Genomic DNA, 144,179 nt, shown 5'->3' with positions numbered 1-144,179 from the left:
ACACCCTTCTCTTTGCTAACAAAAAAGCTATGGCACACAACTTACGTTTTACCGAGTGCAGTTGATTCATCCAGGTCCAATAGACAGTTCTGTACTGTACATTCTATTCGTATTTCTAATATCTGACTTAGTGTCATAGTTATTTCCTCCCAATAGCCCTTATTTTACACACTTCCCTGCTAAGTGTATAAAGTCAGTATCCTCAACCCCACAGCGTCAACAGTTGGAATCAGCCCGAAGGCCGCATTTCTGCAATTTAAGTGGAGTATGGTATGTTTGGTGTATATATTTATAATGAATTATGCGCAAGTTGCCTTTGAGGGTAAGCATTGCTGTTAATGCACAGCAGCTTTGCAAATCTTCCTTACCTAATGGCACCTCCAATTGAGCACTTCCTCGCTCTCGAGCCCTACTAGTATCGCGTGCTATATCATCTTGTAGGAGCTTGTAGAGTTTGGTGATCATGTGGGCATTACTGGTATTAGTGATGATCATTTGTAACGCTGCCAATGTCGGTGGTTCAGTTGGAAATGTGGGATATAGATTTCTTATTGCCCCCCTCAGTCTGTGATATGCAAATTAGAATAATAGCGTTTGATTACTTATGTAACTGAGGTCACTTTTTTCAATAAATGTACCTTCAATAAATAGGTCACCCATATTAACTATGCTGATTTAGGCCTCCCCGGTTTGCGTCACAGATATTGCCAGATGTTGCCTCAGAGGTGGCGCTGATGCATAAAGTGGTAGTCTGCGCGCCAACTTTCCCACGCATTGCCATGCCAGATTTGGGGTTCTTATGGTGTTAATTTCGTTCTTGGCTACGTGTGTGGGCTGGTGTGGTAATATGTATTGTAGTGGTATTGGGTGTGCGTCTCCATCTTCCACAGCTACATGTGGCATATAGCGTATCGGATGGTACCAGTAGTGTGCGTATTGTGCTTAAGCATTATGTATGGTAACATTAACCATTGCAGTTCAATGCGTGCTTGTTTCCCCGCCCATATAAGTCTGGTTACGTTTGTAGTTAATCTTTTGAATATTGACGCTGGTGGAGGCATAGGAATGTTATTAAATAAATATAGAAATTTAGGGAGTATCACCATTTTAACAATGGCCATTCTATCTGCTAGGGATAGTGGTAGGGGGATCCAAAGGTCGATTTGTTCTTCTATCTTAGACATCGCTATTCCATAGTTCTCCCTAATCACCATCTCGGCGTCTTTATGATACCATACTCCGAGGTATTTCACCGGCTCTGTTTGCCATTCTAGTGGGAAGTCTACTGGTTGCGGTTTCGTAATATCCATTAGTGGTAGTATCACGTTTATTTGGATGCCACATTGTCTGCCAAATTTGATATATTCTCGTAATAGAGGGGCCAAGTTGACACTGAGCTCGCGAACGTACAGCACCTTATAATCCGCATATAATGATATACCTGTTGGTCTTTGGAGAAATTTCAGCGCCGTGTCTGCATGTTGTTGTCTAAGCTTGCACGCCAATGGCTCTAATGCTATGGCAAACAATAGTGGTGATGATGGACACCCCTGTCTTGTTCCACGCTGTATGGGTATTGGGTCCTGGACATATTTATTTACTTTGATACGCCCCACAGGATTGGTATGTAGGACTTTGATCCATGTCAATAGGTTAGGAGGGAGACCCATTTTTTTGATTAACTATGAAAAGATAAATCCACTCCATCGAGTCCAACGCCTTGGCAGCGTCCAACAGCGCTGCCGCCGCCGCCTTTAACTCTGGATTTAGTTGATGGGAGAGTGCAAAGAGGGTGCAGATGTTGTGTACAATAGATCTGTTTGGTATGAATCCGGAATGATCCGGCAGTATTATATTTTGCATTAATGGTTGAAGTCTTGTGGCGATAATTGTCGCTAATATTTTAGCATCTGCATTTATTAAAGAAAGGGGGCGGTATGAGTCGCAATTTTTGGGGTCCTTGTCCGATTTCAATAGGGCTACGATTAAGGCTTGCGGTAAGGTGGGCGGGAGTTGTTGTTTGTCATGAGCATCTCCATACAGTTCCACCAAGTATGGACTGAGTAATTCTACATATTCTTTATAAAACTCCCCAGTAAACCCGTCAGGTCCAGGCACTTTTCCATTAGGTGTGTTTTGATGGCTTCCGTAACCTCTTCAACTGTAATTGGTTGAAATAGATATTCTCTCTGACCATCAGATAGCCACGCTATGGCTATATCTTCTAGGTATTCTAAAACTTCCTGAGCTGTGGCTGTGTTGGGTGCAGCATACAAATCCCCGTAGGTGGCCATGAAGGCCGCAAGTATATCTGGGGTAGCATAGTGCTGTATTCCTTGTGTGTCTTTGATGTTGGTTGCAATGTGTGTTTTATGTGGATTGCATATTTTTTGGGCTAAGATATGACCTGATTTTCCCCCCTCCCCATATGTTCGAGCTTGTTGATGTTGTGATATGTATTTGATCTAGTTATCAGTATGCTCCTGATATTCAAAAAGCACATCTTTTATGTCACTCAATGTTGCCGTATTACGTGTGCGTTCAAATTCTTTTTCTAACTGCTTGAGTTTATGTTCACATTTAGTTAGTTGATTATGTATATCTCGCAGAATTCCGGCATTAGTAATTATGCAGATGTCACGTATGGTGGTTTTAAAAGCCTCCTATAGTAATCCAGCGTCTTCTACTGAGCTTTTGTTCAATAGAAAATATTCTTCTGTTGCAGCTCGAATTGTGGATGTATAGAGCGGGTCTAAAAGTGCCCTTAATACTGGTGTCATCCCGCGACACACCCACCATTTGCAGGTGACACAGTACTGTGTCGGGACACACAGTTTGGAAAGCTCGGGTGTAGGGGTTAAAATTACTATTCCAACTCCAGAGGGTGCAACAGTAGGGAAAGTGTTGGATAGCGCAGGGATTAAAATTACTATTCCAACTCCAGAGGGTGCAACAGTAGGGAAAGTGTTGGATAGCTTAGGGGTAAAAATAACTTACTAAGAATCAAAATAGTTTTTTTGTAAAAAAATAATCATTTAATTATTAAATTACAACAAATTAATTAACAATACCAATAAATAATTATTTAAAAATAATTACCGATTAATGATTAACAATTAAAATAAATACAATTAAATAATAATTATTAAAAATGTATTACCAAATAATAATACAATTAATATAATTAATTTTCAATACCCAAAAACAATAATTATTAAAAACATTTAGCAAGTAATAATTAATTAACAATAAATTATTGATAAATACCAATAAATTATAAATAATCAAATGTAATTACCAATTAATAATTAATGAGCAATAAATTAATTAAAACATATATATAAATTATTAAAAATGTATTACCAATGAATAATTTATTAACAATAATTTAATTATCAACGCTCAACACTAAAATAAATTATTACTTAATTACAAATGAATTACTTCCCACCCTATTAGCCTATAACCTCACAAAACACATTATTCCCAAATAAACCCACATCCCGCTACAGAACTAAAACGCAAAGGGCTCGATTCTGATTGGGATAGAAAACCGTCTGACTATTCGTAGCCATTTCCGTACGAATCGTACAAATCCGTACAAATCGCGTAGTACGATCCGTTTCTTAAAAATACGTCCGAATCCATGCGCACCGTACGAAAATCATGCGATAATTCGTACGACGCGGACTCGGGAAATAAACCGTACAATTCGTAAACATGTTGTACGACCCGACAAGTACGATCCATACCGGGGACCGAGAACGGGATTCGTACGGGAAAACGTTGTCGCCTATCAACTGCGATTTGTGCGGAAAATGTCACGTATGAGCGAGCCACACAATCAAATACGATCCGAACCCCCCTGAACGAAGCACATGCGAACCCCGGAAAAACATCGCGTATGAGTAAACCACACAATCAAATACGAATCGAACCCCCCCTGAACGAAGCGCACGCGAACCCCGGAAAAACGTCGCCTATGAGCGAGCCACACAATCAAATGCGAAACGAAACCCCCCTGAACAAAGCGCACGCGAACCCATTAAAACAGCACAAGGAGGGTGCAAAATGACTCGCACAACACCACAAAACATTGGAAATGAATGCCCTGGCCAGATCTACACAGGCAAACAGAGGGCCTAACTCAGACCCACCCCTTATAACACACCCACCAAAAATTCAAACTAAGCCCCACCCACAAATGGACCAATAAAAAGGGCCCACACACACAAACCAAGATCCTTTGCAACACACACATTTAGCCACAGAGAGCCAGACAACAGACAAACAACTGCACACATCCACCTTCACACATACCCCCCAATCACATTCAGACCCACAACCCCCATTCACATTCATACCCACACATCCACATCCATACACACCCTCACCCCCAATCACATTCACCCCACACTATGTCCGCACACAAGAATCCAAAGTTCACAAAGGAGGAGATGGAGATCCTTGCAGATGAAGTCATCAGAGTCGAGACACAGCTGTTTGGTGCATTGGTCAGATGGACCAGCATAGCTGAGAAAACACAACTGTGGGAGAGGATCGACAATAAGGTGAATGCTGTTGCACCCATCAGACGCACTAGGACAGAATGCCAGGCCAGGTGGTACGATCTGAGGAGGATGGTGAAGAAGAAGATGGACATCGACTACCAACAGAGCCAATACACTGGAGGTGGTGGTCCCCGCAGACCAGTACATACCATCCCTGGGAGGAGAAGGTCATGGCCCTGCTACCACCGGTGGGAGTACATGGGATTGAAGGATTCGTAGAGCCTGGTGAGTATACAAACAACTCATGTAACATGGGGGTAATGGCAGCTACACTCCAAGTACAAAAATGCCCGTAACAAGCGCCAAGCGCCAGCTGCCCATAACTACAGGCAAAAACAACGCAAATGCCACTAGCATGTGTATGTCCCATTAACAAACCAAGGCAATACCATGTCCCATGCTACAGAAAGCACAGACCCAAGATTAGACGTCCTGTATTCTGGGAGGGTGGGTGTCACTAAATGCTTTGTGGGAGCCCAAATCAGACCCAATTCCCTGTGCGTCCGCAGGGGGGGGGAAGAGGGGATCTTGGACCCCCCAGGATTGCCAGTGTTACTGGTGTTGGCCCAATCAGGACCAGCCCAAGTCCATCGTGCCTTACAAATGGTCCCATTGTCCCAGGTAGTAGCACCCGACATTGGGTGGGAAGGGTGCATGGGGTAGGGTGAGAAGGGTGCAAGGCGAAGGGGGAGAAGGGTGCAAGGGGGAGTGGAGGAGGGTGCAAGGGGGAGTGGAGGAGGGTGCGAGTGGAGGAGGGTGCAAAGGGGAGGGTGAGAAGGGTGCAAGGGGGAGGGTGAGAAGGGTGTAAGGGGGAGTGGAGGAGGGTGCAAGGGGGAGGGTGAGAAGGGTGCAAGGTGGAGTGGAGGAGGGTGCAAGGGGGAGTGGAGGAGGATGCAAGGGGGAGGGTGAGAAGGGTGCAAGGGGGAGTGGAGGAGGGTGCAAGGGGGAGTGGAGGAGGGTGCAAGGGGGAGTGGAGGAGAGTGCAAGAGGGAGGGTGAGAAGGGTGCAAGGGGGAGTGGAGGAGGGTGCAAGGGGGAGTGGAGGAGGGTGCAAGGGTTAGGGTGAGAAGGGTGCAAGGCGAAGGGGAGGAGGGTGCAAGGGGTAGGGTGAGCAAGGTGCAAGGCGGAGGGTGAGAAGGGTGCATGGGGGAGTGGAGGAGGGTGCAAGGGGAAGGGTGAGAAGGGTGCAAGGCGGAGGGGAGGAGGGGGCTAGGGGTAGGGTGCGAAGGGTGCAAGGGGGAGGGTGAGAAGGGTTCAAGGGGGAGTGGAGGAGGGTGCAAGAAGGAGGGTGAGAAGCGTGCAAGGGGGAGTGGAGGAGGGTGCAAGGGGGAGTGGAGGAGGGTGCAAGGGGAGGATGGGAAGGTTGCAAGGTGGAGGGGAGGAGGGTGCAAGGGGTAGGGTGAGAAGGGTGCAAGGCGGAGGGTGAGATGGGTTCAAGGGGGAGTGCAGGAGGGTGCAAGGGGGAGGGGAGAAGGGTGCAAGGGGGAGTGGGGAAGGGTGCAAAGGGGAGTGGAGGAGGGTGCAAGGGGTAGGGTGAGAAGGGTGCAAGGGGGAGTGGAGGAGGGTGCAAGGGGGAGGGTGGGAAGGTTGCAAGGGGGAGTGGAGGAGGGTGCAAGGGGAGTGGAGGAGGGTGCAAGGGGTAGGGTGGGAAGGATGCGAGGTGGAGTGTGAGAAGGGTACAAGGGGGATGGTGATGAAGTTAAAAATCTGCACACCCCTATAAACATCTCTGTGGATGCCCATGTACTCATCCCATATGGCACAGGTAAACAAACAGTTTAGGTAAAGGTCTGTAGCTAAGTCAATCAGAACATTTGACAAAAAACACACACGTAATTCTAGGTGCAGAAATTGCAAATAGAGATAATTAAGTCCCACATCAATAGAACTAATCACACATAAATGATAGAAAATATATTCATTTTATTAATTGATATCTTTATTAAAAAAAAAAAAAATTCTGATTATTATAGGTAATATGTTTCTATTTTGACCTCATACTATACACATATGTACAAATTTGATCTCAAAAGCTGATATTGTTATAGACAGTCATATATACATCTCAGGAATGTTAAAAACAACAAAAATAACCATAGACACGTTTAGATGGAGGCAATGCGGTAGATAGGAACTAGGCGCGTTTCGGCATGTGGGCCTTCATCAGGTTACCGTCTATTGCACTGAAACTGAATAAAAACATGTGACAGCTAGTTATTATACACTTGTGGGAACATATAATTATATTATATTTATGCTCACCTAGAATTACTCAACACTCTATAGCATAATAATTGTTGTTACCAAACATAATAATGATATCCTATATACATTATAATTAATACCATGACCACAGAATATACATGTTATCCTATAAACAGGACAATGACATCTCCAGTATTACAAAACTACGAGTAGATTCCAAATATATGTGAATCAACTTCATATTGTTAATTTAAGCGTGAAAAATTACATGAGAGAAAATTTAATCAATCACTTATATATACAATTAATTTGAAAAAGATCAAAGGGAAAAAGAAAGAGAAAGAACATATACCATCTCAAATGTACCATCTGATGTATCCAAATCACTGTCATATTCGCACCCGTGGACACACTCATATATAGTATATTCCACTAGGGCGAATCATGTTGTCAGGGGGTAGACACGTAATAACCCAGTCAGTGATATTTTGATGGATTTAAAAAGACACAACATGTGAATATATACATAATTGATCATTGTTGGTTGCGAGCATAAGAAAACTTGGCCTGCCTACTAATATAATAGCCCTGCGGTTAATGGATGAAGAAAAACAAAAGTACACAATTTAAAAAATATACCATAGGATCCTATAGGGGCAAAAAATAATAATACGCAAAATCACAAGAGAGTATGAAATACTGTGTTACCTGAAATGAGTTAAAGAAAACTCATGGAATGTACTCTAGGTGATATTGAAGTCTAATCAAAAGAATGGAAATGGACCAACCGGATATGTGAACAGGGCCACATAAATGGATAGCTAGCTAGAAAGACATAAACATAGACATAGTGAAAACAGCGCAAAGGGAACACAGTCGGTCCAAAGGCATATTAATTAACAGCGATATATCATGAGTATGTAATATATAGGAGCCTTACTTTTGTTATAACAAAATAGTGGCCTCATAAGGGGTAGAGAGGAATCCCTCAGATGCTTAAAACACAAATTGATGTATGAAGAATAATCCTAAGGGGAAAATACATTACAAAATCAAAATGTGAGCCAAAAAGATGATTTGGTAATACCCAAACTACTAAGGAATGGGGGACCCCGAGTTGCAATGGACCATGGTTGGCCAGTGGATTACTAAGATTGAAAAACATAAAATCAATAAACTTGTAAAATTCGTCTTCAATTCTTTTGTGAAGAAAAAGAGCAAATGATTACAACCGTCAATAAATCAGGTCTGGCTCTAAAGTCTACATTTACACCCACCATAGAACAGGTTGCCCCTGAAATTAAAATATTCGAAAAAGTTGTGTATAATAAACTCATACATGCAACCAAATATATCCCCAAGACACTGTATAACATCTCTAGTGAAGAACATAAGGCACTTACTACGCTTAGGGACTACGGAAATCACAATCAAAAGCTATGATAAAGGTGGAGGCATTGCCATTATGGCTACTTTCTCATACATAGATGAAATTGAGGATATGTTAGGGGACACCAGATTCTATACAAAAATCGTTAAGAATCCGACCCAAAAAATCAAATCTAAAATACTACGATTGACTACTCAAGCCCTCCACAATTACATCATGTGTGAGAAAGAGTTTGACTTTCTCAATATAGACAATCCCAAACTGGCACGTCTATATGGTACACCTAAGGTACATAAAGATGTGAACAATTTAGGCCGATGGTTACTACTATCGGTTCTGTGACTGAACCGATCTCTAAATATTTAGACGCAATTCTACGTCCCTGCATACATAATGTTCCTGAATACATAAAGGATACATGCCAGGTCATTAATATGTTAGAAGGCATACCATTCAATCATAACAGACAACTAGCGCTACAAATGCTGGGTGCTGCCAGACAACTTATTGCCCTGTACTGGAAGAAGACGGAGGCGCCCCCTTTGCTGCGTGGTTTGTGAGACTCTGGCATGTCATTACCATGGAGTTACTTTCAGCTAGATTGCAGTCTCGCAATCCGCGCTTTAAGGCGGTGTGGCAACCTCTGGTGAAATATTTGTGCAAAATAGAACATGCGCGAAACATGCCCCCTAAGCTTAGGGCGCTGCGTTTAGTAGACGATGCTGTGCTTCCCCCTACAACAAACAGGCCTGTGTTATAACAGTCCTCGTGTCCGAAATATAGAACATGGCGAGCGCTCCTGATCTTTTCGAGGCCTGTAGAGACACTCTCCCCCCGGTCACCTCCATTGTTCTCTAGGCCCTTTCTCTCCCCTTTCCTAATTCTTTCTTTTTATTCTCTTCTGCTGCCCTTTCTGTTCTGATGCCTCTCTTTTAGACACCTGGTTGCAGTTCAGACCGCTTTGGTCCGGTAGTTCCATTAGGTCTAGTTTCTGGTCTTCATTTGGCCCTAGGGGCCAGGCTATTGTTGGCAGTGACTTTCCGGCATACCGAGGGTTTTTTCCTTTCAGACGCGGCCGGCCCTATTGGGTTGTAGGCGGAACGCTGTGTATAATGCTAAGTATTAAGTACAATATCCATGTTATCTTATTGCATTTCCTCTGACGCGGCCGGCCCTTATGGGGTTGTAGGCTTATCGCTGTGTATATGTCACTTTTCTGCGTACTCCCTGCCTCGGGGTGAAATAAAAACAGAATTGAAATAAAAATTATAAAAAACATACATATAAAATCCATAATATAATACATACCACTAATATTAATATCGATATTAGTAACATCAATATTTTTGCTATCGATATTACTAACTTCGATATTAACATAAACGATATTTCTTACCTTCAGGTCAATATTCTTGTAGGTAAAAAAAAAAGTCGATATTTAGACTGTTTACCTATAATAACACCCCTGGAATAGGAAGAATAGGAAGATGCTAATACTGTTTCAGCCCATTTTCCGCCCAAAGTATACTTGTCAGTCTTCGGCAGATGGGTTTGTTGCAGCAAGGCAATTTCATTTTGGTGCCTATCCATGTACATAAATATTTGTCTTATTTTCCTGGGATTGGTTAGACCCCAGACATTCCAGGTTAACATACAAATCAATAACTTTCCCTTAGTAGTTTCCATTCTGGAGTGTAAGGAAGTATATAATGGATTGTATTAGTTCCTTGTTCATGCATACTCCATGTGGTATGTGAATATGTCTAGTGCTCCAATAACCATTAGCTGTTACTATTTCACAGCGCATTTTATCAAATCAAATCAAATCAAAATAAGTCTTTATTTCGACTACAAGTCATAAAAGACAACATATTTAAAAAACAACGTGAGATAAAAGTAAAATCACAACATCAGATCCATAATGCAACAATGGATGGTTATTTCATCCGTTATCTTACAAGCTCTAAGGGATGTTCTTATTTACACTTCTACATTGATCCAGTCCACTGATTGTTCCATACACATTAATTAAGAGAATAAATATTATAAAACTAGGATTAAAAACATTAAAAATTATGAATTAAGTTTTCAATACATTTCTAATTTCTGTACAGTCAAAGTTTAATACAGGATTAAATTAATGGAGTGTTCAGTAATTTTAATTTGTTCCTACGAATTACCCACATCCATTTCAAAAATTTGGCCACGGCGATTACCAAGCTATTAGAACCATCTGTTCTTAAAATCCTTAGCGCTTCAGTGCCTCTTTTAATGCCTTTCTAAATACATAATGGCCTCAGCCATTTGGAGCGTGGAGATTTGTACTCAGGGCATACAAAAAGGACATGGGCTAGGCTTTCTGGTTGGGTAGTACAGAAGGGGCACGAAGCATCATTATTGTTAGTAGACCATGTACTGGTGAATGTGTTAATTGGGAGAGTTCCCACCCTGTACTGGTGGAACAATTTTCTATCGTCAGGGATGGTGATAACATTTCAGTATGGTTAATAGGCCGGTGTGTGTTTTTGCTCCAAGAAATCCCTGGTTATTGAGGGTGCGGTGCATTTTTGGAAGTCTCTTTGAGTTACCATGGCCCAGTAAAGCTCTTTTAGGGTCTTACGTGACGGAAAAGAATTTTGTGATGGGTTATCCCATAAATCCCCCAGTCCCATGGCTTTGTAGATCAGCCTGACTTCTCTGAACCAGGGTATTCTGCTCCCTTTGTCCATGTCTCTGGTTTCTAATAGAGCCTGAGCATAGTGAGAAAGTTCAAGGGTGACCCAGATCCTCCGCCAGTATGCGATCGATCTGAATCGTGCGACATCCTGAATTCTCTGACAGCCCAGGTCTAGGTAGAGGGGTATCAACGGTGTGGATGGAGGTAGCCTCGCCAGGCCCCTCATGAACTTATTTTGAGCTATTGTCAGGGTCGAAATGTTAGATACCCCCCATAATTCTGCCCCATATAACACAGAGGCCTGTATTTTGGTGTCATATATTTTTAGGGCCGGAGCTATTGGTTGTGTGGGCGAGCATCGTAATTCTCTTAGGAGCACTCCTGCCAACTGTGCATGTTTAGTAGATAGGTAATTCATATGAGGATTCCATTCCAGTCTAGACCCCTATATTGTATGGTAGTTTCAAAGAGGCAAGCTGCCTTGATCTCACGCCTCTTCCATTTATTCATTCTGGCTGCGAAAAATCAAATTTAAAGTCCTCAGGAAAAGTATCTCTTGATTATTGTTTCATCTTTGTTACGCTGATTACTGGAGTTAAAGTTCATGAAGGAATGTCCCTTTTAGAAACAACCCAACACCCAGATTACCATCAAAACTGATTTTCAGAATGTTCATCCTTTAACATTTTGGCCCCTTGACATGAGTGCCATGGCATTTTGTTTCTTCTGTTGCTATAAAGCATGTATCTAATGTAAAGGTTGGATCCTGCTCCTCCCACTCTGGACTAAAATCATCAACTGTTCCTTGCAACAAGGACTCATCCCAGACTCCCTCAAGATAGGGCAAGTCACGCCTATACTCAAGAAACCCACAGCTGACCCGGCCGACCTAAACAATTACCGACCTATCACCAATATCCCCACTCTGGCCAAACTGCTAGAAAAATGCGTACAACTCCAACTGACAAAACACATTGAGCAGTTTGACCTCCTCAACCCTCACCAATCAGGTTTCAGAGCAAAACATAGCACGGAAACGGCTATGACTCACATAATTGATGACGCCCTCCAAATCCTTGATCACAATGAGTCCTGCATCCTCATCCTCCTTGACCTCTCCTCAGCATTTGATACGTCAAACACGAGAATCTACTGGAGCTGTTAAACACCAGAATGGGCATATCCGGGACTGTTCTCAAATGGTTCACTTCCTTTCTGCACAACAGGTCTCAGAAGTTCAAGATCAACAACGCATTGTCCTCGCCTGTACCCGTAACACTAGGAGTCCCGCAAGGCTCCTCCCTATCCCCACATTGTTCAACCTCGTCATGGAACCACTCACTGATGGAGCGAGATAGAAAACAGAAATCTGTTTAAACTTGTGAAGTCACACTTCCATAACTAAATTAATAATGCTAACAATTTGTGCGGTGTGTGTGCTAATTCAATCTAGTTTAAAGTTACATTACATTACAGAACACGCGGGAAACTAACATGTGTGCTTATAAATGTGCATTATGTTGCATTCTCATATATGTGGAAAATAATAAATTAATTTGTCTATTGTTATGTCATAACTAATAGCAGCTGTTTTTAAATAATGGCATGTGCTTATTTTGCTTCCCTTGTCTATGTGGTGTCACTATATTTTCTATAGGTGCATAAAGAACCCTGCTGGATTCAATGAAGAATGGTAGATATAAAATGCTGCTTTATTTGTGCTTTACTGCTAGGTAATTTAGACTAATGGGTTAATTATTAGCAATGATGGGAGGCAACAGAACAAACTGTATTTCTTGCATTAATTATTCTTTGTGTTTGTTTATATAATAGTTTTACAAATGAAGCTTAGAGATGGCTGCAGGAAAATAGTACACTTTTAAAAGTGGAGCAGGAGAGGTGGCGCAGAAAATTGACGCTCTTTGAAAAGAGGCCTATTGATGAAAATGGCTCAAGTGAAAATAATTCTGAAAGGATGGAAAAAGCTTCTGAGCTTTTATTTTGAAAGGTTTTGGAATGAACTGCTAAAAAGATGACTCTTTGGAGAAATTTGCTAACGTTTGCGAACGTGCCACGGGAGTTCAGAGCGGACAGGCTCAAGGTTGAAAGGAAGAATCGTGATAGATTTGCATTGCTTGAACAATCTTTCGCTACAAAATGTAGCAGCCTAAGGAAGAGCTGCCAAGACTTCTACATGAACAATGAACTAGTGAATTTGCCCGGGCATGTAAGAAGGAGGTGTCACAGTTTACTGTGGTACGAGGTGGCTCAGCCAATGGAGAACTAGAATTCGTCTGCTGGAATGTGAAAAATAGTTCGCTCAGCTTAATTTAGGGTATAAGAATGGGTTCAGAGAACAGATAGTTGGCTTACGCTCGAGAATTCTGGAGGACGTGTTATGCTGATGGACTTTACACGTGAGGAAAGGAGTTTTTTATTAATTACTTTATTTCTAGGTGATGAGGGTAGAGACAGAGAGATAGTTAGGATTTTGGAAATGCTTAATTTTACTTATTCCTGCTAATGAATAATAATTCTTGATTTATGCTCTTTTTATTAATACTGAATAAATCTTTCTTTATGACATTTTCTAATGCTTGCTTAATAAAATACCAAAACCTGAGTTTTTCTAGATGTGTTTAAAATAAACTTTCTAAAATGACAAGCTGGTCTTGATTATTGTGGATAGTTTAAACAACATATTTAGATCTTATCGCCTCATGATTCAGTCGCTCTATTGTTGATATGGGCCTAGTGTTGTATTGTAAGTTTGGTGGTAGTAGATAGTGTCATTTGTGCAATATTTTGGTGAGAGCGCTGGATCAATTCATGGTAGCCATCGGACGGTTTTTATATGTTGTTTTTGACATACATGTTACATGTTTGACATATATGTTGGTATATTCATAGGATTAAATTTTAACACATGTTAAGTTTTTTTTGTTTTGTGCTATATGTGAGTTGTACCGGTACAGATTGTGAGATGAGAAGGCAGTCACACAGGACATTTGTTCTGCTTCAGAAGTGATATCGCCGTGTATCACAAGTGATATCGCCGTGTATCACGTGTTGTGGTCGTGCAACACAGTGTTGTGGCCGTGCAACACAGTTTTAGGGCTAGGTGTGAATCTTGTATAGTGAGGATTATCTAAGAAATTTGAGCAGCATGAGAATAGGGACAAAGTGCCTGTTGTAAAACTCACTGTGATAAGAGTATTAGTTATATTCGAGCTTGAGTGAAGGGTAGGGTAATGTCGGTGCATGATTATCTATAAACAGGTGAGAGTCCTGTAGGGGTACATGTTTTATATCTATAAACAGGTGAGAGTCCTGTACGGATAACGTCGTTATTTTGCTAACGGTGCATGATATCTATAAACAGGTGAGAGTCCTGTACGCGTTTCATGTGTGTTTGAATTTAGGGATTTTTCCGTGTGAAAGTGTGTGATTGTTTTGTAAGGTATGTTCAAGTTGAACTTTGAAATGTCACTTGGTTGTGCATTCTGAGGGAGATGAGTTCATATTTTACTTGTTAGAAGGGTAGAGTAAAAAGATTACTGTACTGGCAAATGAAAAATATTCTATGGGAATAGCGCCTTATATTCCGAGAATGAGAATACTTGAATGCATGTAAAACTATCCTAATTAGAAGAAGCAGGCAGATGAGTTAGTTTTATGTATTCACTAAATTGTACCAAAAGTAAGGTACTTAGGAAAGTTCAGGATAAAGTCTGTACCATTCTAAGACTTTTTATGATGTTGTGCAGTGTTTAAATACACTAAAAAGCATTGCACGCTATTTAAAACAATTGAAAAGTGCCCCGATCGAAAATTGTAAGGGAGGGGCTATTTTAGAGAGTGAGATCGTGTAGGGAGAGACTGAAGCTGCAGCAGCTGCCTGCGTCAGAATTGCCGCGCTCGGATTGGCTAGAGCGTCTGGTTTGATATAGAAAAGCTGCCCCCTGATTGGCTGAGGCGTCGCTATGTTATAACTAGCTAAGCCTCCACTTTTGTTCCCTTCGTTTAAATAATACTGTTGAATTAAACATTGATGGGTGTAAAAAGCGCGCTGTAATAAAGAATAAAAACAGCTGTCAAGTAACAAAACTCAAAGTTACACTCCGATTAATTAAAGTGTTTGGAGTGTCTTCTGCCGAAAATTTTTGTTTGAATAAGCGTCCTTGAAATAAATGCCTGCTTTATTTTAAAATTACTTCTTCCCAAACGTTATTATTTAAAAGGAAATGCATAGTGCGCTCTATTAAAAGTTCTAATTTGGTGAGGGAGGGGCCGTTTGCGAGTGAAAAGCGAAGGGGAGAGCTGCCAGCTGCAGCGGCTGTCTACGTCAGCCGCCGCGCTCCCATTGGTCAGGGTGCCCGCAGCGTCATAGCAGGGTCGCGCCCTGATTGGTTGGAGTGTCATAGCGTCAGAACAAAGCTGCGCTGTGATTAGTTATTAGGGTTTCAATGTTTGGAATGGTTGCTTGTCGAGAATTTTCCCAAATTTTACATTAATAAACTTTAAAACAAAGTTAAGTGCCCGTTTGATTCCCTTCCTTATAGTACTATTGCATATCTCATTTTGTAGAAAGGGAAGGCAAGGCGCGAGGTGCTAAGAGTAGCAGCGAGGAGCTGAGAACCGCAATGGTTGTGTGGGCGGCCGCACTCTAGTTGATAATATCTGGCGCGTCATTGTAGAGCCGCGCTGAAATTGACTAAAGAGTTTAGAGCATTGGGGCAAGGTAAGGCTCTGATTGGCTGAAGAGGCCTGGCGAATCACAGCAAGGCCGTGCTGTGATTGGTTGGAGCATCGCTACCAACTCTGTGATTGGCTGAAGCGCGTTGTTGCTTCAAAGTTATTGTTGAGTAAATTGTAAAAAGTAAATATTGCCGCTTTGGATTTCCTTCCTTGCCGCGCTATTGTTTTTGGGTCACAGCTGATGTGTGACAAGCGCGTGAGAAAGAGAGAGATTGTCAGCTTGCCGCGCTATTGTTTTAAAAGGAAGTTCGTCAGAGCTGATATTTGTACGAAGGGAAAGAAGATTACAGTGGTGCGTGTCATAATTAAAGCCGTGCTCTAATTGATTAAAGTATCAGAATGACAGAAAATTTATGCTGTGATTAGCTAAATCTGAGAAGTTGTTTTCAAATTGCAAATATCCCCGTTTTGGTTTTCTTCCGAAATGCGCTATTATTTTAAAGGAAGGGTGTAATAAATTAAAGTGCATAACGATCTTTGCGCACTGAATTAATAGAACAAGAGAGACTGCTGCTTGGAGCGCGAGGACAGAGAAAGAAAGTAACAGCGTGTAAAATACAGTAATAGCCGCGCTGTGATTGGTTGAGCGTCACGAAAGCAGCGCTCTGATTGGCTGGAGCATTTTACAGCCGCAATGCTCTGATTGGCCGAGAGATTCGTGACGCTGTGATTGGTTGAGGCGTTGTTTACTTTTTGCCGATAATATTGAGGCTTTAATTTCCCTAATACTAGTGCCCTGAACTTCGTTTTAAAATACATGTCCCTCGTTTACAGTGATAGCATTGAACATTGAAGGCTGCGATTGTTTCAATTTCTGACGTTGTACTCGTGTTTATCATACTGGCGCAGACTAAAACAGAGTTTTGTTTTTTTTTAATCATGTGGAAAGCACCTGATAGAATTTGAGCATAGGGTTGTATTTATATGCTGTTATTTAATGGAATAACGTTGTTAGAACATAGTATTTGATAATATTAAAGTCCTGAGGCAACTTACTGTCCTTTCCTGGAGTTCTTTATCAGTGTGAGAACAGGACAATGTTTGGTTCAATGAGATAATTAATAAAGCAGCAAAACATTTTATTTAAATTAAAGGCAAACAGATTAGGTTTTCTTTTTTCCACAGGTGTTGATGCAGAAAGGTGTGTAAGTGTAAATAAATTCATTTTAAAAATGCTAAATTATATTTAGGTGTTTTGTTGTTGCAAATTAAATATTTTACATTGTGTTTTTGCAAATTCATGTTTTTCTTTCCAGGTTTATAAAAATTTTAGTGATACAGGTAAATTAGGAGAAATATTAAATTGACTGAGTTATAAGGTTTTCTATACCTGATAGTGTTAAATTAATTAATTAATTGATCAGCAAGCGCTGCAAGGCAAATTTAAAGAGTATATTTACCAAGTTATCTAAAGAAAATGTCTTCCTTGTATAAGAAAATGAAAAAGGTTGTTGCTAAATGTGAGAGTAAATTAAAGATTCCCAAATTAGCGAATGTAAATAATAAAAGGGTCAGAGTAGAAAATATTGATCAGTGTAAAAATGATGTTGTAAATTCAAGAAGACCCCCAGAACAGATTAATGTAACGCCAAAAGTCCCAGATCAGATTGATAGAGTGCCAGTTCAGACTTCTTCTGAAAAAGATGCAACAGAAAAGCATGATGAAATGCCTAGTACTTCTGGAATTAATATTCCTGATCATGTGAATTCATCAAATGATTTGAAACAGTCCATGAAATATATGGAAGCAGTGACAGTCCCTGTGCTGGGAAAGGATGAAATTAGTTCCACAGTTTTAAAAGTCCCAATTAATTCTGAAATTCAAAACTTTACTGAAAAGGTTTATAATATTTCTTGAAATTGAATTAGTAGGGATTGCAACTCAGCAAGAAACAGAGATGACTTCAGTTCTAGTAAGTGAGAAGTCTGACATTGACCTGATTGATTTGACACAGTCTGATGAGTCAAAATTATGGTCAAAGGAAAAAGAGATTGAAATAAATGAGCTGAATGAACAGCTACAAATACAGCGACAGGTGATGATTTATTTATTTATTTATTTATTTAAAATTTATAATGCGCAACAGCTACCCGCAGTGGGTTTCCCGGCGCAAGGGATAGACTGAAGAAAACTGACATCAGACACAGCTGAATTTAGCAACAAGAGCTACAGGGAATTAGTTTAAAAGAGTAGGGTCTTCAGTTTTTTTCGAAAACAGAGCATGTTGGTCTCGGTCTTCAGGGCAACGGGCAGGGCATTCCAATACTTGGGGCCAAGATGGGAGAAGGATCTTCCACCCATCTTCACTAGCTTAAATCTGGGGATAACATAATCACAATTGGCCGATGATCTCAAAGAACGCTGGGGCCTATAGGGTTGGACTAAACTTTGTAGATACAATGGGGCAGAACCCTGTTTGATTTTAAAAAGATAGCATAAGGCTTTGAATTTAATTCGACTCGAGATCTTGAGCCAATGGAGATCGCGAAGAGCCTGCACAGCCGAAGACCTCCTCGGAATATTACAAAGGAGACGAGCTGATGAATTTTGTACGACCTGTAATTTTTTGACAGTCGCGGCATCTGCGCCAAGATAGAGAACATTACCGTAGTCCAGGCGAGATGTTACTAACGCCTGGACTACGGTTCTCCTAGCGGCATGAGGCAACATCCAGAGATTTTTTTGGAGCCATCGTAAGGTAGTAAAACAGATGCCCGCCACCTTGGTGGCTTGTTGCCTCATAGACAGTCTATCATCTATGAGAAAACCCAGGTTACGTACCACCTGGACTGGTAGAGGGGTAGGACCCATAGTGCTGGGCCAGTGTTGAGGGCCCCAGAGATCTTTCTGTTTCCCCAAAATAATGATCTCGGTTTTATCACCGTTAAGCTTGAGGAGATGCCTCTGCATCCACTCAGCCACAAGTGACAAACCAATTTTCAAACCAGACACGCTGTTATCTTCAGTGCTGGAGAGGGAAAAAACGATTTGCGTGTCATCGGCGTATGAAAAAATAGTCAGCCCGGCTTCCTCTGCGATGGTAGCGAGAGGTTTGATGTAGATATTAAATAGCAGCGGGCTGAGAATAGACCCCTGAGGGACACCATACCCCGATGAACATATCGTGGATGCAGCTTTCTGAGAGAAAACTTGGAATGTGCGCTCACTTAAAAAGGAGGCAAACCAAGCAAGTGCGGGGCCATCTATTCCAAGGGAACGGAGAGAATTTAATAAGATGGAATGGGACACGGTATCGAACGCTGCGCTCAGATCCAGAAGGATGAGAGCAGAAGTTTCACCGCGATCGATACTGTGCCGAAGTTTCTCCGTTACCCCTAGTAATGCAGTCTCAGTAGAATAGTGAGCTCGAAAACCGGACTGGGATGGATGTAAAAAGCCCTGATTTTCAATAAAAAGAGAAAGCTGCGTGTTAACATGCCTCTCCAGTATCTTTGAGAAGATAGGCAGCAAAGAAATAGGTCTGAAGTTGGCAAGGTTTGATGTGTCCGCACCAGCCTTTTTCAGAAGTGGGACCACCATCGCATGCTTCCAGTCCTGTGGCACACGAGACTCACTCAGGGAGGTATTAAGAAGTCTCATAAGAGGGCGCCGACACTCAAAATCGAGCAACTTAAGGATTTTAGCAGGCACCGGATCACGCGGTGAACCAGATCTTACACTGTTCAGGCAGGCGAGGAACGAGTCATCATCAAACAGAAGCCAGTTAGTTATCTTTGCCCCTAGAGACAGAGGTACAGTCATAGTCGCACACCCCAGTTGAGACTGAGTTGCTGTGTTAGAGGCACTCATGGAGTTGTTAATACGCTCAACTTTGGCGATAAAAAATTCCGCAATGGAATTACATTGGGCTTCTTCCAAGACTGGGGGGGTCGGTAAAGTATCAGCACCAGTCAATTTTTTAACCACTGCAAATAGAGTGCGAGGGCAATTCTGAGCTTGCGACACTATATTTGTCGTGTATGTAGCTCTTGCCTCTTTACACCTAGAATGGTATCCCTTCAATGCTTCTTTGTAAGCGATCTTTCGAGAAGCAGAGTAAGTGCGCCTCCATTTCCTTTCCAAGGCCTTACAATTAGTTCTCTGAACCTTTAAATCGGGCGAGAACCATGGGGCCGGACATCGATGGAGTTTGGAAAGTCTCGGAGTAGGGGGAAGCACGATGTTTACAGCATTCGTGAGCCAAGATGTAACTGCCAAATTCAGGTCTTTAAGAGGGGCTTCGTCATTTAAAGGACGAGTATCAAAGAGATGTTGGTTAAACTTCGAAATATCTAGTTTACCCCATCTATGGACTAGTTCGCCCTTGCCCTGTCTATTCAAAATAGGCAGTTTGATGTCAGATAGGGCGAAGTGGACTGCGAAATGATCAGTCCAGTCCAAAGGACGAGCACTCTGTGAGCAGTCAAAGGAAAGATTGGAAAGAATTGGATCCAATTGATGCCCCGCCGAGTGAGTGGGACCCGAATTGCACAACATCAGGCTCAATACCTCTAAATCACTTAAAAAACTCTTACTTAAGGCGCAAGAAGTGTCATCAAGATGTAAATTTAAATCGCCAAGAATAGTAAAATTTGCGGCTTTAAGAAGTAGAGGAGCTATAGAGTTGGTGAGCACGGATATCCAGGTATGGGCATTGCCGGGAGGGCGATATATCAAAAGGCCAGATTCAGCAGATTGAGATGGCTTCACTGCCATTGCAAATTTTTGTTAATGAGCAAACAGACAATACGGATACAGGATTAAATAAAGAACAAGAAAACAGTCCAAAAAGAATAGATGCACTTCCAGAATCTTGGAATAAAATTGATGATCTTTTGGGTGAAGACATCCAAGTAACAGATACAATTGATCAACAGATTAAAACTTTGACTTCTGCAGGTTCACTTATCAGAAATGCAAATTTGATTAAAAGGTTGATTGATGACATTCAATTGGCAGAAAGGTTTGCTGTCGTGATATGTACAGCATACAAAATGAATGATGAACATGCTTTGAGTTCACTAATATTAACATCTGTAGTTGAAACATGGCAGGTAGTCAAAAACTTACAAGATGATGCAACTCATGAGGAGAAAAACACATGGTTGAGAAACACATGGTTGAGAACAGATTTTAGACAGCGAGATGAGGATGAGATTTGGATACACAAAGATGACAGAGTAGTTTTGCTAAATAGCATGGTTACTGACATGGACAGAATGTACCATAAAATTGCAGAATTTCTTTACCAGAGGTGTCTGGCTTGCCAGCAAGTGAACTCAATTAAGAGAACAGTTGTGAGATTGGGAACAGAAGGACAGGAGAGTGATTTATTCACTGGATTACAAATGGATTTCTGTGAGATGGCACTGCATGACAAACTGTGCTACATTTTTGTGATTTACTGTTTGTTTTCAAAATGGGTTGAAACATTTCAGATGCGACATGATGATGAAATTACTGTTGCAAATTTACCAGATGACAGAGGACATATTGAAAACAGACTGCTCCATTGTACAGATAGAATAGAAATTTCAGGTGTTGAGGAGCATGAGAATGTTACTATAAAAGACAGAGATGCAAAAATGTGCCTAGCTGCAGGTACAAAGTGGACAGATGTTCTTCCACTTGTTTTGATGTTTCTGAGAAACACTACTGATAAAAAGACAGAATTAAGTCCACGTGATATTATGATGGACAAGGTCATGAGACAGACATTGATACCAGAGAAAAGAATGATGACTATCAATGATAGCATCAATTTGGAGAACTGCAGGAATTTATCAGATGAAATGATCTCTGTGTTTGATGAAGATGAAAATGAAGTGCAAACAAGAGAAAAAGAGCAAGTACTTGATCTGTTACCAGGTAAAAGGATCAGGAAAAAGGTTCGTCTAAAAAGAAATTGTCTAGTGCCAAGGTGGCAGAAAAGGAGGCCAGTCAGTCTTGTCACAACAAATGCAGAGAAGTGCAAAAGACTGAAGAGGTGGATTGACACTGGCCATACTTTTCGTGTAACTACACCTGAAAATCCTGATGAGGATAATGTCACAACTGCTGATTCAGACTCTGAAGAAGAGCCTGAAGAGAATCCAGATCTTGAAGATCGACAAGTTGGTCGATATCTGGAGAACACGAAAAGAAAACAAGCCTTGATTGAAGAAGACTTGAAAGTTGTGACTGAAGACTCAGAAAATGATGGAAATCTGCCAGAAAAAAAAGCAGAAGAAGAATGTGATCAGATTGTGATTCAAGACCAGGAGAGTATTGAAAAGCAGAAAATAAACTCTGAAAGCAGGAACAGGAATTCTGAAACTGGGAAGTTGAAGGTAATTGAAGAAGAAGAAGATGAATTGCCAAGTACCAGCTACAAAGATGATGTTCCTAACGGAGTGAAGCTGCCGAGTAAAGAAGTACCTGAGTCCAGAATGAAAATTTCTGACACTGAAACTGATGAGAGTGATGAAGATTCTCAAATAAGAAAATTCAGAAAAGGAGCTTGGAGAACAGAATGTAATGTGACCAAGCAAAAGAAGAAATTACCAAGAAAAAGTGATAACTGGCCAGAAGAAAATGAAGGCCTAAAATTCAAATTAAGATACAACTCAAAGGAACAGATTGATGAGATATCAAGTCAAAGATTCTGAAAAGAAAAGTGAGGCAGGAAAGAAAATAAAAGTGATACCTGTAATGGAGGAAAATAATCACAGTCAGGAAGAGATTGAAAACAAAAGTGACAATGATTGAAGTACATACCTGTTACATTTTTAGGTTTTCTGTTTTTGGCATAAGGCTGAAGAAAATGTGTTAGATGACACAAGGTTGAAGAAATTCTGTTAGCTGAAAAATTAATTTGTGACATTAGGTCAAAGAAAAACTGTTAGAAGGTTTAAAGAGTATTAAAAAAAAAAAAATTTGAAAAAGGGGGGTGTTTGAAATTTTTAGAAAATTCTGTTAGAAATTTTTAGAAAATTTAGACAATTTTTTTAATTTTTGTTTTATTTTTCTTTGCAAGCTTAATGAAAATACATTCAACAAGCTCAAGATGCTTAATTTTAAATAAATGTTGTAAGATGTCTCTGATATATATGCTCATAATAATTCTGCTTTAGTTAATTTAGGTTATTGTTCTTTTAGAAATTAACAAGGAGAAGTTTAAGGTTAATATGACAAGCAAGATACTGACACTTTATTAGTTATAGTTTTTGCAACACTTTTATTGAAGCTTAGTTGTATGTTACACAAGAGAAAGAAATAGAACTAGAGGGGTTTCTTAAAACTCAATATGAGAATTGTAGATAAACTGATGAGATAAGTCTTTAGAAATACTAACACAGGTGAAATTGAATCATGTTCATCTTAGATAAAATTTTTGCTAAAATTTTGGGTGGTGGTGTGGTGATTTGTTAATCACCAGATAAGGGAGTTGATGGAGCGAGATAGAAAACAGAAATCTGTTTAAACTTGTGAAGTCACACTTCCATAAATAAATTAATAATGCTAACAATTTGTGCTGTGTGTGTGCTAATTCAATCTAGTTTAAAGTTACATTACATTACAGAACACGCGGGAAACTAACATGTGTGCTTATAAATGTGCATTATGTTGCATTCTCATGTATGTGGAAAATAATAAATGAATTTGTCTATTGTTATGTCATAACTAATAGCAGCTGTTTTTAAATAATGGCATGTGCTTATTTTGCTTCCCTTGTCTATGTGGTGTCACTATATTTTCTATAGGTGCATAAAGAACCCTGCTGGATTCAATGAAGAATGGTAGATATAAAATGCTGCTTTATTTGTGCTTTACTGCTAGGTAATTTAGACTAATGGGTTAATTATTAGCAATGATGGGAGGCAACAGAACAAACTGTATTTCTTGCATTAATTATTCTTTGTGTTTGTTTATATAATAGTTTTACAAATGAAGCTTAGAGATGGCTGCAGGAAAATAGTACACTTTTAAAAGTGGCGCAGGAGAGGTGGCGCAGAAAATTGACGCTGTTTGAAAAGAGGCCTATTGATGAAAATGGCTCAAGTGAAAATAATTCTGAAAGGATGGAAAAAGCTTCTGAGCTTTTATTTTGAAAGGTTTTGGAATGAACTGCTAAAAAGATGACTCGTTGGAGAAATTTGCTAATGTTTGCTAACGTGCCACGGGAGTTCAGAGCGGACAGGCTCAAGGTTGAAAGGAAGAATCGTGATAGATTTGCATTGCTTGAACAATCTTTCGCTACAAAATGTAGCAGCCTAAGGAAGAGCTGCCAAGACTTCTACATGAACAATGAACTAGTGAATTTGCCCGGGCATGTAAGAAGGAGGTGTCACAGTTTACTGTGGTACGAGGTGGCTCAGCCAATGGAGAACTAGAATTCGTCTGCTGGAATGTGAAAAATAGTTAGCTCAGCTTAATTTAGGGTATAAGAATGGGTTCAGAGAACAGATAGTTGGCTTACGCTCGAGAATTCTGGAGGACGTGTTATGCTGATGGACTTTACACGTGAGGAAAGGAGTTTTTTATTAATTACTTTATTTCTAGGTGATGAGGGTAGAGACAGAGAGATAGTTAGGATTTTGGAAATGCTTAATTTTACTTATTCCTGCTAATGAATAATAATTCTTGATTTATGCTCTTTTTATTAATACTGAATAAATCTTTCTTTATGACATTTTCTAATGCTTGCTTAATAAAATACCAAAACCTGAGTTTTTCTAGATGTGTTTAAAATAAACTTTCTAAAATGACAAGCTGGTCTTGATTATTGTGGATAGTTTAAACAACATATTTAGATCTTATCGCCTCATGATTCAGTCGCTCTATTGTTGATATGGGCCTAGTGTTGTATTGTAAGTTTGGTGGTAGTAGATAGTGTCATTTGTGCAATATTTTGGTGAGAGCGCTGGATCATCACCACCTTGCTTCAAGCATCAAATGTACACTTCCATATGTACGCTGATGACACTCAGCTCTACCTCAAGCTTCAATCCCCTGAAGACATCAAACTTTTGAATGCCACACTAAGAAACACCCAGGCATGGCTGGCCGACAATCACCTTAAACTAAATGCTCTGAAAACTGAGTTCCTTCTGATCTCACCTCCTGCGAAAAAGGCCATCACCCAAACCTGGCTCAATCATCTAACCGCTCTAAATGTCCAGCCCACCATCGTGGACTCGGCGAAATCCCTTGGCATCACACTTGACTCCAATCTCGACATGCAGCAGCATATTAGCAAAGCAACTAAGGGAGCCAACTTCCAAATCAACACGCTGAGAAAACTCAAACCCTTCCTACCACCCAAGGACTTCCGAACTGTTGTACAAGCCCTAGTAATTCCTCGCATAGACTACGGAATTGTGGCTCTTAGCGGGCTCCCCCTAACAACAACGGCGCCCCTACGAGCCTCCTTGAACGCGGCCGCGAGACTCATCACTGGTTCAAGAAAACACTCGCATATATCCCCTGACTTAAAAGCCCTGAACTGGCTGCCTTTTGAAGCCAGAGTTCAGCTGAAAATTGCCTGTATGACACTTTCGGCCGTACACCACAAGTCACCCAACTACCTCACTCACAAGCTGACTATATCAGGAGGCTCAAGATCCAACAGAAGCACAAAGAATCTCCTCCTGAAACCTCGTAGATTCCGGAAGGAAAAAACATACAAACGCTCCTTCTCAGGGATGGCACCTAGGATCTGGAATGCACTCCCGCCAGAAACTAGGCTTATCCCCTCCTCTGTACTCTTCAAGAAAGAGGTAAAAGCCATCCTTATGGCTAAGTTCACCTGAACCCTATTGCTACTGGAACAATGACAGTACATGGCTCCTATATTATCGGCTACCTGAATGCTTATCTATGTTAGACTCTTTTATGGCTGCTACTGGACCAAAATCACTGCACGGATGCTATATTATTGGTTTCCTGATTGTTTATTAAGGCTGTACACTATGACTTGAGTGCTTTACTAACTTGCAATCCACTCACTACTGCCTACTATTCTGTTTTCAACAGTGTGTTTACTCACCCTCTGGGGTGCTATAATCTTATTCGATTCGACATTGCACGGCTTCTATATTATTGCTTATTGATTGTTATTAGTGTGCATACTCTTGTGCGATTGCTACCCTACTTTGCAACTCACTCCCTACCGAATTTTATACTGCTTTCAACAGTTTGTCTATCCTACCTACTGTTTCTGTAAAGCGCTCTGATATCTGCAAAGATCTTGTTCGCGCTATATAAAACTTTAAAAATAAAATAAAAAAATAGCTAAAACTTTGGGTCTGTTCTAGGGGCTCCCCATTAGGTCTGTTCTAGGGGCTCCCCTTATTGCATTTCCTCTGACGCGGCCGGCCCTTATGAGGTTGTAGGCTTATCGCTGTGCATATGTCACTTTTCTGCGTACTCCCTGCCTCGGGGGTGAAATAAAAAAAAGAATTGAAATAAAATTTATAAAAACATACATATAAAATCCATAATATAATACATAACACTAATATTAATATCGATATTAATAACATCAATATTTTTGCTATCGATATTACTAAATTCGATATTAACATAAACAATATTTCTTACCTTCAGGTGGAAGAGGTGTGGCGCCGCGGCCAGGGCGACTGACTCCGGAATCTGGGGACCACGGTTCGATCCCCGGCTCCGGCGGCAGGTCAGCCCAGCACCATGAGACTCTGGGCAATAGCTCGCTTAATCTTCCCGACGGCCCCCAGCGCCTAGAGACCCTTACGGGTGATTGTGCGCTTTACAAATGTGGATTATTATTATTATTATTATTAATATTCTTGTAGGTAAAAAAACAAGCATTGGCATTGCCAATAGGTCTCGCTTGTGGGACCTTATAAGTATTTAGTTTTGCAGCACAATATCCTTGTTGCATAATCGGATATTGTGCACCAAAACTAAATACTTATAAGGTCCCACAAGCGAGACCTATTGGCAATGCCAATGCTTGTTTGAAGAGTAGTGTGTGCCCCTTGTATTCACGCAGCTCAAGCTGAAGGAGGAGGGGGTGCGAGGGATGAGGGAACACGGCCTGGGGGAAGCTGGCTGGGGAGGGGGAGGAGAAATGCAAGGAAGGCTGTGTGCGGCGTAATTAGGGGAGGAGAAGCCGAGAAGCCGCAGAGCGCACGCTGGGCGAAGCCCTTTGATGTGCTGTGCGGCAAATGGAGGGAGGCTGATGCGCGTTCATGTTTGAACACGTGGTTCACATGAACTGCATGAAAACGCCAGCAAAAAGCTGGTGGTTTCACGAGAATTTTCGCCACTTGAATTCTCGCTCCGCTCGATGCGCATGCGCGCTTCGATAGGTCGCGAGACCTAAAAAGTCGATATTTAGACTGTTTACCTATAATAACACCCCTGGAATAGGAAGAATAGGAAGATGCTAATACTGTTTCAGCCCATTTTCCGCCCAAAGTATACTTGTCAGTCTTCGGCAGATGGGTTTCTTGCAGCAAGGCAATTTCATTTTGGTGCCTATCTATGTACATAAATATTTGTCTTATTTTCCTGGGATTGTTTAGACCCCAGACATTCCAGGTTAACATACGAATCAATAACTTTCCCTTAGTAGTTTCCATTCTGGAGTGTAAGGAAGTATATAATAGATTGTATTAGTTCCTTGTTCATGCATACTCCATGTGGTATGTGAATATGTCTAGTGCTCCAATAACCATTAGCTGTTACTATTTCACATCGCATTTTATCTCTATTTCCTGTACCTGAGAAAACAAACAACCCTATTTACCCCCCACCTTCTTTAGCATCCCAATCATGCCAAAAACATACCATCTAAATAACATTAACAACATCATAACTTTGTCGGGGAATACCCACTAGGGGGCTGCTAAGTGCATGCACTAACATCCGCGAGACGGATGCAGACGAAATGTATATAGAGTAGTCGACTAACACATTACACATAGATGTATAACATTTGGACGCTACTTGCAGTATAATGTATGTTCGCCACCTATCTTAGTGCGGCGTAGCATCAGCAGATCCTATTGCTAATATGTTTATGATTACGGCATAAACATTTCAAACTTGTTTTACAATGTTCTACCACCCAGCAGTTGCTACACTGCGATGTTAGTCTTACAAGTATTTTACAGCAGGATAATGAGACTATAGGACATTTTACAATCTTTGCATACTCATACTCAAATTATCTCAGTGTCCACATACAGTTCTCAGTGCAATCTATAGATGCTCGCCGATTATGCAATTTGTCTTGAAGAGGCTCTACCTCTAATAGAGGACTTATGTGTTAAACAGCGCTCAAAGACACTTGAGCATAATTATGCTATACTTTTAACAATCTTCCTATGTAATATTTACTTCTTTTTAGCTACATGGTGGCTAGCACTACCCATAATTTACACCATAGAGAGGAAAATGCATCGTCAACCATATATAAACCATTGGTAGTTCTGTACTCTTCTATATTCATAAACACTCTATTGTTATTACTATTGAAAGACATAGTATTGGATGATTCGTACAGGAGACTGCAATCAATGTCTCAATGTCCATGTACTATGGACTGTATAGTCCGTTTGTTTTTAGAGGGTAGACAGCTTGCCATAAAACATGTTTCTCATAGCAGTTCCTGCAATTTACCAGTCTTTTAACCTCAACAATCCAGTCTTACCACTGGATGCGACATGTGCACCAGGCTACCTGCTGCCTGTGAAGAGGAGAGTATGTGCTCCAAAGTTTTCCTTTTTGTAGAGATATGCTTAATGAAAGCCTGTACGGTCTTCGGCGAAGAGAATATGTTTTGTTTGCCCCTTGTGGGTGACCCTTAGTCTTGCAGGGTAAAGCCTTACATACAACATTCCCATATCTCTTAGCTTTTTCTTTACCGTTGCAAATTCCTTGCGTACTGTCTGTACTGCCACCATGAAGTCAGGGTAGAAAAAGACATCGTAGTTGTGCTATACTATTCGTTGTTGCGCGCATGCCCGACGTAACACCGTGTCCCTATCACTGTAGTTTAGTATACGGAATATGATAGGCCACGGTGGGGCTCCTGGTGGTGGCTTTGGTGCCAATGATCTGAGGGCGCGTTCAATTTTGAGAAGAGGGGAGAAATTGTCTGCCCGAAGCCTTCGCACAACATGTCCTCAACAAAGGTTTCTAGGCGCCGCATGTGTGCGCCCTCGGGTATACCCATAATTCTTATGGTATTCCGGCGAGTTTTCGCTTCTAAGTATTACATTTTAGTTTTGATTACCTCCAGCTGTTTTTCCATGTCACAAAATGTTTCTGTGGCGGTTCCTGACACATCTTCAACTGCAGATATTCACACTTCCACCGCATCTAGTCTCTCCCCTTGTTTATTAAGCTTTGCAGCCATGTTGTCAACACACAGAGTTAGGGAGTCGATTTTGCCATCTATAGCTTCTAGGATTTGCTGGATGGCGAGTAGTGCGGAACCATATTTGAGCCCCTTGCGTGGTCTGTGTCTGGAATTTGTAACATCCCGCTTTTTAATGATTGGAATCTCTGATACAGACACCCGTGCTCTCCTGCCAGGTATGACGCAATTGATCCCTGCGAGCTATTAGAAACAATGTTCGACCAAAACCGGTCCTGAAGGTTTCCCTCCTTCTTCCCTCCCTCGCCCCCCTTGTAGCGCGCAGAGAGGCAGGGCTAGATCGGCATCAACACAACACGGACCTACAAACTAAGTAAGTGTTGAGCACGTGTGATTTGTGTAAGTGGTTGTGCAGATGAAGTGTGGCAGGGATGTCATCATATGATTTTTTCTTTAGATAACTTGTACACGTCGGGAGCTTTGTGCAGGTCTTCCACACTCTGAAAAGTAAGAGGTAAGATACGGAAGTAGTAGAATTTTGGAGTAGGCAGCACCCTCCAGTAATAATACTTTACCTAAAGAAAGTTTTGTTTCTTTCTTCACAGACAACGGTCCTGATGATAACTCCAAAATAACACGAGTTTGAAACACGTAGACCTTTCAATAAGCCAAAAAATACAAAAAGGGTTCCAAGAATTGTATAATTAGATCTCTCTTAGAGAATATTAATTGTAGATGGCTTAACTGTGAATAATTTTATTCCAGTATTCATTTAAATGCATATTGTTATTGTTGTTTGTGGTGGTACGTCTGATGAATGAATGGTGGCTTGAATGATTCACACTTTTGAATTGTATATTGAAACTGCTTTTTTGTTGTTTTCTGTTTATGTAAATATGAATGTATTTGTTTGTGTACATAAGGTCTTAAAAATGTGAATTTGGCAAACTAAGATACCAAAATAAAGGAAATATATAAATAAAATATAAAACAAATAAAAGAAGTGACAATACACACGAAACATGGTGTTTTAGTTCATATGTTTTGAAAAAATAGTTTAGGCTAAGTCAATAGCGGCACGTGCATCTCTTTTGTTCATTAAATTGCAGCACTGAAAGAGCCCTGCTGCAAGTGATTGATGATGCGCTGAATGTACTCGATTCTGGGGAATCGTCCCTTCTGATTCTTCTTGACCTTTCTGCAGCCTTTGACACTGTTAATCACAACACCCTCCTTAACACTCTTCAACAGAGAATGAGCATGGAAGGCACAGCGCTTAAATGGTTTGACTATTTCCTCTCAGATAGATCCCAAATGATCAAGATAGCAAACAGTCTTTCATCTCCATTGGCGGTAGCTCAAGGCATCCCTCAAGGTTCTATCATTGCACTCACTTTGTTTACTCTCTATCTGGAACCATTAGGTAACCTCCTTAGTAATTCTGGGATCCACTACCATCTCTGTGCGGATGACACTCAATTCTACCTCAAGGTGTCTTCCGCACACAATCTCTCACTACTCAACTCTATTCACAACTGGATGTTAGTTCACCAACTCATTCTCAATCCCGCCAAAACTGAATTCCTCCTCCCATCTACCTCTCTCTCCCCTCCTCCTGTTAAATCCTGGATGGATCAGCTGAATTTACTCAACAATAAACCCATCATTGTCGACAGCGTTAAATCCCTAGGTGTCATACTTGACAAAAGACTGAACCTAATCTCCCACATCACCTCCAATGCTAAGAACGCACGTTACCAGCTGCGCCTTCTGTGGGGGATTCGTCAGTTCTTCCCGGAGAAAGACCTAAGAACCTTGGTCCAATCTCTAGTTCTCTCTAGACTGGATTACTGCAATTCTCTTGTGACTGGCCTATCCAAATCTTACCTCTCCCCCCTCAAATCCGTCCTCCATTCAGCAGCTTGCTTTATTTCAGGGTCCAAACGGAGTGACCACATCACTCCTATCTAGGGTGACCAACTGGCGTGGGTGCAAATTCAGGACGGTGAGTGTAAAAATTCAGGACAAAGGGTCAAAATTCAGGACAAAAATTCAGGGCAGAAGGTCAAAATTCAGGACAAAAGTTACGTTTTACAGACACATCAGAAGAGGTCGCGCAATAGTATGCAAGTAAGTAAATAGACAACCACTTAAGTACAAGTCAAAAGAAGTTTATATTAGGTTGAGATAATTGTGCACTTCGTGGTTTTTCAGTATGCGCGCAGCTTTGAATAAATGGGCAAGTCTTTTTGCGTTAACAAAACCGCCCCTACCACCACCTTTCCAGCCTCCCAGGGAAACGCCCGATGCCCGGTCCGGACAGTCCGGCCTTGCTACCATCCTCCAATGGTGACCCGCCTCTTCACATAGACCCTCTCTCATGTGTATTTAATTTATTTTATAGTGCTACTCATCCCAAGTAAGAAGGACAGGGTGTCTGCGTGAGTTACATCACACACATATTATATACAGACAATGACTCATATAAATGTGAAAGTCAATCTATAGGAAATGTACTTAAGATGATGGGGGTTACAAAGTGTAATCATTCTTTCATCCATCATTCAGTCTTTCACCATTCACTCTGTCCTTCCATATGGGTGCCCATCCATATCAATATTCAACCATTTGCAAACCTATCCATCATCTATCCTTCCATCCATCCCTCCATCCATCATTCCACTCCTCTATCCCTCCATCCATCCGTTCACCTTATCCATCTGTGCACTCATCCATCTACTCTTTCACTCATCCATTCAGCCATCTACCCTTTCAACCATCCAGCCATCCTTTCACTTACTCATTCATCCACCCAGTCACTCATCCTTCCACACATACACCCTTTCACTCATCCATCCCTCCATTCATCCTTTCACCTTATCCATCTCTGCACTCATCCATCCACCCTTCCACCCATCCATCCATTCACTCTTCCACCCATCCATCCATTCACTCATCCATCCAGCCATCTACCTTTTCACCCATCCAGCCATCCTTTCACTTACTCATTCATCCACCCAGTCACTCATCCATCCACCCATTCACCCTTTCAGTCATCCATCCTCCCTTTCTCTCTCCATCCCTCTTTAATTTAGCCATCCATCCGTCCATCAGCATGGGGCCCTTGAAAGATCACAGGCCTGGGGTATACTACCTCCTCTGCCCTCCCATTGTGATAGCCCTTCACATTATAACATGGAAAGGGCTTTAATCGTCCACAAGAGAGATCCCACGCACAGCTTCTCTTTCTTATCCATTGACAGGGAAACAGCTCTTCAGAAGCTCCCACCCTCCCTACACCTATCCTCTGTTCCCATATGTAGTGGCTTCTGTGAGAGGCAGGGGTCTTTGCATACCCAGGTTCATCTATGGGAAGGCACGAGTCAGGGAGTGCGGGGATTAAAAGCCTGGAGGCTGTATAGCAAGCCGTCTCGGTCTACTCTGTTTGTCCCCCTCCCATGTCTGCTCATAGTGGCAATTATTCATACGCCAAACCCCTTAAGTTAAGGAATGTCAAAGGTGCAGTCAGAAAAGACTAAAATATTAAATATGATGGACAAACATATGCATCTTTGGTCAAGTTGAAACTCCTGATAAGGACTCTGGGGTGGGTTTCGGGCTGGACTGAAATGAAGGGTGGCTTACTGGTAGCCTTTCTATTTTAGCTCTGCTCCCGGGTAGGTCACATCATGGGGTCATTTGCTGCAGGGCTTGTCATCAAGCTCGATTACGGTTAGGTCTACCTGGGATCAGGAATCAGTATGTCTATTCCCGCACATATTAGTTGTACAAGGATGTTGCAAAGTAAAGAATTTGATCACACTGTATGTGACGTTACCCGTCGCTCTGAACCGTAGTGCAGTTGCCTCCGAGGGTAACACAGCTGCCAAGAAAGCCCATGCAAGTGCGACTCGTTTATCTTTTTTGTTTCCAGCCAATAAAACACTCCATGCTGGGATTTTGATGCCTATATTCTTTGGCTAAAAGGCCAGAACTGGTTTAGTGTTTCATACATGACATGGGACCTTTTGACACCTTTGGCTGGGTCACGTCATAGGTTCTACTTTGTAAAAGCCATGCCCTCCATACACTGTCACTTTGCAGCCATACACTCACCACTGGCCTCAGAGCCCTACACTTTGCAACTCGGTGGTACAAGAACCACATTCCATGGGCCTGTCCCCCCAACACACAGAGGCATGCCCCCCAGAGTCCGGTGCTGTCCTTGCCCTTTACACCCCAACGCTGTCATCCGTATGCTTCGGATCAAGGTCCCTGGGAGCACTGTTCTTCAAGGTCATGGGCCTGCTCTTCCCAGCACTGCCACTCGCAGGCCTATTCGTGTCAGTAATGTTCAGAGACTCGTCTCCTCACACCACCCGCAGATGACACATCCAAATACAGCATCAACAGCTAAACAGCCAAGCCTTACCTGTCACTCACAATCAGAGGAGCAACGATAGCCAAATTTATCGGCGGGGTGGGTGGTGAGGGCTACTACAAATTTCGGAGGCGTGGTGGGGGGCTAATTCTTCCAGCAAGAGGCAGGAAGTGTGGAGATGAAGGGGCGGAAAAACCAACAAAGCCTCGTTAACGTGTAATTGGTCTTTTAAAGACCTGTGAAGTACTCGGGTGGGGCTATGTGTGTGCTCAGAACAGTGCGAGGCGCCCCATCTGAGCTAAGGGTTCTGGCAGTGGAACAGTGATGTTCCCAAAGCAAATGCCCAAAATTACGGACAAAGGGCGTCCGTAAAAGGGATTCTCACGGACAACGGACGTGAGCTCCAAATTACGGACGGTACGTGACATTTACGGACGGTTGGTCACCCTACTCCTATCCTGTCTTCTCTTTGATGGCTTCCCAGATGTAGTGACCTGACAAATAGGGACCGAGGACACTAGGACCCTGTGGGTCATGAGGGAGGTGACCAGGTCACTGGACACCACATCCGGTCAGGGGACAGGAAGCGGACAGTTTGGACTAGGACGAGGACAGGGATGGACGCGTGTAACCAGCTGCATGGAGAAGAATAATAGAGGATTGCGATTGCACCCACCTGTGTCCTGCGTGTGATTTGGGGCTGCAGAGTGCATTCCGTGTAGACACGACAACTGGCGACGAAGGGTGAGAGACGAGCCGACGTGCATTTCGAAGAAGAAAGGCGACGCTATTAGGAAGAACAAGGTGCCCACCCTGGATGTGCAGGAAGAAGAAAGAAAGCGACATCGGAGCCCACCCGACCACCTCTGAGGAGCAACAGGCAAAGTGCGGTAAGCACGAAGGTCTCGAAATTGAGGCGCGAGCTCTCGCGAGAGTCTCGGAGGCCCTTTTGGGATCAGGCGGCTGGGCCAATAAGAGGCGAGATCGGGGAAGCGGCAATTTTGGAGTCAGGCGAGCGAGATTTCGATCGCGAAATCTCGCGAGAAGAGAGCGGCCATCTTAAAAAAAAAGGACAATAGAGAGAAAGGCCATAGAAATTAACAGAGCGGCCATTACAAAGCCAGGCAAAGACATAAAGAAGAAGAAAAAGACGAGAAAAGGACAAGGAAAGCCTAGAAAAGGCTAAAAGAAAAGGAGAATAACAGAGGAAGAAGAAAAAAAAAGGAAACAAAAGGGACACAAGAGAAAAGGACAAGGAAAGCCTAGAAAAGGCTAAAACAAAGGAGAATAACAGAGGAAGAAGAAGAAAAAAAAAAAGGAAACAAAAGGGACACAAGAGAAAAGAAAGTAGAAAAGGTCAAAATAAAGTAAAAGTAAACAAGAAGAAAAAGACGAGAAAAGGACAAGGAAAGCCTAGAAAAGGCTCAAACAAAGGAGAATAACAGAGGAAGAAGAAGAAAAAAAAAAGGAAACAAAAGGGACACAAGAGAAAAGGACAAGGAAAGCCTAGAAAAGGCTAAAACAAAGGAGAATAACAGAGGAAGAAGAAGAAAAAAAGAAGAAAGAGCAGAGAAAGGGAAGAAGGCAAGAATGGCAGATCCAAAGCCCAGCGCACAATACAGGAGCCCACTACCGTTCAACTTATCGGAGCCACAGACAGGAATAAGGTGGGAGAAGTGGATAAGACGGTTTGAAAGATACGTAGAAGATACAGATGTAGCAGACGGAAAGAAACGAGGGCTACTGCTGAACTTAGCAGGGGATGACGTCGAAGAACTTCTGGTGACACTGCCTACCGAAGAAACAAAAACATATGAACAACTAAAGAAATGCCTAACAGCTAAATTCGACCCACAACCAAACATTGACTTCGAACGATATACATTTACTGTTGCGTGTCAACGAGCCGGCGATACACTAGATGACTTCGCGACAAGGTTGAGAAAATTGGTGACACATTGTGAGTTCGACAAATTCGATAACGAGCAAGCAATAAGGCTGAGGCTCATAGAAGGCTGTCGCGACACAGGATTCAGGGTGAGAATACTCAAGGAACCGACGTCATTGAAGAACATCCTGTCACTAGCGAGAGCAGAGGCGAGAGCAACGGAACATGCCAAGGAAATGGAAAGAGGGAAGAGCGTTGAAATAGAAAATGCACACTTCACGACAAACAGAGATCGCCCAGGCCGATGGAAGAATGACTGGAGGGAACAAAAGGAAAGGAGACAACGTGAAGGAACATGCTTCCAGTGCGGAATGGGATTTCCTCACAGAGGTGCATGCCCAGCGTTTGGCCAGACGTGCAGAAGATGTGGTGGAAGAAATCACTAAGCCAGTATGTGCCATGGTGCACAAGTCAGAGGCGACAAGGAAAGAACAGGAAGACAACAGGAGTCGACAACAAGACACGTCAGGTATGTCGACAATGAAAGGAGAAGTCTGTCACGAGGGTCAAGCGAAGAAGAGGAAGAAGAGAAAGTGGAAAGATTATACCACATGTCGGAGGTGCACACAGAGCCAGCAGACAAAAGCACCCGAGGAAAGACAGACAATGCAAAGATAAGAGTAGGAGCGCATGAAGCAGACTTTGTACTAGACAGTGGTGCAACATGCAACGTCATGTGTGTATCAGAGTACGAGAAAATGGAAGTAAAGCCGACACTGAGAGCGTCCAAGGTAAAAGTGTTCACCTGGGGGGCAAGGAACGAGGTAACGAATTTGGGAAAATTCACAGAGGAACTGAGGTACGAGGACAAAGTAAAGAAGGAGGACATCCATGTTCTAAAAGGCGATGCCCCTGGACCATGCCTGATGAGCAACAGCACCGCTAAAACGATGGGCCTTATAACGATGACATATGAAAAAGACAAAAGACATGCCGATAGCAAGCGAAGAGAAGACGTAGGGACCAGAGAAAGAGGAAGAGAACAAAAAAGAATAAGTGAGGGAAGAAACACAACAAAGGGCGGCCGTAGAAAGAGAGGAGCAAGAAGCAAAGCGGAGGACGGAGAGCAACGATCAACACGAAGAGAGGCTGACAGAAAGAGAGCAGACGGAGGACAACGGAAAGGCAGAAGAAAGGATGATGGCAGGAAACGACGACCAAGGAAGGGGTACAAGGGGACAAAGAGACTACGTAGAAAAAAGTAGGAAACAGAGACTGGGGAGAAGGGTCGACGAGACTGACAGTCTCTCTCTCTCTCTCTCTCTCTCTTCTTTTCTCACCACGACAATGAGCAGGAGAATAGCACCATGAACATTTGTTTGCAACAAGGGGGGAGATGTAGTGACCTGACAAATAGGGACCGAGGACACTAGGACCCTGTGGGTCATGAGGGAGGTGACCAGGTCACCGGACACCACATCCGATCAGGGGACAGGAAGCGGACAGTTTGGACTAGGACGAGGACAGGGATGGACGCGTGTAACCAGCTGCATGGAGAATAATAATAAAGGATTGCAATTGCACCCACCTGTGTCCTGCGTGTGATTTGGGGCTGCAGAGTGCATGCCGTGTAGACACGACACCATTGAAGCAAGATCTATTTACAAAACTGCCTGCATCACCCACAAAGCCTTGCACACTTCCACCCCTCATTACAAGGTGAATAAACTGAAAATGTTTGGAGGCTCAAGACCTTCTTGGAATGCAGAAAAGTTTCTGCTTGAGCTCCCCTCCATCAAAAGGGAAAGTTCGATGGCTCAATCGTTCTCAGGTAATGCGATGAGAATCTGGAACTCGCTTTCTCCATTGCTCCGTGCCACCAACTCTATCCGGATCTTCAAAGCTGACCTCAAATCTTTTCTCTTCCAAATACACTTTCAGAACTAATACCTTCATTCTCAGACCCTTCTACGAAGTTCTTTCATCATTGTAAGTTTGTAATATTTTCTTCTACATTCCTCACCCTTGCTTGCTGTGTTTGATATTGTGTTCTTGCCTTCTATGTTTTTTCCCTACCTCTTCTATTCTCCTGTTTATTTTTATAAGGTTCTATTTTGTAACATTTCTCTAATGTAAGGTAACTGGTTCTGTTGTACAGCGCTCTGACACCTTCGGGTCAAATGCATTACATAAATAACTAAATAAACAGTACTCTACAGGAAGAGAACTAGCAAGGTTCTCGTTATAATGACGTTCACGATGAATGGCGTTTCTCGACAGGTAGCTTTAAAAATAGAAATGGGGCTGGAAATTTAAAGAACGACCATAGCAAGCAGCAACGGCCATCTTCAAATAATAGTGTTTTCCTTTAACTGAAGGTAAATTTAATGAATCGCATGCTTCCTTTTTTGTTGTTTTAATTAAAAACGCAATTGTTATGCATGTTACAGCACTATTTGTGTAAAAGTTGATTAATATATACATATATATATATTTGCACTTATCTAAACTCTATTAATATACTTATAACGTTTGGAGTCTAATTATATCTATTCAGTGACAGTAAAAGCCGTTCAATAAAATCATTGCTTTATATGTAAATTAATATATATAAAAATACTTTTTGAACGAACCGTCCTTTCCACTATATTAAAATGCCTTTATTTCTCCGTTTCGAAATGGCCGCTTTGTTCGCTTGTATAAGCAGGGCTAAGGGGCGGGCCGTGGATGATTTTGATGCAGTCTTTTGCCCTGTCAAGTCCTTTTTCTGTGTCTACCCCTCCTTCTGCTGAGCTAGAGGAGGCCCGGTCTGAGAGTTCCTGGGGAATTGTACTGCGCCCTAAGTACCCCTTGTACCCCAGTTTATTGAACGTGTCGGAGACGTGTGTGTGGGCTGTTCCTTGTCTTTTAAGCGAAAAGGTGCCAGAAGCTGAGAGGCTCCGTTACTAGACCCGGTTGTAAGCAGGTGTGTGTAAACGGATGCACAGCTCTTCACCCTAGGTACCCGAAAGCCACATCTGTGCCCTGCAAGCTCTTGCGCCATAGGGAGTTTCCGCTGACAATGTAGGGATTTGCGGTCAAAGGCTAGTGCACGCTACATTGTCGCAATCGCTTGGTTATTTCTATATGTGACTTATTGTAAAAGTATATTTTGTTTTCTCTGTGTTTTAACCCGAAGGGTTCTGAACGTCATGGCGGATCCAGCGCAGGATGCTCCCCCTCCGCAGCAGCAGCAGGCGCCTGCTCCCGTGACCGGGGCTGTGGTAAGAGCTGATGTGCATATGTTAAATTAAAGCGTATTTGGAACATAATGTATTTCTGATAATAACATATAAATGCAATCAAATTGAGAGGAACACATTTTAATTTATGTACTCAGGACTGACCATGGGTAGCATATTTATTGTGTGTGTGTGTGTGTGTGTGTGTGTGTGTGTGTGTGAGTGATATATATATTACGGCCCAAGGATTGAACCTATCACCCCAGTGCATAGACTTAATCTGATACCCAAATTGTTAAGGTCGGGTGTGTAGAGGGGGAAGACCTTTTCAAAATGTAATTTTAGATTGTATCCATGTTTGCCAAATATGCACGTCCTTCGACTGTTCACAGTCCGTTTGTTGTCGTCTTGCTGGGATACTTGCTTAGATGTCAAGTGACGTGCATTTATATGAAAGAAAAAGTAATCGTTTCCACCTGTATTCTCGAAGATAGCAATAAAGTTCACTTCACTGTATTTCAGTCAAAAGTTCAAGTTGGGCCAGCCTTTCAATATGATTTGAACTTTGATGAACGGAGAACCTCTAATTTTGGATTAGTATAATGGTGGTGGGGTAATTTTCCCTTAAAATGTTAGGATAAGAGTGCGCGTATATCAGTTTTATTTGCTACCTGCTAATGTATGTGTATGTCTTAATGGCCATCGGTACATGCAAACAAAACAGCAGGGCTTGTTCTGAATACCATCATTTTACAAGAAATCACAAAGCTTGTGGTCGTCCGTGTACAATCCGGAACATCACCCAGGATATTCACATACTACAAGTTACTAAGGACCTGACACTTTCAACAATGATTGCTTTAACATAATCATTGCTTTTCTCTCATCCCTCTCTAGAGCTGATTTTCTTATCCGTCTCAACTACTCCTACACATCCCCTTGCATGTTTTCCACTTAAATTAGCATCTATGTTCCTAATCTATTAAGTCAATTAATTGCCTAATGAAGGAACAGTTAGCATACTGAGCTCATAACTGTACCACTAGTTATGTATGAAAATCAAATATATATTGACTCGCCTGTGTTTTTTGTTCTACAAAGCACCTGTATGTAATGTTTGTTTCTAGTCGGGGTCAAGTTTTAATGGCACCCTCTACTTCCCTTCTCACAGGCTCGGTACTGTGTTTCACACTCTAAAGTATGTATGTTCATTGTTTAGGGCCAGACTATCATTTATTTGATAAAATTAATACAGCCATATATAGCGCATCACATATGTTTTTAATTCAAAGAGGGAGCGCATCGATTATATTAAGAAACGTCAAGATGAAGAGGTTGGTTCTTATGTGAAGTTTCATAATGAGCTGGATCTCTAGTTTGGCCTCGTGGCGGCAGGTTTCCATGCACGCCTAGGCTTTTCTTCCTTCTCTCTCTTTTTTTTTTTGTTTGAGACACACATTCACTCTCCCACTGAATTTCGAGAAATCTTTTTGGAGCTTGGAATGCTTTTTCCCAGGTGCCAGTTGCACACCGTAATTTATTGGCACACTACAGGTGTTACTATTCCCAGTAGGTCTCATTAAAGTGCCCTGAAACCTGCAGCATTTACTGAAACAGATGCCCGAACACGCCTAGGCTGGGATAGGGAGGGAGTGGTCTGTTTGAACCTTATGTCCTTACCATCTTATGCTCTTGTCAGCTGCACACACTTTGTGCATGTAAGGTATTGCAGCCTCTTTATGAGACAGGACACTGATTTTTATTGCTCGCATGACCTGACTGGCACTCATCTGACAGGTGGATTCATTTAATGGTCTCACTGTGCATAGTTGTGGACATATTACCCGTGGTACAGATCTTCCTCAGCAGGCTTCGAAAAATTGAAACATTTTTACCAGACCTGCGGGTCATAGAAGTTAGTATTTCACAAATAGATTGTTCAGATACAAAAAGTTGGTATATTTTGATGACGGGTGTCCTGAAGAATGGAAAGTAGTCAGAAAATTGAAAATACATTCTAAGTACAAGAAAATAAATGCTGAAATGGGGTTTTGATCTGAAGTATTACAATTTTACCTCAGTTTGGGTTGGGGTAGTGGATATTCAGCCAATGTTATGAAGGTCATCTAGGTATAAAAATATGTACATGGTAACAAATTGTATGGACTGGGATGGATGTAGTTAGGCACAGGAATGCTATTCGTGCTTGAGAAGTAGCAGATCTGTGAAGGCGTGTATTATTGACCATGTCTGAACTGGGGTGGCAGAGTGGGCTAAAGAACGGTGATGGATTAAACCCAGATCAGTTGACTGGGGGTGAGTGCTTGTATTGTCAACGCTCCGTCCACCATTTCCTTTGGTTTTTCTTTATTATTGAAAGTATCCATTTGAATTTCCTGGGGGACCTTAGTGGCAGTTGGGTATTGATCTAATTGGGCCACTTTTTGTTGTAGAAAGACAAGCAGTTGGCGTAGTCATTACCGATCAGGATAGTAGAGAAATTGACACTTAAGTGATAATTTAATTGTTTCTAGGTGGTGTGTTCTATAGGGAAGAGCTCCCAGAGAAAATTATACTGGATGATGACCCTCTATTTGTTAGTGCCAAAATGGAACTGTATCTTTATGAATGTGGCATATACCTTGAGAATTTCAGTTTCACTGCTACATTGTGAGTTGAAAGTTTAATAGGGTTGTCAAGGGCCGGTCAAATTGTCTACTAGAGCAGGTATTTAGTAGAAAAAAGCTCTTTACCCCTTCGCCGCGGGGGTAATTTCCCCACGGCGCGAGGGGGGGTAGGGGGGTGCGTCGCTGCGGTGCTCGTGACGAGCCCAGCTCGTCATGAGGCACAGTTTAGGTGTGCTCATGACGAGCTGGGCTCGTCGTGACTCCGCCCACTGATTGATTCTCTCGCACAGGCGGGGAATCAATTGTGCGTTGGAGTGCCGCGGCCGTTATGACGAGCCAAGCTCGCCATGAGCACAGCTGCACTGTGCCTCATGACGAGCTGGGCTCGTCATAAGCATGGATGGGCTTTAAGTTTCAATTCCAAATTACAGAAATACGCCCAGTGATGTCTGGTGTATCTATTTTGAATTTTTGAAGAGGCAAAAACTTGGTTTTAGATTTTTTTCCTTTGTGTTTGCAAAAATGTGGAAAGAGTCAGTGGTTGATTATGGGAAAATACAGCAGGAAGTGGATGTGTACAAAGGAAAGATATAAAGATATGTGGATTTAACTGGAAAGGCAAATGTGGGGGGGCACAGTGGAATAAGACTGAGTTAAATTGCGATGTGTTCTTCGGTTCGTTGGAGTCTGAGGTGAAAACCATTGAGAGGATAAGCTCTTCAATTGAAGTAGAATGAGTTGAGCCTCTGTATGACAATGCTCTTTGTTCCCGTACCAAAGAATGAACAAATCTTACACACCACACTGGCATACTTGGAGTGAAAGGGTAAAGCATGTTGTGTCATTGTGTAGTACAGGGGAGCTTTTTTTTAATGTTCATATTGTACTGAAAATGTATACCCTTGTTAAGATAACTTATTACAGTTTTTGTCTTTCTGCATGTCCATTATATGATAAAAAATTTTAATAAGCTCAATTATATCGCATTTGAGACATTTGTTAAGGGGAACGTGTGTGGCACTGCTCTTTTGTTGAACAGTGGAATGGAATGTGAGCAATAGACCTTGAGGTGAAATATAGCGCATACGTAGTTACTTGTATTGTGGAAAGTTGGTATTTGAGCGAGTGGCAGCTGGGATAAAAAGGTGGAGTTTGAGGAAACATGTTTGGGGTTGCCTATGCTATCAGACCCTCTAAATAGAACTACACGTTACCTTGTTCTGGATAAGTTATTCTTTACAAATCTTAATGAACAGGGACAGTCATGTACAGTCACTGCCTGTACTCTGAGGACTCACTGCACAGTAATTTGTCCAGAGAAGCCCAAAGTTCATTTAGTGCTGTTGAAGGTCAGTATTGCCTCCGTTGTGAAAAAACAGAATTTCCATAACGTTTGTCAGGTCCTGCCGCAACAAAAAGAAACTGTGTAGATGACAAATTTAGTACATGTGTAGCCTCTCCGAATCAGTTGTCACAAAGTAGCAGGGGTGGGATATTTATTTCACCCGAAGCACGAGCAATGTGGATTTCAGTCACTGACATGAAGTCTTAAAGTCTTGATTGTCTATGGGCAACTAGAAATGGAATTACTGTAAGAAAGCACAGAGCTATGGAACCCCGATGATCCCAGCCAGTCAGTGCAGCAGAAACAATTGGCAACCATGCGGGAATTACTTGAAGGCCTGTGATTGTCCTGAGTTCGATGACTGTTCTCAAGTCAGGGATTGGCTGGAGGAACTATGCGCCCTCACCCAGATAAAACCTATCCTATTGTTTAACAGCCTTTGGGTGGGCTCACAGGGATCACTGAGCATTCTATCCTCCTTTTATTCAAATGCAGTCGTGCACACATACTGGAGTTCGAGATCCTCGTAAAAACTGCGAGTTAGGGGAAGACGATGCAGCTCTTTGCATTATGCTCCAGCATTGTCATTTATGAGGCTGAGGAGGGAATGTGGTCCATCATCCCTGCCCTTTGGGTTCCTGCGGTAAGCTGTTTGAAGGCCTCGGCTCCCTTTCCTTCTCATCTGTCATATTCCTTGCTCGATCCAATCCAAGTCAAATTTGTACTTTTAATGATGTCCCTGGGATCTCTTTTTATAAGGCCTTTTGATTGTATCTGGACACACTTCCATGCCTTTTGCTTGTCCTGGAGCTCAGAAGCCTCTGTCTGCCAATGGTGTCCTCAGCCAAGCTGTGCAACTCTACAGCAGCTCAGATGTGGAATTCCTATAGCCGTACGCCCAGGACATAGTTTGGGATCAAGAGCAACAACTTTTCTTGTGTATTTTGGCCTTGGGACAAGTAGGCCCAACCCTCTACAGCACAAATCCTTTGGTTGCCAGTTTGCAGTACCACATTATGGATCAGGGAAGGGCACTGTCTGCAGTTAGGATAATATTTTTGCCCATATGGTAATGCTGTTCAAATTTGTATTCATGGTTCATTCATTGAAAGCCTTTATTATTAGGGTAAGCGCTCTAAGTAAATGTTGTGAGACCTGACTGCACTACTGACAGTGGTTCCAGTATAAAAATGTGCACACATGTTTTCAAAGTTTAGCAATATGAGGGTATGTATAATGCCCCCAGAATGGTCTCTGATTTGGTGCAAATATGTGCAGAAGCTGGAAAGCAAGATTGATGATTCTCTGCTTTCAAAATAAAATGTTCATAAAAAATTGAAAGCAGGAAAAAAACATTTTGCTAAACTACTGTAAATGTAATGTATCATTTATTTGCAGCATCATTTAGTAACATGTATTGATACATGCTAGTATTTACCAAAAATATTCATAATGGAAAAATTAGTGTAACCAATTTCACTAAGATTATGGAACACGCAAATAAACAAGCATTGGCAAGTCAGAAGGTCTGAAATTAACCCCTTCAGTGCTCATGACGGAACGGTTCCGTCATGAGCGTCGGTTGGCCTGTGCTCATGACGGAACCGTTCCGTCATGAGTCCATTGGTTCTTTAGAACCTTCAGCACCGCAGCGGAATTCGCGCAGCACTGAAGGGGTTAATGGTCAGCTTTTTAGTTTTGTCAATGTGTGGCTTGTTTTTGGCATGGTTTTTGTAAAATCAAACATCACAGACCCGGCACTTTTGGGCACTCATCAACTTCTTTATATAGGATTGGTATGGGGCGATATTTTTATCTTTTCACAAACTCAGATGCTCTTTTATGAACTCTGACCTAATCCCTTGTGCCTAAATGATTAATAATTTAAAGCAACCAAGAAGGGAGAAACCAGTAATCAGTCAGAGCACTAAACAAACAGCACTCAAAACTAGAGTGTATGTGTACCACAAAGGAAAAAGTGTGGAGAAATGAGGAAGTATCTCACGTGTGCACCACCGGAGGAGCTACTGGCAGGTTCTCACCAGCTTGCCTACATACTTGTCATCATCGATATTTTCTCATATGAAAAGAGGCGTGTGTCCAGTGTGGGAAGGGTGTGAAGACTAAACATAAAGAACAGACCCAGCGAGTAATAAGACACAAGAAGGGCATTCTAACCCTGGAACTATTGCCTACCACTACCTTCAGCCCCAGTATGTAGATCTGCTGAAACGTGGCAACATAAGGGGATTGAGCGTATTCAAACCCTACTATGGTATGAGCCCTGGCATAATTAGAGAGGCGTTATCCTAGCTCTTATATAATGAGATGCTTCCATAATTTGTCACTGCACTACATGGCACCAAAGGGGCAAGTGGAATTTGTTACAGGACAAGTAGATTTATGAAGGAACCAGCCCCACAGACATGTAGTTATTTTAGTAAATTCCACACCCGAGCAGGTTTCACCTGCTTACTCTGCAGTATTGGCATGTTCAGCTCTGTGTCCAGGGATGGTTCCTCCTTCACCTGTTTGGATAAGGTGCTGGGGTTCAGCTGCAGAAGGACGTATGGTTCTGAATGGAGTGCTTTAGGGCGGATTTATAGATTGAGAGTACCTGGCTTTGTCCCCTGTCTCCCTTCACCACTTGTCCTGAAACTGCCCAGGCCTCTTTACCGAGTTCCTCAAGGGAACCCTTACTCATCCACAGGTCTCTCTAGACCTGTTGTATAGCAATCTTATCCCATTAATGCAATCCCTCCTCTCACCATCTGATCATCCATGCTGATCCCTGACCTCATTTAAGTATTAGCTCGTTCTCTGCTCCATGATGGCTCTCCATAACTTCCCACCATTCCTTGTGAATTCAGGGCTATAGGGCTCACACCCGCTTGCAGAGATCTCCCCTGAGTTTTTCTACACGTTCCCTGGTAGTTGCCTCCACACTACCTCCTTTGTCAGCAGCATGTTCCCCTGCAGTTTCAACATCAAGTCTACTCTGCACCTATGCTCTTTAGCTCTCCACCTATGCTCCTTTCCTCTCCCTTTGCATCTCATTGTATAGGCGTCTCCTAGTATAGGCAGAAGCTTCATGTGTGCCCATGCAAACCAAGGGTAAGCTTGTCTTTGAAGGGCTCTGTGTGAGTGTGTCTGTCTGTAAAAGGTGTGTCTACAGTGCGTGTGCGTGCCCCTATTGCTTTGCCGGGTGCCTGTCTTAGCAGATGTTCACGGGGCAGTCAGATGCTCTTCTCGGCCTCTCCTTTCTAGAGAGATCTTTATAGTCAGTAGCAGCTGCTCTTGAAGTCCTTCTGCTCCACATGTCACTTCAAGAGGAAGGAGAGAACAAGATGAGAGGGCGGACCAAGCTATAGGAGACCAATGAAGAGAAATAAACAGAGAAAAATAAAGTGAATAGTAAATAGCAGCAAAAATATGATGGAAATGAGTCTATAAGTGAGGGAACCAGAGCTCATAAAGATGAGAAGGAAAGGGAAAAGAATGTTCTAAATTTTTCAATGTTGACTTGTATGTTGACTTGTATGTTGTGTGTTAAAAATGGGATGTAGGTGCTTTGTGAATGTGACTGTGTAATTTGCTGTTGAGTGGTACCAGTACTTCAGACATATAGTTTGAGTTTTAATCCCAGTCACAAAACTGTGCAAATGCACCTATTAGAAGGATTTGCGTATTTTCGTGAAGGTCACAGATTCAAACTCTAGTGAAATACTTTAAGGGGGTTAATGCACTAAATGCAAAGATTTGTAGTTTGTTGGTCACAAGTTCAATCATCCTCCTGTATAAAAGTGGGTTAATGTAAGTCATGCATGGATCTTTTTTTACCTTTATATAACAAGTACCAATTCTAAATATAAAATGGTGCACTGCCAGTAGGAGCTCTGTAGCAGGGTAAAAATATGAGAACTTGAAAAATAAATTGAAACATACTAAATTCCGCCATTTCACACGGTCACCTCAAACTGTCCCTACTCTAGACCTGTTTAAGTTATTTTAAAAAGCTGTGAACTTGTATGTTTTGGTCCATGTCCTCTTTAGGTAGAAGTCGGGACAAGAGGATTTCTGTAATTAGCAATTGGATTCTGAATCATTTTGCTCTTTGAACTGATTATTAAAAGAATATAAAATGTCCTAGATGTCATGAAGAAAAGTTTCAATTGTAATAATGACCTGGAAGTGAGAATTATGATTATCTCTCTGTTTATTTACTCGGCAACCTTAACAAATAGCAGTTTTTCAAAGCCTACAAATCCCATGGGGGCTTTGCAGTAACTCTGTTCCAAGCTTTTCTTTCAGAATTCTTGCTTCTGGTTTGAAGTACAATAACCATCACTCCAACCACACATCATTGTTATCGACACAGTGTCAGAAAAGCAAGATATTCATTAAACTTGTCAATACTTTGCAAGAAAACAACATTGTAACAAATCATTAACCCATGGCGTCACAGTATCATTTGTAAATCTACTTATCAAGATTGCCGCTGGCTTCATAGGAGAAAGGAAGTGTAATAGAATGCCACAACTCTTGAGGGATAATCCTCTCCTCAGTGGCCTTAATAGAATTGACACTTTCCTTCACGATAGCTGGGAAATGTTATATTTTATGTTGGAACCGGAGGCTCAGATTATGCTACTTTAATAGCTGCTTGACAATTTATGACGCCATGCCAGAAACTTGTTTAAAGTAAAAGATCTTAAATGTAGAGTCTGATTCACTCTTAGCCTCACACCCTTCATGCATGTAGCCGTTCCGTGATGGGCCGCAGCACCTTGGTGAAACACAAAGGTGCTGAGGACAGACCGCATGGAAGGCGTGTGAATTCGAACATCTGTCTGCCCATTCAAACTGTAGAAAACATCTGTGGGGTGGGGGGGGGGGGGGGGATCAGAATGGTGAAGTAGATGTCCTTGAGCTAGAGTCTCCCCAACCGATCGTTTGGTAGCAGAATTTCCCTGAGGAGGTGTATTCCCTCCATTTTGAAATGGCGAAACATCAACCGGCAGTTGAAGTCTTTCAAGTTTGACTGCCTGTAACCTTTTGTCTTTCTTTTCTACAAAGAAAATATTGCTCAGGAACCCCCTGGGATGAAGAACAGACTGAAAGATTGCTCCTTTCTCTAGAAGCTCTGCCACCTCTCAGTCTACCACCCATGTTCCCTCTTGAGAAAACACTCCGCCACCTCTGTCTACCACCCATGTTCCCTCTTGCGAAAACACCCCGGATATAGGATGGGAACGTTGCTGGGGAGTAATATAGAACTCTTTGTAGAAACCCCTCACTGTTTGAAGCAGCCATGTGTTCCCTGTGGTGGATGCCCAGTTTCAATATGAACTACTGAAACCTGCCCCCACCCTGTGTAGGGAGGAAGGGATATTGCTTACTGGTGGGGCCACCTGGCTTATTGCTGGCTCTTCGGAAGGCTGCTTTACCTCCCTGACCTCTGCCTCAAGCTCGAGGGCGAGAACCCTCCAAATTTGTTTTGGTCTTGCCACTGGATGGAGCGTCTTGTCTGGAGTTTATGGGGGTATATGCCTGTCCGATGGAGTGTTTCCCACTTCTTCCGGCCCCATCAAGAATCTCTTGGTTGAATGCCTTCCGAATGGATTGCTGCGCCTTGCCAAGTGACAAAATGGTATTGACGAAGCGCTAAAGCTCCTTAATGAAGGGATCTCCAAAGAGACCCCATTCGCCACAGGGTCGGCTTCTGTGGTGGCCAACTCACCCAATGTTGGTTGTATCTTGACAAAAGACCAACCGGGCTCACCCTGACGGAATAGGCGGGTCCCTCATGTTTTCGAACTCTTTGCCATATCAAGAATTTTGGTAAGCAGCCCCAGGACGTCAAGAACGTTATCCTGGCAAAACCGCCTGGATTGGTCAAGGTCCTTCTTAAGGTCTTTTATAAACTTGGTGATAACGTCACCATTTTGGTTGATATCTGGAGTACATGCCCCTTTCCTGGCTAAAAAGTGTCTAGGGCACTCAGCACTCCGAAACCCCCCTGTACCTCTTTGTTCATGAGCTTTCTAATATGGCTGGGTACATACCACACCACATTGGAGGCAGGAAACCAGTACGCGGAGCTGGGGTGATAAATATCCTCTAGGGCCAGCATACTCAGAACCCCGGAAGAGCCTTTTACGTCCTTATCCTCCAATCGGGGCTTCTTGGCGCCGCCCTCTGGTTTCCATGTTGTACTCGGGCCATGTATGTCACCCAAGTCCCCATCATGAGTGTCTGAATCCTCCCCGGTATTCTCATCTGTTCCCTGAGGCGACTAGGAATTCTCATCGGGAGTCCATCCATGTTGGGAATCGTCCTGAGCCTCTAGGACCTCAAGACTCCTCTTTAAGAAGGCTTGCAAATGCGTCTGAGGGGGTAGAGGTCCTCCTAACTTTGGTGACTGGTCTGGCTTTCCCTTTGCCCTTAGGGGAACCCTCAGTGGTAAGAGGGAGGCAGCGGATTTACCCGGTCACTAGACGTGATACTTTATTTAAACATTTTTACAAATTTGGATGTTTTTAACAATGTCACATTACAAGTCTTGAAAATGTATGAAATTGACGTTGATAGCTTGTCTTAATGGAAAAATATAAATAGCCTTGAGAAAACCCTGGCTTTACTCGCCACACGGGGCGAAACACGTGTCTGCTGTTCTCCCCCCTCTCTCTCTTACAATGTTCACTATGAAAAAACGATGAGTGAAATGGACTCAATCAAGTGAAAAACAAAAAGAACTACTTTCACTCCAACCTACTTATATTGTGCTACATTCAAAAAAAGGAATTAACCTTACTGACGGATGTGTGTATATATGTGTTTGCAAAGGAGGAACATATGCTCACAACCCTTTCCTCACAAGCCTCAGACCTTCCCCATGCGGGGGTAAAATACTGCATCATGCAGTTCAACAATTTTCTGACACTGGGACACCAAAGCCGAAGAGACCGCTCTCTCAAGGAATGTGTTGATGGCATCCACCAATTCTTCATGAAGGGGAGGAATGACTGTTCCTATTCCATGGACTCCTAATACTCATTTTAAGCACCTGCCATGGTGTTCAGGTGGAATTGGGTAGTTGGGTAGAAATATCTGAGGCAAACAGTAAGGAAACCACTCTATTGCCTTCACCAATAATGTGCAGTGGTCAATGCTTGGTTCCTGGCGTGAAAGCCACGCGTCTGCTCGACACGCCCCTCTTATTAGCCTGGGGCTGTAAGGGAATATTACTCCGCAGGATGAAACCACTTATCTGGAACACTTAGCAAGTCTAAGGGAAGAGGAGTTGGCCTAACGGCTAGGGCGGTCGACCTCGAATCTGGGGAACTGGGTTCGAGTCTCGGCAATGATGCTGAACATCCTGTGATTCTGGGCAAATCGCGTAATCTCCCCATGCCTAACAAAAATGAATGTGTCCTCATGTAACGTAACTGGTGCTATGTAAAGCGCTCTGATACCTGGTCAAGTTTGCGCTATATAAATCTCCGTAAAAAATAGAACAGGCATTTGCAATGCGATAGGTCTCGCATTTACGAGAGATTAAGCTATTGGCATTGTAAATGACTGCCTTTTATTTATGTTTTAAAAACCAACACATAAATAAAAGCCATTGCCATTTACAATGCCAATAGCTCAAATTCTCACAACTGCGAGACCTATTGCATTGCAAATGCTTGTTAACTTAGTTTCTTGAGATAATAAATACCCAGAATGAGACCCGTGTTTCTTCTCTGCTGGAAGGCCAGGCAGCAATGATCTGTACAATATCACTCTGCCTCTCTTTTGTGAGGCTGTTCTGCAGAGTGTGATTAAAACTCGCTGCTCACTGCACTGTTTTTTGTCAACCACACGAAATACATTTTTGCCCTTGTGTGTAATGAGTATTTTTCCCGAATTAAATGTAGTTACCAAGCGATAACCTGGGACCAAGATATAGCTGCCTCCTTGTTATATTTTCAGGGCTCTCAACTGGCTCTTTGAGCCATATACAAACAACACTTGGCTTGAACCTCCGTGTTAATTCGTGTAGACGGGTGAATAGTTTTCATGGATGCTGTGTTAAGCATTTTCTTAAGCTTTCATTGTGAAGCAAATGTAAACAAAGAAAAAGACGTTTGTCCAGATCTCTTTCTGCTTAGGATAATTTGCAGTGAAATCGGAGAAGACAGTGTGAGAGAGGAGGAGGACTTATTGTACCGTAAATCACCCTTCAAGCGTTCTCTTTACCAGCCAATTTAGGGCAAGTTAAAAATGACCAGGTGGAAATTACCACCAGAGGCCTCGCACAGCATCAATTTCGTGCTGTGACTCCCATTATTGTTCACAGAAGACGAGGAGGACTAAAGCAGCAGAGGCCATACTCCTGTGCTGTGGAGACGAGGGTGGGTGACAGATTGCAGTGCTAGCAGGCTACTAGAGAGCCGGAGAAGGAAGTGGGTGCGAGGTACTCAAACTGCTTGGAGACGCTGAGGGAGACGGTATGTAGAGAGGCGACACTGAGGGCGGGAGGGGAAGAAGCAACGGGGACAGTGCGTGCGAGAAGCAACTAGCAGCACAGGGAGAGTGGGGCACGCAAGGGTAAATGGGCAAGCAAAAACGAACCAGAGAGGACGGGTGGGTGTAAGCCAAGGTTTGAAGGGAGGATCACTGACAAGGAGAGGAGTCCATAAGGGAGTGAGCTGAGAAAACAAGCAACGACGAGGAGGAGGGACTAATGGGGGGAGCACTTCTATAAAGCGCTCTGACACCTTCGGGTAAAGTCGCACGCACAACGGCAAAAGTGAAAGCAGGCTGGCGAGTGGTATGCAATGTGAGCCCACTATGACGAGAGAGGAAAGCCAGATGGCACCTCTGCTCGTCATTGTACGCGTAAACGCTCGCTCTATGCCAGCCCAAAAGCTGTGGTCGGCTTTTCAAAGCCACACACTAAATGTCTCGCCAGATCAGCGTGTACCGATTTACATTACTTTTAGGGGAAAGATCACTGTCCCTGGGGCCTGGTTAGCAGGTCCCAGTGCACTTTCAGTTCTATTCATCCAGAGCAAAATGTTGGGGATGACCATCCAAAAAGGGCACTTTCCCTAAACTTATTGTTGGAAAAGCTGATGGGCCCTCAGGTTTGTTGGGTCTCACGAAGCACACATTGTCATAGTAGTCCCTGGTACTCAAGGTAACAACATTGTGTGTGAATGTGTGTCTTGTTAGTGGGCAGAATGCCATCACTCTCAGTGAAGATAGCCAACAGCTGTTGTACTGCTGCCCCATACTGCAGGAGGCTGAAGAAAAATGTGAATGACTCAATAATGAACCAATGAATGAAGCGGCCTGGCTGAAAGCCCCTGTGAGTCCGCATAATCAAAATCAAAAAGTCTTAGCTAATGCGAGACCTAAGAAAATATACTCAAACATATAAGGATTTTGGGGGGGCAGCCCTAATAACCAGAAACAGGAGGGGAGAGAGAGGGGGCGTTATAAGCGGACCATAGCACCCTAACATCTACAGACCTGGAGGTTTGCATGAGTCCGGCCTCCGGCTTAGCCTGTAAAGAGTGAGACCCAGATCTCACGTGCAGCGAGAGACATAGTGGCAGGTTAGTCAACAGCAGCGAGGGGTGGGGGGGGGGGGGAGGAGGAGGGAACGGTTAGATTGGATGGCAGCCCCTTACACCTAGAGTTTCATAGTACAGCGGAAAGTCACATAGCCAGTAGAGATAAGTGACTAGCTAATCAGCTAGGAATAGCACTTTGAACTGTTAACCAGCAATGTCTATTACTAAGAGATGAATTAAATCTGTACTGTTGATACTTAAATACCAATAAAGTATGTTTAAAAACAAAAAAGGACTTTTGTATATCTCCCTCCCGCTGCCCTGGTTTCCATCTCACCCTCTATTCCACTTCACTTCTATGTGTGTGTACGTCTCTCTCCTCTAGGTTCCGCCTCCCATCCCTCAACGCCTGACCCCTGTGTGTCACTCTCTTCCTCTGCCTTGTTTCCGTCTCCCCTCGATCTCTGGCTCGACCCCTGACACCCCTGCTTGTCACTCTCCCCCTCTGCCTTGTTTCCGTCTCCCCACCCCTGCTCTCTCCCATCACTTCTTCACTTTGCTTTTTTAAAGAGTCAGAGGCACGCCAGTGTCTATAACCGGTCACCAATTCGACATGGTAGACCAGATCTTATGTCCCCACTTCTTAGCCCATCCACCCTTCAGTTATTTTAGGTTCTTTCTTGGTTCTATATCATCCCAATCATGCCTGAAACGTAGCGGGCTCTGGATCTTTCCAACTTGTTGCAATTAATGACCTAGCAACTGCGACAGAAATGAAAATAAAGTTAATCTGAGTCTAGTCTAATCTGCTGTTCTTGTCATACCCAAGTATCATCATTAATGGGCCGACACAAATCTTTCTATCAAACAATTTCCCCCAAAATATCTCCAACCTGTTGTAACTTATCACAGCGATAGAACATGTGGGCAAACTCAGCGGGACCGCCCCAGCACCTAGGGCACTTATCAGCTTCTCTTTTGCCCCACCCATATAGCATAGACGTTTCAAATGCAAATTAAATATTGTCTTATAATGTTGGGCCTTCAAGTTACCTGAGAGTAAGATCTTTGCTGCTAGTCCAAGTGAAATACATAGATCTGTGTCTCCTTCCTCTAGTTTCTTAGCCCAATTTGTTTAGTCTTCTCAAGATTGACCGGCATACTGTTCAATAGAATCTTATAAATATGCCTTATCCTACTGTCAGTCCAATTGATCACCTCTAAAAGGGGAATTTTATCCAGGAAAAAAATGTCTACCCTGAGCTGGTTATAAAATTCCTTTAACTGTTAATATTTAAAGTAGAGCTGGCGGCTTTCCAAAATCCTGCGGCAGATCTAACCAGCATTAAAAATGCAATAGGTCTTGCCTTTTATTAAGTTAAAGCCATTTGCTTTGCTATACAATACCATTAGCAAAGCCAATGGCTTTAACTTAAGCAAAGGTGAGACCTGTTGCATTTTCAATGCTTGTTTATGTAGAGCATGGTCAGTCCACATTTTTCATTGATTGTGTCGAGGATGTGAGACATTCAAAGTGTTCCCCCTTGAAAACAAACATGACTTTTTAAAGGGTGGAAAGTGAAGTGAAGTGTAGGGTAAGTATGGAATGACTCCACTGGGAGGCTGCATTAAATCTATCCAAGTTGTTCTATAATTGAGTCTAAGCCTCCAGTACCGCTTTTGGGATACTCAGTTCTCTATGATACAAAAATTGGTTGAATGGGCAGAGTATTCACAAAATATAAGCTATGGGAAAGGTAGTGCCCGGGAAGTGCCTTCTACCATGTTGCTGATATTAGGCTAGACGGTTACAAGTCATTGGGATGCAATGATGGACTTAATACCTAGTGGACTATCCTCTCACTTGACCTTCAAGGATGGGTGGTTATCTGACTGTTGCAACCACCTACTTTTATCTCCCTTTCACTGTATTCATAAGTATTATGTTATTGCTTATATCTTTATGCTCCCTCTTATCCTGCGATGCAATTCAAATTTTTCTTGTCCTTTGTGTATGTAAAGCGCTCTGATACCCACGGGTCAAGCTAGCGCTATATAAAACTTTAAAAATAAATAAATAATTGTCCACTGTAAACTGTGGCTGTTCATTGGTCAAAAGGCTTAGTAGTCCCTCCTTAGTACCGCCATGTCTCCTTTTGTAACCTATAACTATACCAAAAGGGAGTCACCATTCCTAAGTAGCGAGAGAGAGAAAAAGAAGGCCAGTAAGAGGTACTCTTGTTGTGTGCTACTCTAATTGTGGGCGGCAGTGTGTCCTCATCTTGATGCCCTCACACACCCCGAAGGATGTCATGCTTCATCATTGAGCTTTTGCTCCTCGTCGGGTCTCCTTTTGTAACCTCCCATGGCAACATACCCTGTTATTGTTCTTGCTCGGTAGGCTTTAATTACTGCTTCTGAGCACTATTTTCTCAAATAGCTTTGTCCTGCCTGCTGTTGCTAAGGAAACAGTGGTCCCTTACAAATAATAATGCTTAATCAATAAATATAAACAAAGTCGTTGCTATATTTGAAAACGACCTGCCCAGCCGGGCAGAGGTCTTTGTATTTACTTTTCAATCAATGTAAAACATGAATAACACACAATATACAAGACAGGGCACAAGCCTGTACCCAGTCAATCACACAAGAAATATCGGTACAGGGAACAATTAAAGGGAACAAACAAAAGGGCTTAGGCAAGAGCTTAACGCTCTGTAAACTTGTTAATCGCACAGTTTTGATTATAAAACAGAACAATATTGACACCTTCACACTTTTAAAGGGCAAATAAATCATTCCATGTGTGTAAGGTGCTCATAGTTGTCGACGGCGTTTCGATCCGTTTAACACATTCTACGGATCTCATCAGGACATTTAATGTATGCCTAATAGAAAAGCAGCCTCATTTGCCAAGAGGGAAGCCAAGGGGTTCAAGGCTTATTGTGTACCCGATCGCAGGAATTTCCGGGAGGTCTGTTGCTGTGACCTGTTGGGGTCAGCTTGGATTCGATTCCGGTTAGCAATGCGCTTGTGTAAGACTGAAGAAGGGCCAAAGTTTGGCCAGTCAAAGAACGTCAGGCGGACCACAAACTGGAATATAGGAACGTTCAAGATAGTCCGGTACGATAACCGATAGTAAGGATGCAGTGCTGCTCAACAACCGGCACCCGCGATTGAGCAGCACTGCTTCCTTACTATTGGTTATCGTACCAGACTATCTTGAATGTCCCTATATTCCCGATTGTGGTCCGCCTGACGTTCTTTGACTGGCCAAACCTTGGCCCTTCTTCAGTCTTACACAAGCACATTGCTAACCAGAATCGAATCCAAGCTGACCCCAACAGGTCACAGCAACAGCCCGCCCGGAAATTCCTGTGATCGGGTACACAATAAGCCTTGACCCCCTTGGCTTCCCTCTTGGCAAATGAGGCTGCTTTTCTATTAGGCATACATTAAATGTCCTGATGAGATCCGTAGAATTTGTAAAACGGATCGAAACGCCGTCGACAACTATGAGCACCTTACACACAGGGAATGATTTATTTGCCCTTTAAAAGTGTGAAGGTGTCACTATTGTTCTGTTTTATAATCAAAACTGTGCGATTAACAAGTTTACAGAACGTTAAGCTCTTGCCTAAGCCCTTTTGTTTGTTCCCTTTAATTGTTCCCTGTCCTGATATTTCTTGTGTGATTGACTGGGTACAGGCTTGTGCCCTGTCTTGTATATTGTGTGTTATTCATGTTTTACATTGATTGAAAAGTAAATACTAAGACCTCTGCCTGGCTGGGCATGTCGTTTTCAAATATAGCAACGACTTTGTCTATATTTATTGATTAAGCATTATTATTTGTAAGGGACCACTGTTGCCTTAATAATATTGACTCCCAAGGTCCCTTGCCCACTTCTTTGGGTTCCCTTGTTGTTTTTAAAAAAAAAAGAAAAAACTGCCTGCTGTTGCAACTATGACACGGTCTCTCCTAACACTTTTTTGATTTTCATAGCATGCATTTGTAATAGGTCTCGCATTTGCAAGAGTTTAAGCTATTAACATTGCCTTTTATTTATCTGTTTGAAAAACAACACATAAATAAAAGGCAGTTTAATTTACAATGTCAATAGCTCAAACTCAAATGCGAGAACCTATGGCATTGCAAATGATTGTTTAACCTTACTGCTGGCAATCCTGCCTGATGCACGGAGATGATCATTGCTAGTAATCTTGCATATTATGGCCATTAATGTAATGTCTGATGTAGTCACTATTACAACACTATTATTATTAGTAGCTTGGAGTGACTGTCATTAAATATAAGTAGCTCATATTACAGAAATGGTTGGGGACCCCTGGTATATTGAGTGCTGCTTAAACCTGTTGCCGTAGTTTGTGGTACAACAAAACACTGAGGCATGTGTTGTGCTATTGGTATTGGTAAAAGTATTGTTTTTGCGTACCACATCATGAAAACAATGTTAGTTGCCAGTCGTTAGCTAATGATTTGACTTGGAAATGTTTTAAATGTTTTAATTCCTTATGTCTTTTTACTCTTATTTAGCAATTTATGCTGGCTAATAAATTGGACACAGCAATGTGGCTTTCCCGGTGGTTCACAGTTTACTGCTCCGCTTTATTCATCCTCCCCCTATTAGGGTATGTATTTCAAAATTTTTTCAATTTAGCCTTTATTGCAATCAACGTAAACCCATTTTTTTTCTAAGCTAGCCTGCATGCATGTAGAAAGTAAATAAGGAATTAATAAAGCATGTTAACATGACTTAAATGTTCTCGCCGTTATTCGAAGTGCCACTTGGCGTAGATGCAGTGGCGGCCACTAGCAGGGGAAATCGATGGGGTAGCACGCGGGAAAAAATAAAGGAAAACAAAACTTACCTCTTCTGCTCTGACTATGTTCACACCGGCTCCCAGTCCAGACGCTACTCTCATGCTGGTATTAGCCAGCATGAGTGAAGCGTAGGGATTGGGTTAAGTGGGCTGGTTCCACGCTCCTGCAGGTACTGGGAGCCTGTGCTCCTGAGCCCTGCTGATATCTCCAAGCAACAGCCTGGAGATATCAAAGTGCCCTGAACCCACCACTCCTCCTGCTGGCTCGGCCCTCATGACTCTGCTGTTGCTCAGCTCCAGAGTAAAATAAAATGATAATAAAGCACTTTTATAAACTGCTTTATTATCATTTTATTTTACATGCATCTGCTGTTCCAGCAGTGGGGCGACGCTCCTCTGCTATAACGGAGGAGCCGCCCCTGCATGGATACTGCATGCCTTTGGTACTCTGTTGTTGGATGCTGAGTTGTTGGTCTGATGCAAACCTGTAGCTGCAGGAGACTGCTGGTACTACTCTTTGTCAATGGCTATGTGTGTTTGTTCATTTACAGGTTGCACGAAGCATCAAGCTTTTACCAGCGTGCCTTGCTTGCCAATGCTCTCACCAGCGCTCTCCGACTACACCAGCGATTGCCACATTTCCAGATCAGCAGAGCCTTCCTGGCCCAGGCTTTGTTGGAGGACAGCTGCCACTACCTTTTGTACTCGCTAATATTTGTCAATTCTTACCCAGTAACGAGTATCCTTTTCAGTGCTGTTTTTTTGATAAACGTGATTTTTCTTTATAGAAATATCTTGGAAGTGCTTAGCTAGATAAAGGTTAAACTGTATGATTGCGCCTCTTGAACGAACCCCAATTCTTGGTGCCAGTGCCCTGCAGACCCCCAGACTTAGCGTTTCACCCATACCTGGCTGACTGCTTCTGTAGCGCTCACTAACCGTGAGGGTCTACTGGAACTGGTCTTTAGAAGGCTAAACAGCTGACCTTCATCTTTTTTCCTGAAGACAGTAGAGTGAGAGGGTATGCCTTGGGTTTGTTGGGATACTATTCCGGAAATGGGGGACTCGGACAGACAACGAGTAATCACCTCCCACCTTCATTTTTGTTGCAAAGGTTTCTGGTGGGTACATACTACTTGTGTTTAGGTGACAAACTGGGATTAATTGATTGAGACATTTAAAGGGCAGCCTATTTGTATTTATTTGTGCTGCCACCTAAAGCCAGTGGTGATTTATGGTAATCTGACATCAGATCTCACTTTCTCAGTCCAAAAGCTGCCCCGATTGTGGCATTCTGCCCTAGTTTCAAACCATCTTGTTTATATAAAATGTCCGCATTCATGCTTGAAGATAAACGTTTGAATATGTTAATGCCGTCTATTGCTATTCTTTAAAGAGTTAACATATCTGCCACCCTTTGTAGAAGTACAGTTTAACTCACTTATTACATCCAGCTGTTGACTCAAATGTGCTCCTCAAAATATTTGCAATGTTGTTACAAAGATGTAACCAAAAGAGGTAATTTGTGAACAGTAACCCTACAGAGAGAAACATGTGATGTTCTTTAAGCTCCCCTCCCAATGAATCCCCCTCCACCACCACCCCACCCAACATTAACAAACTACAAGGAGGGGCAAGTACTCTTAATCACTGTGTTATTAATCACTGTGTTATGTGGCCACCTAGCAGCAGCATTTTTTACCATCGCCACTTTATGAACACTGTTCGAACCAATTGGAAACATTCTTTTTTTGTCTGGTCCAAACATGCGCTTTCTTACTAAATGCACCCCAATTATGCAACAATCATATTGAAATTTCGTAAAGTGGTAGGTAGTTTTGGAGATGCCATAGTAAAGCTAAAAGATGTGTATTTTCTTGTGGCAAAGGAGTAGCATAGACTATATGGACATTCCCCTGCATCACTTTCTATAAAGTGTACCTTCTGTTCCTTCGGTGAAACCTATGGTTTAGAAACAGTAGGCATTAATTGTTATATAAACTAATTGTTTCAAGACTATACAAATGCTATGGGTTTCTCAGTGAACTTCACAAATGTATATCCTTTTGCCAGGCTTGTAGAGCCACAAATGGCAGTGAAATTATTGTAACACAAGCTGCTTATTTTTCCTTAATATAATCACAGTGAGTATTTTTCCAGTGCTCCTTTTCTCCTTGCTGCATGCTGCCACGTACACCAAGAAGATTCTCGATGTAAGTGCTCAGCTGGACAGTGTGCCTGTTTGCCAATATTGTTTTCTTTTAGAATACAGCCTTAAATGTTTTGGTTGAACACATACATGCATTGCTCTGCCTTCTACTGACTAATAACGAGAGAAGCTCCGTGGACTAGAGAACGCCCATGTGTAATAGAGTAGCTCTTGTGGGATTGTACAGCAGCGTCTTAAGCAGACATCCTTAGTCAAATGAACCTTTTTTTACACTTGGCAGACATTTGTTCTAATTAGACTTCAACCCCCAAGCAACACATTCTTAATTGGTGACAATCGGCTCCTGCTTGTTTTCTTATGTTTTTTTTCTTTTTTTAAGGCCAAGGGTTCCAACAGCATGCCATTTGTCAGATCGATCTTGGAAAAACTGAATGCTAATCAAATGAATATTCTGAAATTTGTTGCCTGCAATGAAATATTCCTGATGCCAGCTACAGTTTTTATGATCTTCAGGTAAGATGTTCTCATATGGACGGATGTTTACAAGTATGTTTTATAGTGTAAATCATGTTACAATAAAGTAAAGAGCCCAGCAGCCAAAGACCATTTCATTGACTCCACTTAAATTATTGTCCATGTGTATTTCATCTGCCATATGCTTGGGTGTCCTTTGTATGGCACCTTTGCATCATTGCTGATTGTTTAATGTTGCCAATGAATGTAACTGCTTTTAACTGTAACTCTAAAATCGCTTTACTTGAGGTAAACTGTAAAGGCTCTTAATATGTGTTGGCATTAATTACATTTACTCTGGGCGTTCCGGACCACCATGGACCTCTGCAGCAATCATTTTTTTCAATACCAAAATATGCAATATATTGCATGTATTTTTCATTTACCTTCCTGCTTACTACCAGCCTTGCAGTTCATGGATAGCACTTTCTGTTTAATAATTGGCCAAATCACAGGTTCAGAATATTTAGTCCCAAACGCAGCTCTTCACACTCAGCTATTTAAAGATGTCTTTAGAATGATCCTACATTTTATATACTGCATAGCCATGAACATTCTTCAGAAAACAAAGATGGATAGTCATATGTGTTCTGAAACCAGCTTTCATTGCCCACATTCTTGAATGAAAAGCTTACATAAAGGCTAGAGGTATGATGAAGAAATCGGAGTGATAGTCACATTTTGTGGAGACATTAAAAAGCATTACAAAACCATTACATTTTTATTTTATTTTTATTTATTTTTAGAGTTTTCTAAAGCGCGAACCAGACCCAATGTAGGGTAACAGAGCGCTTTACATAGTGCGTAAGGGAAGGAAAGCACAATTGGTAACAGCAACACAAACAAAACAAACGCACCAAGACATGATATCCAAAACATAATAACGTTCGGTGGATAAAGGTAGGGTAGGGAACTATTCCGCAATAGAGTAAATTCAAGCTTGTGCAAGTCATATCCTCGATATATCAACGAAGGAGGAGTAGGATAAATGAATAGAAGTTGAAGCTGGCCTGGTGTTTCTGCGGATATTACCCTATGAATTTGCTCATCAGGAATGATTTTGCTTCCTTTTTGAAGAGGGGCGTCAAGGCAATTTTTTTGATTGATGGGGGAAGAGATATCCAAATTCTTGACGCCGCTCCCGAAAATGCTCTGTTGGAAGTTTTAGACTTTTTGAACCTTGCGGGTTTCAGGAGAAGATTGTCTGTGCTCCTAGAGTGTCTGTTTCCCCCCAGATAGTGTAAGTGTTTGGGCTAGGAACTGCGGGGTGTTTTGGTGTAGCGCCTTGTGAGTAATGCAAGCAATCTTTAAGTGAATACGAGCTTCATAGGGTAGCCAGTTGAGTGCCTTCAGGTGTGGTGAAATGTGGTCAAATTTCCTTGATCCTGTAATGAGTCTTGCTGCGGCGTTGAGACAGGCTTTTAGGGGCGCGGTAGAGATTTTGGGAAGACCTGAGAGGGTAGAGCAACCGTATTCTAGCCTTGAGATGACTAAGGCCTGCACTGCCGTTTTGAGGTCGGGGATCTTGATAAATGGCTTAATTTTTCTGAGATAGTTAATGTGAAAGCGGACATTTTTGGCCATCAAGTTAATGTGAGCTTGCATGTTAAGGTTCTTATCCAATGTGATCCCAAGAGATATTGTGGAGTCCACCAACGTTGGTGTGCAATTCAGAGCAGTGATCATTCCTGTGTTTTATTGGGGGGGGTGGGAGATTAGGAGAAATTCAGTTTTTTGTGAATTTAGCTTGAGGAAGTTGGTCGTTAGCCATTGTACTTTTTTTTCAAGAGCTATATTCAGTAACTTTATCTCTTCTATGGAGGTGATTTTAATGTAAAGTTGGGTGTCATCCGCGTACTTGTGGTAGGAGATGCTCGCCTGCTGTAGTAGATCAGTGACAGGTTCGACATATAAGTTGAAAAGAGTGGGTGACAAGGTAGAACCTTGTGGTACACCTAGAAGGTTAGGAGAAGGAGAAAGGATCTTGTTGGTCATGAATGATTGTGTTCTATTTTCCAGGAAGGATTTGAACCATAGAAGGACTGTGCCAGAGAAGCCCATCCTGTCTTCTAGTCCTCTTAGAAGTTTGTCATGGTTGACCGTATCAAAGGCAGATGATAGGTCAAGCAAGACTAGCAAGCATGTTTCATTGCTGTCAAGAGCTAAGAGAGCATCATCTACTATATATGTAGGATGGCTATTTCAGTGCTATGGCCAGGTCTGAAGCCCGATTGGTGGATGTTCAATAAATTGAAGTTTGTGATGTGTAAATTCAGTTGTTGCTGAACACATTTTTCCAAGACCTTTGCTTGCATGGGAATGTTGGTTATTGGTCTGAAGTTGTTGGGGTCAGAATTGCTTGATGTTGTTTTTTTTAGGATAGGAGTAACTTGACCAGATTTTAGGCAGTCCGGGATGAGACCTTGTGAGACCTACTACATTGAAGCCCCTATACCAGGATATGGGAAAACGCTCTATTAAGGACATCGCACGCCTCTGCCCCCTATTATTCTGGCACGCATAAGAAAAACCTCCGAACTTGCCAACTATGCTGCTGCCCTTAGTGAACTAATAGCAGCAGATACAAGCAACAAGATTAAATGGATTTTTAACCTCAGGCACCTTGTATCAGATATCGGGTTTGGGGAGGCATGGGCAAATCAGATCCCGCCATCAAAACAAGATTTATAAAGAGCATATTGGAAATGGGTACAGGTAGAGGAGGCGCGCAGTTCTAATCGGGGGATTCTCACTGAGCAGATCTTGGGACAAAAACCTGTCCGGAAACTCGAACTTTTTCTTGATTTCATCCAAATTCCAAGAAACGGGGTGCTTTATATGAAGTTGAGAATCGGAATCCTTCTGCTCAACGAAACGACAGAAGGCTGGAAGCGGCGCAATCCACCACTTGTTTCTTGTCCTGGCTGTGCAGCCCCCATCGAGTTCACCGCCTATTTCCTCTTTGCATGCCCAGCATTCAGGTCTGCACGAACCAAATGGCTCAAACCTATTTGTAATAAGCTGGGTTCCAAGAACTATCGGGTGGCGCAACGCATTTTAAAATCGGATACCACCTCCCTCACCTTGGTCTGTGGTGTAGCAAAATATTTGGGTTGCGCATGGCTAATACGTTCTAAGCTCTTAGCGAAAAGCATGAGCCAGGCAGTGCGCAGGTCCGCTTCCTGATATATTTTATTTCCATTCAATTTTAATGTTTTTATAGTACATATATTTATAATGAAAATTATGAATTTAAAATGTACATGCTTTTATGATTTTTATCGAATAAAGTACATACAACAATTTACATCAGTAGCGCCTCCCCATTAATGGTTGCTTTATTTTTTGTTCCATGAGTGGGCAGGCATTTGTACCTGTCCCTATCAATCATATTTGATCCGTTCACCTTGCATCGAATTAAGGCTTTCTCAGTGCTCTAGGCCTTCTACTATTTGGGTCACACGTTTCGTTGGTTTTGACTATGTAACATTCATGTTTTTAAGAACCTATAGTCTGCATATGGTGGAAAATCTCTAGCAGGGTGTTTCTACTAAATCCAGCTGGATTAGTTGCTTTTGACGACCCCTGCCATTTTCTGTTGAAAAGAAACAGAGAAAAAAAAAACTTAGTTTAAACACTGCAAGTATTTGGTAGTCTGATTTTAGTTAAACTGTTCTATCAGGCTATCTCACAATGACCCTTCACTGAAGGGCTAAAAGTATTTATGATAAGAATATGACTGTGTCTCATGTGAGGAGGCACAACAGGCTACATTACCCCCTTGTATCAGTATAGGGTCACAGTACCGGAATTAAAGTTCTCCTCTTCAAACAGAATGTCTCAAAGTAGAAGACTGAGAATGTAACTGACTGGCCTCAAAGGGCCCAATTGACCTTAATCATGATAATTCACTTTGCAGGATCTGATCCCTTTGCAACAGCAGTTTCTGGAACGTCTTCACTGGGTCTGTCTTCTTTTCACAGAGTTATCCATCCTTGTAGGGCACTAACTAGTCATTAATGATGACCTTTTGAGTGATTTTGACTAATCGAGAAACACCAACCACACTGTTAAAGAGAATTTCTTAATCTTTTGTGACCACCATGTCAGTGATGTTCCCTTTGGTGAAAACCTTGGCGATTAAGGCTTTAGAAGACTCGGATTAGTACTTTTCTACTCACCCCAGCCACGATTTTCTCAATGAAGAAAATCTTCCCAAGGAAATGGGGCATAAATAGAATAAAACCAGTGCTGACCAGAGATTATAAAGTAGGCTGAAAAGTTATTTGCATTGAACTATGCAAATGGTACATTATTTTCGCAAGGCTGTCTCTCTGAATTCCAATTTTACTTGAGTAACATACTATTACCATAATCCAGCCTTAGGTGAATAAACAAGCAGATATCCAAGCAAATTGGGTACTTTTACTTTGGAATGAACACATTTTAGCATACAACGGTCTATCTTCCTAAACCACTTCACATGCTTTAACTAGCCTGAGGCAGTTTTGTGCTTGCTTTGATTTTTTTTTTTTGCATTCACCAAGGAAAGAGGCAAAGACACCCATTTCAAGAACACCCCCCTATCACCATAAAAAACCTCGAAATCAACTCTCCTGATGATGCCGTTATATCTCTCAACCTAGGTACCTCTGTCTCCATTGTTTACCACCATGCTGCCTCGTGTCCCACAAATCCTCAAACGTGTTAAGCGTTTTCTTTGCTGCCAGGTCTAGGCCTTGAACACCAGTTTCTCCACCTATACTCCGGATCGGTGTTCAGTTTCCTCTTGCATTTCCTTCACATCAGGACTTCCAGAATGAACTGAAGTCCTCGAGGAAAGAATCTAACAGCAGGGCAATGATTAGGAGTCTGAGCAGCTTCATCTTCAGAAGACCGCAGAATTTCAAACTTCTACGAAGAGTGGCAAAAGTATCATTTTATTTATTTAGTCCACGCTGTAGTGAACACTCCTGGATCTGGACTGCCAGTATGCTTGAGGATTCTCTGTTGTCATAACTATGGCAGCAGCAAGGATACCGTCAAACTTTACCTGTGGGCTTGCAGATGAGGAAGTGTACAAACTGTGTCTTTAGCAAAAGATTCTGTTTTATTGCATCTATCATCAGATTGGTCCGTTCCCCCCTGCTATCTTATAGAGGTAAAATATGTTGCAAAAGATGAAAACACCTATTCTTCTTTAACAGTAACACAGTTCGGAAAAATGCCCTAGTCCTGGAAATCATGATTGCTGTAGATATTGCAGAACACACTTTGCTGAGGTCCGCACATTTTTTAGCTGAGCATGCAAGAAAACATGTTCACAATGCTGTTGAGCAGTTAATTCCAAACTGTTGGCAAACAAAGTAAACAATTAAACCACGCGGAGTTGCCAAGGTTATGGCAGTACTTAACCAAACTAACTTTTTTGCAGTTCATTTATCCATTTGGAGAAGCAAACCATATTCGGAGGAACCTAACAATGTTCTAATAATTAATGCAGTGTCTATCTGGTTTCAGCTTCTAACATGAAGTAACAGCAGATACCCTCTCAAATGATGCAAAAAGGAACTTGGGAAAAGTGTCTCTAAAATTTGCACTCTCTCCAGTGTTATGTCATTCTAAGGATTTAAAGACTAATTTATTCAGGATGTATTTTAGCTAGTTCTTCACATATTACTTGACTTATTGTTCAGATCATAAATGGTTGTTTCGTATCTGTACGTCCCCCTGCCACACCATCTGTTAGTAGCTTATAAATGTACCACCCTTCCAGATGTTTACAGAATGTTAATCACTTCATTAGTACACAGTTGTATTTCTGTGAAGCTTGCAAATCCTGTTGTGCTGTATAAAACTGCTAAATAAAACATATTTTGGTGAAGTTATACTTCACAAGACATAAACCCTACCAGAGAGTAAATCTAGCTTCCATCAAGTGTTTCTTTGTCATTTTCAGTGACCTGAATAAATGTTAATATAGGTTCATGATTCTTCCTGGGAAGCAAGAGCAGTTCTCGCTGTGTGGTCTTGAGCCAGGGTGACCACTCTACTCGTATTAATTATGCGATTCCCCTCTGGTGTTAAGAAGGAGTAACTCAATCTAATGGCTTATAACCCCAATATAGGCATCCCTCTCTGCTCTGCTCTGCTAGGCCTGGTTCTTGGAGGTGGGAATTTGTAGTTACACTGGGCTCTATAAATGTGGGATTGGTCAGTTTCAGTGCAATAAGACTGCATTAAAATCAGCACCCTTGAGTTTTGTGATAGTCATGGACAAGCAGTCCAAGGTTTAACTTCAGGGTCAGCGCAGGAAGAATCTAGATTAGGGGTGTCCAACCTTTTCTGTAGTGAGAGCTACTTCTGATTAGTCAAAATCAATGTGAGTTACTAAAGGGCAAGCAGCTCGCTCATTGTTACCCTGCCAGCTTTATTGACTTTAAGCCTAATGTCCATAAAGCCAGATACTATGATTTGAACAAAATACTTTTAATAGTGGCACTATGACCAGGCTGCTGTGTGTGTCCGTAAGAGCGTGGTCTTTGGGGATCTCTGAACATGTGTGGGCGTTTGAATGGTATTTATGTGTATGGGTGGCTGAGACCCCGTGCCGTTTACTTGTGCCACAGGACATAACTTTTGCCATATGTGTCACCGTTACATAAATAACACAAACATACATACATTTTTTTTTTAAATGGCAAGAATTTGAAGTGCTGAAAATGTTCATTATATGGAAAAAAATTCTGCCCTCTTTAATTTCTACAATTTCAAAGTGTCACATTTATAAACAGCAGCCATCTTGCTCCCAGTGGCCTGTAGACACGGTGCCATATTTATAACAGAACAATGCAGCAATTTGTTTAAATGGGAGGAACTTAAAGTTAAGAAACATGCGTCATAAAGCAATATTTTTCTTCACTTTAAATTTCTCCAATTTACTGAAAATGACCGCTTTTTCAGTTATATATAAGGAACTGAGAGCAAGAGGCCCACTGTTTGTAAATGCCACACTTTGAAATGAGAGAGAACTAAAATTAAGAGTTAACTTAATCATTCAGTTACCACTTCATTTTAATTTTCTCCCATTTATAAGCATTCAGAAACATAATTTTGGTCTTGTGCTCTAATATTGAACTGACAAGGATCTTTGTTTAAGATTTGAATACCTCACTGCTTCAGTTCTTCACCTCTGTGCCCCAGCCCGAGTCATAAATCTGACTGAGCATGGCTCATTATCAGGCCCTACTATCTGCAGTCTTATGATAATGTAAATAAACACAGCATTCCCTTAACTTTAAAATGAAAATATGGCCGTGTGATTATTTAAAAATGAACTCAAGACTGTGAGCTTCTCTGAAGGTGTCTGCAAGCTACTGGCAGCTCGCGATCAACTGGTTGGATACAGCTGACGCAGATACAGTATACAGTACAATTAAACTATGAACATCCAGCCAAGTGTTAACTACACCATTATTTTCACAATAGCTTATATCTATTTTAGATTTTTACACTGATTGTAAAAAGAGCCACTTATCTCACTAAGCGAATATTAAACTCATTTGGCGTTACTGGATAAAGTGTAGAGCTAATGTAATTACAGTACTGAAATCTGGGCCACATATAATATGTTAGCAAAATGTTCTTATCTTAAAGCTCAATTCTTTGTGATGCTTAATGATAACTATTACGGAAAAGGCGCAAAACCTGTGTAAGCCAGTGTAACAGTATTAGAAAATTCACAAGCTGTTAATGCTCTAGACGTTATAAAAGTACAGACTTCGCAAAAATAGGAAAGCTAACCATTCACACCTAAACCATATCCTTTATATCTGTTTGGTTATAATAAGTGGTGTTTTGTGAACAGGATTTTGAAAAACACTTGTGGTACTGAGTTGCACCAATGACATGACTGTAGGAAATGCACCTTTCCTGCATGGCCTCCCCAAAGTTCTTTGCCTTTTGCTAGAATCTACATTTTTGCTGGCTTTAGAACTCTACAGCTGGTTAGCAGGGATAAAGTGCCAGGCACTCCATTAAAACATAATTTAATTGGCATACACCTAATTGGCATATTTCGTTTGCCTAGGAGTCCCTAGTATATGGTACAAAGCGTGTCCAGGGTCTGGAAGTTGGATATCACCAGTGGGCTGCAGAACCTGTAGTGCCATTCAGTGGTAGAGCAAACATGGTTTCAGGTCTACCCTGGCAATAGCAGTGTACATTCTGCAATTCTATCTTTCAAAGTAAACCTTTTTGACTGGTCAAACCTACCCTATTAAGCCATCCTATATAGGTCTTGTAGCCCACAAGGCATGGTGCATGGTATTTAAAAGTAGGACATGGAGAAATGTAATGTTAACATGTCCTGACAGTTATTGGCACCCCAAAGCAATTTTTCATTGTGGCAGGCCTAACTGTCCTATGTAGAAAGCCACAGTACAGATTAACATCCTAAAACTGTATCTCTGGAATGACACTAGCTAGAAAAATAATGAAAGTACTATTTTTGACAGTTATTAAAAATCTAGTTCAAGGGTGAAATCTGCTTTTTTAAAAATTTATAAATACTAAGTTTCTTTTAAAAAGTTTGTTTCCTTGCCTAACGTTCCCGGAGACTAAATTTGCATTTGCTCTCTCACTTATGCCAGCCAGTAATTAGCATGTGAATCTGTGGGAAATGCTTCCCAGTATCAAACAATAGGCGGACCTGAATGGGCAGAGATTACTTATCTTTACTTACCAGAATACGCAGGGAGGGGCTGGGAGCATCCTTTTTGACATTACAATGCCAAATCCTGCTAAAGTGTCAAAACATTTCTTTACAGGTCTGCTGGGTGTACACACATTGCTTGGGGGGGGGGGGGGCACCTAAAAGGCAGATAACAGGGTGCCAAGATAGCTCTTGTGGATCCCCTGTCTGTTTGGTTGCTAAAGGGCATGCTTAGACCCACCAGATTATTTGGGTTTTACATAGAACATTGGGTGTGACTTGAAAGGCAGGGAAACATGATAACAAATGATTTTTGTGTATCCACTGTCTGGTTGCTGGAAAACCTTACTTGGAGGTAATTTTTTCTGGCTGCCGGCCATCTTCAAAAGCACCATACTTCGGCTGTCATAAGAATGTTTATCCTTTGAGACCTTCACCCACTCTTGAGGTTCTAGAATTTAAGGTTTATTGGAAAAAGGTTAAATGTTAGCAGTGCCAAATATTATAATTGGTTTTATATTTTTAAAAGAAACACTAAATAATGGTCATTATTCAGTGCTTAGCAATTTCATAACTTTTAACAGGGTTGACAATAGAAACCTGCCTACAATTTAAGTTCCTGTACAGTAGGTTTTTAACCTGCCATTTGCTTTTGTGAATACCCCATATATTGCTGTATTTTGCTATGCTTGAATATTGTTTGTAGTAGTGATCAAAACAGGAAGTGTTGGCAGATGTATGTGCTGACTGTTCACTTAATGTTGTAAGCCTAGTTCACTATTTGATTATGAACTTCATGCTTATGTAAGATGGTCCTGACATTGAATTAGTCTGAAACAGTTCAGCTACCTGTAAATTTCCCTCCTTTGTATCCATTTACAATGGAGGAAAATTACCATTGTTTACATGCTTTTACAAAGGGCAAAACTAGACAGGCTGCTGTATACACATTTTGCTGGTGCCAATAAGCAAGTAGTCATCCTGGATGTTAGCCTCACAGCTGCATGAAATGCTTTCACACACTTTTGCAGTGTGAATCTTTCTGGATTCACTATGCTATGCATTATTCCGCGGTCTAGTGGTTGGGTCTGGAATCGTAGTATTTTTTTCTGGTTTTTGTCTTTTTCGTAGCCCGGGTGGGCGTCTGTCCCACCATTTTGAGTCCTTCCTGTGACGTCGGCACCATCTTCAGATTCTTTTTGCCGCCGTTGGGTCTGGATCGTCACCGAGAGGTTCCAGAGTTTTGGGAGAAAAGAAGAAAATAAAGACAGGGGAATACATCTCGCAATCAACATCACTGAGACGGGACGGCGAAGAAGGAGGAGAATACCGAAAACGTTGACGTCCAACAGAGAATGCACACATATGGGGTCCCCAGGGCGCAGGAATGGACAAAACACCTTTTTAAATTTTGCCGTAATTGCCACCACAAATGCGCGCAGAAGGACCAGCATCTGGTTTGCAACCTCTGTCTGCCGGTCGACCTCGAGAGCAAGGATTGCAATGCCTGCTCGGCTTTTACGCCGAAGACACTCAGGATAAGAGAAAAATAGAGGAGAGCCAACTACAACATGCAAGGCCATGGTCAACCTCTGTCGCTCCGGGACTTGGGCCTCTCGATTGGGGAAGAGGTCAACATCGCTGAGGGACCAGATGACTACACGGTCGTAGAGACCGATTCCAATTCCACAATGGAGGTAAAAGACGTCGACCCCTAAAACCCCAACAGACTCTCGAAAATCTGAGTCAGACTCTCGAAAAACAGAGTCAAAGTCCTCGTAAGGAGCACTGGCGCCTAAACATTCAACGGACGAAGCTGCATCCAGGGACAACCAACCCAGCGGCTCCTTCGAAAAGAACTCCCAGTCGGCAAAAAGCCAAGACAAGCCTAGGTCGTCGAAGCACCTCCCCGAAAAAGCGCGCTCTACGCCGAAGGAAAAGGACCCGAAGCCGACATCGAAGAGGTCTGCCGAAACCCTCAACGTCGAACAGGCTGGCGAGATGGAGAGGAAAAAGAGAAGGCTCGACGCCGAAATGGATAGTATCCTCCAAAGGAAAATGGAATTCGACGAACAGATGAAAAGGTTCACCTTCCCGTCGAAGCCTACGACGATCGTCGAGGTTGAGGACGAAGAGGAGTTTGACGCCGAAGAGCCGCCGCAAACTCCGGAGCCCCAGGAAACAGGAGGAAGAGAGCCTATACTACTATGGGGGAGAAGGTGAGTAAGACCAACAAACAAGTTTGGGGTCGGCATCCTCTGTGGCGCAGGGCCTGGATTGGCAGGACCTCGACGCTGAAAGCCCGGTAGAGGTCGTGGAAACATATCCTTCGAGGCCTTCGCCGCCGTGTGACATTGGCATCTACAATATGGACAAAAAGAATGCGGCAACAGCATATGGGGTGAAACTGGAGGAAGAGAAACCAAAAGCCTGCTTCCTCTTAGAGACTCTGCTCCCCACTCAAACTAGAAGTCAATTCCTACCCATGCTCCCAAGTTTCCTGGACCAGGGAAAGGAGGCATTCAAGGAACCAGCTAGCTGCAGATCTGTCACACCTAGGACAGAGAAGAAGTATAAACATTCCTCTAAGGACCCAACATACATCCAGGGATCCGTCACGGCTGACTCCATCATTGCAGCAACAGCCAGAAAAGGGCCAACATTCCAACAAACTCGGGCCCACCCTCAGACAAGGAAAGTAAGAGGATAGACCTCGCTGGGAGAAAAATAGAGAGGAATGCAGGAATCCACTGACGCATTGCCAACTCTAATGCCCTACTCAACAGGCATACATACCAGCATTGGGAGGAGGTTGGACAGCTACTCAAACACCTCCCTGAACAATACCAACAGAGAGCAGCACACCTGGTGGAGGAAGGCAAGAACATAGCAAACTCATGCCTAAAATCAGCCCTGGATGTGGCAGACACATCCAGCAGGCTCATGATGATTGGGATAATGGAAAGAAGACCTGCCTGGCTGAGGATCTCCGGTTTCAAGCAGCCGGAAGTCCAGAATAACATTCTAAGCACCCCCTTCAATGGAGAAACACTGTTCGGAGCGCCAGTTGACGGTAAACTGACGCAACTGAAGAAGGAAAACTAAACTACAAGGTCCATGGGGGCATTGCCTTCAGAGGCATGAGCAGGGGTACCCCGACATGGAGACCAAATGGTAGAGGGGGAAACCAGCCAGGAAAGTTGCATCAGACATTCCAGCAGAACTACCAGGGCACCAACCAAGCGCAGCAGGGTCAGCAGCAGCAAACCTGGCAATACCAGACCAGGGGCCAGTCTTTTCGCAGGAGGGTGAATGATGAGGACAAACAAGAAGAGGGGGCCAGTAACCCACCTCAAAGTGACTCCGCTCCACCAAAAGTGCCCACCCACGCAACACCTCTAGGGGAGGGGCACAACAAAAGAAGCAAAAAAGTTTTACACGCACTCAAATCGGGGATCAACAAACATGTAACACCAGTAGGAGGCAGACTAAAACACTTCTTCCAGGAGTGGAAGAAAATAACGGACAAATGGATACTGAACATCATACAGTTCGGATACTGTATAGAACTGTAAAAGAAGCCTCCAAACAGAAAACCAAAAGGAAAGGCGCATTCAGCAAAAGAACTTGCGCTACTCCCAACAGGAAGCACAAGACTTTCTTATTTATATGTTTAGCAGTCCTTCGGGTCCTGGTGGCAGCAGGATGGAAGGATGACACTGCACCTAATTTTCAAATGTGGCTTACTAGATTGCTAGGCATCCATAATATTGAAGCGGCTCTCTCTAAAAACAGGGGGAAAAAGATGAGGGAATGGGGGCTCTGCGTCTGGGCCCCGCTCCCTTTGTGGAGACAAATCCCCTGAAAGGTTATATTTGTGTTTTTGTACAGCTATGAATTCCCCAACAGCTCAAGGTACTTATCCCTCATTCTCTGCCCTCTATTTTATGTCACTATGAAAATCTATGTTCGAAATGCTTGTTTTTTTTTCTCCTTTATGAATTTACGGATCTAATGTATTGTACCAGGTAAAATGAAAATAAAAAAAAATTTAAAAAAAAGGAAGCACAAGAACTCCTCCACAAGGAGGCGATAGAAACCGTACCGTTCAAAGAAAGAAACAAGGGAGTGTACTCAAACTACTTCCTCGTACCAAAGGTGGACGAAACGTTAAGACTCATGTTGGACCTACGGTTCATAAACAAATACATAAAGACTCAAAAGTTCAAGATGACATCCCTACAAGAGGTTATTCCTCAGATAAGGGACGTAGACTTTATGTCCATCATAGACCTCAAAGATGCATACCTACACATTCCCATAAACAGACAACACAAACATCTACTGCATGCCCCAGAATGCAATGAAAAATGAGCCACCGAAGGCAAGAATTATAAATTCAAGACATTTGGCTGTGGACACAAACGGTATGCGAGGTGCAGGCTTACCTTTGATAAAGGTCTATGTTAGTCTGAAACACGTCAGGACTGCCATGCTGTTTCAACAAATATTCGATTAAATGAACTCCGCGAGTTACGTGTGCAGCTCACCTTCTTTCTGTGCAGGCAGAATTGTGCTAAAATATATATATGTATATGTTCGAGGCATATGGGCTGCAGATGGTACATTTATGAATAGATCGCCATCTGGTGTTGGGCTCGGATAATTGCACTTGTTTTTCTCTTGGAGAAGTCTTTTGTAGTCACGAGACTGATGACTTCTCCCTTGGGTGCTAGTGCGCATGGGCATCGGCTCCATCCTTAGATTGTTTTTTTCCGCCATCGGGTTCGGATGAGGATCGAAGCGCTCCAGATCGACTTAGAGAAAAAAGTTCTATTTCGGCGCGAATTCCCTTTCCAATTCGACGGTATTGTTATCGAGCGCAATTTCACTTCCTTTCCGACGCCCTTCGACGTCAACAACAAAAATGTACAACTTCTACGTCGACCAGACCGGGAGGCCTTTCTCGACGTAGTCCAGCTCGGAGTCCATGGAAAGTACTCCATTCAAGAAATGTCCAACATGTGGTGCTAAGTTCCCACACAAGGACTTACACGAGGTGTGCAACCTCTGTTTATCACCTGAACACGAATCCAGGGACTGTGAAGCCTGTGCGGCATTCTCCTCCAAGTCGACGATTAGAAACCGTCGAGCCCGAAGACACGAGGCGTCGAGAATGCAGTCAGATGCAATCCCGGAGTTGTTCGAGGCACAACATCCAGAAGACGAAGAAGATGAGTACGAGTCCGGTTCGGAAGCGGACGAGTCCGACGTCAAAGAAATCGACGTTCATCAAACCGTGAGTGACGACGTCTCTTTACCTAAAAACCGACCCCGTTTGGTGTCGACCCCGCCTTCGAGCCCGGTCAGACAACCGAAAAAAGTTTCCGACGCCCCGCCTTTAGGCTCGGCAACGAAACCGAAACACTCGGCCTCCCATCATGTCGGATCCGAGAAACGGTCGGCATCGACATCGACACCGAAGCTCCATAACAAGGAAAGCTCGCAGTCGAAACATTCCATGTCGAAACCGAAACAAGCTTCGACGTCAGACTTCCTCGACACCGAAAAGATCGGACTCGAACAAACTCTCGGTGCCGAAAACATATAACACTGAAAGTCAAAAGCAAAAGCACCTTTCGGAACCAAAAACTTCGGTACCGACACAGGAGCATCAGACAGATCCAAAACAAAAGACTTTGATTATTGATCCGCAAACTAGCAAGGTGGTGACAAAACTGCCTAAAAAGAGGAAGAATGAACAGTTGGACGACAAAGCTCCTCCTCCTTAGAAGAGAACAATGGGGACAAATACAACTCCTCCCCTTTCTCCACAACCTAGAGACACACCCTCTTCTCCTCTTCCTCACACTCTGCCAGCTATTCCTGCTACACCACGCCCATCTACACCTCAAACAGATGTAGAAAGTGACACAGGGGAGGGAGAACTTCCTAGGGATGATAACGACACTACCCCAGAAGATACAGACCCATGGGAAGATTATAATGCAGGATCAGATAATGATAATGACCCTGACCTGTATCCCTCAAAACCTTCACCACCTGATGATAATACAGGCTTTGCACAGTTAATTAATAGGGCAGCAAAATACCACAAGGTAGACTTACATGCAGAACCTCAGATAGAGGATTTCCTTTTAGAAACACTACCTGCTGCACAAAGAACCTCAGGGACCCTACCAATGCTTAAGGGTCTCCTTAATCACACGTCAGACATATTTAAAGACCCAGTGAGGGCTAGGGTATTAAATCCAACAATTAACAAAAAATACAAGGCAGCCCCAAAGGACCCAATATTTATTAAAGGACAAATACCTCTGGACTCGCTAGTAGTCACAAACGCTCGTAAGAGAGCAAATCAATTAACTACGGGAGAAGCTCCTCCTCCTGACAGGGAGTCCAAGTTAATAGATGCCTCTGGCAAAAGAGTAGCATCCCAAGCGGCAAACAGCTGGCGCATAGCTAATACGCAGGCGCTACTTGCACGTTATGATAGAGGTCATTATGATGAGTTAGAAAAACTCATTACACATCCCCCTAAAGAACATCAAAAAAAGGGCAGATCAGCTCATACAAGAAGGGAAGATAACCCCCTAAAAGATAATAACAAACACTTCCATTAAATGCGCCTTAGACGCAGCAGACACTGCAGCAAGATCTATAAACACCAGTATCATGTTAAGAAGACATGCATGGCTCAGAGTCTCAGGATTCAAACAAGAGGTACAAACCTCCTTGTTAAACCAGCCTTTTGATGGGAAAACACTTTTCGGCTCAGGGACAGATGAGGCCTTAGAAAAGATGAAAAAGGACACAGAAACGGCTAAATCAATGGGAGCATTGCAACAGCCAACTCAAAGGGGTTCCTTTCGTAGGTCCACCTATAGAGGCGGATCCAAGAATACAGGCACAAGCCAGCAATCAACCTCTTTTACACCAACATCACCCAGAGGTAATTCTAGAGGCAGTTACAGAGGTAACAACAAGGGTAGAGGTCGCGGAAATAACAACAACCGCAACTCTCCAACCCCAAAACAGTGACTTCATAAAGCTCCCCCCAGACCATGTAACACCGGTCGGGGGACGTCTATCACAGTTCCTACCTGTCTGGGAAAACATCACATCAGACAGGTGGGTGAGACAAATTATCCAACATGGTTATTGCCTAGAACTGACAGCTACCCCACCAAACATCCCCCCCAAACAGCGTCCAATGAGTCAAGATCATCTAACATTGTTAAAACAGGAAGTACTATCGCTACTACAAAAGCATGCCATAGAGAAGGTTCCACAACATCAACAGGGAACAGGAGTATACTCTCTACTTTCTAATTCCCAAAAAAGACGGGTCCCTAAGGCCAATACTAGACCTCAGACCTCTCGATGCATACATAAATTCGGAACATTTCCACATGGTCACGCTCCAACAAGTACTTCCTTTACTGAAGAAAGGGGACTTTCTTTCTACCCTAGATCTAAAAGACGCTTACTTTCATATCCCAATTCACAAAGCCCACAGAAAATACCTCAGGTTTGTGGTAGAAGGACAACATTACCAGTTCAAAGTTCTTCCTTTTGGGGTTACAACAGCACCAAGGGTGTTTCACAAAATGCCTAGCAGTGGTGGCAGCACACCTAAGAAGACAACAAATACATGTCTTCCCTTACTTGGACGACTGACTAATAAAGGCCAAGTCACAACAAGAAGGTCTTCAAAACACACAGAAGACAATTCAGTTGCTGCACCAGCTAGGTTTTACGGTGAACTACACAAAATCCCACCTGCAACCAAACAAGGTTCAACAATATCTAGGGGCTACTATAGACACAGAAAAAGCCAAAGTATACCCCAATCCAGTCAGGATTCAAACAATGCTCACATTGATTCAAAGATTTCAACCACAACACTCACTAACAGCTTGAGTGTTCATGCAGCTATTAGGAATGATGTCATCCTGCATACTGCTAATACCATATGCCGGACTACAAATGCGTCCGCTCCAAGAATGTCTAGCAACACAGTGGAATCAGGCACAAGGTCAGATTATAGATCTGGTGTTGGTAGACGACCGCACACATCGCTCTCTGAAGTGGTGGAACACAACAAACATTTCCAAGGGGCGGTCGTTCCTAGAACCAATTCCACAAGTGGTGCTAACAGCGGATGCATCGCTCACCGGATGGGGAGTGCATATGGACAAATATACAGTACAGGGAAGATGGAGTGTACAGCAAAAAAGACTACACATCAACCATCTAGAACTACTAGCAGTGTTTCTAGCATTAAAAGCTTTTCAAATGCAGATTATCAGCAAAGCAGTCCTGATCAGAACAGACAACATGACAGCAATGTATTATATTCAAAAACAGGGGGGGGACACACACTCCAACTATCCAGACTAGCGCAGGAAATTTGGAGATGGGCCATTCCTCAAAACATCTATCTGTTAGCCGAACATCTTCCAGGAGTTCAAAATCAGATAGCAGATATCTTAAGCAGGGAGTCAGAACAAATACACGAATGGGAACTGCACGACCAAATACTGCAGCCATTCTTCCAAAGATGGGGACAACCAGAGATAGATCTCTTTGCCACTCATCAGAATGCAAAATGCCAAAGCTTCGCATCCAGGTACCCACACCACCTGTCGCAGGGCAATGCATTATGGATAAATTGGTCCAACAAATTTGCAGACGCTTTTCCCCCTCTCCCACTAATTCCGTTAGTGGTTCGAAAACTGCAACAACATTCAATGACCATGATACTAGTAGCACCCACGTGGGCACGACAGCCGTGGTATACCACGCTCCTGCAACTCTCACAGGTGCCACATCAAAAACTAAGAATCCTACCCATGCACCTTACACAGAACCATGGAGAAATAATGCACCCAGATCCCAAACAAAGGAACCTAGCGATCTGGCTCCTGAGGTCCTAGAATTTGGATACTTAGATTTACCTCCAAACTGTATGGAAATCATTAAGCAAGCAAGACGTCCCACCACCAGAGCATGCTATGCAGCACAGTGGAAAAGGTTTGCTGTATACTGTAACAGTAACAGCATCAACCCTCTGGACGCATCCACAAAAAATATTATTTGCTACTTACTACATTTACAGCAATGTAACCTTGCTTACACCTCCATTAGAGTACATCTTGCAGCTATAGCAGCGTACCTGCAAAACAGGCAACGTCTATCCCTGTTTAGAGTGCCAGCAATTAAAGCCTTCATGGAAGGCCTCAAAAGAGTCATTCCACCAAGACTGCCGCCTTCCCCAGTCTGGAATCTCAACATAGTACTCACCAGACTAATGGGACCACCCTTTGAACCTATGCATAGGTGTGAAATACAATTCCTTACATGGAAGGTAGCCTTCCTTATAGCCATTACCTCCCTCAGGAGAGTGAGTGAATTACAGGCATTGACAATACAAGAACCATTCCTACAGTTACACCAAAATAAAGTGGTTCTTAGAACAAACCCAAAATTCTTGCCTAAAGTAATTTCAGCATTCCACATCAATCAGCCAGTGGAACTACCAGTCTTTTTTCCAAAACCACGGACTGTAGCAGAGAGGGCCCTACATACATTAGATGTCAAAAGGGCAATACTGTATTACATAGAAAGAACACAAACTATCAGAAAAACCAAACCACTATTTGTAGTTTTTTCCCCAACACATAAGGGCAAGCCTATCTCTAAAGCAGGCATTGCCAGGTGGAGTGTAAAATGTATACAGATATGTTACATAAAAGCAAAGAGAACATTAACTGTTCCTCCTATAGCTCATTCTACACGTAAACTAGGGGCATCTATGGCATTATTAGGAAACATTCCCCTAGATGACATATGCAAAGCAGCAACTTGGTCTACACCGCATACCTTCACAAAACACTACTGTGTTGATGTGCAGGCAACACAACAAGCAAGAGTGGGCCAGGCAGTACTAAAAGCTTTATTTCAAACTGTTGCAACAGACACTGGTGACCACCGCTAGGGAGGTAACTGCTGTATAAACTATTCATTAATGTACCATCTGCAGCCCATATGCCTCGAACGGAATATGCTACTTACCAGTATGCATCTGTTCTTGGCATAGAGGGCTGCAGAGTGGTACATGCCCTCCCTGCCTCCCCGGAAACCTGTGTCTGTTCCAACACTTATCTTATTTAGATACTTACATGGGCATCTTTTTCTGTATTCTATCATACTACTCCATCTAACCCTACTATGGCAAAACAATCTAAGGATGGAGCCGATGCCCATGCGCACTAGCACCCAAGGGAGGAGTCATCAGTCTCGTGACTACAAAAGACTTCTCCAAGAGAAAAACAAGTGCAATCATCAGAGCCCAACACCAGATGGCGATCTATTCATAAATGTACCACTCTGCAGCCCTCTATGCCAAGAACAGATGCATACTGGTAAGAAGCATATTCCATTTATATATATATATATATATATATATATATATATATATATATATATATATATATATATATATATATATATATATATATATATATATATATATATAATTTTTTTTTCTACAATCTGTAAGCTATGTCACTACGAAAATCTATGTTCGAAATGCTTGTTTTTTTTTTTCTACTTTATGAATTTACGGATCTAATGTATTGTACCAGGTAAAATGAAAATAAAAAAAAAATAATAAAAAAAAGGAAGCACAAGAACTCCTCCACAAGGAGGCGAAAGAAACCGTACCGTTCAAAGAAAGAAACAAGGGAGTGTACTCAAACTACTTCCTCGTACCAAAGGTGGACGAAACGTTAAGACCCATGCTGGACCTACGGTTCCTAAACAAATACATAAAGACTCAAAAGTTCAAGATGACATCCCTACAAGAGGTTATTCCTCAGATAAGGGACGTAGACTTTATGTCCACCATAGACCTCAAAGATGCCTACCTACACATTCCCATAAACAGACAACACAAACATCTACTGAGATTTGCCATAGACAAAGCGCACTACCAGTTCACAGCCCTGGCCTTCGGACTAAAATCCAGGCCAAGGGTCTTCACCAAATGCCTCGCAGCCGTTGCAGCACACTGACTGAGGGAAGCGATTCATTTATCCCCTACCTCGACGACTGTCTAATAAAGGCAAGCTCTTTCAAACCATGCCAACCTCATGCACAGCGGGTCACACAAACGCTGACAGAACTGGGATTCTCAATACACTGGGGGAAATCCTCAATGGAACCAGAACAGGTGAAGATCAACACCATACAGAGCAAGGTGTTCCCCAGTGAGAGAACACTTGCCCTGCTGAAGGAGACACATCAATACCAGAAGGGGCGAGCTCTGACAGTGAGGACAGTGAGCAAGATCATGAAGATGATGGTGTCCTGCATACACCTAGTCCCCAATATACGACTACACATGAGACCATTCCAGGAATGGCTCCAATAACAATGTAGCACTCCGTCTTTAAAAACTAAAGATTTTTCACTTATCCAGTACTGCTGTTCATCTTACTATTACCTGTGTATGTGCAGTCTTTTCCAATTTGGATACACCACTACCGATCTCCTTGTGTATTCCAATAACAATGGTCACAAGCTACAGGGAGTTGGGAAGATCTAGTGGTTGTAATGCTCGCAGTGCAAGAGGAGATAGCGTGGTGGAACAAGGGGAACATAACAAAGGGGAAGCCTTTAACACCACCAAACCCAACAGTGACCATCACCACAGACGTATCCCAGAGGGGATGGGGAGCACACATGAACCAGCTCAAGGTGAGGGGTCTGTGGACTTCAACAGATGCGATCAGGCACATCAATTACCTGGAACTAAAGACTGTGTTCCTTGCCCTAAAAGCCTTCCAGAAAAAACTGTAGAAGCAAAGAGTGTTGATACAAACCGACAACACAACAACGATGTTCTACATCAACAAACAGAGAGGAACACAATCAGTCGCACTATCCAACCTAGCGCAGGAGATATGTAGATGGGCCGCCCCACTAAAAATAGACCTCCTGGCAATACACCTACCAAGAAAGGACAACGTGGAGGCAGACCGGCTCAGCAGACAGACATCAGCATCCCACGAGTGGGAGCTCAATGCACAGGAAACGCAAAAGCTATTCAAGAAGTGGGGGACACCAAGATTAGACCTATTTGCAACACACCAGAATGCAAAATGCCAATACTTCGCATCCAGGCAACCAGGGGAACAATCCCAGGGGAATGGCCTATGGATAAGCTGGTCGAAAACATTTGTCTACGCTTTTCCCCTGATACACAGGGTACTCCGCAAATGCCGAAACATGACACTGATTCTGGTGGCACCACAGTGGGCCAGGCTGTCCTGGTTCTCACAAATAGTGCAGATGGCGCAGGGACCACCTCACAAGTTCAGAAAAGAAAAGACTTACTCTCTTTGCAAAACGGGGAGGTACTTCACTCGGAGCCTCTGCCTAGCTGCATGGCTCCTGAAGACGTAGAGTTTGCACACCTAAACCTCCCAGTGAGCACACTGCAGGTGCTACTGGAGGTAAGGAGACCTACCACACGGAGGTGCTATGTGTCGAAATGGAAAAGATTCACTCAATGGTGCATAAGGGAAAGGCTACACAAGAAAATGACCAAGGAATCAACTGTGCGGAAATATTTAACACACCTGCTAAAAACAAACCTAAGCTCTACCTCGCTGAGAGTACACCTAGCAGCGATAGTAGCCTACACAAGAGGTGAGACAGGAAAGAGCTTCTTTACATCCCAAGTAGTAAAGAGATTCATGGAAGGGGCTAAAAGGATCACCCCCCGCCACCAAAAAAGGATGCCGCCACCAGCATGGAACCTTCATTTAGTCCTAACCGAGCTTATGAAAGCGCCTTTTGAACCCATCCATAAGGCCTCACTACAAATGCTCACAATGCAGACAGCCTTTCTAGTAGCAATCACCTCGCTACGCAGGACAAGCGCTGACGCTACAGGAACCCTACATTCAAATACACAATGACAGGGTGGTAATGAGAACGTACTTTATGCCAAAGGTGGTGTCAAGGTTTCACATGAACCAAACAATACAGATGCCAAGCTTCTTTCAGAAACCATCCACAAGCGTGGAGAGAGCACTGCACATCCTAAACGCTAGAAGGGCAGTAATGCATTACATAGAACGAAAGAGCACAGGAAAACAAAGCAGTTCTTTGTGTCCTTAGCAAGCAGTGTCCTGGGAAGACCAGTAACGAAGGGCACCATCGCACGATGGATCGCACAAACTATACAATTCTGCCACAAGCAGGCAGGTCAAGAACTACTAGCAGGGGCACAAGCCCACTCTACAAGGAACAAGCATTTGCAATGCAATAGGTCTCGCATTAGGAAAGTTTGAGCTATTGGTATTGTAAATCACAAATCTTTTTTTTATGTTTTGGTTTTGAAAATAGCTAAATTAATAGCTTTGTCATTTACAATGCCAATAGTTTTAACTTTCGCAACTGTGACACCTATAGCATTTGTAATGCAATATGTGTTGTATTTACGTGACTTAGATGTATTGATATTACAAATAACAATGGCTTAATAATTCATACTTAAATGAAAGTTATTGTAATTTATAATGGCAATAGCTTAAACTTTTGTAAATAACTTTCCAAAAACCTGGTGAAAGCAAAAAATCTGGGTGGGTTAAAAGGATGGAACCCATTTGCATTATGACGTAGTAACAGTTGTTCCTTAGTTTTGTCCTATATACTGTCTAGGTGGTGGTGAAGTTAGCACATCAACATGAATTTGACACTGATTCGACATTGACTGAACTAAACCTCAAGAACTACGGCTTTTAAAAAGTTGTAAGAGTAGGAGAGCACAAAGGAGTGATAAAGTTGTGAGACTTTATCCAGGGCAGTGAATAAGTGTGCACTTGAAATACCAAGGACCCACTGAATTCAGAAAAGAAAATCAAAATTCAACAAAGAAGTACCTTCCATCAAATTTTCAAAGCACTTTACAGGTAGGAACAGCAGGCATTATCAACATGTAGGCCGTGCCCTAAACAAAAGAGGGAATGCCCTCTGATGATAGCACTGTTTCTAATTGTGCGCCAGTGCTAGCTGTATTACAGAATGGGCCGCTAAAGGATCTGCGGCCTCTTTTATATTACCAAAAGTGCCTCAGGGCTGCGCAAAGCGAGAGCGAAAACATATTGTGCCCCCACCAGGGCTCTGTGTATAATACGACTCCAGTTGTTCAAGTGTGGCATGAGCATGTTATCTCTACCATTGACCATGACTGGTGTTATTGTAATGCTGTTGTTCACTTTTAGAATGGCTGAATGTGTCATTCCACATGTAAGTGCGCACTTATTAGCTGGATTGTGGTGCCTGGCCCCAAAGAATAAACTTCTTTCAACACCAATAGAAGAAGTCTGTGTGATCTATTGCCATCACATAACATTAGGTAATACTTCAGCTATTAGCATGCTTGCTCTACTCCTTGTTCTCTGCAGCATCTAAAGATGTCCACAAACAGTTCTGAACATGTGCATGTACAAGCATTGCTTCCGTTGAAACGCTTGGAGGTGTGCAAAAACTGATGAAGAACACTACAGAATCCTTATAATAATAATTCATGCCATGTTTAATCACGTGACTGTGCTTTGCAGTTCTTGATGGACCAACATGCATTACCGGGGAAAGTCAATAGATGTAAAGTAGTAAGCAAAAATGTATACATTTAGCATTTTATTTTTTTAGGGCTGGTCGTTTGTTTAGTCTTAATGTACTGGAAATGTACTCATATTTAATATCATCAAGACTCATGACTTTAGGCTGCTTTGCTGAATATTTCTCTTTTGACCTTAATAGAAATGCTGTAATGAATGTTTATATATTATCCATTTACACGTTCAATGTTTTCTTTCATGGGTATGAAAATCCGAATAAAGAATATTTGACTGACTCACTGACTCCAAGAAACCTATGATTAATCTTGGCTTCCCCAGCTCAGTTGAACAAACTGTGTGACCCTAAGCAATATTTCATTTTACTGAACCTCCTTTCCTTTTCCTTCATCAGTGCATTTGGCAGCACCTTGAACTACCTTGGTTTAGGATAAGTGGTCAATAAAATCCTCTCTTGTACGTTGGTTAGATATAGAAGGCAGATAGATGCCACCTGCCTTTTTGACTTCGTTCTCTACTGGCATCGTCATCAGGGCATGGCAGTGGGTGGCATGAATGCTTCTAAATTCATGTTAACAAATTACCGTTTATAACAAATTACAACAAGGAAATGTTTTGGAAATGTGAAACTTCTGTTTTTTTTCTGTGTTTAAATGATGCTCGTTGCACGATTGACTTGCCAATATTTTCCTAGCTCGGCTCGTGCTAGAGTGAAAAAAAATGCATAAATACATGAATAAATAAATACCGCCTTCGGGTAAAGTCCGCGCTATATAAAAATGCATAAATACATAAATAAATAAATACCGCCTTCGGGTAAAGTCCGCGCTATATAAAAATGCATAAATAACTAAATAAATAAATACCGCAAATCACCGCCGTCACTCTGCCGGCCTGCGACCAGGAAGTCAGGCAGGCCGGCGCGACAACCGGAAACAGGAAGTAGGAGGGCGGGAGCCTACCCCGCCTCCCACGGAAGAGCCGCGATTGGTTGCAGCACCGGAGCAGGCAGGAGCCTACCCTGCGCCCCGGTGCCGAAGAATGGAGGAAGAGTCCTGCTGCCGGTGAGTGGGGCTTCGCTTTGTGGCTGGCCTGCGAGGGCGGGGGGCGGGGGGCATGTGTGGGCGCGCGCGTGGCGGCGGGCTGTGTATGTGTGTGAGCGTGCGTGTGTCTTGGAGTCTGTGTGTATGCGTGTGTGACTGTGGGGGAGGAGGAGGGGGTTGCCTGTCTGGGTGCCTGCGTGTCTGTGTAAGTGTAAGTGCGTGTGCGCGCGTGTGTGTGTGTGTGTGTGTGTGTCTGTCTGTGTGCATGCGCGTGCGTTAGGCTGGGAGTATGGGAGGGCGGCGCAGGACGGAACGTGCGCGTTCGCGCACACGTATCCAGAAAGAAAAGCTCGTGCACCCTCTTGTCCTCCTTCCCCCCCAGAGTGATCGCTATTGGTCTCCAGCTGGACAAATGCATCCTTGCGGATGCATTGCCAGCGAGACCCAAAAAGGGAGCAACAATAGCCTTTCTGGCTAACACACCCATTCAAGACATATGCCTGGCGGCAACATGTGCTTTAGTGCACACGTTCACTAAGCACTACTGTGTGGATATACAAATGAACAAGGAAGCACAAGTAGGACAGAAAGTGCTTCAACATATATTCAACAACCAATGCTCATCTTCCCCCCAGCCGCCACAAACATACCAAACCGCTACAAAGTCTATGCACAGCATAGTGAATCCAGAAAGATTCACGCTGCAAAACGAATAGTTTCTTACCTGTCGGTGTTGTTTTGCAGTTTTAAGATCTTTCTGGATTCACTAGCGAACCCACCCACCTCCGCCAGAAAGATGAGGCAGGAGGAGGAGAGAATACAAAGACAATATACAATCGGACTCCTTTAAGAGACACATCTGGAGTTTCTTTAAATTAGGAAAAAACTTTAAAAGATTGGAAAAGGATGAACAAACATGACACAAAAACAAGAAAAAAAGATTTCGAAGATGGCGCCCAAAGGTGGGAGCTTCTGCAGGAAGCGTGCCGACGTCACAGGAAGGACACCAAATGGTGGGACGTCGACACCCCCCTGGGCTATGAAAAAAAAAAAACAGAAAAAATACTACGATTCCGGACCCAACCACTAGACCTCTGAATAATGCACAGCATAGTGAATCCAGACAGATCTTCAAGCTGCAAAACAACACCCACTGCTTCTTTTTTTTCCTCATATCAGGTCCAGGTTAGATGGGGAAAATCTGCGTCGACACTTGGGGCAGAGAGCGGGTCTGGAAGGGTCAATGTGGGCCAGTACATAGGGGGGAACATCGGCTCTGTGGAGGAAAGTGAAAATGCAGAGGTTTGTCTGTGGTTGTGGGAAATCAGCCTAGTTGGAGCACAGCATAATAACCAGTCTTTGTTGTAGTATCCCAGGTCTTTCGCCCATTGTTTCCATACTCTACCCCCCACCCCCACATATCGATCCATTTTAGAGCCATGTATGCACCGTAGAGCTTCGTAATGAGATGGGAACAATTTGTCTGATATCAGAAGGAATAGAAAAATAGAAAAATTCTTTATTATATAGTTAATTAAAACCATTACAATATTCCGAAACATAAAATAAATTGCCTTTGCATACTATAATCAGTTAGGTGTAAACTATTAGTATCAAAAGAAAAAAAAACATTTTTTTAAACCATGCAGAGTTTGCTGAAATATAAATGTGGCCTATATTATCGTTTCAATGAGTTCTCAAAATAGGTTACAAATTTGATTATTTGACAAATGAATTGTGGGTCAACTGTGTCCATAGTTTTTAGTATTGCTGAGCGACAGGTGTGAATGCCATTTTCATTGAATTTCCGCCTCAGTAAGTTCCGGCGTTCGCACTCTAGCACCTGGCAGATACATATCAAGTGCATAAAGTCTTGAACTGCTGAACCACTCAAGTTACAATCCTTTGGGCCCAAGGTCCTCCAGTCAGGTTGATCGGCATTTGTTGGCAATTGCCCCATACGAAGCTTCATGTACTTTGATTTTCAATGGGGGGGGGGGGAAGCAATGCCTAAGTAAACTGCTGGCTTCAGCCTTGTGTAGGATTGCAAAACCATCCAAGCGTGTGCGTGTCTTCTTAAGGTTGTTTTATCATCAATCAATGAGTGCGAGTTGGCCGCTTTTTTCACGATCTGCTTGAATGATGCTACTGGTAGTTTCTTTTGCCAAATATCTGTCAGCTTTGTCATTTTCAGAGAGGAATTTAGATACTTCGCATAGTGTGAATTAGAGTCGTTTTGCATGGCTGACCAGAGTGCCGAATTAATTTCTAAATCACTGTTGAGCCAAATGTTGTACCAGAATTTGATTGACTCATACCTTTTGTGGAGAATTTGATGCTGTAATCCAAACTCGAGACGTACCTGAGCTGGAGAGGCATCACGCGGTAGACAAAATACTCGCTTGCACACTCGCGTTTGAATTTTGTCTAGTATTGGAGCGCTTCTTCCATGATGGACCACACTTACATAGGCTATCGTTGGAAGTAATTTGGCTTTGATAACTGCCAGAAGAGGGGCCTTTCAGATGTTTTGATATACTGTGAAATGCATGCAGTAAAGCCGCTCCCTTCTTTTCAAGTGTTTCCAAGTGCCTGGTAAATGAAAACCTTTGATCCAGTTGTATCCCCACATATTTGTAGTTATCAACTACTTCCAGCTCAATTGTAAATTTCGGCTGTTTGGGGCGACAATGTGTTATAATCATGACCTTTGTTTTTTAAATATTTATTTTCATAAGGCTCACCTCGGAGAAGTCAGCTAACTCATTGATTAGACATTGCAGTCCTATTCTTGTCTGACTGAGAAGAACAATATCATCTGCATAAGATAGATGTGTTCAAGGGAATGTGCCTAGCCGTGGCGGATGAGCGTTGACCCCGTCTAGCCTTGGTGTCAAATCGGCCATAAATAGATTAACCAGTTGCGGGTCCAGGACACAGCCTTGCTTTAGTCCTTCTTTGGTTGGGACCTTCCTAGTGAGCCGTTGGCCGTTATCGATCTTGACCTGCATCAAGGTATTAGTATAAAGGTCCATGATTGGATTTAAAATGGAGTCCGGTAAGCCCTGTAGTTTTCATTTACCCCATAGTGTGTGTCGGCTGACACGATCAAAGCCCGCCTTAAAGTCCACGAAACATAGATGGGGAGCCTGTCGATGTCGTAGACTATTCTCTGCAATTAAGCCTATTGCTAAGACATTTGCAATTGTGCCTGTGCCGCGCCAAAATCCTGACTGGTTTGTTTGGATTTTCTTATTTGCATCGGACCAATTTACTAGGTCGGTTAAAATCAGCGATGCGTAAAATTAGGCCGCCGCATCTATCAGCGCGATCAGGCGATAGTTTGCTGGATCTATACGACCCCCTCCCTTATATATCGGATTGATAATCGAACCTCTCCAGCTTTCCGGGATGCGACTGGTGATGCGGATCGTCTGAAGTAGACTACTTAGCTTGTGTGCCCAGTAGTGTGTATCTTGTTTGTAAATTGCCTGCGGGACGCCATTCGGTCCTGGTGCACTATCAAGCCGACTTTTCCTTATAATTTGCCAAATGTCTACTTCGGAGTGGGTGAGAGTAGGTTGAGGATAATCTTCATATTTCTTTGCATACGGGGTAGTTGCAACTGATGGGAAGTCGTCAAGGGCGAGCGGATAGGGCGGAATTCGGGAGCGCAGAGCCCCATGGAGTCTATAAAAAAAATGAATCTATCCATAAAGGGAGTTGAGGAATGTGTAGTATCGGGATTGTGGAGCAAGACATGGCCATCTGGATACATATCTGAGTGTAAAGATCATACTTTTGTAGAGTACGCTGTACTAGTTTTTTGGTGGCGAGTGAGAGCCATGGATCCAGGGCCAGGGGGAAACTAGGTGAGTATGAGGTTGAAACCCAATGCACCACTGAGTTTCCGCCAGGTTTAGCAGGTGTCTGGATGTCATTGGGGTCCAGTCTAATGCCTAACTGTAAGAGTGCATTCAGGGGTGTAGGATTCACCAAGTCTTGTTCTGATTTGGCGGAGGGCAGTCGAGCATCTGGGTGGAACCAGTGATGAGCGAAATGTGCTTGATCTACGAGGAAATATAGTAGAAAGTCAGTGACTGCGAAGCCGCCTTGGTCATAGGGGAGAGTTAGGGTGCTCCAGGCGACACATGGCTGTCAACCAGACCAGTTTCAGAAGAAGGCCTCAAAGTGTAGAGAAAAAGGCCTTGGCCAAGTGTATGGGAATATTGGCGAAGAGATACAGAAACCGGGGGAGGACTATCATTTTTTTAATGGCTATGCGGACAGCCATCGATAAAGGGAGTAGTCAAATTGGGTAGTGAGTTTTTTCTACCGCTGGGCCATAATTCAGCTGATTAACGTGTTCTCTGTTCCTCTGTAAAATCACTCCCAGATACTTAGTGGGGTTGGTGGACCATTTAAAGGGATATGCACAAGCAGGTGGTGTCGGTAAGAGGAAACCGCTCCAATATAGCCCAGTTAATGCAGAGGCCAGCTAGTTTAATAAAGCAGGTCACTTCTTGGACAATGGGAGTTAAGTTAAAATTAGGATGTCGGACGATGAAAAGGATATCGTCGGCGTACATAGACCTAAGGAGGGGCCCGTGGTAAATTGCAGACCACAATGCATGTGATGCTCCTAGAGGTGTCTCATCAGGAGGTCCATAGCGTTGATCAATAATAAAGGCGAGAGTGGGCAACCTTGCCTAGTTCCCTGTGAAATGCTGATGGGGTCCATGAGGGAACCATTAACACGCATGCAAACTGTTGGTTTAGGGGATAATAAGTAAATAAAGGACATAAACCGTTCAAGGATTCCAAGTTTCCACAAAGTATCTCAGAGGAAAGGCGACTCCAGGGAGTGGAAGGCCTTTTCTGCGTCGAGAAGGGTGACTATATCGGGGGGTATTTGATTTAAAACTGAAAAGACAGTTCATAAATTTATTTATTTATTTTTATTTTTTTATTTTTTTTTTCAAAACCTTTATTGGAGTAAGCATAGAAAAGTACAAGAATGGGCCTACAACCTCACGGGCTGGCCGCTAATAACCAGGCACAATGCATGAAAAAAATTTTACACCCGCAGAGAGGTACAGCTCGAGTACAAAGCATTACTCTACAAACATCCCAAAACAATTCGTATTTTTATTTTTATAAAAAGAAACACAAACAAAAAGGCGAATGCATGATAAGTAAGGTCAGCCCAAAGAACGGAGGGGACGGGTCCACAATCAGGAGAACATACCCAGAGCCCGGAGGCTCCAATCAAGTCGGGAGGGGGGGGGGAGCATCGGGGAGAACCGGAAGTATAAAAAACCTTATAGAAAGGTTCCGGGAACGCTAGTCTAGGGAGAAAGGACAATCTCAGCAGTGTCTACTAAGGGAGGGGAGCAAATATCCCCACGATACTCATTCCACTGGCCCCAAACCTTCGTCCACGCCCTGGGTCTGCCCCTGGCCACATAAACCGTCTTCTCACGAAACATGGACCAGTCCATGTTGTCCTCCCACTTCGAGACCTCAGGAGGCCTGGAGGCGCCCCAGAGTTGCGCGATATCCCGCTTCGCAATCATGTAACCAAGGGTAGCCCATCTGGTCTGGGCCACAGAGTAATCAGTGGGCTCCCACACATTCAACAGACATCGGCGAGGCTCCGGCCGCAGGGCCACATCCGTAACAGCAGTCATCACCTCAAGCACAGCAGTCCAATAAGCAGCTACAACCGGGCACTCCCAAAGGATATGCAAAAAGGTCGCACTCAAACCACATCCACGCTTACATAGCCCATCCGCAGAAAAGCCCATCGTAACCAGACGCGGACCAGTGACGTAGACTTGATGAAGAATTTTAAGCTGAACCAAGCGGAGACGAGCAGGAATGGCCACCTCCTTGGGAGAAGAGAGTGCCGACTGCCAATCCTCGTCGTCCAGTTCCAACCCATCGCCAACCCAAGCCTCCCGAAGTCGGACCAGTAAGTCCGCCCGATTATTAATCAATTTCTTGTAAATCAGAGAAATAGTGCTATCGAGAAGATGCCCATCAAGGACACGGTCCTCGAGGGGGGAAGATTCAGGCAGGGCCTCATCAGGAACCAAGACTGAGGCAAGGGCGTGCCGGACCTGCAGGTAGCGAAAAAATTCCCTACCACTCAAACCATATTCAGCCTGGAGGGCCTGGAACGATTTCACACAACCATTCGAGTACACGTCACCCACCTTACAGATCCCAATCACATCCCAGCGGTCGAAACCCTTGGTAGACCAAAGTCCGCCCAAACGTTCCGAGGCATAGAGCGGCGTCGCCAACGTCAATCGATCCTCCCACCCCAAACTCACACTCGCAGCTCGCCACACAGTTACTGCAATCTTGGATGGGCCCACAAGATGGCGCCCGGCCGATCGGGAATAAAGCGCTCTAGTAAAGTCCCCACCCGGAAGCTGGAGTCTGTCCATCTCAAATGCAGGATTACGACCTGGGGAAAACATCACGTGATTAATGGCAGACAACTGGGAAGCCCAGTAATATCGCTTGATATCGGGGAGCGCCATGCCCCCGTCATACCAGGGGATGGTGAGCTTTGCGAGTGCGATACGGGGTCGCCCATCCCATATCAACTGCCGTTGAAGACTCTCAATCTCTTGGAAATAGGTCTTAGGAATAGCGTCATAGGAATTGTGAAGCGCGTAAAGGAATCGCGGCAAGGACATCATTTTAAACAGGGCCGCCCTGCCCAGCGGGGACAAAGGAAGCTTGCGCCAACGGGCCACATCCAAGCGCAGTCTAAGCAACGGTGGGAGGAGATTACGCTCAAAGCGGAGCGTCGGGTCTAATGTAATAAAAATCCCTAAATACTTGAAACCCGACTGGACCACCTGGATAGGAAGTCTGCTCGGCAAGGGGGGCAAAACCCCGGAAAGAACATATACACAGGACTTGGTCCAGTTAATAACGAGGCCCGAGTTGGCTCCAAAAGAAGCAAGAACATCAAACAGAACAGATAGAGATTTACGCGGGGAGGTGAGGTATAAAAGGATATCGTCCGCGTAAAGCGAAACGCGGTCTTCAAAGTCCGGAGACCAGCGAATCCCCTTGAGAGACGGTTCCCATCGAAGCCAGGCGGCCAACGGTTCCAAGGCGAGAGCAAACAGCAACGGAGACAAGGGGCATCCCTGACGGGTACCCCTGCCGAGGGTGAAAGGAGCCGAAACCCTACCATTCACTACTACTTGCGCCAGAGGCGCCGCGTACAGCAACTGGACCCAACCAATAAACTCAGGTCCAAAACCAAATTTCTCAAGAGCCGCCCAGAGATAAGGCCACTCCACCGTGTCAAAGGCCATGGAAGCATCCAACGATGCCAAAATGGCCGGCTCCGTCAGAAGCCCCGCCCTCGCGATCGCGCCGTGAAGACGACGTAGGTTCAGAGCCGTGTTGCGATGTGGGATAAATCCAGATTGATCCGGATGGACCAAGTCACTAATGACCGTCAAGAGACGGGACGCCAGGAGTTTCGCCAACACCTTGGGTTCAACATTTAGAAGGGATATGGGCCTATAGGAGGAACAAAGATCACGTGGTTTGCCCTCCTTGGGGATGACAACTATCGTGGCCAGTCTCTGATCATAAGGGAGAATACCCCGTTCTCGGGACTCCAGAAACATGGCACGTAGATACGGAGCCACCCTATCCGGACGCAACTTGTACAATTCGATGGGCAACCCGTTCGGGCCCAATGCTTTGCCAGAACGGAGGGAACGGATCGCAATAGCTATCTCATCAACCGTAAAGGGGGAGTCCAACGCCACACGGTCCGAATCAGAAACAATGGGCAGGGCTATATCACGCAACAGAAGGCGAGAGTCATCCACATCCCTCACAGACACAGGGGTATACACCTCACGGAAGTACTCGGCAAATCGGTCAACTATCCCAATTGGGTCCGTTACACTCACACCACACGTAGACTGAATCACGGGTACCACACGATTAGCTCTCTCTTTCTTATCCAGCCACGCCAGCAATTTACCCGCTTTGTCACCCACATCATACAAACGTCCCTGTTGCTCCCGAAACATCACTTTGGCGGCATCCGTGACCAAGGACTTATAAGCAAATCGTTTCAGACCCAGGGCATGGAGCTTCTCAGGCGTGACACCAGATTCCAAACCCTCCTCAAGGACAGAAATCTCCCCCTCAAGATCAACCACCTCTCTATTCCTCGCTCTCTTTGCCTCAACAATAAGAGAGAGGGCCTGCCCACGAATCACAGTCTTAAAGGCCTCCCAGAGGGACACAGCAGAGGAAACCGACCCCTCATTATCCAGAAAATACGAGTCTAAGGACTTAAGTAAAAGGGTACGGGTCTCGGGGGAGGTAAGGTACCATGGATTAATGGGAGCCACCCTGCCCACTGCTTCCACCCCAACCTCAAAACTAAGCCAGAGCGGAGAGTGGTCAGAGATTCCCCTGGGCATGTGCACAATCTCACGCACCGCCGGGGACTGAGCCGCAGGCATCAGGAAATAATCCAGCCGAGACAGACTCCCATGGGCACCGGAGTGAAAGGTGTACTGAAGCTGCGTAGGATGCAAAAGCCTCCAGCAATCCACCAGGCCGAAGGTATCCAAAAAGCCACCCAACCACTGCTGAGCCACCGGGGTATCCCTAGGGGGGTGGCGATCATGAAGGCCAGAGACTACCGAATTAAAATCACCAGCCAGAAAGAGATTACTATCAGGAAGGTCCAACAAGACACGGCCCAAATCTGAAAAGGTGGAAGTCTGCAAGCCAGGGGGCACATAAACAGTTAATAAGGCGAGGGTACGGCCTTCATATCGACCCACAAGGACAGCAAACCGCCCCCGGTCATCCTGAATAACATCATCAATAGCCAGGGGGACGGAAGCCCGAATAAGGATACCCACACCCCTGGAGCCCGAGGTAAACCCCGAATGTGCTACGAGGCGATAGCCCCACCTATTCATTGCATCACAGACATTGCCTATCAAATGAGTCTCCTGTAGGAAAACAATGTCAGGAGATAAACGTCGTATACATTTCAACACCACACTGCGTTTGATACGATCACCCAGACCATTAACGTTCCACGAAACAAATCGCAACCCGCTACCCCCCATCCCACCCGACAAAGCCCAAATCCTCCATCAATGAGCACGACCACAAAAAGCAAGTCAAATACAGAATAAAGTCGCCTTGAACACAGAACATACAAACAACGAACTTCCCAACCACCCACCCCCCAAAGAACAAGAAAACACCCCCCACCCTGCACCCCTGCAAAAAGCTAAAAAGCCACCCCAACCTGCAGTGTGCCTGTCGCCCAAGAACCCCTATTCTACACAAAGACCCCGGAGGAGGAAAGGCTCCGTCCCACCCGCCCCCCGGTCAAACCAATAACGAGAAGAACAACATACATCAAAACACATATGAGGTAGAGGAACACAGGCTTACATCCCTGGAAAAGTGATACAGAACAAGGCATCAGTCAAAAACGAAACGATCAGCTCTCTACACCACCTTCAGCACCGCCCGGGTGGGCTTCGGACTCAGTCTCAGGAGGTCGATTAGGCAGGGAGTCCAGCCAGTCATTCACAGCATCTGGCCGATCAAAAAAGAAAGTTCGATCATTGTATTCCACCCGCAGCCTGGTCGGAAAGAGCATTGCGTAGCGCAGCCCCAAGTCCCTGAGACGTTTCTTGGCACCACGAAATCCCATACGCTGCTTCTGGACCTGTTGGGAAAAGTCCGGATAGAAGGTCACCGTGGCATTTTCAAAGGCTACCGGGCCCTTCACCCGCGAAGCCTGCAGGATAGCGTCCCGATCTCTGTAGTGGAAAAGCTTCGCAACAATGGGCCTCGGCGGGGCGCCTGGCTTGCCCTGGCCCCCCGGAACACGATGTGCGCGCTCCACTGTGAAGAATTTACTAAGGCCAGACGGAGAAAGGTGATTTTGGATAAGGTCTTCAACCAGGAGATCAACCGAGTGAGGCTCTGGATTCTCCGGAACACCGACCACGCGAACATTACAGCGGCGTGCCCTGTTCTCAAAATCCTCCAAGCGCCGGGTCATGAAATCGTTCACCCTACGGAGATTGCCAATCTCCGTCTGAATATCAGAGACGTCCGTCGTGAGGCTGGAAGATTTGATATCCAACGACTTCACCTTTTCGTTCGTCTTGGAAAGATCGGCTCGAATCAAATTCACCTCAATCGCCACAGTGTCAAGTTTGTGGGCCAAAGTTTTGTACTGTTGGCCTATGGATTCCCTCATGCCAGAAATGGCGCCCATGATGTCCTGCAAGGAGGGCTCCGGCGACGCATCCAGTACTTGGTCCGACGCAATGGGACCGGACAGGGCAGCTCCGGGGGACCCCTTAGAGTGGGTATAACGATCCATAACATTCGATTGAACCGGACCCCCGCGCAGAGGTGTCTTCGTCTTGCGCGTCTCTCGGTCCCCTCTGCCCGCCATTTTGAAGATGCGTCACGAGTAATGTACCAGGGTCGACGGACCGGGCACCAGAAATGGAGGCCCCGGGACCAAAGGACTACCAGAGGGGTAGCAACAGGAGAGAGGCAGTCCACTTCAGAAACAGTGCAGCCAAGGACCAGACAACCTAGGTGTGTCTCGGCCGCAGCTCTGGCCCAACCCTCTCATCAAATGTCCCAGTCCGAGGCAGAAACGAAACCGAAACTTAAGAGGGGGACTCACAGGACCAATCCCCCTGCCGTTGTTGTTCAACTCCAAGACGGCCACCGAACCTCACTCAGTCCCGGGCGCACTCCGGGGGTGGAGCCCAAAAGTTCAATTGAACATAATTCAGTCACCCGATGACCAAATCAATTTCTGAAAAGTCCAGGTAGATCAGCCCAACGTCCTTTACATGAATCCTCGCAAAAATTCAGGATTAAAGCAGGATATTAAGCCGGGAGCGGCGGGGGTCCGGGGAGCGCTGTGCTCACGCGGCCATCTCGGATGCCCGCCAAGCTCCTAGTTCATAAATTTAAGGAGGTGGAGCGGTGTAGTATGAATTCTGTCTGGACTGGTGACCGTATTGTTTCCGATAATAATGACAAGTGGTTAGCCAGGGCTTTGGCCAAAATTTTATTTTCGAAATTGAGGAAAGAGAGAGGTCTGTACGAAGCACAGCGCCACGGGTCTTTCCCAGGTTTCAGTAAAAGGGAGACTACCACTTCTCGCATGGAAGGGGGTAGGACACCGATGGAAAGTGCCTCAGCATATACCTCAAGCAAATGGGGGTTCAGAGTGGTTTAATATACTTTGTAAAAGGCTCCCGTCATGCCATCCAGCCCAGTGCACTTTGAGACGTCTAGAGAATCAATCTCTTGGGCTATCTTCAGCCAAGAATGGCTCATTCAGGAACCTGTTTTTAGCCATCAGAGAGCCAAACCATGATTATCTCCAAATAATTCCGACGGGTTGCTCATAGGTGAGACGAGAAGTGTAAAGTGATGTATAGTAAGAGTGAACTTCGGTGAGGATGGCAGTCTGGGATGTTGGAAGAGCGCCATCCTCCAGCTCCAAGGCTGCAATGTATCCAGGGCCCGAAAAGGGGTGCAGGAGGCGGGCAAGCATCTGACCAAGGTGCTCACCCTATCTCTGCGTCACAGTGTGTCTACCCAGTAGTCTAAACTCTCGATCTGACAAGTCATGGAACTCCTCCAGCAGAACCGAATGCTCATGGAGGGCGGAAAGCGTAGGTGAAGGGGTATTTCTCTCATCAATATGTTTAAGTGTGGTTTCCACTCCAGACAAGTTATTGCACATATCGCAGCGCACCCCAGCCTGTTTGGAGAATCAGACTCCTCTAATGTAGGCTTTAAATGCATCGCAAAGGATGGCATATTGCAGAACTGATCCTACATTTAGTTGAAAATATTCCCCAACCGCATGTGAAAAACCAGGTACAACAGTGCAGTCGATGGGAAGGACCAGCAGTGCTTTCAGTTGCCGCTATAAGGAAGAGCAAGCGTCAGTTGGATTGGGGCATGGTCAGATAGTGTTTGTGGTAGTACCCAAATGTTCCATAGCCATGGGAAGCTGACACTGCCTGACAAGCACGCAGTGAACCCGGTTTGGTGCACAGATTTGAGCTGGGAGAGTCTATGGTGGGATCCAGGAGTATATTGAAGTCCCCCTCCCACCAGGGTGATGTCCACATCAAAACTGTCCAGCAGGGGGCTCGTCAGTGTTCTGGGTGTATAGGTTTAAGAAAGCAATTGTCTCCCCAACATGGTCCCCGTCCCTTTAATGTATCGGCCCTGCACGTCTGCAGTGGTGGGTTGGTGCATAAAGGAAAGAGATTTATGGGTAAGTATGCAGATGCAGACCACCCCTAGAGAAGGAGCTATAGTTGGCAAAAAAATCGATGTGGGTCCCACAGTGATGCAAAGAACAGGGATGTATTTTGTGGGTTATGGGTGGCAATGGGTCTCCTGTAGGAATGCAATCTTGGTGCCATGTTGATTGATATACAATAGGACCAGATTACTTTTATGAGGATTATTCAAGGCTCAGAAGTACCAGGGAAGGAGAGTCACATTCACAGTTTGCATAGTGTCGGCCATTGAGAGAGGAGTGGAATAGAGATTGTCTGCTCAGCCGGTACGGTCAGGGATAGGGGTGTGTAGTTCTGTCTTGCCACTGGAAAGGGAAGAAAGAGGACACAAGAGGAGCCCAAAGGGGCATAAAGAACAATCCCTTAATAACCCCCACTCTAGGAATTGGAGTCTTAGTGAATCCCAGAAAACCCACAACATAATACTGGGAATCATCCTGGGGAGCAGGCAACTCCTCGGAGCCAGGTGCCCATTTTGGACAGAAGTGCTTATGAGAGTTCCATAAGGGTCCGGTAAGATATTGTGTAGAACCAGGAGAGACCATTCTGAAACAGAGCACATTACATCAGGATCGCAGGTCAGTCAGCGCACAGTCCCTCAACCAGGATGGAAGAGGTCAGCGTTTTCAGGAATATTGATGTCCGGAGATGGACGATCCAGTGTGGCGCAGCTCGAGGGAGAGCCCGATCCAAGTCTCATGCAGAATGCGAGGACATCAGCTGGGTATGTTTGCCATCACATGATACCCAGAGTCGGGCATGCCATAATTTGATCCTGTGTCTCTGGAGCTGCATCTTAGCCTCACTGATTTTCTACGCGCTTCCTGCACAGCCAAGGTGAAATCTGTATAACTGGAAAGGGTAGCAAAGCGCCCTGGTAGAGTAAAGGGGAGCTCTCACGGGCCTGCCGTAGCACGAGCCCCGTTCCCTATAATTCAGGAAGCATGCAATCACTGGCTGCGGTAGCGTCTGCGGTCCCAGGGACTTGTGTGCCCTCTCCATGATGAATGTAGGGGAGAAATGCTGGGTCAACCCATGTTGGTGGTCTCAGCTAGGCCGATAATGCACATATTTTTGCGCAGAGAGTACGCCTCCAAGTCCTCATTTTTAATAGCGACTGCTTTCCGGAGCCGCTCAATCTTCTCTAGCCGCTTGGTTAAGGAGGCAGTGGAGTCATCATCCATGGAGATACGCTGCTCTGCAGTATCAGTGCGGGTGCCCTGTCTGTCAAGATGTTTGCCCATGTGGTCAAGGCGGGAAGTGAGAAAGTTGAAGTGCGCATCAATAGCATGTAATCAGGCATTTCAGCTCAGCGAGAATCAAGGCCGCCCCCTCCGTGGGGGTCTGAGTGAGCTGCTTCGTCCTGGTTGTCGTCCATGTCAAATGGAGGGTCCTGACCATTAGTCACCCTGGGCCGGTCAAATGTCAATTTACCCTGCTTGCGGTCACTTTGACCCATGACGGAGTAGCACAGGGAGGGTTCCAAAATGCAGCAGATAAACACAGCTGGCGTCCCTCGACCCCTTCTACAGGCAAAGGAAGCAGTCACCAGGTCGCAACTGCGGGGGCCCCGTCAATGTACAGGGACGCCTACGGTCCCAGGCCCCGTCCCAAGATGTCCTCTATGGACATGTGTACAGCTGGGTAGGGTGGAGGTTGATGCCGTCCGCAGGCAGTTCACAGGGAGGCCGCCGAGGTCCAGAAGGCGCGACCACACATGCCGGGCCAGGCTGCGAGACAGGAGTGGGGGAAAGCAGGGCCCATTCCAAGAGCAGCGGCCGCTATTGGCAAAGCACCCAACAGACCACGGGCCTCCATGAGACGAAGGGGTTCGGGCCGCAGGTGAGGAGGCTATGGGGCACTCACCGAAGGCAGCCAGCAGAGAGAGCAGCAGCAGGGCGGAGGCAGCAGGCCCACTCCAGTGGCAGCACAGCTCACTCGGTTATCCAGTGAGGCTATAGGCCGTACAACACCACACCTGTCCCAGGGCACTCGTGCAGCGGTCGCACCACCTCCAGTATAGCCGATCTGCAAATGTATTGCCCCAAATGCTAGGATCCTCCACGGGGCGCCGGGCCGCAACCAGGCCAGCGAGAGCAGGGTAAGGAGGTAGGCCCGGTCCAAGGTACTCTTCACCCCCCCCTGCACCACCGCACGCAGCCGATGTGTGCGGGTTGGAGGCCCAGCACTCGTCCGCTGCCCCTGTCGCAGCAGGGCCTCAGAGGCTACCCCTTTAGTGAATTTAAGGGTCTGAGGAGAACATCGGATGGCCCCAGCCAGCCCAGTCAGGGTCCTCTAGTACACTGGGCCTCCCGATGTCAGCGCGAAGAGCGAGAATGGAGGCCGCGACCTGCAGGATTAGGGGCGTTGCCTCCAGAGCATCACTGCAGCGCAGCCATCATGGTTGATGGCTAGCCACACCCTCAAGCATTGCTGCTTCTAATGTGATTTAAGCGATGAGGTTGATTTAAGGTATAGTGCTTTAGCGTTTTTAGTTTACTGGGATTTTTCTAAATGCTACTCTGGGTCTGCTCCTGTCATTGCTACACCTGTGAGAACGTTTCTATAAATTTTCTCTTCAAGGACAGGTTATCTTAGGTTGTTTGGTATACATTTCCAATATTGCTGTTCCCTTTTCTCCTTTGCAAGACATCAGCATCTGAGTGTGATAGGAGGCCGATGTCATTTGCCAGAAAGAGTGTCGTTCCATATTACAGACTTTAGACTTTTGCAAGCTTGCACACTCCAGTCTCTACCTGTAGTCCTTGGGAGGATACAGTATCCACCAGTGATACACTATTAAAATAATTCTATTTGTACTTCATCAGTTATGTGAATAGAAATGTGCTTCCTTTTTTTAATTTAAGCATGTTGCATGCAAGTTTTGACTTTGTCACAATGCTGTAGAACTAGAAGCAGATGCAATGCGACCAGGTAGCCTTGTCTGCACTGAATGAAGTAAAGTTCTGGACTACTTATAATTAAATTAAAAAAGAACTGCGAGTTTTCTACAAAAACAACTTATCGAAATGGCAGCCATTATGTAGAGCTTTATTTACTATAACAAAAATCTTAATTTTAGACCGCTATGTCTGCAAAGCTTTTTTTGTACATGGTTTTAATGTGCAAATTGTATAATTTTACTGATTCTGCTCTTTCTATAGTCAAAGAAACTTGAACTGTCTTAAGTAATGCATTCTTCATTTGATCATTTCAGTGGCCAAGGCAGTCTGCTGCAGCCTTTCATATACTACAGATTCCTCACATTGCGGTACTCCTCCCGCAGAAATCCCTATTGCCGGTAAGCATGATCAGTATTATTTAGTGTTCAGCTCTTACATTTTACATGGTTAAATAACCGGGATTAGATTGTTTATGGCCTTTCCACATAGTGATAGCAAAAACGTAATTACTGATATATGTGAATTAATGGAAAAACGAAACAGAGAAATTACTTTGGACAAAACCAAGTCATGGAAAACCACGTTTATGAAAATACTAATTTAAGGAAATACAGGAAAATCGAAAATGTAAGGAAATATTTTAAGTCAAAGCTGATTTTGAGTAGAAATACCAAATTCCAATAAATGATGTGGTGTTTAGGGATACTGGGGTTTTTTGGTTTCCGGGATGGGTGATGTTTAAGGTTGATGATGGGATTTAGGAATCAGGAAGGGTGGAGTTTAGGGGTGAGGAGGGTCTTTAGGGGTAAAGGATGGGTGGAGTTTAGGAGTCATGGGGGTTTTATAGAGTTTATGGTTCAGATATGGGTGAAGTTTAATGGTAGAAAAGGCTTTTAGGATTTAAGAATGTGTGGCATTCCGGTGTCCAGGGTTGGTATAGTCGAGGTATGGGTAAGAGGCAGACATGGATGGTGGTTAGGGTTGGTGAAGGGTCAGCGAAGCATCTTATGTAATTGTTTGACAACGTAAAAGATATACATCTGAAATAATGTCCCTTGAAGTCCTGAATAAAATTCCTCTTACAAAAAATATTTTTGAAAGTAAGACTTGCAGACATTGCATTTACACCTAGGGCTGTCGCTAGGTTCGCGTGTGCACTCCTCTGAGCTACCCCTCGCATTTTTTAAATTGTGATTGTCTTAATTTTTAAAAAACATTTGTATTTCCTACCTGCTGCTACCTTATACTTCTTCCTGCCTTGCCCCTGGCCCCGGTCCGACACGGCTGTGTGCCGATTGATCGGCGGGCTTCTGGGGTTGTCACACTTACTTCTGGGCAGTGTCAGGTCAGCGCTCTAGCAACTCTGCGCTCAGACCTACTTAATCCAGGGCTCATGCGCACGTGCTGCGGACGCGCCGGCGGCGCGCCAAAGGCAAGCTCGTCTGCTCCAGTCTGCGGCTGAAATAATTTCAAAAGGGGGTGGTGATGGACAGAGTATCTGAGTTAATCAGAACACTCCTACCCAGTCAACAGATCAGGGCTTGATCCATCACCGTTTTTTAGCTCTCTGCACCATCCCAGTTCAGAACCTGGCTATATGCAAATTAGTCTGTCCCTGGCCCAGTGCATCATGGGAACTGGGCAGACCAAACTACCAAGCCAATTCTTTACTGGAAAGGAAACAAGCTTCCGGGGACCGGTTTCTGGCATTACAGCCGTCTTCGGCCCGGCTTGCTTGAATCCTGATGGTGCAGTGAGCAAGGGACTCACATCTGAGCATACCCTTCCACACTTATGGTGGCCAAAATAATTTCAAAAGGGGGTGGTGATGGACAGAGTATCTGAGTTAATCAGAACACTCCTACCCAGTCAACAGATCAGGGCTTGACCCATCACCGTTTTTTAGCTCACTGCACCATCCCAGTTCAGAACCTGGCTATATGCAAATTAGTCTGTCCCTGGCCCAGTGCATCATGGGAACAGGGCAGACCAAACTACCAAGCCAATTCTTTACTGGAAAGGAAACAAGCTTCCGGGGACCAGTTTCTAGCATTACAGCCGTCTTCGGCCCGGCTTGCTTGAATCCTGATGGTGCAGTGAGCAAGGGACTCACATCTGAGCATACCCTTCCACACTTATGGTGGCCAAAATAATTTCAAAAGGGGGTGGTGATGGACAGAGTATCTGAGTTAATCAGAACACTCCTACCCAGTCAACATATCAGGGCTTGATCCATCACCGTCTGCGGCTGGGCGGGGCCAGGGGCCATACACTATGCCCCCCTTCTGACTTATGCCTCTAAAGAACTTCTTGCCCGTTGGGGCAACTGGCCCCTCTCTGATCCTGCCGGATATTTTGCTCCTTACTGAAACCTGGTATTCCTCTGACTCTATGCCAGATATCCTAGCAGCAATTCCTGATCCTTACTACATACTGCGCTCTGACCGTCCGGAGGGAAAGGCCGGTGGTGGTGTGGCTGCCATCATACATTCTAAGCTCCAGTTCCAAACCCTGTCTTTCCTCCCTATCCCAGCAGTTGACTATTTAGTCATCCGCTCTACCTCTACTATTGTCTCTACTATTGTCCCCCTAACGTGTTCTTTTTTTACCGCCCCCCACAGTCCATGCCTCTTTTTTGCCAGGCAGTCCAAGATTTGTTGGCCACTTTGGTGATTAACAATTCTTGCGTTCTGATTCTGGGTGACTTTAATTTCTGGCCCTCTGACCACTGTGAAGACTATTTCGAAAGAATTCACTGAATTGCTTGTAAATCTAAATTTTTCTCAGCCTGTACACTTGCCAAACCACATCCGAGGACACACCTTGGATCAGATCTGGTCTGCTAACATTCACATCCCTACCCCAGTCACTAGCCCATGCCCCTGTTCGGACCACGTTCTCATTTCCTTCTTTCTTGACCTAGGACCGAGTAACAAACCTTTGCTTCCCTCTAACACTTGGGCCCGCAATTGGGGTCGAGTGGACATTCCTTCTCTCTGCACCTCCCTCTTGACTCCCCCCCCCCCCCCCCCCCCCCCCCAAGTCGCAGCCATGAATGACTGGTTGTCTTCAGCTTGCGACCAGTTGGCTCCCCTCAAATGCCTGCGGACGCTCTGCCTCCACGATTCTAACAGATGGTTTTCCACCGACCTCAAAGCTAAAAAACTTGCTCTTAGACAGGCTGAGCGACAATGGAGGCGAAAGTATTGCACAATCCTAAAATTATCTTATCTTTCCCTGTTGCACGACTATAAAAAATCTATTTTGCAAGCCAAAACTGACTACTTCACCACCAAGGTCCTACTCGCCGCTAATAAACCGAAGGACATTTTTTCTTATGTCCATGAACTATCTACCTCTGACAGTCACCCTCAAACCGGCCCCTTCCCAAATCCTCAGTGATTCCCTAAATGATTATTTCATTGATAAAATTGTGGCAATCACATCTAATATTCCTCCTCCCCTTCCCAGCTTTTCCTATCTAGAGCCCCCGTCTAATTCTAATTTTTTGGAGCAACTCCCCTTGATCGCCTGTGAAACTTTTTCTTCCCTACTCACTAAGGTCAAAACCGGGTCTCCTTCCGATAGCTACCCTGCTCACATACTTAGAAAGGTCTTCTTAGCTTGCCCTGAACCCCCGTTGACCCTCCTCAACGACTCTCTCTCACAGGGGACGGTCCCTAATTTCTTCAAGTCGGCAACAATTGTTCCCATCTTGAAAAAGGTTGGTGCAGATCCCTCCTCTCTCTCTCTAATTTCCGCCCCATCTCCTTACTCCCTTTTTTGGGAAAGATCTTGGAGTCCCATGTCACCACCTGCCTTAGTTCCTTTATCGAGGAAGCCCTCTATCTAGATCCTCACCAGGCGGGCTTTCGTCCAGCTCATTCAACAGAGTCTGTAGTCCTCTCTGTGCTGGATGAGCTTAGAGGTTGTGCTGACATCAATTCCTCTCAGTCCCTGGTTCTCCTGGATTTGTCCGCTGCCTTTGACACGGTCGACCACACCATCTTGCTCGATCGTGTCAGGGGCGCGGGCATTCGAGGAACCGCTTTGGCATGGGTCACCTCATTTCTGGAAAACCGCCACCAGGCGGTCCAGTTGGCGGGTTTCTCTGCTTCCTCCCGCTTGGTCTCCTGTGGTGTCCCCCAAGGATAGTCTCTTTCTCCTTTACTTTTTAATCTCTACATTTTTCCTCTCATTTCTGCCCTTCCGACATTGGACGTCACGGTTTTTAATTACGCCGATGACCTCCAACTCATCTTTAACCATTCCCCTTCTCCCGCCTCTGCTCTTAACTTTCAATCTATAATGCTCTCTATCAGGGACTGGATGAATTCCAATCATCTTAAATTGAACCCCGATAAGACCGAGCTAGTACTCACGGGTGGCATCCCCAGTCCTTGGTCCTCCACATTTTGACCCTCCTCTTTGGGCCCCTCCCCCCCTTCTACTTTCGTTAAAACCCTTGGGATAAGAGTCGGCGCTGACCTCTCTATGCATTCTCAAATAAGCGCTGTGGTATCATCCGGTTTCCTCAAGCTTCGCGTCATACACAAGATCTCTCGCTTTTTCTCCACTGCAGCTCTGAAAATCATTGTACTTGCCATGATTGTTTCGCGCCTGGACTACGGCAATACGCTATATGCCGGGGTTCCTGCATATGAGCTGCATCGTCTCCAACTGATTCAGAATCATGCCGCTCGTCTAATTTTTAAATTGCCCAAACATCATCATGTCACTCCTCTCCTGAAATCCCTACACTGGTTACCTCTATCTGAACGCTCTCTTTTCCAAATGGGCTGTTTGATCTTTCAGGTTCTAGCAGGCAGTGGGCCAGCATTCTTAGCCTCAAAAATCACTGCCTATGTTCCTAACAGGGACCTCCGGTCCGCCTCCACGCTTCTCTTATGTGTCCCCCGATTTAGGGAGACGAAACATGGCGGCATGAGGTTTTCTACTGGCCCTGGTCTTCTGGAACGCTCTCCCCCTGAGCATTAGAACAGCCGCTTCCTACCCGATCCTCCGCAGGGCTCTCAAGACCCATCTCTTTTCACGCGCTTTCTCCCAATAAGTGCCTCCCTCTCTGCTCTTTCCAGCTTGTTCGTCCTCAGCGCCAAGAAACCGCTTGGTATATGAGCGCTTTATAAATGTTTTAACTTCAACTTCAACCTGTATACCTTAAAAAAATAAGCATGCAAACACCAATTTGGGGAAAGAGACATTTTAAGAATTGGTTTCAATGAAATGGTAAATGCCATTCATTTAGCAAATTTCCATTAAAAAGGTTAGGTGAAATGGTAATGACATTCCATAAAATATTTTTCTACAAAATCACATATAACTTTGAATTACACCATCCAGATCACATTCATTAATTTATTCTTCTGTCCTCCATATCAAAATTCAGTATTGTGTTTTGTATACGTCAGTGAATGTCAAGTTAAATCATTGTTACTTCTATTCAGTCATATGAGCAGTAAGTAAACACTTTTTGAAGAAATTAAACCTGTCTTGCTTATTCTGAAGTAACTGAAAAACACGTTTTACCACAGCTTTCCTTATGCATTACTTCTGTCTCTTGTAACTTCCTTCTGGAACAGAAACAGTGTATCAGATCCCATAGTGGAAAATCCTTTTTGGCCGTCATTGATTCATCTGTTCAATCCTCAAAGGTATTGGGAGTGCAAAGATGTAGGACATTTTGAAGTTAAGTGAGGGAGATGGGTGCTGATGCAGTAAATAATCCTGATCTCCCATTTAATTGAGCAGCGGCCTGCTGTCAGTCTCTGTCTTCACTCTAAAGTTTGGAGGGCCGCACTTCAGCTGGAACTTTAGATAGTGACCTCATAAGGAGTAGGTCTGTTCTAAACACAAAGGTCAGACTTGAAATTGACTTCTGAATGCCAGGAAAGCTGACCAAAATTACATTTGTTTGAAATCAAATGGAACGTAATGATCTTAATTTTTTTATATTTTCCTCTGGTGGCTATTCTACATGAATCAGTCACCCATAACTCCTCTTTTGTGCTATTTGGGGCTCCTGACCCTCTATTAACTGTCCATACTGAGTGTAATATTTCTTCACAAACGGGTGATTTGATTAGTCTGTATTTAAATGTTTTTTGGTCCGAGTGCCATTTACAGTTTGCTGTAATTTTAAGATGAGTAGGACTTGTACCTCATCAACACAGTACAGAGTTACCTATGTTTCTGATTGGCTCAAATGAAAGAGTGTGGGGTGGAGGGATGCTGAAGTAAGCCAAGCAGGATGGCGCAAAGGCGAGAAGTGTGGAATTTTGGGAAAGTAACTTGGCTCATTAGAGAAACAATAACAGGAGTTTTACGATACTCGCAGATTGAGGAAAAGAGTGAACAGGGGCCAGTATAGTGAGGAAGAGTTTGAGGGGACTGAGGAGAATTTGTTTTGAAACCGAAGTCCACATATTGGCAGATATTGGGTACCCCCTCAGCCAACGCTCCACATTTAGATCAATAAGTCCCATAGACATTGGCAGCCCTATTATTCACTCCTGAACTTAACTGATATTTTGTTTGCAGTTCAGGTACTGAAACTTTGTTTACAATCTTTCGAAACTATTACGGAGTATGAAGGTACTTAACCCACGGAAGAGATCCTTTTTTAAATTTGATTGTTGCACCCATGGGCTTCCTTATCACAGCCGTTGCTTTGCCTACAAGGGCTATGTTGCCTGAGATGCTCCTGGTAGTTCTTTATGTGCATGAAGCCAATGACCGATTATTAGTAATGTGGGTTTCCTATTTTATGTGTCTGGTGGGAATATCCAGACTCTGCTCTAGATGAAAGGTTTACTTAGTGGCTTAGCGGTTAGTTTTACGAATGTATCCATAAATTGTTGAAATGAAATTCAACAAAGATTGAAGTTTGAATAACCAACCACATGTGGGAGATCTTGCCATCTGAATACTGGTCATCTGCGCAGGGGTATTGCCACATTTCTACCCAAAAGGTGATAAAATTAGGAGTCCAACTGTAAGTAGACCTTAACTGTTCTATGCAGCTTTCAGTTAAATAATGGGGTCTAGGATAATCACATTACAAGGAGATTGCTGCTGTGCCCCCTCCTTACCTCACGTGTTGTTAGTGCTTTTGTCTTCTCCAGGTTAATCTGATGGAATTAGGGTTAAGTTCTGTAAATGCTGTCCAAACCATGCCCAGAACCACCTGTGAGCCAAACAATTGTCTGGCACTACAGACCTGCTCCTGGGGACCCATCCTTTCTAATGAGGCATCTGACTCTGGAGAGTTTTGTCATTTAGACTTCAGCAATCATTGTGAACCCTAGTTGTTTCTCCATTGCTCCTACTGATAGAAAATCTAACAAGATTGGTGCTGTATGGAAAATGATTTCTTTTTCTGCCAATGTGGCCCTACGTATATTGAATATGGTTTGCCTCTGTGGCTGTTACATACACGGTCTGTGGACATGGCATCACCTTCATGACTTCAGACATACCATGGGCATTAGCATTGTTGTTTGATGGCTTGCTTGGATGTAGTTTTTCCAGATACATCCAGGCGTTCTTGATTAATATACCCTTTGACGGAGCCAGACTCTTTGAAACAAAGGCAAATTTGGCCCTGGTGTGCTTTAAGGATCACTTGACTATGGCCCACCCCGTGGGATTACTCAACAGTTCCTCCAACAGTACCAAATATTTCAGGGGTACTCAAGGGGCTTTGCCTAACGTTGGAGGCAGCCCACCTACCCTCTCGCGCTTTTTTTGGCTCTAGAAGGAGAGGTGGTGGCCAACCGAAAATGCAGTAGCCCTCTTAATTGTCTTCATCCACAACAGCTGCTACCAAGTCACTTTAGTTCCTCGCCACCCACCACCCCACCATGAATCATTTGAGGCTGACAGAGGGTGGGATCTGATTTTCCCATTCTGGCTAAACAACAGTTTTATTGTTTTCCACCCTGGGGTTTTTCATCAACAAGCCAAAATCCCATCTTCAGGCACTACAGAGGATTCTCTTTATAGGGGCTGTTCTTGAGACAGGCTGTTAAGGCTTTTTCCACTGCCTCAGCGAGTCTGGGCATTCAGGTTATGACCCTGATGTGTTGGACTGTCATGTGGCCCATTGGGACATTGTCATTTTCACTAAGTTAGCATGAGCACATTGCAGCCTCCCTGCTGCTTTGCGCACCGCTTACATGTTTTTATTTTTTGCAATATTTTCTATGGCTGCTTTCACATGAGAACTCATCGCTGTGTTCGCTTTCTGCATGCACCCTGGATTTTTACTGAACATTATGTGCAAGGTCGAACAACAATTCCCCCATGTTATTTTGCTCTGGCCATAACTAAGCCCTTAGACAAAACGTACAGATGCAGCTGTTTGGACAACGTACTTTGGTTTTTAGTTGGATGCACAAATAAGTGACACACACTTGGAGAGGGACCTTTCCAGTGGGAAGAGCGAGACAGCACCTATGATGCAGATCTACCATCTATAGGCTAATGTACGGGGTCTGCTAACAAAACCCAGAGATCTTATAACCTATAATAATACTTCTTCTTAGCGAGGGGGGGTGGGGGGGGGGTAGGCTCCATTGTCTTTTTATGATGACCTCTCCCATTATGCTTTATGGACTAGCTGCTTTGCTGACTGTATTTGTACTATGCATTTTACTGCTTGTTGTGCCACGTATACTGCATGTTATGGCACGTTAGTTAAATATTTTAAAATATTTCTTTTCTCTGTCCGATCTTATTGTGGAAAAGTACAAGAGTGCAAGCAAAAAGGGTGTGTCTTGTTACCTCGATTCCTGCGAGATCTGGGAGTGTGTGTTCTGGGGTGTCTGATCTATTTATTTCTCTGAGAGTAAGTAGGAGAGCAAGTGAGACACTATAGCTAGTCGATCTTAGGCTCGTGGGTACTAAGGTGGTAGGAAGACCCAGTCCCTATACACCAAGGTCCCATAATCCTGTGCATAGTTCTGTGTTTGTGCAGAATCCCTGCAACAGGACTTATGCCTTGGTTAATTTCAGCATGGATGGTTCTGTGGGTTCATGGTCTCTTAGCGTTGTGCAATCTGCGTATGCCTCATTCCCATTGGCCCATGTGGTTTCTTCAGTAGAAAATTTGCCTCAATGGGCTCAACACTGGGAACGCCTCTCGGGCAAAATCCATATATCAGAGGTGGCCGCCTGAGACTTTAAATGGTGGATGATGGATGGCAAACCCGACAGGCAGCAGACCATACTCTCTTCCCCAACTAGAGCTCACCGTAGTGACATTCTCCTCTTCTCTGGATGGGGATGTTACCTCTGTGATGTGGGGAATCAGCCGTATACAGCAGCGCACCATACACCCGGCCCTCAAGGCATTTGTGGTAGTGCAACAAGTAAGGCAGAGTGAGGTTCCGCACTCTACTTCTTGAGGTGCAATACTAAGCTCGCTCAGCATATCCCTGATAGTCAGTCACCTGGCGGGTTCACTGAACATCAGGATGGATGTTCTTAGCAGTGATCACCATTTTGATCATTAGTGCCATCTGGTTCTGAAGGTGGCTAAGGACATCTTCACACAGTGGCACTTTCTCTTAGTAGATCTGTTCACTACCTTCGAGAATGCCCAATGTCCAGCCTTTCGAGCCCTCTAGTTCTCTTTTTGTGGCTTTCTAGGAGGCATGTTCCGCTTCAGTGGAACTCCAGCCTTCATTATACATTCTGGCCTCTACTGATTATCCTATGGGTTGTGAAGGTCGGGAAGGATTGGGATCAGCTCATGTTTATAACCCTACACTGGGCTTAGATGGTTTGTGACCCCAAATTCCTGGGTTTAAGCATCTGCCATCCACTTCACCTGCCTCTCTGAGAGGATCTGCTGTCTCAGCAGGAGTGCAGATTACTGCACCTGAACCTCCGAAAGTTGCTCCTCCATTCGCATGTCTTGGGTGTAATTTTGATGGCTTCTCATGTACTCATGAAGTTCATACACTCTGGTCACTGGTCTAATTTCTTCGCCTGGTGCAAGTACTAACAGTTTATGTGTATTTCTAAAGCTCAGTATCACTGGTGAGGGTAGCCTGACAATGAGCACGTATGTGATCATCTTATGCCAAACTGACATTATTTTGTTTATTTTTGTCTCTCGCATACCTATCCTTCGCTTACTTAGCCATTTTGGTCCTAATTCATTTGCCTGATTTGCCCTCTTTGAGTCCCAATATATTTATGTGTTTTTTAAAAGTACTGTTGTACATTTTTCCCTAGCGCCATTCATTTTGACGCAGTGGGACCTTTTTTGATGCATGTGCCGTTTGACCCTATGCAGTGTTGCCCCCTGACACTGTTGTCATTCAAGATGTTTTTTCTCATAGCCATAACTTCTGCATGTTAGGTCAGTAAATTGCCGGTGTTAGTTGTCCAGCTGCATGCACTACCTTTTTCCCTTACAGGTTGGTGCCTTGGACATAATCACTCTTTCTAGTGAAGGTGGTATCGTTTTCTTGTGGTGCAGTCCATCACTTTCCTCACCTTCCTCTCCATCACATACCACTAAGGAGCAGGCAAAACTTCACCGGTTGGATCTTAACAATGCCCTTAATTTCCACATGGACAGGGCTATTAGGCATTGTTGAATGATCAACTTTGTTGGGTTCGCTAGCACAAAGAAATTAAATTGATCTTCGTGTTAAGCTGTCATCAATATGCCTGATAAGGCTCACCCTTGACGGTCTTTGTACTCATTGCTCCAGGATGGAAGCTTTGGCTAGAGATCATTCAATGATGGACATCTGCCAAGCAGTTACAGGGGCCAATACTTTATTGATTCTCAGGTCTGCAGAAAAAGCCATTTTACTGCTCGATCCTGCTCCACTTCAGCCTTGGACAGGGTGCTGCTTTGGAATCATTTGAAAAGGAGAAATCTGTGGTTGGAATTATCCACCAGGAGAAGGTTTTTCTTCAGTAATGCTCTTTCTGGTGGATATTCTAACTGCAGATTCCTCACCAATCCAATTTGGCAGTTGCTCTGCTTATGAGGACGCAGAAGTATTCTCCAGTAAACTGACGCTAGGGTGGCATTAATATGCATTTTCTTACTATCACTTCCAGAGGTGGGTTGGAGCTGCCATGGAATCTAATGGTGTTACTTGCCAGTGTTTACCTTACCTGTTCAGTGGATGCTCTCAAGCGCACTCTCTAATAATAAGTCGCCTAATGTCAAGTTGTTGAAAAAATAGCATTTGTCACCACAATGACGTGGAAAACTGAGAATTAAAAGTGGCACTCGCCATTGTGTTGGTAGTTTGTACTTCCCTGAAATGTCTGGTACTATGGTATTGTAGAAAACTAAAGCGCTGTTATTAAATTGTATGTTTTTCTTTTTCTTTCAGGACTTTGTTCACAGAATTGCGGATCATTTTGGAGTATGGCATAATGAAGCCTGCGTGCCCCGAGTTTGTGAGAAAACTGTGTCTGAGTAGCATTGCCTTTATAAGCAGGCTGGCCCCAACTGTGGCATAATTATATTCCAAATAAATTAAGTATATGTAATATATGTACACATAAGTATAAGCATTTTCAGAAGCTGGTATTTCTGCTAATGGTTATAAAAAAGTCAGGCTTTTTACATTGATCTCAGTCCAGGTGGCATAGATTTGCTGTACATTTCCTTGTTAACAAATCTTGTGTTGTCTTAAGTTCTGAAAGTTTTCCCGAATCCATCCTGTTTCTGATCAGTGAAGGTGTATCTGCTCACATTTAAAGAAAAGCGGCATCTTGTGCTGTAGAAACATTTACATTCTGCAGGATACCTACTATGTCTGCAACTACAAAGACTCTTGTTTGATTAATGTGTGGCTTTATAATAGAATGAATAGAAGAAAATACTGTAGGAGCACGTTTGAGGTGATGCTTTTACCTTGTGTATGCATACTTCTCACCAGCGTGAAAATTGAAATGTCTACTAACAAAGAGGGCGTGTACATCTGCCTATTTTATTGTGCGAGTCCTATATTTACTTGTGCCAGGTAGATTTCTTAGAGGTTCTTGTTTGGTGCTTTACTTGAAGCTTTTAGAAAGATAATGTATTGTAGGGTTTAAAGCAAAGAACACAGTCTGCGCAGATGCCCAAAACATTGAATTAGTGAGATTTTAGAGAGACGTGGTGTGGATTTCTCAAATGCAGAAGATAACTTACTCACTGAGCAATACCTCTATCAGCACTCAAGAATTGTGATACTTTTGTGGTTTAGTGTGCATTTTTGCTTCAGTATTGCTTTTTTTCATACAGAAATTATTTTCTTTTTTGAGTAACCATTATTTTAAGAAGTTTTCTGATAGTCTTCAAACCAAAGACTGAATCTGCATCTGGTGAGTGGCGAGTGTGTCAATGTGAGGATAGAACAAGCAATATGTAAAACATGCATATTATTTCTAATATGAGGCACTTGTACTTGGAACTTCATGTGTGTTTGTGATTTTCTTTTTTTTAATTTATTTAAATTAAATTATACCTTTGTAATTGTTGGATCCATGCCAACTCTGCATGTTTAGATACAGAAAGGCTGTCTTTGGTTCATGTATTTCATTAACCGAACACTCCCAGTATTTTGACTTTGGTTTACAAAAGAGTGGTAGCAGATGATTAGTTGGCAAAAGAATGCTGTACAACCGCCAATATTTGTTTTACAGAGCACACCAAGGATGTCAGTCACTAATTATAAAAAGAACGTGAATTTGTAATCCTGTATTCCTAACTACAGTTTTATTTGGTTTGATTATATACACCTTTGGCTATTTGAACTTTAGTCAGTTTGAAAACGTCTGGTCCTTATGTTTTTGTTTTGGGTCTGAAGGTATAAATAGTGAGTAAGGCATTGTATTAGCAGTAAAGTACAAACTGTTAAGAGCATCTTAATAGCATGGAAAGTGAAATGGGGCCCTTAGAGAAACTACATTGGCTTAAAATGTCTTGATTCCATCAAGTATACATTCGCCAGGTGGCAGGGCACATGGTGTTAACAATTTCATAATGGCTTACTGAATGAGGCAAAATACTGTTCCCTGCTTCTTGATAGCTATGCATATCTTTGTTTCTTATTGTTGCTGCAGTTTGCATGATAAATTATATAGGATCAACCTAATTGAGAACAGTGGGAGCTGCTGAACATAGGCATTCTACTTCTTTGAAATTTGACTTGGTTGTGTGTTGTGCATGGGGTCGTTTCTTGTTATGTCATTCATACATTTCCAGGCACTTTCCACATATGATTAATACATGTGACTTACGGTACAGATTTTATTATGATATAGGATACTTTTACCTAGTTGCTCTAATTTTATACAGTTAAACTGACTGAAGAGGCCGATTTTTGGCACCCCTACCTGCTACTTAGGACCTGCATGGTACACTGTTGTACAGGTGCAATTAGCCTTGTTATCTGTATATCTGCAATCAACGTAAGGTTTTTATTAAAAAAACATTTCTACTAAAATAAAGTCAATGTAAAAACTGAAATTGTTTCATTATTTCTTTTTCCCTTCTAACTGACTTATCTTTCCTGGATTAGCAGAACTCTTAATGTATTAATCCAACAAGACCCTTTATTCACCTTGCCCTATAATTTGTAAACCTCTGGTTTGCAATTAATGCGTTTTAATAAACCCATATTTCAGTTTACATTGTTGCATTCAACTTTTTGTGCTTTTTGTGTGTGGAAAAGCTGGCTCTGTATATACTATACCATGGTAATGTGTGGTGTGCACAGAGTCCATTGGATCCCCTTAGGGATAGCAGAGACGAACGTAGATAATACCTTACTCTCTTTTGTGATAGTGTGGTTAAGCAGTCAGGCTTATCAGAGAGCAGTGTTAACCATTTGTTGTACACACTCTGGTAAGAAATTGTCACACACTTAGACTGAATCCAGACCAATTGTTTGTATAAAAAGTTGTTAGTTTGTTATTTGTATTGCTAGAACCAAGATTTACTCAGTAGCAGGCAAGTGATACTTTAAATACAATGATACTTTTCAAGATATCATGTGTACTGGTTTTGTCGAAGCATACACGTTTGCAGTTGGAAGGATTGGGGTTTAAGCTCTTTAGAATACTTGTAATTACTTTAGATTACTTTCTAGTTCGTTTTCTAGTTTGGGATGAAACAAACTAATAGTCTACGCATCACAGTACATCAGTAAGCAGGTTAACTGTTTTGAAGACACTGAGGTACTTTGTTTATATTAAAAAGAACTTGTAAAGCGCAACATATACCCAAAGGTGTCTTGGCGCAAGTCAGAGTGTAGAGCGAATGCAGAAGACAAAGCTACTTATTGAAAAGCCAGGTTTTTAGGGATTTCCTAAATTGTAGAAGGGAGGGTTCTTACTCCTGAGGCAAAACAGCCGGGAGCAGTTGATTTTAAAACTGTATTTCTTGTATTTTACTAAAGCCTACCTTGACTGCTGCTAGCACCTTGCACTTTACCCCTCGAGGGCGCCGTGTAGCGGTTCCAGCGCTCACGTGTCACCCTCCACTCCGCTTCCTTCGCGCCGGCCACGCCCACCTTGAGGCCACGCCCCCTCCCCGCCCTAGAGATCTCCTTTTTCAATGTGCAACCCCAGAACGCGCAGCGGACGCGCGCAGCTGGCGCGCCGTTTGCGCGCCGAAGGCGTGCCTAAGGCAAGCCCGTCTGCGCCCGTCCGCGGCCGGACGGGGCTAGGGGCACGTCCCCATGCCAATTTTATGTGCTACTCCTCTGAGGAGCTGACCTCTCTCCAGGGCCATTGGCCACTCTCCGAATCCATCGGAAGGCACATTGCGTCGTTAGATCTCACCCCCTCTTCTACCCGTACACAGCTGCCGCCATTGTCGGCCCCACCGTCGCTTTGCCCCTCCTTATCTGCCCCTCCCCCCTCTACTCCTCCGTTATCTGTTATCCTACTCAATACCAGATCTGCGGTTAAACACCACCATGAGCTATCTGTCCTCCTCGACTCGGAGAAGCCGGATCTATTGCTCTTGACCGAGACCTGGTTTTGTGACTCGTCCCTCCCCGTTCTCCTGGCCACCCTCCCCTCTTCCTATGTTGCCCTACGCGCTGACCGCCCGGCGGGCAGGACAGGCGGTGGTGTGGCATTGATTGCTCGAGCGGACTTAAATTTTCAAATCCTTTCATCCCCCTCTATCCCTCCCTCTGAATTCCTTGTTGCCCGATCCCTTTATTTCTCTCCCCCCATCACTTGTCTCTTGATGTATCGCCCACCCCAGTCTTCGCCCCTATTCCTACCTGCGTTCCAGGACTTACTGGCCACCCTGGTGGTCAACTACGCTTCGGTCCTGGTCCTCGGTGATTTTAATTATTGGCCTTCCGACCCTTCCGAGTGCGCCACTTCGAAAGAATTCACAGAATCTCTTCTCTCCTTGAACTTTGTGTCGCATATTTCGGTTCCCACCCATTCTCACGGTCACATTCTCGACCAGGTATGGTCCCTTAACCTCCCACTTTCCCCGGTGACTGTCTCTCCCTGCCCCTGGTCAGATCATGCCCTCATTTCCTTTTTCATCTTTACCGAACCAGCGCCTAAGATCCCACGCGCCAAAAACACATGGGCCCGAAATTGGAATAGAGTTGACTTTCCTGCTTTGACCTCCCTGCTTCGGAATTCCACCCCGACCCTCGCTGACCTTTCGTCAAACTCTCAAGCCGAGGCAATTAATGCCTGGCTAGCCAGAGGCTGTGACTCTGAAGCTCCCTTGCGCCGTATCTCCATCCGTCGACCCAAGGATTCAAATAGATGGTTTGATGGCAATTTAAAAAAACTCAAATTGACCGTCCGTCAAGCAGAGAGACATTGGAGGAAGGACTACTGTCCTTCATTAAAAACCCTCTACCTCTCTGCACTTGCCAAATATAAAACGGCAATCCTTGATGCTAAAACCGCCTATTTTTCTACCAAAATCACCTCAGCTGAAAACAAGCCCAGGGAGATTTTCAGCATAGTGAATGATCTAGCCTTCTCTGACAGAGCCTCACCCCAAATTCCTCCATCCCAGTCTGTATGTGCCCAACTCAATTCATATTTCCAAGACAAGATTGATACCATCAAGGCTAATATCCCTCCCCCCTCATCTGCCTTCGTCGACCCTCCCCCCCCGACCGTCTCATGTTGTCTTACCTCTATCCCCCCCCTTACCCAGGAAGCCTTCTTGGAGATTCTCCCTAAGGTTAAATCGGGCTCCCCCGCAGATGTCTGTCCTGCACGCATTCTGCAACAAATCTATTCCTTCTGCCCTGAACCACAACCACCTCAAATTGAACCCGGAGAAGACCGAGTTGGTTCTCACTGGTGGTTCATCCAGTCCCTGGAACCCCCACTTTTGGCCCCCTACTCTTGGTCCCGCCCCCACCCCTTCAGTCACAGTAAAAACACTGGGAGTGAAAATGAACAGTCACCTCACTCTTCACTCCCAAATCAGTTCCGTAATCTCCTCCTGCTTCCTCACCCTTCGAACAATCCGTACCGTTTCCCGTTTTTTTCCCCCCCAAGCTCTCAAATTGATCATGGCCGCACTGGTAATCTCGCGGCTGGATTATGCTAATGCCCTCTATAATGGCATTCCGGCATACAGCTTACGGAGGCTCCAGGTGGTGCAGAACCACGCGGCCCGGCTTATTTATGGTCTCCCACGCTACCATCATTCCTCCCCCCTTCTTAGGGAGCTCCACTGGCTGCCTATCAGGGAGCGTTCCCTTTTCAAGACCGCCTGTATGACCTACCAGGCCCGGCAAGGCACTGCCCCGGCCTTCATTTCCTCGCTGATAAGCGAATATGTTCCCTCCAGAGAGCTCCGGTCCTCCTCTAAAGCCTTCCTCCGAACCCCACGCTTTAAGCGAAAAAAGTGGGGTGGTGCCAATTTCTCTACCTTGGCCCCCACATTTTGGAATTCTCTGCCTGATCACCTACGTTTTGCCACCCACTATGCCTCTTTTCGAAAAGATCTCAAAACGTTCCTGTTTAGACAGGCCTTCCCTTCATAAACTCGCTCACCCCTGCAATCCTCAGTAATTCGGACCTTGTTAGCGCCAAGAAGCCGCTCGGTGGACATTGCGCTCTATAAATGTTTTAAATTAGAAATTAGAAATTAGAAGGGAGGGTGCTGATCTGATATGCAAAGGGAGGAGATTCCATTGTTTGGTTGCTCCTTCCAGGAAGCTACTTCCTCCCTATTTAGATTTTTTTATATCTAACAGTGTTTATTTGAAAATATCCTAATGATCTTAGATTTCTGGTGGGGGTGTACCATGAAAAAGCTTTTTTCAAAAAGAGTTGTCTAGAGTCATGGAGCGCCTTATAGGTAAGACAAAGATTTTAATTGGATTGTATTCTTTACGTTTAGCCAGTGAAGATCTTTTATGGCAAGAAAGACAGTGATGCCTGGGCAGTCCTAATAGTAATCTTGCGGCTGAGTTCTGGAGAATTTGAAGTTTAACATATTGGGCCTGCAAGCAGTTATGTATGCCATTACAGTAGTCTATTTTTGGTAGTATTAAGGTTGAAATAACGGTCTTCCTGTCACTGATGGGGAGAAAATATAATATTTATATAATATTTTCCTGAGAATTCTAAGGGAGTTGTATGAGGATGAAATAACTGCATTGATTTGCTTACCCAGATTTAGTTTATCATCCAGGGTGACCCCAGGACTCTTGGCTTTGTTATTGGGTAGAAGTCTCATTTCTGCTGGCCAACAGGTGCTGACCAGAGGTTAGTATGGTTTCCGAGTAGGATCACCTCAGTCTTTTCAGATTTAAGCTTATGGCAGTGCTTGCTCGTCCAAGAATTGATTTGATTTGTACAATTCTATATCCGTTATTAGAGGCAGAGAGCACAATTTGCATGTCGTCCGCATAAGAGGTAAGTGAGAAGCCGTAAGATTGGATAAGAGGGGCCAGTTCTGCTACGTAACTATTAAAGGTAGTAGGACTAAGTGATGAACCCCGTGGAACTCCAAAGTGCAAGGAAAAGGATTTAGATGAGAAGGTGTCTACTGTGACTACATTTTCCCTGTCAGAAAGGAATGATGTAAGTAAGTTTTTTAGGCTAGCTTGTTTATTCCGATCGCTTCCAAACATTGGATCAAGATGTAATGGTCCACCATGTCCAAGGCCGCCGATAGATCTAACCAGATCAGTGCTGCTGATCCACCCTCATCCAAGATCAACTTCAGTTCATCAATGGCCTTAATGAGGGCTGTCTCGGTGCTGTGTTCGGATCTGAAACCAAATTGAGTGGGATCATGGCAGTTATTTTCTTTGATGAAGTGATTATGCTGGGTGTTCATAATCTTTTCGAGTCTGGAGATGGGCCGATAATTAGCCAGATCTTCCGGGTCTAGACAAGTTTTTTTTAGGAGCGGGAGAATGGATGCCTTTTTCCAAGCAATGGGAAAGATACCCGAGGTAAACATAGAATTAAAAATATCAGTGAGTTTAAAGGCTATGGTATTTGAAATGGGCTTAAGCACTGAGGGTGGGCATGTGTCATCTGGTGAACCGGATTTGGTGGTCCATATAAGATCCTCTATTTGCATTAATGTGACTGGGGCGAAGGTGTCAAAGACTGCCAGAGGGAGGTTGCTAAAAGAATGGCTGTTCACCCTGGTTCTGATTGCTGGCAGGTTATTGTTACTGCTGTGATCAAATAGCTTTAAAATGTGATAGATTTTTATTTCTAGAGTGCTGAGCAATAGTATCACAAAAGGATTGATTAACCCAGGCTCCTTTATAATCAGACTGTCTGGTAAGTTTGTTTATTACCTGGTAAAAGTCTTTGCAGTATTTTTTGAGGATTCAGTTTGCGAATTGTAGTATGCGATCTTTTTTTCTTAATTAGAGTTTTATATTTAGATAGACAAGGTTTGTAAATTCCTTTCTCGTGAGAGTCATACTGGGCTCTCCATTTCCTCTCTTGACATCTACAACTTTGTTTTTCTAGTCGAAAGGCTTCGGAAAACCACTGGGGAGAAAATGTATTCCTTTCAAGACGAGCAAAGGCTGTATTTAGCCAATCTGAATACTCCTGACCTGCTAATTCCAGGTTATTCACCGGTGGTGGAAATTATTTCATCAGCACTTGTTGCAGATGTTTTTGATCCAGATTGGCCCAAGCCCTGGGTTAAGTTATGCCTATTGTTAAGAGCTAGGGTTTCTTTGGCACCCTTGAGCTCAAAGAAAATGGCTGAACGATCTGACCAGGATAGAGGAAGTAATTTGAGAATGGAAGTAATTTGAGAATGGAGATGGCTTTATTATTGGAGAACAAAGCATCCAAAGTATGGCCAGCCCTATGGGTGGGTTCTCGTATTAGTTAGGGAAGATCGAAGGCATTCATGATTCCAAGAATGGCAGTAGTATCTTTGTCAACCTGAGATTCTAAATGGAAGTTAAAATCTCCTAGGACAATAAAATCTGTGTTACAGATATCCTCCAGGAGGGAGCTAATAGAATAAAAAAATCTATTTCTAGGGCCTGGGAGTCGTTAGATAAGTGCTCCTCTAAAGGATTGCTTTTTAGTCAGCTCAAACTTAAACGATAGGGTTTCACAGTCTTCTGTCTGATTTGACCCTGAGATAGACTGGATATAAAATACCTAGTCCTCCTCCTTTTTAATCGGCGATCCTGTCTATGTAACCAAAATGCTATAGGAGTCGCGGTTAAGAGTTCTGGCATCGATGTGTTGTTAGCGCAGGTTTCGCTAATGAAAGTAATATCCGGTTTATCGAAGTCCATTAGTTCTGCCATTTCTCTGTCATGTTTTACTGATAAGCGAGCATTCACAAGAATGCAGATGAACGCCATAGGATTATTCTTAGAGTGGTTTCTAATGCCCTGGTCATGAGAGCTAGGCTGAGCGAAAGGACCCGTGAGACGAAAAACACAGCACTTACAGCCTTCGCCCTTGCCTAGCCATAACAAGGTCATGTTAAAGTGATAACTATTAGCTTTTAATAAATGTAGTCAAAACTAATTTACCTGAAAAAGTGATTAAATCTGTGGTTTTTGGAGTGAACCCGGCAGGGGTTCTGGTGCTCAGCGCGATCCGGACACGGATTGGGGCAGACGAGCTTGCCTTTGGCGTGCCTTCAAGGACACACTGGTGTTGGTCTGAAATAGCCCTGCATGTGAGGGTCGTGTCTACACGACTGCGCCGGAGCGCAGTCCTAAAAATATGGGCAAAAGAAAGGGGGTCACATCCAGGGCCTAGCAACCCCGCTTACCCTGCAGAGGCTCCCCTGTGAGGAAAGTACTGTGAAATAAATAAAAACGAATTAAAGTGTGAGGAAAGAACGCATAATTATTCAAACAGGGCGCTTAGCCCTTTTAGTATGGCACTTCCAGAAGGAGAGATGGTGCCAGGCAACTCCAGACAAACCGTCACCGAGAGACTGACTCTCACGATGCCTACAAGGAAAAGAAATGGCAGAGATCAGGTAGGAAGCAAAAATATCACTCATGTCTGCTCATCTGAGCTGCGCAGACGTGCTGGTGTTGGTCTTTGTTGCAATACAAGATAGAATCAACACTTAAAGTTTCGGAGAAAAATCTCACCATGGAATCCTATGGAGAGAAGTTTTAAGTTTGCAGTTAAGTAAACTGTTTTGGCAAGTGAGTTTTGGGAGTTAGAACCAAGGTTCCCTAAAGTTCAATTCAGCCCTCAAGGTGCACCACGAGCGCCACTATGACGGCTGGGCGCAGAGTGCAGGGGTGCCAAGTTTAGCCAAGGTTAAGGGGCACCTCTATTGGTGGCTGCTCACTGGCAGGCCACTTCGTTTTTGGAGACCAGCTCCTAGGATTAAGGTGATGGCAAAAGGGGTCTCAAGTTAGCACCATGACTACACCACCAGCGGCACAGGGGGGGGTCCGGGTGCAGGGTGCTTAGATAGTGTTAGGAGCCCAATGCAATCCAATGGGGGTTGTTGTATTTGGATTTCGGCTGCAGGCTCGGTACAGGAAGTCTTCCTGGAGGAACCAACACCTGGGCAGGTACTTAAATAGGGATATCCCTCGACGTCATGACACTATGGGATTGGCTCACCAGGGTGCAGGGTCGGAGATTGCAGAGGTCCCTTTTGACGTCTTGAATTCGCTTACCGGTCCCGTTGCGGTGGAGGGGGGTAGTTGTGAAGAGGCTGCAGATGTGGACACGGAACCTTAGAAGTGACCCCCCTCAATGGTTTGGAGGTCTGAACCTCTGAGGGGACCGCTGCAGGACTGGTGGCCCCTAAGGACACAGATCGTGGGCGACTGGTGCACAGGTAAGTTCTGAAGCAGGGTATCTTGGTCCTGCAGGAATTGGAATTTCTTTTGTGGACAGAGCCACTGTCCTTTGGAGTCTCGAGTCTTTTTGAAGTGGGGGCTCCATCCTCAGCAAATCTAGAGGTTGCTTATCGTTTTTGGAGCTGTTTTCTTCAGAGTTGCAGGCAGGCAGTTGGGGCTGGGACCAAGTCAGTTGGGCCTAAAGTTTTCGCTGCTGCAACGTCTTCAGGGTTCCAATCTTCTTACATCGTCAAGAACTAACTTGTGGGTTCCTGGCTGCCCCCTAAATACTGTATTTAGGAGTTGTTTTAGGGGGTTTTGAGGTAGTAGCCAAGGGGCTACTTCCCTTAGGGTGTTTACACCCTTAGTGTGCTCACCCACATGGGGGAATGGCCACAATCCCTGATCCTGATTAGGGAATGCCTGCCATCTGCAAGATGGCGGGCACTGAAGAGTGTGCTTCACCTCGCCTCCCCCGCCTGAGGGGTGGGGGGTTGGCAGAGGTGGGCACACCTTGAGGGCTGTCATAATTTATCCCACCTGTCTTCCTGCGGAAAAGGGGGTCAGACAGGAGGGGAGGGGGTGGCTCCTGATAGCAGGAGAGGCTGAGGTCATGTTGCAAAGGTGACATGGCCTTTAAAGCCCTCCGTCACAAATGGCTCTTCCTGACCTGGGGGAGGTGTGGACACCTCTGCCCAGAAAAGGCTTTGTTTCTGGGCCCAGGGAGCGCAGTTTCTCACACGAGGGGTCCAGAAACCTGTCTTGTGGTGGCTGGCTGGTATTCAACAGTCAGGAACTCACCAGTCGTTGCTTTGGATTAGGGGCCCCCTCGTGGAAAGTGCCACTGAGTGCAGGGAATAATAAAGCTGACACTGGAATCCGTGCTGGTTTATTATTCTGAGATGTTTGATACCAAACATCCCAGGATTCAGTAAAGTCATTATGGTGCTAGGTAATGCTTAATGACCAGTTTCCAAACCATAAACTCAGGATGGCTTTAATGGGCACTTATGATATCTGAGAATGGCCTTCGATATTATAGGGACTTGTCTGTCATGCAGATAGGTCATCCCATGAGGTATAGGACACCCATTTCTGGGCAGCCATGGCACACAGGGATGTATGCCATGTTGACTCTTCACTTTTAGCTGCACTACAACACGCAGGCTGCAATGGCAGTGGTGCGTGTTTGTGGTGAGAGGACTCTTGTGGGTGGCATAGTACATGGTGCAACCCTCAGAGGAGTTTCCCGAGATACCACGACCTTTGTACCATAGGTACCCCTTACAAGGAGTTTATAGGCAGGCTTGAGTTGTGCTAATTGTGGATACAATGATACGGGGGGGGGGTCACAGTGGCCCCATATCCCTTCACAAACCTCCTGTAATACCCAGCTAAGCTAAGGAATGCCCTGACTTGGACCTGGGTTGTTGGGAGCCTCCCAGTCCAGAATTGTCTGGATGTTGCACTTGGCCTCCACTTACAGGGTGTCCCAAATATACAAAAGTTCCCTGCCATATCTGGCACTTGGATACCTTGATAGTTAGGCCTGCAGATTGCAATCTTCCCTAGGTGAACCAGATGATCCTGCTGGGAGACCGCAATATCATCAAGATAGGCTGCACTAAAAGTTCCCAACGCAGCAAGGACTTGACCACCAAACTGTGGAAGGGACAGTCTTTAAACAAAAGGGCATAACCGTAAACTGATAATGCCCATCAGGTGTGGAGAAGACAGTTTTCTCTTTGGCTCCTGGGCCGTGCCAATCTGCCAGAACCCTGCAGTTAAGTTTTTAAGGTGCTGAGAAATATGGCTGCCCCTAGCTTATCTATCAGCTCATCAGCCCTGGGTATGGGGTGAGCATCTGTCTGTGACTCCATTGAGTCCTCTATAGTCCACACAGAACCACGTCTCTTTTACCACCCTAGGGATGAGGTTTGGAGACTAAGACCACTGGGCTGGCCCAGGGGCTTTCAGAGGGATCAATAACCCCTAATTCTAGCATCTTCCTTACTTCAGCTTTGATGCTCTTTGACTTGGTTAGATTTCCGATAGATCTTGGATTTAATAGGCAAGCTGTCCAAGGGTCTACATCATGGGTACCCCAGTGTGTCTGGCCAGGGTTCAAAGAGAGGAGAGCAGCATACTGCTGCAGGACATGCCAACAGTCCTCATCCTGCTGTTGAGCAGTGAGGGTTGCTGAATAGATAACCCCATCAACTGACTCATCTCGTGGACTGTAAGACTGGGGGTCAGGGAGAGGTTCACTCTCTGGCTCCTGATCCTCATCAGTGACCAACAGCATAGACACATCAGCCCTGTCACAAAAAAGTTTCAGGCGGTTCACATGTATCATCCTCTTGGGGTGCCTGCTAGTGCCCAGGTCTACCAAGTAGGTGACCTCATTTTTCCTTTCTAGGATAGGGTAGAGGCCAATCCATTTGTCCTGGAGGGCACTTGGGGCCACAGGCTCCAACGCCCACACATGTTGCCCTGGTTGGAACTCCATCAGTGCAGCTTTTTGGTCATACCACAGCTTCTGGTGGCATTGGCTGGCCTCTAGATTTTTGGATGCCTTCTCCTTGTACTCTGCTATACTGGAACAAAGGCCTAGTACATAGTCCACCACATCTTGTTTAGGTTCATGGAGAGGCTACCCCCAACAAGAGCAAGTGGCCCCCTCACAGGATGGCCAAACCGAAGTTCAAAGAGGGAAACCCCTGCTCCCTTCTGAGGCACCTCTCTGGAAGCAAAAAGCAGGAATGGTAGGAGGACATCCCATCTTCTTTTGAGTTTTTCAGGGAGTTCCATGATCATGTCCTTCAATGTCTTGTTGAATCTCTCAACAAGACCATTGGTACTTTGGTTGTACGGTGTATCGAATTTGTAGTTAACTCCACACTCATCCCACATGTGCTTCAGGTATGCAGATATGAAGTTGGTATCTCTGTCTGACATCACCTCCTTAGGACACCCTACCCTGGTGAAGACACCTATGAGGGCCTTGGCTTCTGCAGGAGCTGTGGTAGTCCTAAGGGGAATTGCTTCAGGATGCCTGGTATCATGATCCTTTACTTCTAGTATACATTTGTATCCTGAGGCTGTGTGGCTCAAGTAGACCATTTATGTCCACACCAAACCGTTCAAAGGGAACCCCAACCACTGGTAGTGGAATTAATGGGGGCTTTGGGTGTCCACCTGTGTTGCTTATGGCTTGACAGGTGACACAGGAGCTGACCAACTCCTTCACTTTCTGGGGCCAGTAGAAGTGGCAGACACGCCTTTCCCAAGTTTTATTGTGGCCCTGGTGCCCAGGCAGTGGGATGTCATGTGCTAATGTGAGTAAAAAAAACCTATATACAGCAGAGGCACTACCACTCTCCTAGTGGCACTGGGTTTGGGGTCCCTGGCCTCAGTGTACAGGAGTCCCTCCTCCCAATAGATCCTGTGGGACCCACTGACATCTCCCTTTTCCCTTGCAGCAGCTTGCTGTTGCAGGCTTTCAAGAGTGGGGCGTACCTGGTGTCCAAGGTACAGCTGTTCCCTAGAGCATCCCCCTGCGCCCCGGGTGACGCTCGTAGTCGGTTTTAAGGACTTTGGAATTTTGCCTTGCTGTTCGTCGCATGAGTTGAGCTGCCCTTGTTCACAAAAGCCTGATTGCACGTGAGGACTCTGCCAGCAGGAGACCGGGACTGCGAGGCCCATCAGGCAGTGCGTTCCTTCCATCGCGCACACCTGTCGCCTCTTCCCGTGTCTCCTCCCCTTCAGACTGCATCCTGTATTTTAGATGGGCCCATTGCGCGTTAGCGGGACGCGTGCGCGGGACGTAGCGCGGGACGAAGCCCGGACAAAGGGCGGACAGTCTAAGACAGTCCGAGACAGAACGAGACAGGACTGGGCACGACATACTGCCCGTGCCGCTGCCAAGAAACCCCCGTTAAAGTAAGACATTCTGTGTATGGATACTGCTGTTCCGAGCAATAACATTTAGTTTTATCTTTCTATATTGTATATCATTACTGTATGGACTAGAAATTGTGCTATAACCAACAATATATAGCATGCCGAAAAAGATTCCGGCCGCAGTGTCTAACACTATGGATAATTATTTGGTCCATGTAGTATCTAAAATTAACAGTGAAAGAAGACAGTCATTAGGACTAAGTCAATCCCCCATTCTTCACCCCCTGAGCCCACCACCCAATTCCCCATGGGTTGATATACCATCCCAGATCGCTGAAAATGAAATTCCAGACACGGAGTTACGCGATAATGAGATCCATAATCACAGTGTACTTTTAGAGATTGACCCAGAGACCGATGATGAAAATGACCCCGAGTCTCAGGTTAATGCTACAGCAGAGGTTTCCAATATACAGGTGGATTCACAGGTTGATACAATAGTAGAGAAACCTCCCATTCTCGTACCTGTCACTCGGGCGGTCAGAACATGCAGAAAAGTTCAGTCAAATCGTGGAGGGTCACGACCCGGGAGAAAAAGGGTTGCATCACCAGTGAAAACAAGGGAAAAAAATAGGGGGCACGGGGAAGATAGCGGAAAACAAAATATGGATGAAGAGCTTTTTAATAGGGTAGCGGACATGATTGATTGTAAGTTCAAGGCCATCATTAAACCATTGGTGGCTAAATTAGATAAACTTACCGCCGAAGTAAAGAAATTGGGTGGGACACAGAATAAGATAGCGGACGAGGTGGCAAATACAATAACCATGGTGACAAATTTAGCTAACATAAATAAAGAGCACACTCTGAGTAGGGCAGAGGGAGGTGAAAATGAGGCACTGATTATCCCCCCTGAACAGATACCAACAATAGAACATATTCAGCCAGAGACAATAGATGACCCTATACAAAGACCATTTGCAGCCACCACACTATGTGTAGAAAAGGAACCATTACAATTTATAGAGGAAGCCTCACCCTTAGTGTTGGTATTAGCAAATGTACCCCCTCTGACTCCTGGTCAATCAGAATCTCCAACATCTCTGACAAGCAAGGCCCTGCATTGGCTATCTGGTAATATGCAGATGGCTCCCTGGGGGAAACAACAATTAGCAGGAGAGGTCAAGTCGGTCAGAAGGGTACCATGGATAGGGCACCGCCCAAAAAGTTTAAAGGAAACTGTATAGTACTAAACTTCTCCAACTCGGGTGTACTCCCTAACGTCTTGTCAAACATACTACCCCCCCAACGTAGGAGCGGTACTATAGTTCCACTCACTTTACAATTCTTTAATGGAAAACAGCGAAGTATGTCATATCCCAAATCATTCACTAATCTCATAAGACCAGAGTAGAATGTAATGACAAATGGATGGGATATGAGTGCTCCTGTAAACAACTGGGGGAGCAGTGTAGAGGCGAATAGGACCAAATTACTTATACCAACACAAGTATCATTATCCAACCCATTTTAACAACCAGTACAGTATCCCAACTTCAAATAGGTTTGACGCCCTTTACGGTCAGGGAGGATTGGAAGGGGTAGAATGACTACCTAGAACAATATTTCAGCTCGATTACACTGATCACATAGGCTTAGGAGTTGATGATAATATAAATGTGTTATATGGATCTACCCCGGTTGAAAATCCTTAATTAAACAACTTCACAGCTGAGGTAATGGGATCTGTATATGTGGTAGAGGCATCATTAGCCCGGACAAACCGACCCACTAACTTAATAAACGAGTATAATCCTGTTCCTACACAAGTTGAACAAATACATAACACTATAGAAGAGCAGGTGTTCAGATGTACAGAGCTATTGCACGCTACCCCACTTGAAAAGGTTAACATAGACTCAGATATTAACAACCTGTGCTCACAAACTCCTTGTAGCGCAAGCCTAATATCCTGGAACACCGCAGGGCTAGCTGATAAAGCTTGTGACATTACATGGCTGTCCTTCGTTAAACAATATGCAGTGATATGCATTCAAGAAACATGGATGGTGGAAACAAATGTTCATATAGAGGGGTACCAAAGTTTTTTTTATCCCAGCTGAACCATCAAATAGTGGAAGAGCAAAGGGGGGCCTGGCAATTTGTTAATTTGGCTCTTACATGTCATAAAGTAACGCGCCACTCTGAAAACAGAAACATCCAGGTTTTAGAGCTAAAGAGGGGTAAAACTACTTTTGTTTTGATTAATTTTTATAATGCAGTGAATCAGAATGGTGATTGTAATATACTGTCCCTGGGTGATTTTTTGAGAGAAAATGCGAGGAGCTTGCCGCGACAAATGTTGATTGCAGGTGATTTTAATACCCATCCATGTGGAAACCCAGGAGAGACTGTTATTGACCAATTGGGATGTAACTGCTTGAAAGGCTTTCACTTTGATCACTCATGGCGTGGAACAACACTAAACATGCTAATGAATGAAAATAACCTAATCACAGCTATGACCATGGTGGCGGGCCAAACTCTTTTTTCTGCTCCTACGTACAAGGGTCATACAAACAGATCGTATATAGATCACATATTATTGTCTGCGGACCTTGCCAACACAGTCCTGGACTTCTCCATCCAAATGAGCATATATAGTGATCGTACCCTGGTGGTGAGCGTACCCTGTGCGTTTGTTTATCTGTATTCAATGTTATGTTCTGAACAAAATTTCAGTGTTTATGACATAACTATTGCAGTATTACGCTGGTGGGTTTAACTCTGTGTTTCCTGGGCTGAGTGCCCTTGCCACCGCTATGCAATTACCACAGACAACTGGAAGTATATTCCTGTATGTACTTAAGTTCGCATAACTGGTGCAGGCAAGAATGTGTATTTGTTTACTGATAAATCAACAAGTTACAAATTAAAATTACAAATAATAGTTCGATCAGTCCAGTTAGAGATGCACATGTAGTTCAGCATCTGTATTGAGTCCCGTCGGCTGTATCGTTTCAAATCTCATGATTAGTTTTGACTCAAGTCGCCTCAGTTTTAATTTCCTGTCCCCCCCCACGCTCATGTGGAGGTACAGCGGCCAAACCGGAGTATGACATGTTCATCCATGTGTATCCCGGGTGGCTCGACATATGTTTTGCCATGGCATAAGAGAAGTCTTTCTTCTGAATGGCACGTGTGTGTTCGAGGATACGTTTTTTCAATGGGCACGTCGTACTCCCTATATATTTTTTTTGCCACATTGGCATTGGAGTATGTATACGACAAATGGAGTTTCACATGTTATTTGTTGCTTGACTTCAAATTTCTTGCCAGATGGATCAGACATATTGTTTAAGTTTTTTCCGATTTTGCATGCCTTGCATACTAGGCATTTGGTGAATCCTGATTGTTTTGTTTCTAACTACAAAGGGGCTTTCCTCAGTTCAAAGTGGCTATGTACCAGATGGTCTGACAAGTTAGGAGCTCTTTTGTAAGTTATAGATGGTCTCTCTCCTATCTCATTTCCAATGTCAGTGTCTTTTTTCAGGACATGCCAGTATTTCGTCATGATTTTTTGTATTTTGTAGCTTTCCTTAGTATATCTGATTATCATTCTGGGATATTCCTCCAGTATTGTTTCCTCCCTCACATCTGTGCTAGATGTCATTTGGTCATTTGTGTTCTTTCTCTTGCCAAGTAGGGATTTTTTATTTGAGATTAACATTTCATCTCTGTTTCTATTTCTTGCTGCTTTTTCCCCTCTTATTATGTCAGTCTTCTTGTATCCTCTATGTTGGAAACGGGTTTTAGTGTCTTCAAACTTCCGTTCCATTTCACTTGCCTCAGAGCAATTCCTCTTCATCCTTAGTAATTCCCCGTAAGGGATGCTTTTCTTCAGACTTGTCGGATGAAAACTTTGTCCGTGAAGCAAACTGTTCGATGCTGTCTTTTTGCGATAAACAGTTGTCTCTAGTTTATTGTTTTTCACATATACTTTGGTGTCTAGAAATTCAATTTCTCTTGGGCTGATGTTGTAGGTGAATTTCAGTCCCACTGTGTTGTTTAGGATTTCAAAAAAGGTTTCAAATTCTTGTTCCGTACCTTTCCAAAGTAGAAAGAGGTCGTCTATGAAGCGGAGCCACAGCGCTACGTTTGCCATGTGTCGTTCGTTTTCCTCTACCCAAGCCACACACCTCTCCCACCACCCCATCATTAGATTAGCGTAGCTTGGGGAGAAGGAAACTCCCATGGCAGTTCCGCAGCGCTGTGCATATATCTTCTTATCGAAGATAAAGATGTTGTTATACAGGCAGAGTGTTAACATTTACATTTACATTTACATCATCTGTATAAGCATCTTGGAGTGTTCATATAGATTGACTGGTCTTTGTTGGAGAAAGTATTGGATTGCCTTGATGCCAACTTCGTGATTAATGGAGGTGTATAGCGAAACGACATCAATCATTATGAGTAAGTAGTTTGGTTGCCATTCAGTATTGGATAGGATTCGCAAAAAGTCTCCTGTATCTTTTATGAAAGATGTGAGCGTGGGCACAATGGGGGCAATGAAGTTGTCCACATATATTGACAGGTTTTCATACAGACTCCCACAGCTCGAGTCTGGGTGTGTATATATATGTGTGTGTGTATGTATATATATTACCTACTGGCGGTCGCCAGTAGGTATATATAGTTAGGATTTTTTCTCTATGGGATTTTCGAAAATTCTATGTCTAATAACTTTGGCGTTTGTGGACGGAATTGGCTGAAACTTTCAGGAAAATGGCACATTTTGTTTCTGAGCAGCCCTTGAAAATTTGGGGGGGGTTCGTCAAGGGGGGGCCGAGAAAAAAGGGGGGTCCCAAAACGTGTTTTTAACATTGAGTTTTCCATAGGGCGGTTGGCCTCACTTTTAGCCCGAACGGCTGAATGGATTTGCACGAAACTTGGCAAAATTGTAGGGACTGGTAGCCCGATGTGCCTTTTGTAGGTCTCAATATATGTGCTCCAGTGGATTTTGAGAAATTAACGTTTAAAAAAAGATATATATCTGTAACAGCGGACCTGGCAGCGTCCCAGGACGCGTACTTTTCGCGCAACGGAGCTTTGTGAAGCGAAGCTGATTGGTTCTCCGGCGTCTGTCAACATTCCAAAAAGTCCGTAGCGGCCGCCATCTTGTCTCTCGGTAGGATCGAGAGACAAGAGGAGGTCAAAACAAAGGGGGAAATAACTATAAGGGGGCATAGTAGATCCTCGCTGACCCCCTAGGTTTGATGTGGAGGTTTTAAAAGGGCCCCGCGGGGCAAAAAAAAATAATAATAATAATAATCGAACGGCTGAATGGATTTGCACGAAACTTGGCAAAATATTAGGGACTGGTAGCCCGATGTGCCTTTGCTAGGTCTCAATATATGTGCTCCAGTGGATTTTGAGAAATTAACGTTCAAAAAAAGATATATATCTGTAACAGCGCTCCGCTTCGCGTAACGGAGGTTTGCGAAGCTGATTGGTCATTCTGTCACTGGGCTATAGTTGGGCTACATCTGGCTGATATTTGGGCTACATTTGTTTTTTTGTGTGTCTGGCGGCCATCTTTGGGCTACATTGGGCTTCATTGGGCTACATTTGGCTACATTTGGGCTCCAACATGTATATAGGCCAATGTAGCCCAATATATATTTTTCAAAGTTAATTTTCGTAAAAACCACTGGAGCATATATCTTGAGACATAGCAAAGGCACATCGGGCTACCAGTCCCTACAATTTTGCCAAGTTTCGTGGAAATCCATTCAGCCGTTCGAGCTAAAAGTGAGTCCAACCGCCCTATGGAAATGAAGGAAATTAATGGGTAATTTGTAATTAGCAAATAGCTAATCGCAAACTAGGAATGGTAAAGAATCGCTATTTATTCCTTAAAGTTCGCTATTTAGGAAATGCAAAAAACTTTTATGATACATATGGCGGTTCATCTCTAACAAGATAAGAAGCATAGGGATACATTTATGATGACTGGCGCATCACCAGGGATGTGTTAGTCATTCTGTGCCGCTGTTCCGTCACCTATGGTGTGCTGCATTTACAATGCGGCGCATCATGGGGCAAAAACAGCACAGATGCGTGATGTATCTGTGCCGTAAAGGTGGCGCATTGCTGGAGTTGTATCGCAAGTGTGATGAAGCTCCAGCAAGGGTCGGGGGTGCCCCTGTCGCAGGGTTTCTGTTCTCACACAGAACTGTGGACAGAGGATTGGAACCTCGGCGAATTAGGGTGTCCCAAAACTCACGTTAGTAATCAAAAACTCCTTAGCAAGCTAGGTACAGTGTCACATTGGATATAACAAACTCTCAATGTTTAGACAATCCAGAATATGAACTTATAGTACCTCAGGATACGTGGAACTCATGAACAGTCGGTCGTTATATATTTCTTAGAAACCAGAACATGGAGTTAAGAAGAACACATGTGTATTTGAAATGTTTATTTACTAATGCCGTCTTCTCAGGCGTAGTATCTTAGATAATACAAGTACACATATTATCAGTAGCAAAATTACCAGCATAGTTACTAGTACATAAAAAGCGAATGGTGATAGTATGTTAACATGCTGTAAATGAATAAGAGTTAGCAACACTTATAAGCAGCCGCGGGCCGTGGAGGGAGTTACGGTGAGGCAGGGAGGCGGGGAGGGGGAGAAGCAGGGTGGAGAATACAAGTACACATATTATCAGTAGCAAAATTACCAGCATAGTTACTAGTACATAAAAAGCGAATGGTGACAGTATGTTAACATGCTGTAAATGAATAGGAGTTAGCAACACTTATAAGCAGCCGCGGGCCGTGGAGGGAGTTACGGTGGGGCAGGGAGGCGGGGAGGGGGAGGGGCAAGGTAGAGAGGGCTGCACCCTGCTTCTCCCCCTCCCCGCCTCCCTGCCTCACCGTAACTCCCTCCACGGCCCGCGGCTGCTTATATCTCACCCTCCCTAATACACATATTATATTATTTGCTAAGAAGGTCTCTTTGTGTTGGTTTAGGGCGTGCCCATACTTTAGTGTCTTAGATTTGAAGGAATCACATCAGCATACACCAGCTCTCTCTTCATGTGAACCGCATCAACTGTTGTGTATGTGTGTTCGGCAAAGCAATATAAAACCCGCCTCATGCCCAGAATTGGCAGAAGTTGCACTTATGTTATGAGTATGAAGTCGTGGAGATCAGACCTCATAACAATTCTGTATCGTGTTGTTCTTGAAACTTTAGCACTCGCTGTACAGATATAGTTTAACAAGCAAAGCAGATAGTAGAGCAATAACATATTATTCTCATGTAAACCACGATGAACTACTAGGTGGAAAGCTAAAGCAACAACTAAGTGTCGTGTGCAGAAGTTGCAAAAAAGGAAAAATGGCGTTTAAACCGGTAATGAGCCCATGCTAACTTAACACGGTGTAAAGATATCCAGGACCTAGATGACACCTCCCCATGATCCGGAAACAAACTGAATAAGATAATAGAAGTGCCATCTCATGAGAGCAGATTGCAAGTTTATATGTGGACGGTCCGCAAGGTAAAGCATTAAAAACTAGGAAAATTTAATGCTAAAGAAAAATAAAACAGCCAAGTACTTTATCGAGTCTTAAGCCAATAGGCAAGGTAAATAATAAAAACTTGACAAATAAGTCAATGAATTGTCAATGAAATGCTAGTACTCAGCATATCAAACATGAAAAAGGTCTATGACATAACTGTGTATGCAAAATAAGCTGCAACAGCCTCCAATAGGAAGTCACCGTCTTCATCCGAAAACAGTTCAGCCATCCAATTTAAAAGCGGAAAAGAACATACGTGCTCTCCCAGCACCGGATCCTCTATCACCATCAGAGGACAGCTCGGTGGGTTTTCAAGAAAGCTCTGTTCCAAGAAAGACTGTGCTGCCGCCAGTAAATTCCAGGGACCAAGTAGTCCATGCATCAATGCCACAGCCATAATCCTTTCGCCAGGACAAACCAACTCGTGAGTAATGATAGGAGTCATCAGCTGATTAAAGTCGACGTCAGGAGAAACCGGTCCGCAGAGACACAAATCAATGGCCCAATCGAAATCACAGGTCAGGCAGTGAAATACAGGCTGGACACAGGTGAAGTAGGAGAATCGAAAAGATAATCCATATGCCGTGCTTAATATCGCCAACGGCATTGTGCCATAATATTCTAGCATGCGATTGCGGAACAGTGTCAGCAGCTGCAGGGTGGGAGGTTGCATAGGAGGGACATCCATATTTAAAAATGTAAAAAAGCACAAGAGCGTCCGCTGGTAATGCAAGCAAAAATGCCAATCCACGAACCAGAGTGGAGAAAATAGAATGAAAGGAAGCAGGGATGACTCCAAAGATTTTCTCAAATGAAGTCACGAGACCACTGGTAACAACTTTAAAAAAGTGCGCCAGGGCCTTTGTGGAGGATGCGTTAAAGATAGTCGGAACCATCTTGCTGAAATTGAAAGGCAAATCTGAATTGAAAAGGGTTGCACCTCTGTACGGGTGTTCGCTATGTGAAGCACGAAAGTTTCACGGGCCGAACTCAAGGCCACCTCTCTCTGAGACAAAAGAGCTCTTATTCTTGCCATGCCGTTGAAATCTGTCCCAAGGTTGGTATTTGTGGCCAGATTGAAAACTCCCTATGTTCATGTGTGGGAGGAAATAGAACATTTCTGCAGCAAATAACCTGTTCACTTACTGTTACGATAAAAGGAATACTTTTAATTAACTCAGAACAATCTTCATTATTGAGCATCAAATAACTACCATTTGCCAACAACTTGAACGTGGGGATGATAGCAGGAACTGGCGTGCCTTGCAACACGCAAGCCATATTTGGTCGGTGTTTGTTGCATGAACCGTGTAACTGTATGTGCCTACACATTAGTGAATGATCTGGCGTCTCAGTGCATTCCTCTCCATTCAGATAAACTTCTTGATCATCTTTGAAACATCTGTATGTGTATGGAAGCGACCAGACCTCATGAAGAAAAGCACTACCTAAAGGTTCATAACGACCTATTGGTATATATTTCATACAATTTGAAAACTTATATAAAGCAAAAGGCAGCGTTATTAAACCGTGGATAAGGCACGTTGCCAAAAAACCCGCAATCCTCTGCTGATGATGTCACTGAGCATGTCATGAATGATGTAATATGTGACATCATCAGCAGTGGATTACGGGTAATAGTATCTCTAGTTTACTCCCCTATAGCTGTCTTTCTTTTAACATAAGTGTCTGTTTCCTTCCCTTATACTTACTGTTTTTGGTTCGCTTCCGGTTCGCGTACCGGCGAGCGAACTGGGAAGCGAACTAAGAGAAATAGAGGTTGGCACAGTTCCAAATATTGTACCAATTTTTTAATAACGGGGAGGTAGTTCTGAAAAGAACTTTTTTTTTATTGTTTTTGTTGTTTTATATTTTTTTTATTATTTTTCGGAACATTTTTTTACTTTTTTTGAATTTTTCTGAACAGTTTTATATTTTTTTGGGTTTTTCTTGGAGGGGGCAATGAAAACGATTCATTGTAAAGGGCTCAACAGGAGCAACAAAACAAAAAAAAAAGTATTTATTATTTTGGGCGTTTCGTACAAACTTGCATATGATAGTCAATAGCTCTGTTGATCAGAGTGATGCTTCTTTCTCCGTAGCAAATGAATCCATCGCAATATACGCAGGTGTGTTTTACTTCACCAAATCTCATTTGTATATTTGGCACCATCTCCCTGCCCTCTGGTCCCGTTACTTCCGGTACAACAGATCTTCTGGCCATAATAGGGAGATTATCTAGGTCGTTCCGAAACTGTGCAGCACTGTAGTTGTTAGGATGCCACCTAGTCATATGGCGATGCATTGTGTAGTTTCCGAAACTGTATTTTTTCTCGGTTCCTCTGGACAGTCTATCTTGACATATAAGGCAAGTTACGTATCTTGCATTTACTTTTTTCTGACCTTTGGGAATTTAAAAAAATTGCCAAATGAAGTTTTCTTTCCGGTGAGACGTCCTGGGCTGCTCAGGCAAAAACTGCCTCTCTTCGTGCTCGTCGTCCTGTTCCTCTTCTTCCTCTTCTTGTTGAATTATAACTTGAGCAGGTGGTCCACTCTTCCTTGGATGTGGTGGATGTGGTGGAGGTGGTGGGGAAGCACCAGCTGAAGCTACTAAAGAAGCCATTGCTCAGTGATCACAAAGGGTCTTTCTCTCACAATGATGAAAGTCAGAGTGAGGAAAGAAGGAGGGATTTTCATCATTTGGGAAAAACAAGAGTTCTCAACCAATCAAAAGTGTTCATTTTAGATTATATGACCTAGTCTTACATCATTAGGAAACCAAAAGTGAAATGAACCAATGAAAAGTGTTATTACCAAGTCACATGACTTGCTGTGTTTACGTTAAGCGCTTTGCAGGGCCTCCCGGTTTGCTTCCAGAAACCTGCGCTTTGCGACTCGCTTCGCGTACCAGTTCGCTAACGTAGCACGTCATATGACGTATCACGCGAGAACGTGAAACGTCATGCGGACGGGAGGCGTCACGATGTTGTTTTCTAACGCGGCACTTGCGGTAAAGAAACGTTTACCGGCTCGCGGTCTATTTCGCGGCATCAAGGTCAGCTAACGGGAAGCTTCCCGATTCGCGAAGCGGGAACGAAGAAAAAAAAATATTAAAAAAAAAAAATTATTCATAAACATATAAAATATATTTTTGGATTTAAAGAAGAATACATTTTACAGCTACAGATATTAGCTGCTAAAAAACCAATGAAATTCACAGAAAAAACCATAGGTTATAGACCATATATAGTTAGGAATTAGCATTTACAAAACCTTGAAAATTCACTGAAAAAACCATAGGTTATAGACCATATATAGTTAGGAATTAGCATTTAGAAAACCTTATTTTACTCACACAAAACCATTGAAATTCCATATATAGTTAGTTGCACTAACTATATATCGCGCACCCGCAATCCACTGCTGATGATGTCACATATTACATCATTCATGACATGGTCAGTGACATCACTGATGACATCACTGATGACATCACTGATGACATCACTGATGACATCTCAAATGACATCATGACACACCAATACCAGTTACTACATACGCACTCACTGATTCCTACGTCTACACACACATTCACTCATTCACCCATACAATCACTCATACATACAGTCACTCATTATTACAACACTATCATATGCACTCATACACCTATGCAGACAGTCACACACTGCCACTCATCCATGGAGTTACTCACACACCAAGTCAGTCCTGTAAAGAATCAATCACACTTCCATTTCTTCATCTATACAGTTAAACACAGAACACCATACTTCAGTGACATCACTGATGACATCACTAATGACATCTGAAATGACATCACTGATGACATCTCAAATGACATCACTGATGACATCATGACACACCAATACCAGTTACTACATACGCACTCACTGATTCGTACGTCTACACACACATTCACTCATTCACCCATACAATTACTCATACATACAGTCAGTTATTATTAGAACACTATCATATGCACTCATACACCTAGTCAGTCCTGTGAAGAATCAATCACACTTCGATTTCCTCATCTATAGTTAAACACAGAACACCATACTTTTCACACATATACTAACACATACTTACTCTCTTATACAATCACTGATACAAGTACACATTGATATGCACAGTCACACACCTCCCAGCCAGCCACACACACACTCAGTCTTCCATACATCCACTCATTCTTCAATATGTAAAACGTATTTAAACTTTACAAAAACACACAGACACTAGATGATGTCATCAGTGATGTCATTTGAGATGTCATCAGTGATGTCATCAGTGATGTCACTGACCATGTCATGAATGATGTAATATGTGACATCATCAGCAGTGGATTGCGGGTGCGCGATATATAGTTAGTGCAACTAACTATATATGGAATTTCAATGGTTTTGTGTGAGTAAAATAAGGTTTTCTAAATGCTAATTCCTAACTATATATGGTCTATAACCTATGGTTTTTTCAGTGAATATATATATATATATATATATATATATATATATATATATATATATTCACTGAAAAAACCATAGGTTATAGACCATATATAGTTAGGAATTAGCATTTACAAAACCTTGAAAATTCACTGAAAAAACCATAGGTTATAGACCATATATAGTTAGGAATTAGCATTTAAAAAAACCTTATTTTACTCACACAAAACCATTGAAATTCCATATATAGTTAGTTGCACTAACTATATATCGCGCACCCGCAATCCACTGCTGATGATGTCACATATTACATCATTCATGACATGGTCAGTGACATCACTGATGACATCACTGATGACATCTCAAATGACATCACTGATGACATCATCCAGTGACTGTGTGTTTCTGTAAAGTTTAAATATGTTTTACATATTGAAGAATGAGTAGATATATAACTGTCTGGACGAAGGATTTAGTAGGTGCATGACTGAATGTATGAGTGAGTGATTAAATGTGTCTCACTGAGTGCATGGGTTAGTGACTAAACTGTCTTAATTTGTGCATCATTATGTCTGTTGTTCTGTAAACTACTGCATGTGTTGATCAGTAGCTATATGATTAACTATATGGGTTATTGATTGATTGTCCAAGTATTTGTATGGGAGACTGACTGAGTGTGTGTGTGGCTGGCTGGGAGGTGTGTGACTCTGTGCAGATCAATGTGTACTTGTATCAATGATTGTATAAGAAAGTAAGTATGTGTTAGTATATGTTTGAAAATGTAAGGTGCTCTATGTTTAACTGTATAGACAAGAAAATGGAAGTGTGATTGATTCTTTACAGGACTGACTAGGTGTGTGAATAACTCCATGGATGAGTGGCAGAGTGTGAGTGTCTGTATAGGTGTATGAGTGCATATGATAGTGTTGTAAAGATGAGTGATTGTATGTATGAATGATTGTATGGGTGAATGAGTGAATGTGTGTGTAGACGTAGGAATCAGTGAGTACGTATGTAGTAACTAGTATTGGTGTGTCAATGGTTTCAAAAATTATACTCTGTATTTAACACTGGGTGAAACAGAGGTTATATTAAAATGTGAGGAGATGCATTGTATTGTCACATGAATGATATCATCAGTGATGTGGTCATTGATGTCAAATGAGATGTCATCAGTGATGTCATTTGAGATGTCATCAGTGATGTCATCAGTGATGTCACTGACCATGTCATGAATGATGTAATATGTGACATCATCAGCAGTGGATTGCGGGTGCGCGATATATAGTTAGTGCAACTAACTATATATGGAATTTCAATGGTTTTGTGTGAGTAAAATAAGGTTTTTTAAATGCTAATTCCTAACTATATATGGTCTATAACCTATGGTTTTTTCAGTGAATTTTCAAGGTTTTGTAAATGCTAATTCCTAACTATATATGGTCTATAACCTATGGTTTTTTCAGTGAATTTCAATGGTTTTTTAATAGCAAATATCATAAGCTGTCGAATGTCAAGTACGTGGTAAGTGAAAACATTTTCGTGTTTATGCACACTGATCTGCTTTGAATGGTGCCCCCCCCTCATTTCTATTAGGAGTACTCTCTCTTTGCACATAGTGAAGGGTAGTTAACGCAGGCCTTTGCCCCCGTTGTAATACGTCGTGCCTGCTTCTCTCTCCATTTGATTGATTGTTATCCAAGTATTTACTGTTTTAGAATTGGTTCTCTTTGGTTCATTCTCTATTTACAAACAAACACAGAGTCGCAATACTCTGTTTAGTCTTTGCAGATAACGAAAAATCGTGTAAAAAAAAAAAAGAAAAGGAATCGAGCAAAATCAGTAGGCCACTAATGGGATCTCTTTTTGACCTCGCTAAAATAGAAACATTAGGAACAACCCCTCATGACAAATACAAAACTAGTGAAATGAACTGAACTCCACACAATGATGGCTGCAAAACAGCTCGGCTCTGCCACCCACCCCGCCCAAAATAACGATAAAGAGCGGCTGCCATGATTGGTTGCGGAATGGCCACGACGGAGCTACGAAATGGTGCTGCTCTCATGCTAACCCCAGCTTCAGTCTGAAACATCCAGAAACACTGTAGACTACCAATTCGATCAGTTCCGGTAGCGCCCCAATGTAACCCGGTAGAGAAGAACTAGCCCTCCCCTCTTTGACTAATGGTTCTTGTTGCCTGTCCCTTCTGTTGTCATTTAACAGAACTATTTAGCCTGCTGAAAGGGGTTGTGTTCCGACCGCTGGTTGGTGGAGACATTTTGACTATATTCTGGACCTGCGTTGTCGCGTAATGCGTCATATGACGCGCCGCGTTAGCGCATCCGGAAGTCATCCGGGGCGCGATGCGCAGCGAGTAACGTAAGCATAACAGGTCATGTGACTTGTTAATAAAACTTTTCATTGGTTCATTTTACTTTTCTTATTCCAATGATGAAAGGCTTGGTCATATGACCTAAAAATTACGCTTTTTATTACTTCCGAACATTATTTTTTCTTAAATATATGTTATAATGTTCCAGGCTAATGTACTTTCCCGGAAAATTTACAACTGTCCTGCAAGTAAAATATATTCTTTTTTCGAGAAAAAGAGCGTTTCTTCGTCCCATGACGGAGCCGTTGAGCAAAAGAGGGTCGACCTGCTGTCTTAGTCGCCGATACGCCTGAATATGAGATTCTTATCGATCACTTTATGTTGCAGGAATAGAAAACACAACAGCCCTTGACCATTTATCTTTACTGCGTTCCTTCGTATTATACCTTTTACCCTTCATGTAATTGGTCTGCTTTATTTCACTTGCCTTTTAATGATTCTAAAACAGTGACTATTATTAAAAACTTTACCAATGTATATACTACTACCATGTTTTCTTTTAAAAACCTTTATTGTGAAAATTTCATTATACAAATACGGGCCTATAACCACGTGCGCCGGCCACGGAGCAAACTGTAATCGTATATGATGAGTAGACATTTACACTGTAGAGGAACGTAACGGGCGGGCCATTAGGTTGCAAGAACTAAGGTGTCTAACAGTTACGGAATCGGTGTACGTACATTTTATAATTAAAATACGACAGGGCCAGTTACAATAAAATTATCTAGATATACATTTGCGGGCAAGTACCATGGGTGACGTTAATTCGAACTTTCAATAGTACAGTAATCAATAACACATCAGAACTTAATATCAATAGGGATGTCGAAATATTCAATCAATTCTCGTCCCCGCCCGCCATGTGCTTCAAAACTGCATACGTATCTCGTGATTTCAAGGTTCTGCAACCAGTACACAACAAGGAGTTACGAGTCCCATTTATTCCGGCGCCATTTTGGGCGAGGACGGGCAGGTCCAGGATATAGTCAAAATGTCTCTACCAACCATCGACTATGATGATGTTCATATGCTGTATTTATTAGAGTAACACTCATCTGTCCACATGAAATTAATTTGCCACAATCTAAACATGTCATTTTAATCTTTCCAAAGTTCTTCTAAATATTTGGGACCGTTTCCCTTGCCTCTGATGCTGTCAGTGCCACTTCTTTGATGAATGTACTAGCAGGTCAGGGGTTCTCCTCCAAATCTCTCTTTTATGCAGCACTATAATTAATTGGTGCCACCTCTCCATATGACGATGCATGGTATAGTTACCATAACTATATTTTTTTTCGGTTCCTCTGGGGAGTTCATCGTGGCAGATGAAGCGTGTAACGTACCGGGCATTTACCTTTTTTTGCATGTACAGGAAAGGAAAAAAAAATCGAGCGTCCGAGTTCTAAGGTGTCCCAGGGCCATTTTAGTGGACCAGGCCCAAATCCAAAGAACAGGCCGCCATTTTGAGAGTCCTGTTGCAGCCGCCTGTCGCTGTAGCATCAAGAGCAGCCGAAACTCAGCTGAATGGCAACTGAAACGGTAAAGGGGCGCCCCACTACAGCAGACGAGCCTCCACCTAGGAAGGCCCCTTCACGCCGCCCCCCCCCCCCTTCGGGCACCCCACGCCGTTATTCGGAGCAGTATTGTAGGATGGCCACACCAGTGCGGCAACTTGCTAGACATCACCTCGGTGGTAGCCGAATCTCAGCGCCTTGTGGTGTCTCCTCTTCAGAAAATATTCTTGCGCTACCTTTGCCCCATTCACACATCGGCCCGCTACTGACGCCATCTCACAGGCTAATGGGGCGCCCCACGCCGAGTTTCAGCATTGTAGGATGACCACACCAGTACAGCAACTTGCTAGACATCACCTCGGTGCCATCCGGATCTCGGCGCCCCACTGCAGATGAAGTGCCTCTCAACTATGAAACCACCACGGTGACATCCGGATCTTGGCGCCTTGTGCTGGTTCCGGCCTATTCACACATCGGTCCGCTACTGACGCCATCTCACAGGCTAATGGGGCGCCCCACGCCGAGTTTCAGCATTGTAGGATGACCACACCAGTACAGCAACTTGCTAGACATCACCTCGGTGCCATCCGGATCTTGGCATCTCAACGCCTAGTGGTATCTTCCATACAGAAAATATTGTTGCGCTGCCTTTGGCCCCATTCGCACATCGGTCCGCTACTGACACCATCTCACAGGCCAACAGGGCGCCCCACGCCGACTTTTACCATTGTAGGATGGCCACACCAGTGCCACAACTTGCTAGACACCACCTCGGTGCCATCCGGATCTTGGCATCTCAGCGCCTTGTGGTGTCTTCTATTCCGAAAATATTGTTGCGCTGCCTTTGGCCCCATTCGCACATCGGTCCGCTACTAACGCCATCTCACAGGCCAACGGGGCGCCCCACGCCGACTTTTACCATTGTAGGATTGCCACACCAGTGCGGCAACTTACTAGACACCACCTCGGTGCCATCCGGATCTTGGCATCTCAGCGCCTTGTGGTGTCTTCTATTCAGGAAATATTGTTGCGCTGCCTTTGGCCCCATTCGCACATCGGTCCGCTACTGACGCCATCTCACAGGCCAACGGGGCGCCCCACGCCGACTTTTACCATTGTAGGATGGCCACACCAGTACAGCAACTTGCTAGACATCACCTCGGTGCCATCCGGATCTTGGCATCTCAGCGCCTTGTGGTGTCAGTCAGAAAATATTGTTGCGCTGCCTTTGGCCCCATTCGCACATCGGTCCGCTACTGACGCAAACTCACAGGCCAACGGGGCGCCCCACGCCGACTTTCAGCATTGTAGGATGGCCACACCAGTGCTGCAACTTGCTGGACACCACCTCGGTGCCATCCGGATCTTGGCGCGTTGTGTTGCCTTCGGCCTATTCGCACATCGGTCCGCTACTGACGCCGCCTCACGTGCCAACGTATTTTCTCCGCATTTTATACCCTATGCCGCATAACAGGTCATGTGACTTGTTTATAAAACTTTTCATTGGTTCATTTTACTTTTGGTTTCCTAATGATGGAAGGCTTGATCATATGACCTAAAAACAACACTTTTCATTGGATGAAAACTTTTTTTTTTTCCCAAACGATGAAAGCCCCACCTTGTTTCTGGATGTTTCAGACTGAAGCTGGCGTCAGCATGAGAGCACCACCATCTCGTAGCTCCGTCGTGGTCATTCCGCGAGCAATCATGGCAGCCGCTCCCCACCAGAAGCCTACAGGAGTCGGGGGCCCCCAAAACTTTTGATGAATCCTCAAGGCGGAGGGGACGCTTTCGAGAATGGGGTCCAAGACCTAGCAGACAAGCGTCCGATTTCCAAGGTGTCCCAGGGCCATTTCAGTGGACCAGGCCCAAAAAGGAAACAGCCTGCCGCCATTTTGAGAGTCCTGTGACAGCCGCCTATCGCTGCACCGCAAGAGTGGGCGCAACTCAGCTGAATTGCGGCTTTTGACATAGTGGACCAAAAGCGGACGGAATGGCAACTGAAACGGTAAAGGGGCGCCCCACTACAACAGATGAGACTCCACCTGGAGAGGCCCGTTCACGCCGCCTCCCCCGGGGCGCCCCACGCCGTTATTCGGAGCAGCATTGTAGGATACCAAAACCAGTGCGGCAACTTACTGAACATCACCTTGGTGCCATCGTTCTGCTGCTTTGGAACTATTCGCACAACAGTTTGCTACTGATGACCCACTCCCCGCGACGCCCCACGCCAGAAATCTGGACGTTGTGCTGCGTTGGGACTATTTGCACAGCCGACCGCTACTTCGTTGTTTTTCCCTAAAAATGTTTATATGTTATTACTGTTTTTGTTTTCTTGTATATATTTATAAGTTATTAAAGTTTTATAATCTTACTACTTTGTTGGAGTGCTATATATTTTTAATGTGACACATAATTGTAAAAACTTTGATGTACAAAGAGTCATCCCTGGAATCTTCCACTTCAGGCTCGGTCCCCTCCCCAATCACAATACAGGATGGTTTTCAGATAATAGGAACGCGTCTGCTGTGACGGATCTCATCGAGTGTGGGCCTTGATCTACTATAACTCCTTTGAAGAGGGGTGATTCTTTACAGCTGGGGCCATAAACTACATCTGCAGGGCTAGCTGATACCCTAGGACCAGCCTGGACAATCGGACACAGAGGAAAAAGAGTGTCAGAGGGTGCGGTAGTGAATAGGGCGAAAGGGAGGTGTCGGGCGGGCACAGGGTGTGATTCTCAGGGAAGAGCAGCGCAGATGGGGGGTGGTTTATTACCCATGCATAAGACAGAGAGCGGGGGTGACCACTGCCTGGGGGAGATGCTTGCGAGGGTGGGGAGCCATGCTAAGGATCGACAGCGTGCACAGAGTGGGTCTGGTCAAGGCATCTAAAATGACTGCCGTGCACGACAAAAGTGTGGCATTTGAAAAAAGGCAAGATGGCGCAGACCATGTTTTTCAACACTTCCTCATTTCCTTCGAATCGAACGTTAACAGACGTTGGGGCATATTACCAAAGTTAAGCGATATTTATCCCTAACGATGCTTAGCAACGATTTTTTTACCGCTAAGCATCGTCGGAAATTATCGCAGATAAACCTTGCTATTATCAAGGTTTATCGCAAATACGATAAACGACCGCAATGCATTAATATCGCTGAAAACTCAGCGATATTCATGCATTACCGAGCTAATGCTCTTAGCCATGTTATCCACCTCCCATTGGATAACATGCCTAAGAACTGCTCAGGGCAGGTGCTAGCTTTTGGAGATATTCGCGCTTATCGCGAATATTTCCAAAAGTTGATAATAGGAGATAGCGATGTTAGCGACTGTTTCCAGTCGCTAACATCTTGGCATGCCCACTTTGCATGTCATTAGTGATAAATATCACTCACATGCAAAGTGGGGCCCAAGATGGTCGCTATCTCCTACTAGCCGTCGCTAACTGGTGTTAGCAACAGCTAGGTAAAACAGATATAATTTTATCTCCGCGAAGCGGAGCGCTGTTACAGATATATATCTTGATTTTGAACGTTAATTTCTCAAAATCCACTGAAGCACATATATTGAGACCTAGCAAAGGCACATCGAGCTACCAGTCCCTACAATTTTGCCAAGTTTCGTGCAAATCCATTCAGCCGTTCGATTATTATTATTATTATTATTTTTTTTGCCCCGCGGGGCCCTTTTAAAACCTCCACATCAAACCTAAGAGGTCAAGGAGGATCTACTATGCCCCCTTATGGTCATTTGCCCCTTCGCTTTGGCCTCCTCTTGTCTCTC

At 43.9% G+C, this 144,179-nt stretch overlaps 1 protein-coding gene across 2 annotated transcripts; it reads left to right on the top strand.

The window, feature by feature from the left end:
* The first annotated feature begins 37,972 nt into the window (after nt 1-37,972).
* TMEM33 (transmembrane protein 33) lies at nt 37,973-112,725 on the top strand. 2 transcript variants are annotated; one of them, XM_078678254.1, is made up of 8 exons: nt 37,973-38,177; nt 38,391-38,475; nt 56,529-56,623; nt 57,367-57,554; nt 58,961-59,028; nt 59,365-59,498; nt 99,530-99,613; nt 110,600-112,725. In XM_078678254.1, the coding sequence occupies exons 2-8, from the start codon at nt 38,404-38,406 to the stop codon at nt 110,727-110,729; spliced, it is 771 nt and encodes a 256-aa protein (XP_078534380.1). In that variant the 5' UTR covers nt 37,973-38,177; nt 38,391-38,403; the 3' UTR covers nt 110,730-112,725. The 2 variants fall into 2 exon arrangements, with proteins under 2 accessions (XP_078534380.1, XP_078534381.1); XM_078678255.1 differs by having other exon boundaries at nt 37,984-38,212.
* Nucleotides 112,726-144,179: the final 31,454 nt, after the last annotated feature.

The sequence above is a fragment of the Lissotriton helveticus genome, chromosome 2_2 (assembly GCF_964261635.1).
Source record: "Lissotriton helveticus chromosome 2_2, aLisHel1.1, whole genome shotgun sequence".
In the NCBI taxonomy this organism is placed as follows: Eukaryota; Metazoa; Chordata; class Amphibia; order Caudata; family Salamandridae; genus Lissotriton; species Lissotriton helveticus.
This window is presented reverse-complemented; position numbering and strand designations above follow the sequence as displayed.

Bases quoted from the DNA above. Each gene is read 5' to 3' on its own strand.
- TMEM33 (XM_078678254.1), top strand. From the start codon at position 38,404: ATGGCGGATCCAGCGCAGGATGCTCCCCCTCCGCAGCAGCAGCAGGCG. The intron at 59,029-59,364 runs GTAAGTGCTCAG...TCTTTTTTTAAG, and splicing joins ACACCAAGAAGATTCTCGAT to GCCAAGGGTTCCAACAGCAT. The intron at 99,614-110,599 runs GTAAGCATGATC...TTTTTCTTTCAG, and splicing joins CGCAGAAATCCCTATTGCCG to GACTTTGTTCACAGAATTGC.